General features: G+C 42.0%; 1 protein-coding gene and 1 long non-coding RNA gene across 7 annotated transcripts; one reads left to right on the top strand and one right to left on the bottom strand.

The window, feature by feature from the left end:
* Positions 1-27,274: 27,274 nt before the first annotated feature.
* Ccdc170 (coiled-coil domain containing 170) lies at positions 27,275-134,457 on the bottom strand. Of its 6 annotated transcripts, XM_008758712.4 has the most exons (12): positions 133,889-134,163; positions 101,183-101,311; positions 99,665-99,921; positions 94,643-94,787; positions 92,192-92,377; positions 69,782-70,099; positions 61,772-61,972; positions 56,760-56,933; positions 53,880-54,122; positions 44,047-44,283; positions 30,337-30,414; positions 27,275-30,088 (listed from the first exon to the last, which is right to left on the bottom strand). In XM_008758712.4, exons 1-11 carry the CDS (start codon positions 133,952-133,954, stop codon positions 30,355-30,357), a joined length of 2,016 nt encoding a protein of 671 aa, XP_008756934.1. In that variant the 5' UTR covers positions 133,955-134,163; the 3' UTR covers positions 27,275-30,088; positions 30,337-30,354. The 6 variants fall into 6 exon arrangements, with proteins under 6 accessions (XP_008756934.1, XP_214760.4, XP_017445376.1 ...); XM_214760.11 differs by lacking the exons at positions 27,275-30,088; positions 30,337-30,414 and adding an exon at positions 39,036-40,783 and having other exon boundaries at positions 133,889-134,160; XM_017589887.3 differs by lacking the exons at positions 27,275-30,088; positions 30,337-30,414; positions 56,760-56,933 and adding an exon at positions 39,036-40,783 and having other exon boundaries at positions 133,889-134,457.
* Positions 97,233-106,844, top strand: LOC134482620 (uncharacterized). Its single transcript, XR_010059009.1, has 2 exons — positions 97,233-98,972; positions 106,370-106,844. It is a non-coding gene; the product is annotated as an uncharacterized LOC134482620 (long non-coding RNA).
* Positions 134,458-144,179: the final 9,722 nt, after the last annotated feature.

The raw sequence follows: 144,179 nt of genomic DNA, 5'->3' as shown, positions 1-144,179 counted from the left end.
TATACATATCACTTAGCACAGTGTCCTAGTACACTTACGAACAATAATAAAGAGTGGTTATTATTCCAAATGAACTTTTCAAATCATTGCAAAGGGTAAGCAAATATGCAGGCTTAATCATCTGGTTATAATTGTGCCATTTATTAAACTGTTGGCTTTAGTCTTTAAATACTCATTTCTAGATTTGGCTTCAAAACACAGGCTGAACTTTGGCCAAAGATGTTTTCATAGCATTCCCTTGGAGGGAAAGACATTTGGCCTGTTAATTGTCCCTATTAAGATCTAGTCCCCAGATGTTACCTCAGCTGGGGAAGAGGACTTCTTTTCAGGAGGTTGTTGACAGAGGTTTCAAGATAAACATGCAATGGCAATATATATGCAGGCCAGAAGAAACTCAAGAGCAAAGTGCTGGACCCTTGAAGCATTGCACAAGCTGATGAGAGGAGACTTTCCTAGAAGAACTTAACAGAAAGGATTTCAGACCCAGAAAGGGACATCACTGCTAGTAGATCCTCAAAAGGAAAATCCTAACCCAGGAGTAGTTACACACACACAGACGCGTGCGCACACACACACACACACACACACACACACACACACAAATACACATACACATACACACAAACACACACACACTCACACACACAAACGCACACACACGCACACTCACACACACAAACGCACAGAGAGAGAGAGAGGGGGGGGGGGGGAGAGGGAGAGGGAGAGAGAGAGAGAGAGAGAGAGAGAGAGAGAGAGAGAGAGAGAGCAAGTGCTCTCCCCAGTATTCAAGTGTGTATCTTCTGAAACCATGGCCCAGAGCAATACTATCTTCCCTCAAGCTGACCTGTGAGGCACTGTGTCACAGAAATGCCATGGCAACTCACACAGCTGGCCCACCAGCTGTCGTCCTAATGAGATGCACAAGTTCTTTCAGCCTGTTCATACATCTACAAAGCAAGAAAATGCTCCCTGTGACTGTAATGGAATGAAAATGAGACAGTAACGCTAATGCATTTGAAACAGTGTCTTATATATGTTTTTTGTCTTTAAATATATATACATATATATGCACTATATATAAATATATTATAAATATATAATACAAACATGTTGATAATATAATATCATAAATTATATTATATTGTATTAAAATATTTTTGTAATATGTAAATACTTTTTCAAAAATAGAATACAGTTGTATAACATATATAATATATACTAAGCACACAACAGGTGCTTCATGCATGTTATGCATGATTTTCTTTGTTTATTTTTTTTTGTTTTTTCCATCATTATTAAATTGGGTATTTCTTATTTAAATTTCAAATGTTATCACTTTTCCCGGTTTCCAGGCCAACATCGCCCTAATACCTCTCCCCCTGACTTTTATATAGGTATTCCCCTCCCCATCCTCCCCCCATTACCGCACTCCCACCAACAATCCCGTTAACTGGGGGGTCGAGTCTTGGCAGGACCAAGGGCTTCCCCTTCCACTGGTGCTCTTACTAGGGTATTCATTGCTACCTATGAGGTCAGAGTCCAGGGTCAGTCCATGTATAGTCTTTGGGTAGTAGCTTAGTCCCTGGAAGCTCTGGTTGCTTGGCATTGTTGTTCATATGGGGTCTCAAACCCCTTCAGATCTTTCAGTCCTTTCTCTGATTCCTTCAAAAGGAGTCCCGTTGTTCTCAATTCAGTGGTTTGCTGCTGGCATTCACCTCTGTATTTGCCATATTCTGGCTGTGTCTCTCAGGAGCGATCTACATCCGATTCCTGTCAACCTGCACTTCTTTGCTTCATCCATCTTATCTAGTTTGGTGGCTGTATATGTATGGGCCACAGGTGGGGCAGGCTCGGAATGGGTGTTCCTTAAGCCTCTGTTCTAAACTTTGCCTCTTTATCCCCTCCTAAGGGTATTATTGTTCCCCTTTTAAAGAAGGAGTGAAGCATTTGCATTTTGGTCATCCTTTTTGAGTTTCATGTGTTCTGTGCATCTAGGGTAATTCAAGCATTTGGACTAGTAGCCACTTATCAATGAGTGCATACCACGTGTGTTTTTCTGTGATTGGGTTACCTCACTCAGGATGATATTTTCCAGTTCCCTCCATTTGCTAGGAATTTCATAAAATCATTGATTTGATAGCTGAGTAATATTCCATTGTGTAGATGTACCACAGTTTCTGTATCCATTCCTCTGTTGAAGGGCATCTGGGTTCTTTCCAGCTTCTGGCTATTATAAATAAGGCTGCTATGAACTTAGTGGAGCATGTGTCATTGTTATATATTGGAGCATCTTTTACGTATATGCTCAAGAGAAGTATAGCTGGTCCTCAGGTAGGGGAATGTCCAATATTCTGAGGAACCTCCAGACTGATTTCCAGAGTGGTTGTACCAGTCTGCAATCCCACCAACAATGGAGGAGTGTTCCTCTTTCTCCACATCCTCGAAGCATCTGCTGTCACCAGAGTTTTTGATCTTAGCCATTCTGACTGGTGTGAGGTGAAATCTCAGGGTTGTTTTCATTTGCATTTGCATTTCCCTTATGACTATGTTGAACATTTCTTTATGTGATTCTCAGCCATGTGATTCTCGACATTACTCAGCTGTGAATTCTTTGTTTAGCTCTAAACATTTTTAATACAGTTGTCTCCCGGCAGTCTAACTTCATGAGTTCTTTGACCAGGTCCCTTCAGATCCGGGCACAGGTTGGACCACAGGGCTCCTGCAACTTGAATGCCCCTATCTTCCTGTTCCCAGAGGCCCTATACAGTTTCCTCTTGGGACAGGGATGTGGGCAAATGTGGGCAGAAGTGGCAGTCTCTCCTGCCTGGTAGTCTCAGGATTGCACCCACGTCTGGGAGATCAGCTCTCTCTCCCATGGGCTTGGGAGCTGGGAGCTGTGGGCTGGGATCAGCTCATACACTATTGTTTTAAATAGTAATGTTAAAAGCATTTACTGATTATGAATATATATTTTATAGTGATGTCCAGAGATGAGGGACTAAGTGCTGTTGTCTCAGTGAGATAAACAGTCCTTAGAATAGATATGGAGACACTGCCTGGACTTGAAGGGACCTGGTCAACAGTTCTCTGCACCCAAATCCCATGGGAGGGAGAGCTAAGCCTTCAGAGGGGCAGACATTTCTGGGAAGCCTGAAGACACTACACTCTGCCCACATTTCTGACTGCAGAGGAAAACACCTAATGCCATCTGGGACCCCGGTGCACGGGGGCTCTGGGAAAAGGCAGCAGAGGCCCTCCTGGTTGCCTCCCTCATGGAGAGCTCAAAAGCAGAACCCCACGAGCAACCTGAGCCGCAGAATCACAGGTAAGACCAACTTTTCTGCTCCAAGCAACCTGCCTGGTGGACTCAGGACACAGGCCCGCAGGAAGAGCTGAAGACCAGTAGACAGGAAAGACTACACGCCCGAAAGCAGAACACTCTGTTCCCATAACTAGCCAAAAGAAAACAGGAAAACAGGTCTACAGCACTCCTGACACACAGGCCTATAGGACAGTCTAGTCACTGTCAGAAATAGCAGAACAAGGTAACACCAGAGACAACCTGATGTCGAGAGGCAAGCACAAGAAACCAAGCAACAGAAATGAAGACTACATGACATCATCGGAGCGCAATTCTCCCACCAAAGCAAACACTGAATATCCAAACACACCAGAAAAGCAAAATCTAGATTTAAAATAACATTTGATCATGATGCTGGAGGACTTCAAGAAAGACATGAAGAACTCCCTTAGAGAAATGCAAGAAAACATAAATAAACAAGTAAAAGCCTATAGAGAGGAATCACAAAAATCCCTGAAAGAATTCCAGGAAAACACAATCAAACAAGTGAAGGAATTAAAAATGGAAATAGAAGCAATAAAGAAAGGACACAGGGAAACAACCCTGGATATAGAAAACCAAAGGAAGAGACAAGGAGCCGTAGATACAAGCATCAGCAACAGAATAAAAGAAATAGAAGAGAGAATATCAGGAGCAGAAGATTCCATAGAAATCATCGACACAATGGTCAAAGATAATGTTAAAAGGAAAAAACTACTTGTCCAAAACATACAGGAATCCAGGACTCAATGAGAAGATCAAACCTAAGGATAATAGGTATAGAAGAGAGTGAAAACTCGCAGCTCAAAGGACCAGTAAATATCTTCAAAAAAATCATAGAAGAAAACTCCCCTAACCTAAAGAAAGAGATGCCCATAAACATACAAAAAGCCTACAGAACTCCAAATAGATTGGATCAGAAAAGAAACTCCTCCTGTCACATAATAGTCAAAACAAAGAAAGAATATTAAAAGCAGTAAGGGAGGAAGGTCAAATAACATATAAAGGCAGACCTATCAGAAACACACCAGACTTCTCACCAGAGACTATGAAAGCAAGAAGATCCTGGACAGATGTCATACAGACCCTAAGAGAACACAACTGCCAGCCCAGGTTACTGTATCCAGCAAAACTCTCAATTAACATACATGGATAAACCAAGATATTCCATGACAAAACCAAATTTACACAATATCTTTCTACAAATCCAGTGCTACAAAGGATAATAAATGGTAAAGCCCAACATAAGGAGGCAAGCTACACCCTAGAAAAAGCAAGAAACTAATCGTCTTGGCAACAAAACAAAGAGAAGAAAAGCACACAAACATAATCTCACTTCCAAAGATGAATATAACAGGAAGCAATAATCACTATTCCTTAATATCTCTCAACATCAATGGCCTCAACTCCCCAATAAAAAGACATAGATTAACAAACTGGATACACAATGAGGACCCTGGATTCTGCTGCCTACAGGAAACACACCTCAGAGACAAAGACAGACACTACCTCAGAGTGAAAGGCTGGAAAACAGCTTTCCAAGCAAATGGTCAGAACAAGCAAGCTGTAGTAGCCATTCTAATATCGAATAAAATCGACTTTCAACTAAAAGTCATCAAAAAAGATAAGGAAGGACAATTCATATTCATCAAAGGAAAAATCCACCAAGATGAACTCTCAATCCTAAATAACTATGCTCCAAATACAAGGGCACCTACATACATAAAAGAAACCTTACTAAAGCTCAAAACACACATTGCACAATAATAGTAGGAGATTTCAACATCCTACTCTCATCAATGGACAGATCATGGAAACAGAAATTGAACAGAGACATTAGACAGATTAAGAGAAGTCATGAACCAAATGGACTTAACAGTTATTTATAGAACATTCTATCCTAAAACAAACGGATATACCTTCTTCTCACCACCTCATGGTACTTTCTCCAAAATTGACCATATAATTGGTCATAAAACAGGCCTCAACAAATACAGAAAGATAGAAATAATCCCATGCGTCCTATCAGACCACCACGGGCTAAACATGGTCTTCAATAACAAAAAGGAGAGAATGTTCACATATACATGGAAGTTGAACAATGCTCTACTCAATGATAACCTGGTCAAGGAAGAAATAAAGAAAGAAATTAAAGACTTTTTAGAATTTAATGAAAATGAAGGTACAACATACCCAAATTTATGGGACACAATGAAAGCTATGCTAAGAGGAAAACACATAGCTCTGAGTGGCTGCAGAAAGAAACAGGAGAAAGCCTACACCAGCAGCTTGACAGCACACCTAAAAGCTCTAGAACAGAAAGAAACAAATACACCCAGGAGTAATAGAAGGCAGGAAATAATCAAACTCAGAGCTGAAATCAACCAAGTAGAAACAAAAAGGACTATACAAAGAATCAACAGAACCAAAAGTTGGTTCTTTGAGAAAATCAACAAGATGCATAAACCCTTAGCCACACTAATCAGAGGACACAGAGAGTGTGTCCAAATGAACAAAATCAGAAACAAAAAGGGAGAGATAACTACAGAATCACAGGAAATTCAAAAAATCATCAGATCCTAAGGCAAAAGCCTCTAATCAACAAAACTTGAAAATCTGCAGGAAATGGACAATTTCCTAGACAGATACCAGGTACCGAAGTTAAATCAGGAACAGATAAACCAGTTAAACAACCCCATAACTCCTAAGGAAATAGAAGCAGTCATTAAAGGTCTCCCAACCAAAAAGAGCCCAGGTCCAGACGGGTTTAGTGCAGAATTCTATCAGACCTTCATAGAAGACCTCATACTAATACTATCCAAACTATTCCACAAAATTGAAACAGATGGAGCACTACCGAATTCCTTCTATGAAGCCACAATTACTCTTATACCTAAACCACACAAAGACACAACAAAGAAAGAGAACTTCAGACCAATTTCCCTTATGAATATCGACGCAAAAATACTCAATAAAATTTTGGCAAACCGAATCCAAGAGTACATCAAAACAATCATCCACCATGATCAAGTAGGCTTCATCCCAGGCATGCAGGGATGGTTTAATATACGGAAAACCATCAATGTGATCCATTATATAAAGAAACTGAAAGAACAAAACCACATGATCATTTCATTAGATGCTGAGAAAGCATTTGACAAAATTCAACACCCCTTCATGATAAAAGTCCTGGAAAGAATAGGAATTCAAGGCCCATACCTAAACATAGTAAAAGCCATATACAGCAAACCAGTTGCTAACATTAAACTAAATGGAGAGAAACTTGAAGCAATCCCACTAAAATCAGGGACTAGACAAGGCTGCCCACTCTCTCCCTACTTATTCAATATAGTTCTTGAAGTTCTAGCCAGAGCAATCAGACAACAAAAGGAGGTCAAGGGGATACAGATTGGAAAAGAAGTAAAAATATCACTATTTGCAGATGATATGATAGTATATTTAAGTGATCCCAAAAGTTCCACCAGAGAACTACTAAAGCTGAGAGACAACTTCAGCAAAGTGGCTGGGTATAAAATTAACTCAAATAAATCAGTAGCCTTCCTCTACACAAAAGAGAAACAAGCCGAGAAAGAAATTAGGGAAACGACACCCTTCATAATAGACCCAAATAATATAAAGTACCTCGGTGTGACTTTAACCAAGCAAGTAAAAGATCTGTACAATAATAACTTCAAGACTCTGAAGAAAGAAATTGAAGAAGACCTCAGAAGATGGAAAGATCTCTCATGCTCATGGATTGGCAGGATTAATATAGTAAAAATGGCCATTTTACCAAAAGCAAACTACAGATTCAATGCAATCCCCATCAAAATACCAATCCAATTCTTCAGAGAGTTAGACAGAACAATTTGCAAATTCATCTGGAATAACAAAAAACCCAGGATAGCTAAAACTATCCTCAACAATAAAAGGACTTCCAGGGGAATCACTATCCCTGAACTCAAGCAGTATTACAGAGCAATAGTGATAAAAACCGCATGGTATTCGTACAGAGACAGACAGATAGACCAGTGGAATAGAACTGAAGACCCAGAAATGAACCCACACACCTATGGTCACTTGATTTTTGACAAAGAAGCCAAAACCATCCAATGGAAAAAAGATAGCATTTTCAGCAAATGGTGCTGGTTCAACTGGAGGTCAGCATGTAGAAGAATGCAGATCGATCCATGCTTATCACCCTGTACAAAGCTTAAGTCCAAGTGGATCAAGGACCTCCACATCAAACCAGATACACTCAAACTAATACAAGAAAAAGTGGGGAAGCATCTAGAACACATGGGCACTGGAGAAAATTTCCTGAACAAAACACCAATGGCTTATGCTCTAAGATCAAGAATCGACAAATGGGATCTCATAAAACTGCAAAGCTTCTGTAAGGCAAAGGACACTGTTGTTAGAACAAAACGACAACCAACAGACTGGGTAAAGATCTTTACCAATCCTAAAACAGAAAGAGGGCTTATATCCAAAGTATACAAAGAACTCAAGAAGTTAGACTGTAGGGAGACAAATAACTCTATTAAAAAAATGGGGTTCAGAGCTAAACAAAGAATCCACAGCTGAGGAATGCTGAAGGACTGAGAAACACCTAAAGAAATGTTCAACATCCTTAATCATAAGGGAAATGCAAATCAAAACAACCCTGAGATTTCACCTCACACCAGTGAGAATGGCTAAGATCAAAAACTCAGGTGACAGCAAATGCTGGCGAGGATGTGGAGAAAGAGGAACACTCCTCCATTGTTGGTGGGATTGCAGACTGGTACAACCACTCTGGAAATCTGTCTGGAGGTTCCTCAGAAAATTGGACATTGAACTACCTGAGGACCCAGCTATACCACTCTTGGGAATATACCCAAAAGATGCCCCAACATATAACAAAGACACATGCTCCACTATGTTTATAGCAGCCTTATTTATAATAGCCAGAAGCTGGAAAGAACCCAGATGCCCTTCAACAGAGGAATGGACACAGAAAATGTGGTACATCTACACAATGGAATATTACTCAGCTATCAAAAACAATGACTTTATGAAATTCGTAGGCAAATGGAGGGAACTGGAAAATATCATCCTGAGTGAGGTAACCCAATCACAGAAAAACACACGTGGTATGCACTCATTGATAAGTGGCTATTAGCCCAAATGCTTGAATTACCCTAGATGCCTAGAACAAATGAAACTCAAGACGGATGATCAAAATGTGAATGCTTCACTCCTTCTTTAAAAGGGGAACAAGAATACCCTTGGCAGGGAATAGAGAGGCAAAGATTAAAACAGACACAGAAGGAACACCCATTCAGAGCCTGCCCCACATGTGGCCCATACATCTACAGCCATCCAATTAGACAAGATGGATGAAGCAAAGAAGTGCAGGCCGACAGGAGCCGGATGTAGATCGCTCCTGAAAGACACAGCCAGAATACAGCAAATACAGAGGCGAATGCCAGCAGCAAACCACTGAACTGAGAATAGGACCCCCGTTGAAGGAATCAGAGAAAGAACTGGAAGAGCTTGAAGGGGCTGGAGACCCCATATGTACAACAATGCCAACCAACCAGAGCTTCCAGGGACTAAGCCACTACCTGAAGACTATACATGGACTGACCCTGGACTCTGACCTCATAGGTAGCAATGCATATCCTAGTAAGAGCACCAGTGGAATGGGAAGCCCTGGTTCCTGCCAAGACTGAACCCCCAGTGAACTAGATTGCTGGGGAGAGGGCGGCAATGGGGGGAGGATGGGGAGGGGAACACCCATAAGGAAGGGGAGGGGGAGGGGGATGTTTGCCCGGAAACCGGGAAAGGGAATAACACTGGAAATGTATATAAGAAATACTCAAGTTAAAAAAAATAAAAAAATAAAATAAAGTTGGAAAAAATAAAAAATTTTAAAAAAGAATAGATATGGAGTATTAGGGGACATCATTTTAGCAAGATTAGTAAACAGTACTCCTGGATATGCACTGTATGACCAATGATCTATCACATACATCTTAAATTTAGCCTCAGAAACATGGGAAGAAAAAGCAATTTCTGAATCCTTGAGTATTTCTCTCAAATATTTCTCATCTACTTGAGAAAAAGTATCTAGAGACACTAAAAAGATAAACTGAACAGTTTAGTTACAGAAGTTGGCTCTCTTCAGCCTACCCATCACCCCATCATCAGGACCAGCAGCATATGTGTATGGGGCACGTTTCCCCCAGAGACTGCAACATAGGGTTCACTTGTGTTCAGGGCTATGGAGTAATGCTTACCTTTCTTGCATGGTTAAACTCTAACTGGGGAAGGGAGTAGTGAGATGGCTCAGTGAATAAAGTGCTTGCAACCAAACCTGAAGACATGAGTTCAATTCCTGGAACCCACATGGTAGAAGAAAAGAAACAATATTTACAGAGAGAGAGAGAGAGAGAGAGAGAGAGAGAGAGAGAGAGAGAGAGAGAGATAACTTTTTAATTGTATAAAAACATCTAATTGATTTATTATATGTGAGTACATTGTCTCTGTCTTCAGACACACCAGAAGAGGGCATCAGAACCCATTACAGATGGTTGTGAGCCACCATGTGGTTGCTGGGAATTGAACTTGGAACCTCTGGATGAGCAGTCAGTGCTCTCAACCTCTGAGACATCTCTCCAGCCCTGACAGTAGATGTTAATATGAAAAAAACCTATATATTTAACCATTTTTACATACAAAAAGGAAGAGAAATTGTATCTGATTCTTCTTTAAACTGAATGAACAATTTTTTAAAGCTGGGTATATATTAATATATCTATAATAACACTTACAGTTCACTTAGGTGATTCACACCTGGTCCTTCACGTTTGTGGCAGATTTGGAAGAAGGAATTATATACCTTTAAACTAAGGATAGGAAAACCTTCCCACAAGAAGTTAGTCAACAGACCAACAAGTGACTGTGCAGGTAAAAGCCCTCGTCACCAAGCTTGAGGCCCTGAGTTCCTAGAGACCCACATGGTAGAAGGAAAACCTGACCTCTGAGAGTGTTTATTTGTCCTACACATGAACCATACATATGCTCATAGACACAGACACAAATAATTTCAAAACTGGTCAATGACTCAGAAAATTATACAAAATATTTAATAAGAAAGCAAATTGTCAATGTACATGTTAGATGAGTAAGCCATGTTAGTGCAGGGTCATACCTCCATGACCCACCAGGGTGTGAGGAGCTTCCTTTGCTCACCCTTTGCTCACTCGCCACGCCTTCCCGTCTGGACACAGATGCTGGGGCAGTAGTATCATCCAACAGTAAAGCTTAAGAAGAACTTTGCCCCGTCAAGACCAGTTTTGCTTACCAGATTATGCAAAATATTTTTCACCCCAAATATTTACCTTCACAGCAGATTGAAATTTGATATACTATAATGCACAGTGCTCAAATTTTTATTTTTAGAAGTTAATCCTTTTCAAAGGTGCCCAGTTTAACCAATTTCCCTCTTTGCAGTTGTGCTATGGAGACTTTGACATTTGCCTAGAATCGGATGTATAGGTTAAAAACTACTTCAAGGTCTCACACATTAAATTTATTGGCAGTTACAGGATCTAAAATCTGAGTTTTCAGAGAGAGGGATGTATTACCTGAAGATACAAGGAAAATTAGGATAAATAAACAAAAATATGCTCCCTGTGTATAAGATGTAGTCTGGCAAGACTACTGAATTCTGTTTTCTGGCTGTCATCACCTCAGAAACTAAAACTTCTCTTAATCTGAAAGGTGTGAGATCAAAGATTAGAATATCTGAAAACCCACTGATCAAGCATCAAGTATGTGAAAAACATTAACCATTCCCCCCAATAAATACAACACATCCATTCCCCCAATAAATACAACACATCCAGCCCCCCAATAAATACAACACATCCAGCCCCCCCCCAATAAATACAACACCTCCATTCCTGGGCATCAGTTTGTAAGACAGGAATTCTACCATGTGTGATTTTAAACTGATTACATTCATTTATAGCAACTAAAATAATAGATTGGCTAAGGTAGACTCAAATTAAAACGTAATTCCTTTGAGCCCTAGAGAAGACAATTTCCCAATCAAGCAGGTTATAAAGAGAGACTGGAGCTATGAATGTATTTATCAGACTGCTTGGAACCTTAGAGAAAGCCGGCTAACCACAATACAGATGGTGGACAAAGCTTTCAGTTTCCTTAAGGACTGAAAACACTCTTGGGAGAGTCGTTCCTGCTTTTGGATACATTTTATTTACTTAAAGAAAGCTCAGACCTGCACTCTCAGAAACCGTTGGTAATTTCTCTCAACGGAGCAAGCAAGTTCTGCACCAGGACATGCGACAGCTGCCTGTGTCTGTGGTGGTAACGTGCTTCTCACCCGAGCCTGGACCTGAAGAGCAAATGTATATGGAAGGCTAGAGAGAGGGCCTAGTGATTAAGGGTGGGGTTGCTCTTCTAGAAAGCCAAAGTTACGTTCCCAGCACCCATGAAGGGAAGTTCATAATAACTCCAGCTCCAGAGGCTTGAACCCACTGTTCTAGCCTCTGTGGACATCATTACACATGTAGCATTTACACAGATGCACAGGCATACATAGTATTAAAAATAAAACCAAACCTATATTTAGAAAGGTGGTCCTAAAGCACTGAGGAATAGAAGGTTATAAAGCCCTTGAAGCTTGTCTTGAGCTGGTAATAATAGCTCAGTGGTGGAATATGTAAGCTAGCACATGCAAGGCTCAAGATCTGACCCCCAGAAATGAAAGGGATGGGTAAGTCTAACCCGAAACTGAAACATGTGATCAAAAGTCTAGCAAAAGATTTATAAAGTATGAAATACTAAAGCATAATTGTGGCGGCTTGAATATGCTTGGCCTAGAGGTGTGACCTTGTTAGAGGAAATGTGTCACTGTGGGGATGGGCTTTGAGGTCCCATGCTCAGGCTCCACTCACGGTGGAAGAAACTCTCCTCCTGGCTGCCTTCAGACCATGTGTAGATAGAACTCTTGACTCTTCCAGTACTCTGCCTTCTTGGACACTGTCATGTTTCCCATCACAATAAACTGAATCTCTAAGACTGTAAGCCAGCCCCTATCAAATGTTTGCCTTTATAAGAGTTGCTTTGGTCATGGTGTCTCTTCACAGCATGAAACTCTAAGACAATAAATAATAAGCATTATTTTAGGTCTTACCAGTTGTTCATCAAAAGAATTGTAAATTATTCAGACTGTATGCAGTCAGTTTTAAAGTATTATTGATGGTATGAGAAACAACAACACAGCAATAGCCAGAAAAGCAGAAGCTCTTGTTTGATTGCTTATTCATTCACTCAAGACAGGGTTTCTCTGTGTAGCTCTGGCTGTCCTGAAACTCACTCTGCAGACCAGGCTGACATCAAACTCAGAGATCTGCCTGCTTCTGCCTCACTAGCGCAGGGATTAAAAGCGTGTGCCGCCACCGCCCAACTTTTGGTTTTTTGGTTTGGTTAGGTTTGGTTTGGGTTTTGGTTTTGGCTTTGGTTTTGACTTCGGTTTTGTTTTTTTACTTTTGACTTTGGCTTGGTTTTGGTTTTTAGAGAAGTGGAAGTTCTTATGAGCTTTGTGACCACACAAGTTTGGCTGCATCTTAAATTGTAAAAAAGCCAAGAAGTCTTTCATAAGGAGCTGAACAGGCAGCCAGCAGTTAAGAGCAACTGTTGCACTTACAGAGGAATTGAATTTGGTCCCAGCATCCACATAGTGGTTCACAATCATCCTTAGCACCCATTCTGGGGAACCCAATTACGTCTTCTGACCTCTGCAGATGGCAGTATGCATAAGGTATACATACCCACATGTAGGCAAGATGTTTATAAATATAAATTATAAGTAATTTTAAGACATTACAAATGAAACGGAGCTTTCCTATCTCCTGTACAGTTTAGAATAATATAATCAAAACCTAACACTAAAGAATATGAATAATCCAGGTGTCTACATAGCAGGAAGAGATAGCACGCAATGGAGATCCTTGAGAATATAGAACGTTATAGGTTCAGAAACCTAACAGGGTAAAGGCCATTGCAATCCCAAGCAGAGGTCTCTAAATTGAAATCTTTTAGAAGAGCAATCACATGAAATAGCCCATCTCTAATTGAAGAGACATAGGAAAAAGGGAGCCCACTGGAAGTTATATTAGTAACAGTCCAACAATGCGAAGTGCAAGCTTCTCAGAAGCCCAAACATATTCAGTAGCCTGGCATATGATAAGGATTGTGCTTGAAGTCAATGGGGGAAAAGCAATTCAAACATTGCTTTCAAGAAATGTATTTGAAAAGGGAACTGGGTTGAAACAATAAAGTCGAATCTGCACATAATAAGAACTTAAGTCAATTTTAATGAAAAGATAAAGTAGCAGAAGAAAATTAAACATAACATTAAACAGAAAGCAATTTTTCCAAGGAGAATCTGCATAGGAAAATGCTGACATATAGCAGCTGCCACATCTTTTGTGTGTGAGACTTCAATTCATGCATGAGTCTTTTTATGGGCTCTCAAAATGCTTAATCTCTACATGAATGGTAGGAAGAGGGAAGGGAAAGAGGGAAGGCGGGAGAAAGGGAGAGGGAGGAGGAAAGGGCAGAGGTAAAGATAGAGTAAGGGAAGAATGTAAATCTGAATTCCAATCCTCTTTCCCCACACAGAAAGGCTGGCTAAGCACGATGCAACAAAATAGGAATCTCTCTGCTGGTACGTAACAGGCTAATGATGATGTAATCAAGAGGCTGAGGAAGATGAAGAAACCAAGATCAGGACACTAGTAGTTAAGAGTGTGTGCTGCTCAATGGAATATTACTCAGCTATCAAAAACAATGACTTTATGAAATTCATAGGCAAATGGAGGGAATTGGAAAATATCATCCTGAGTGAGGTAACCCAATCACAGAAAAACACACATGGTATGCACTCATTGATAAGTGGCTATTAGCACAAATGCTCAAATTACCCTAGATGCACAGAACACATGAAACTCAAAACGGATGATCAAAATGCGAATGCTTCACTCCTTCTTTAAAAGGGGAACAAGAATATCCTTGGCAGGGAATAGGGAGGCAAAGATTAAAACAGAGGCAGAAGGAACACCCATTCAGAGCCTGCCCCACATGTGGCCCATACATATACAGCCACCAAACTAGATAAAATGGATGAAGCAAAGTAGTGCAGGCGGACAGGAGCCGGATGTAGATCTCTCCTGAGAGACACAGCCAGAATACAGCAAATACATAGGTGAATGCCAGCAGCAAACCACTGAACTGAGAACAGGACCCCTGTTGAAGGAATCAGAGAAAGGACTGGAAGAGCTTGAAGGGGCTCGTGACCCCTTATAAACAACAATGCCAACCAACCAGAGCTTCCAGGGACTAAGCCACTACCCAAAGACTATACATGGACTGACCCTGGGCTCCAACCTCATAGGTAGCAATGAATATCCTAGTAAGAGTACCAGTGTAAGGAGAAGCCCTTGGTCCTGCCAAGACTGAACCCCCAGTGAACGTGATTGTTGGGGGGAGGGCGGTAATGGGGGGAGGATGGGGAGGGGAACACTCATATAGAAGGGGAGGGGGAAGGGTTAGGAGTATGTTGGCCCGGAAACTGGGAAAGGGAATAACATTCGAAATGTAAATAAGAAATACTCAAGTTAATAAAGAGAAAAAGAGTGTGTGCTGCTCTTGCACAGGACCCAACTCCTGAAAGTTCAGCTCTAAGGTATCTGGTGACATCTTCTTGAGTCTGAACCACCTTCAGTCATGTGTGCATATCCACACAGACGTACATGTAACTTAAAAATAAATTTTTGAAAGAAAGATTCAAGACCAAGCTAGGCTCTAAAGCAAGATGCTATCTCAGAAACAAATAAAAATTATTTTAAAAAAAACAATTAATGAAATCTGAGCACAGAAAAGGCTGGGGCAGGAGGACTGGTACATAGTAAGGACAGCTTGGGCTATTGAATGAGACAGAAAAGGAAAAAGGGGGAAAGGGAAAGAGGGAGAAAAAAAGGAGAGGGGGGGAGGGATGGAGGAGGTGGAGGTGGAGGAGGAAGAGGAGGAGGACAGAGGGAGAAAGAGAGAGGAATGAAGGGAAAGGAAATGACCCCAAAATAATCCTCCACCAAAGATATCTCTCTCTCTGTCTCTCTCTCTCTCTCTCTCTCTCTCTCTCTCTGTCTCTCGCTAATAGTTGTATTTGGATGAGAAAATGAAATAAAGATGGTGAAGAAAATTTTTAGCTTTACCTGATTTTTTTTGTTAATGCTCTCAGGTAGAATCTGTTCATATACTGTTTATTAAATCTATATATTTCAATTCAAGGTGTAGTCATTTTTCTTTTTCTTCATGAGCTAATGGGCCATATTGGGCCTTATGAACACTAGGCATGCATTACCTAGGCAACATCTAAAAACACCTTGGAGGACCAAGTTTACATTGGTAAACACACACACACACACACACACAAGAAAACGGGCTTTCTTAAGAATCCACAGAACAGCTAGTTCCAAAAAATTGACAATAGATAAGAGAGATCTTATTCTGGATAGACAGGAAGGAGAGTAAGGTAAACAGACAGATACATGTGTGGGTGGGTGAATGAACAGAGGAAGGAAGAGGGCCTAGATGGGTGAACAAACATGATAGGCTTTGTCTCTATGTGTTAAAATGTGCATCACACATTGGCAATGACCGGTGGAACCCACACTAAGCACCAGCTAAGAAAGCTCACTGTTTGGTTTTTTTTTTTTACAACAGGCTTACAGAGGCTCTTAGCCAGCTGTTTGAGGAGTTGGGTGAGCTACACTTTCACTCAAAACACAGCCAGTGTTTCTGCCCTGGAGATGCACACTCAGGTTCAGCATTCTGTGGAGATCGATCCTACAACAGAGGGATCTGATTTTTATTAATGTTTTAGGTTAGCATGCAATATAGTATGTCCCATAAACACGTCATTATGGTCTGCAGCTCTTTCCTCTCCCCACAAGGCTCCCACCTGCTCCCTCTGGCTGGCTCCTTTCCTTCACTGAGATATCCCCACTCCCATCTCCCACTTTCTTAACATATTACCCATTACTTTCTTTTTCCATGTTCCCTAAAGTCCCCTCTTGTGATCCCCTTTTAGATGCACAAACATACACACAACATAATTTAAGCTAAGTTCCACTTATAAGAGAAAACATCATATGTGTCTTTCTGTCTGACTTACTTCACTTAACACAACGATTTTCCATTGCATCCATTTTCTTGAAAACACTGTGCCTTCCTCTTCCTTTAAAACTCTTGATGAACATCTAGGCTGGCTCTACTTTCTGACTATTGTGAATAGTTGAGCATGAGTCTTCTCACCAAGGCCTTAGGCTAGTTCTCCACTTAAGCAACCTTACTTTCTAGATACTCATTTTCAGTCACTAACGTAATTTGTTAATGTCCATCTGTCTTGAGAGTTCTCCAGTGAGGTCTTTTAGCTATGAGCTGCACCATAAGTCTCAAGAGTCCATGTTTAGACTTCTTCTAAAAGCATTAATAACTCACATGATTAATATCTTGTCTCTGTAGCAGGCTCTCCCCACATCAGACCATGGAACCAACTGAGGCCAGGATTTAGCAGTAACAAGAGAAACAATGTTTTCTGACTGTTGGTAGTGTATATCACTATAGACCAAACACAAAGAGCCCGCAGGAGACATGAGTCCCAGAAGCTGGTGTCTCAGATGTCTTGCTTGGTTAGGACCGGGATGGACAAGAGGATTCCTTCTGAAGACGATCACCTAGAATGAAAGCCAATGTCACAGTCTCGGGCCTCTACTCCCCCATGCCATGAGCATGGTCAGATATGTTTGCTTCACAAAAAAACTTAGGTTCATGTGTCTTTGTCCTACATCTACCTATGATACAGACAGAAAATGTCATCAAAACCATTTTATCCCAAGAGGCCCTGTGCCAAGTGCTCTTCAGTGCTGCTAACATCAAATTATTTCTAACCCAGAATCTGATTTCTAGGGATTAGGCTGTCTCCTCTGGAGAAGGCTGGCATTGGCTCCTGCAAACACAACTTTACTGTTCGTGAATCACGTTGAGTTTATTGAGATTATGGAGACAAACTAGTTGAACACCTCCCAGGCACTGTGTCCCCATGTACAATTTGACAACTATTTGCGTGATGTTAGGAAACTTAGAAATGGGAAGAATGTGTGAAGGGAAGAAATGATAGAGAAGGAACACGTGATCTTAGGACAATTAAACTACTCCTTATGGACTACTATGGTGGATATATGCATATGTGGAGAGTAAAGCTGTGGGGCAAAACAAATGGTTTTCTCTTAAGTTACTTCCCTCAGGCATTTTGTCACAGCAACAGGAACAGCAGACATATGGGGTATGTGAGAATATCTGTACAGATCACTTGGGTTTGTTGGTGTTGTTTTTATTGTTGTTGTTGTTGTTGTTGTTGTTTTAATGATTCCAGAACCACTCCCAAAAAGTGTGCTACTTAAAACCTAAATAGATCTTCATTTTGCATTCCTGCCCTCTCTGGCACGAATTACATGTATTTCCCCATGAAGTTTCTCATCCTTTCCAATGCCCTGCCTTCATTCAAACACAGCGGACGAAAGGCCATTCAAAAAAGAGAAATTGAGTCAGAGAATACAGCAGCATTGGTCCATGTGATGAATAATGTGTGTGTGTCTTGTGTCACACTTCAGAGCTCTGTAGCCAAAAAGCAGAGTAGCCATATCTACTCAAACACAATTGTCTCCCAGATGCCTAGTCAAGTGCTCAAAGTTCTCTTAAAATAACCCAAAGCTCTCCCCAACTCATCTTACCAACCACACATTTTAGGAAAACAACATTTAGGGTGCAAATGATAACTGACATTTTCCAAATGAAATACCGGCTTCTAAAAATATAAACTGTTTTTCTAGTACACACTATTCTGCTGGCAAATGGAAACATGGATACAGTTATTACAGGAGGTGGTTGGTGTTCCTGTCTTTGAGTGATTGGTGTTTTGTTTTCCTTTCTTCTACAAGCCACAGTGCTTTCTCTTCAGGAAAGCACTCAGGTGTCTTCGGATGGATCTCAATCACAAGAAGAGTGAGCTTAGGCTCTTTGAAATCTCTTTCCCTAGTCTCCACCCTCCATCTGCCCATTTACGCAAGGGACAATTAGCACAGTTCTGCTGCAAGGTTAGGTCTCACTATCTTATGACAGAGCGTGTTTCAGTTGTTAACTGCTACTCAGCAACACCACCACCCCCCAAAAATTGAGGAACTTAAAAGTACAACACCTTATTATTTCCCATGGGTCTGTGGGTTAATTTGGCAGCTCTGATCATAACCAGAATGCTTTGGTGGTTAAATTTAGCTGGAAAATGCACTCATGATTGAACTCAACTGTAACATTGGCTGGGCTGGCCTCACTGTGCAAATGAACTTAGGGTGCTTTTCCAAAAGAGAGAGAGAGAGAGAGAGAGAGAGAGAGAGAGAGAGAGAGAGAGAGAGAGAGAGAAGCTTTCTTTGCCTTTCCTGTAAGATATCTAGGTTCAAAGAAGGTGAGATCCAGGACACAATTGATAACCAGGTCTCTGCTTATCAACCAGTGTCCCATGGTCCAAAGCAAGTTAAGTAACAAAAATGAGTGTGGGCTGGAAAAGGTTATGTTACCAATACCAGGACATCCCTGTGGGCCATGGTTATACAGCATTTCCTCCTAACTGAAACACTTCGTCCTGGAGGTAAGCTGAGGAAGTAAAGAAACCTCATGAGGCCCAGGAAGTTCCTAGAATCGATACAACTTCATGTTTATATAAACAGTAACCGCTGCTAAGGAAAAGTCTCTGACAAGTGAGTTCCTGAGAGATATGAGAAGCTCAAGAGTCATTAAGCATGAGAGGGTGGGCTTTTTCCACAGCCTTTGAGCTCCTGTAAGCAACACCCATCCATACTCCTTGAACATGTAAAACTCATTAATACTTGTAAAATTTAACAAACCCAAAAGTCACTAACTAGACTTGAGTAGAATGCTGTCTTTTGTTTGACATCAGTGCCCTGTGTAAGGTGAGTAGAATTTCTTTCATATCTCCCCAAGAAAAGCCAAACAACTATCTACCTAATAGTCTGCCACAAAGAGCAGAAAGAGTCAGTGGACAGTGATTGAATTTATTAGTGAGGTCATGAAATATAAACCATGATGATTGTACATCTGGGTGGCCTGAAAATCATACCTAATAAATATCTGGAAATAGCTCTTTTGGGTCTTGGCTCCAAGGATATCAACAAAAAGAAGAAACAACCATTGTGCTAAAGAAGGCTGTAGTTATGTGCAGCCAATTCACTGCATGAACAGTGCCTGATGTGTGCCCAAGTACGAGGCCACTAAGAAGTTTGTCATTCTACAGCAAATGCTGGCAAGGATGTGGAGAAAGAGGAACACTCCTCCATTGTTGGTGGGATTGCAGACTGGTACAACCATTCTGGAAATCAGTCTGGAGGATCCTCAGAAAATTGGACATTGAACTACCTGAGAACCCAGCTATACCTCTCTTAGGCATATACCCACAAGATGCCCCAACATATAACAAAGACACGTGCTCCACTATGTTCATAGCAGCCTTATTTATAATAGCCAGAATCTGGAAAGAACCCAGATGCCCTTCAACAGAGGAATGGATACAGAAAATGTGGTACATCTACACAATGGAATATTACTCAGCTATCAAAAACAATGACTTTATGAAATTCATAGGCAAATGGTTGGAACTGGAAAATATCATCCTAAGTGAGGTAACCCAATCACAGAAAAACACACATGGTATGCACTCATTGATAAGTGGCTATTAGCACAAATGCTTGAATTACCCTAGATGCACAGAACACATGAAACTCAAGACGGATGATCAAAATGCGAATGCTTCACTCCTTCTTTAAAAGGGGAACAAGAATATCCTTGGCAGGGAATAGGGAGGCAAAGATTAAAACAGAGGCAGAAGGAACACCCATTCAGAGCCTGCCCCACATGTGGCCCATACATATACAGCCACCCAATTAGACAAGATGGATGAAGCAAAGAAGTGCAGGCCGACAGGAACCAGATATAGATCTCTCCTGAGAGACACAGCCAGAATACAGCAAATACATAGGCGAATGCCAGCAGCAAACCACTGAACTAAGAACAGGACCCCCGTTGAAGGAATCAGAGAAAGGACTGAAAGAGCTTAAAGGGGCTTGAGACTCCATATGAACAATGCCAACCAACCAGAGCTTCCAGGGACTAAGCCACTACCCAAAGACTATACATGGACTGACCCTGGGCTCCACCCTCATAGGTAGCAATGAATATCCTAGTAAGAGAACCAATGGAAGGGGAAGCCCTTGGTCCTGCTAAGACTGAACCCCCAGTGAACATGATTGTTGGGGGGAGGGCGGTAATGGGGGGAAGATGGGGAGGGGAACACCCATATAGAAGGGGAGCGGGAGGGGTTAGGGGGATGTTGGCCCGGAAACCAGGAAGGGGAATAACATTCAAAATGTTAATAAGAAATACTCAAGTTAATAAAAAAAATGAAAAAAAAAAGATAACCTAAAAAAAAAAAAAAGAAGAGAGTGAAGACTCCCAACTCAAAGGACCAGTATATATCCCAGGAAGGGGAATAACATTCAAAATGTAAATAAGAAATACTCAAGTTAATAAAGATAAAAAAAGAAGTTTGTCATTCTAAACATTGTGGAAGCCACTGCTGTCAGGGACATATCCGAATCAAGTGTCTTTGATGTTGCATGCTTCCCGAACTATGTCAGGCTACATTACTGCGTGAGCTGTGCCATTCATAACAAGATGATTGGGAATCGATCTCTTGAAGTCTGGAAGGACTGAACACCCACACCAACTGTGATAATCTCAACTGTTAATTAGACTGGACTTCAGAATCACTATGGAGACACACATGTAAGGTGTCTAGAAGGGTGTTTCCAGAAAGGCTTAACAAAAGGAAAGAAACTTATCCTGAATGTGGGTAACCTGATCTATGGGCCGTCTTCCCAGGCTGAGTAAAAGAAGAAAATGAATCCTGTACCAGGATTCACCATTGTCTCCTTCCCGACTATGAATGTCATATGACTGCTGTTTCAGGTTCCTGTCTCCATGTCTTCCCTTCAGTGATGACCTGTATTCTCACACTGTGAACCAAACACACCCTTCCCACCTTAAATTGCTTTTTATTACAATGAGATATATATATTACTTTTTGCAAGTAGCAAAAAGTTAGTGTTGGTTAAAATCATGCAGCTATGATTGCAGAACCTGGTCTGTAAATGTCTATGTCTTCAGACTCCCAAACAAAATGTCCCGACCTGTTATGGCTTGGATATAATTGTTTTCCCAAAAGTCTTGGGTACTGAAGATTTTGTCACCAATAAAGAACAGTTTGCATAGGAAGCTCAGGGAAAGTGGCTGGATCACATGGCCTCTGCTTTCATCAATGGGTTAAACCACTGAATGGAGTCAAAATTGGGAGAAACTATTGGGAGGTTGTGAAGCTGTTGAAGGGTGAGGCCTGGTTAAAGGACATGTATCCCTTGGTGTGCATTTGAGGGGTTTCTTGTCCTGACCATTTCTTGTCCGTTTCCCTCTGCCTCCTGTCCACCATGAGGTGAAGAATTTTATCTAAGACCTTCTGCTATGGTGTTCTGCCTTTCTATGTCCCAGAAACAATGGATCCAGTTGGCGACTGACCTCTGAAGCCATGAGCCACATGAAGGTTTTCTCCTCAAAGTTGATTTTCTCCAGAATTTTGTCAAAAAAATGACAATGGTGATGTGTGGCTTTCAAAACTTGGCTTTAACATCAGGTCGAAGCCAACTGGCCAGCTACCCAGTACACAGATTCAGAAAGAGCTCCTGGCTTTCTTCTTCTTCGAATCACTGAGACCTATGCACAGACTCAATAACCATTCTCATAGAGGGAAGATGCAGTTACTGACCAAGTGAGCGCGCACACACACACACACAGGTTCACACCCACAGGTACTCATGCACACATACTGAGAAATGAGGGTCTTTAAAAACAAGGTGACACACAACATACAAAGTGAATGACTCCAGCATGAGGTCATCCAGTGTGGGAACTAGTACCAGTCACTTCTCACATCTTACATTCTTTGACATTAAAACAAGGCTGATCAGAATGTCTGCCAACTGCCCAATGACTCAGGAGATGATTCATTTTGATAAAGCTTACAAAATGCTCACTGTAGACTCCATCTCATAAATAAGTAATAATTCTCAGTGTTAAGGTTACGATCTAGTGGTTTTTCAGAATTTATCTGGAATCTCTGCCTTTTTCTTGCTAATTTTCCCATCCTCTGAGAGAGGCACATACATGGTTTTATCAACCCTAAAGGTCGTCATTGCCACCTTCTGAGGACACTCAACAGGTCTGTGTAGAGTACACATTAACTTATATACAAGAAAGAATCCAAGAATTATTTCTAAATAAGTTTCTTTGCCTAGGCTAAAACAAAAGTTTGATTTTTAAAAGTGTGCAGCACTGGGGCTGGGGATTTAGCTCAGTGGTAGAGTGCTTACCTAGGAAGTGCAAGGCCCTGGGTTCGGTCCCCAGCTCCGAAAAAAAAGAACCAAAAAAAAAAAAAAAGTGTGCAGCACTGCCCTCCAAAGTCTTAAATTATAGATTGTATTGATGTTGGTCTGAGCACAACCCCTGTACTGGGGGTAATAGGAACAAATTACATGGGTGAGGAACCCCACTGACCTTAGCTGTTGTATTGTATTTTAATTGTGTTACGTATTTTTACCAAAAGAAGAAAAACATAAGAATAAACACTGAGTTAAGAGAAGCATAAATATTGAATATCCTAGTAAGATCACCAGTGTAAGGGGAAGCCCTGGGTCCTGCTAAGACTGAACCCCCAGTGAACATGATTGTTGGGGGGAGGGTGGCAATGGGGGGAGGGTGGGGAGGGGAACACCCATAAAGAAGGGGAGGGGGAGGAGTTAGGGGGATGTTGGCCCGGAAACCGGGAAAGGGAATAACACTCGAAATGTAAATAAGAAATACTCAAGTTAATAAAAAAATAAAGAGAGAGAAGCATAAATACTTGGTAGAATTCTTCATGTATTTTACATTCTTCACATTGCTACAATGCCATGTACGTAACTGGCCATTGCACTCCATTGCAGAGTGAAAGTTTGAGTACCTCCGTCAACTCAGAGGGCATGATCAACAGAAGTAGAATAGAGTGGATGGCTTAAACAGCACCTGTCTATTCCCCACCACTGTGGAGGCTGCAAGTCTCCAATGTTAGGAGAGAGTCCTTGCTGGGACCATACCAAGTTGGCATCCTGTCTTTCATCCTATGCCACCTCACTATGCCTTCACATGGTAAGCAGAGCAAGCCTCACCTGCTGCAGTTACCACTGCTGCTGCTGCTGCTGCTGGTGATGATAAAGATGATAGTAATGATTATGATGATGGTGGAGGGGTGGGGGGGAGGAGGAGGCGGATTCTCCTTACCAGAACTCTAATCCTATCATAGAAGTTCTACCCTCATGCCCTCATCTAGAGATAATGACTGCCCTAAGGCTCCACCAGCAAATACCATCATAGTAGAGATTAGGACTTCAATGTATGAATTTTCAGGAAGTACTGGTATTCAGTTCATAACACATGCAAATTCCTCTAGACGCTTTAAACCCTGCCACAAGCAGAAGAGAATCCTGAAAAGTGTAAGGCTAGAATAATGCCTGCAAATTATCTTTTCAATTCTCCAATGGACTTAAGATGTCAAGGTCCTAGAAGGGACAAAATAAGGCTTGGGAAGCAAATCAAAAAGAGTAGCTTAAGTGTCCATTAGAATGTGTTTTCCCCCAGAACATAAAAATTATAGTCTTCCTAATCAAGTATGTTTTGAGATTTTTTTTTCCCACTTATATGCACAAAGTGTGAGCTGTGAACCAGCTACAACTGATATAACCTCACATTCTACCACTTTCTACTTTAATGACCTTGGGTGAGTCTCTTAATCACTTTATCCTTTTTTGCCTCATTTGTAAAAATGAGATTCATCATAATCCTACCTCTAAAACTCCTGGCGAACATTATATGAGTTAGTGTGCATAGAAATGCCATTTGGCGTAAAATGGTCATGCGTTGACTCTCTGCCCTGTCTCTTTGATTGACTTTTCTTTTCCAAAAAATAAACTACCTTCAAAGTCATAGCATTTAAGGAAATCATTCTTATTGAAAGCCTTGATCATTAAAAATATGAGCTTGTATCTAAAAGCTATGCATTAAAGGATTAACTTTTTTGCAAACCTTAACAGTAAAATTAACAATTACTTCAAAACATGGGCCAGGAGGCCAGCCAGACATTACCCATTCAATATACACCACTGTGCTCTAGGGATTAATTATTGGGTTTTATATGTACATTAAAATCAGAAACTGAATGAAAGCCAAGCATTTCCTTCCCCTCCCCCACTTTAGGTATCCAGCAGGTAACCCACAATGCACTTGGCACCAAGACCACTGTGTGGGCTTGATCCTCTCTTTACTACTAAATGCTGCAAGTTACAGATGGCTTTTTCCTCTGTTCAAATACCAGGTGATGCTGGTAGGGTTCTGGCAGCACAAAGCTATCATGCCACTCTTGTTTACAAATGAAAACATTCTGCTTTGAAGATGAGCCACCTTCCTGCTCCTCAGTCCACTCTAAGCTATCTTTCAATGCTGAATCCCTCTGCAAATAACCCCCCATCCCCTCTGTTAATTCATGAACAGAACAAGGAGAAGCACAGAATTGGGGATGTTGTGATTGGCAGTCAACATCCATTTCTCTCCTCTTACCATAAAGTGTTTTTCCAAACTGTCAGTTGCCATCCACTAGAAGGTCATGAAATAACAAGTCCAAAGCACTGTTTCTTAATGAAATGGCGTTGCACAGGGTAACACAACGTGGCATAGCAGGATACGACACAGTTTCCTGTGAATCATTTATTTCATGGATGTGAATAAAATGAATTTGATAAGATAATATGTTTAAAAGTTGGAGGTATAACCTTCCAGGGTACGTTTCAATACCTCTGGCATTGACAAGGAGCATACTGTATTTCTTGGAATGTTCTAGAAGATTCCAGATGCCACTTGAGTTTAGCCAGTCAGATGCCTCATTGTTAGATGTGGATGTTGGCAGAGGTCACTACCACAGCTCCTGCTGTTGAACATATGGTAGGCACATTTGGTGTTCTGTGGCATCATTAGCAGAGAGTATAAGGTGTGGTCAATAGATTTGTGGTCCTTGGGAGGAAAGTTATTCATCATGTACTTCCTGGTTCAGATACCTGCAGGTTCAGTGGGTGGGTATCTGGGATCAGCAACAAGAAAGAAGACTCTGGAAAAGGTAGCTCCAGATCATGTGGCATGTGATTCTGTATCACTGGCTTTCTGGCTATTTCCATCCTTGTCTGTGTCCTTGGGGATGCCCATGATAGAGAACTCAACCACACTTCCATCCCTTCAGTCCTCAGAGGATTCTGTGTCTATACCCTATGACAGACCTCTTCTTGGAGGTCTGGACAACTTCCCCTGATCTCTGCCTATGTAGCACATCTCAGTGCCTAGAAAGTGAACAGAAGAGACAAGGGCTGTTTCTCCTCCCTTTCCCAGGACTAATAAAATGTGTAAGACCGGAACACACACACACACACACACACACACACAGAGTAACAAAATAAATGGTTATTTTTCTGGTTCTTGACCTTATACTAGAACTTAGTTAAGAGTCCCCATGGAGACTTGTGGAAGAAGCAAGTATAATTTGTCACCAATATTTGTGTTTCACTGTTTAGGGGGGTTGATAGGCACTGTAGTCCTGAGTGACGGAGGGAAAGTTGGAAGATTGATAAAGCTACTTGACAGAAAATAGCAAGATGGTTTACTGTCTTCAGGCCTAAATTCGTAAAGGATGAATTTACCTTGAGTTGGGTTTCCTGAAAAGACTGCTAGTCAGTGGCAGATAAGAAACCAAACTTGTGAGAAAGTGGGGAGGCCAGGCTTGCTAGGGTGTGTTGGGACTGCACTGCGATTGCAGCAGAGGCATGGCTGTTTAGTACTGCTTCCGTTATTGGGATAAAATGTGCTGATAACAACAACTATGGCACTTATTTACCTTACAATTCTGGTTACGTCCGTTGCTGTAGGGAAGTAATAGAGGAAGCAGCTCACACTGTAGCTGCAGTTGGGAGCACAGAGAAATGATGCGTGTGGGCCTGCTTGCTTCTTTGCTTGCTCCTCTCATATGGCTCAGGACACCCTTCCTAGGGAATGGTGCCACCCATGTGTGTTGGCTCTTCCCTCATCAGTTAACAATCCAAACAGTCCTCCACCTGATAATCATCTGATCTAGATAATTCCCCAATTGTGACTGTCTTCCAGAGTACTTCTAGGTTGCGTCAAGTTGACAATTACAGATAGCAATCACACAGTCTTATGCTGATGGAAAAGTCTAAAGCTGAGAAGACCTTCCAGAGTATCCTACAGTGAGGGACAAATGCCAACTCTGTGTGTCCCTATATTACCCATTCACTAGATGAAAGCTATCCTTGTTAAGGTTCTGTGAAAGAAGGACAAGACGTAAGTCCTTGAAAGGCACTGACATAGTGGTCATCAGAAGCCAGCAGCTCTGGGAAGACCTAGAGTTAGCAGTTCAGGGTCAGGGATCTAACTCAGAGGTAGACACATTTGCCTACTATCAATGTGGCTTCTTACCTGAGGAACCATCACTTTAATGTCAAATTTTATTTTTGTATGACATTCTCCCTGTATCTGCATCTTTGTTTGCGTCCATATTTCCCATTTAGAAAGCCATCTTTTTATTCTTTATTTTATTTATTCTTCTCTCATACATTCTAAACATAGCCTCCCCTCTCTCCACTCTTCCCAGCACCTCCCAACCCCTTCTTCCCCTAGATTCACTGCTCTAAAGGCCTGTTTGCTAAGTTACAAATGGAGCACTTCTTTACCCTTCTGCCTAGGAGAAAGTCTCAGGACCATGGGCAGAGTGTCACGTGTACACATTCACAGATCTCTCTGTGATTCACTATTAGTTCACCAAGAAGTGATCCCCTGGGTGTGGCCAAGTAGCAAGATGCCATCCATAAGCTCCCCTGGAAAGTGTCTTTATTTGTAATCAGGGATCACACTAATAACATCTTCACGTAATCATCTATGAATACATTATTTTAAAGTAGGGTCACATTTACAGACACTTAGGGTTACAACTTTAGCATCTTTGGCAAGAAACCTTTCAAACCCAGAAGAAGTAACCCCCATTTTACAGATGGAGATAAGGCACAAAGGGAATGTTTCCCTGACACCATGAAGCTAATGCATTCAAGTTTGTAAAAGGTAGGCAGAGGGCAGACTCTTGTGGAACACTCTGATTCAGGAGACAGCACAAGACTCCACTGTTGTGGGTTGAAACAGAAACAGGTGCCTTTTCTGAAGACAGTCTACCTACAGGTTTGTCACCGGTGCATCTGTTCATCAAGGGCATCTTACGGAGTTACAGAAAATGCAACTATGATCTCCCGAAGAGACTGAGAGAAGGAAAGCCGAGACCCATCAAAAGTGGGAACAGCAAGACACAGAATACCCAGCATGTACTAGAAAATGTGAACAAGAGGACAGGCCACAATAGCAGAAGCCTGAGGTGACAGGAGAAATAAGGTGATGGTGATAGGTACAGGTGAAATAGCAGGATCAGAACTGAGAGATGAACCATCGTGACAGGACCAAATGAAATCTCAAACTTCAGGACAGATTTGAAACAAAGTGCTGCCCAGACCCATTATGAAGCCCTCTAATCCTAAGACAGTCTTCTGCCATCTGGTTTCTATAGCGTCTGGGTGTTTTCCACAAACCTCTGACTATAAGGTCAAGCATTGCACTTGTGCTCATGTCTCTCACTTCACCTTCCATGAATCTCTTGTCTTCATTTTGTTTCTTATAACCTTCAAGTGACATAGCTCAGGTAACAGAGGTAGGTAAAAAATGAGTTGACTATAACAGCACAGAAGCCTAAGAAAGAAGAAAAGGCAAATGGTGGTAAGTGCTTCAGAAAGTACAAATGAGATAAGCATTCTAAAAGAACAACAAAGATTTGCCCAGCCACAATGTGGATGCTAGATGGGTGGAGCCAGAGCCATGTGGCAGGGTGACAATATTGTGTGAGTTGACGCCAGAAAGGCAAAGTGCAAATGACACCCTCAAGGGGCTCAAATGTACATGAATAATAAGGGGAGGGAGGGCTCTGAGGGAAAGGGGCAATGGCGTTTTAAGAGGGTAGAGGCTGAATAAGTCCATGATGGAAATAAGCTATGGACAGACTTGAGGATACAAACATTTGAAAGAGAATCAGGCAGCTAGTGGGAATGGGTTGCTGAGGATGTGAGTGTCCAGGTTGTCCATGGCCTTAAGCTAAACTAGGAAAAAGAAGAAGATGCATGTGTGTGTACATCACAAAAAGTGTTATCAGGATGTGGTAGCCAGGGTTTCTCCTGTAACGGCTTCTATTTTATGAGTGAAATCAGAGGGCATTATCCACTGAGAAGGAAGAAGGAAGAGATGGGAGAAAGGCAGTGAGGAAACAAATATTTTCAATGGCTGTCCAGAAAATGGCAGTGAGGTCCAACTGGGAAAACAATGTAGGATGACCAGTTGGTACAGAGGGCTCTACACAGGTCAAGGACTGTGGATTCAGGGTGCCACATGACTGTGATTTTATGTGGTTTTTCTCCAACCTCATTCAATGGGGCAGACAAAGAAGCAGAAACACTGGGATCAATTCAAAGTTGAAGACAGAAGAGTAAGAAAAGAAAAAGTCAAGGGTTGTAGGAAGACAGTGATTAAAAAAACGAGCCATAAGGTACAGATGGCTCCAAATGGAGAGATTGTCAAGAAAGAGGAAATGGAGTGCCTGGGGAACTCGGGAAGAACCCAGAATGTTTGTTACTTATTTGAGAGCATGAGCTGAAGGGCGGGGGTAAGGAGAGGTGGTACAGATTTTAGTATTCCAATCAGTGCAGGCTGCATGTACACACACACACACACACACACACACACACACACACACACACACAATATTCCAGCCTTCCACTGGAATATAGTCAACCTACCAGGGACCACACTCAAAGAAAACTGACTCTCCTCCTTCCAGCAGTTATCAATAGTCAATAACTTCTTATCAAGGGATGAGACATCATCCTCCACTCCCCCATTTCCATCCTGGGTTTTGTCTGTCTTAGGCTTGTGCTGGTTTTTGTGCATGCTGTATGTCCTGGTTTGAATATGCTTGGCCCAGGGAGTAGAACTATTTGGAGGTGTGGCCTTGGATTATGTGTGTCACTGTGAATGTGAGCTTTAAGACCCTCATCCTAGCTGCCTGGAAGTCAATCTTCCACTAGCAACCTTCAGATTAAGATCTGAAGAACTCTCAGCTCCTCCTGCACCATGCCTGCCTAGATGCTGCCATGCTCCCACCTTGGTGATAATGGACTGAACCTCTGAACCTGTAAGCCAGCCCCAGTTAAATGTTATCCTTTATAAGAGTTGCCTTGAGGGGTTGGGGATTTAGCTCAGCGGTAGAGCACTTGCCTAGCAAGTGCAAGGCCCAGGGTTCGGTCCCCAGCTCTGAAAAAAAAAAGAAAAAAAAAAAAGAAAATAAGAGTTGCCTTGGTCATGGTATCTGTTCACAGCAGTAAGACCCTGAAAGACACTGTATCAACTTCTGTGAATTTATACATGCAATTGACTTGTTATGTATGGAAAATACTGCTCCCTTATTAATCACCAACTGTCTCTAGCTCTAAGAATCTATCCACCCCCTTTTCCACAGTGATGCCTGAGCCTTGAGAGAAGGGGGTGTGATACTCACATACCATGTAGGGCTGAGCACTCTACAGTCCTTTGATATCTGCACTCGAACAGTTTGGCAGCTCTCTCTTAATCTCCATCTGCTGCAAAGAAAGAAGCTTCTCTGATAAGGGTTGAGAGATGCACTAATCTATAATAATCATGTTCATTTATGAAGGTAATAGTAGTAGATTCTCCCCTAGGGCTTAGGCCAGAGCCCTTGATACCAGTGCCACATACAGTTTGGGTCTTGCAATGTGGTCCTTAAATCCAATCAGAAAGGGCTTGGTTACTCATGTGACTTTGGTATCACTATCGCACCATGGGTGATCATTATTGTAGCTCACAGAGTTCACAGATGGATAAGATTATGAATTCTGTTTCTCCTCTGGTAATATGCATAATATCTTCCAGCACTACAAAAGCTTGCCAGTAGGAATTCAGCTTCCAGGTGATACCAGGTTGATTTCTCCATGTCATATATAACTCATTTGTGGAGTCTTCAGTAATAGGATCTTGCTATCAAGATCTGGAGAGTAACCAAGAGCCTCAATGGTAGACTGTAATATTTGGGGGTACCATCAGGCCTCACTGGCCAAGAACACTAAAAGAGGTAACCAATCCATTTCTGGTGCTGGAATTTTTATTTTGTATCTAGTAGGAAAATTGTTGCCCCATTATAAGATAACTCTATTTAAACACTACTATACAAATTAGAAAAAGCCTTCCAGGTTAAAAGTTAGTCATCATGAAATGTTACCCAATAAAATGTAGATACTTTTCCTGTATGCTGTTATTATAACATTAATATGACAGATCTTGACAGCCCTTAAGTCCATCAGCACCTAAGATAGACCACTGGCCACTCCTCTGCAGAAGACCTGGAGAATAGACTGGAAATTTAGATAGATTAAAGTTAAAGGGGTTTTTTTTTTGTTTGTGAGATATTTTCTGAAAATATTTAGATGTCTCAGTGACCAGAACAATAACCTCAGTAGCAATTCCCTTTGGGTGTATTTGTTAGACAAGATAGCATTAAATATTTTAGGACATTATCTAAAAACCACATTCGTCTGATACATTTTATTGGATGATATAAAATATACATGGACATTATAGAAAAACAAAATGTAGCACAAAAATGTGAAGCTAGCCTTGCCAACTCCGGAATGTGTGCACAAAGGAAAGGCCAGCCACCAACTGGGCATTCTGACATGAAGGAAATGGCTTTATGCTAGCACATTTTCAGTTTGTCCAAATAACAGTTACTGCATGCATGAATTATCTGCAGGCACGGAATTTATTTATGCTTATCCCACATATCCTCTCCCTGAACCTCTTTGAGGTATATATTTGAAATATTAATATATGTATCAAGAATTATTTACATACTTGAGCCATATATTTGGATAAACAAAATGAAATTTCACATGATAAAGCACAGTGATGATGGCTATGGGTTATTTTAAGTCTCTAATATAAACCCTGGAAGGTAATTCATGACCAATTGAAAAGAAAACAACATAACACACTTATCCCATTAGACAGATGACAGTCTGGCATAAGGAGGTAAAAGTTAACCTACTATGGTTATTTGTTTTGTTTGGGTTGCAGGAGGATTGGCTAGTAGGATAGCCAGTTGGTTGGTTGGTTGGTTGGTTGGTTGCTGGCATGGTTTGAGATTGAGCTTCATTCTGTAGTCCAGGCTGGCTAAAACTCACTATGTGGCCCCAAGTGGCTTCAAACTCAACCCTTTTAGCTCAGCGTCCTTAGGTCTGAGATTACATGTGTACACCACCATGCCCAGTGGAACTTTTAAAACATATTGGATGAATCATTTCCTCAAATTGTTGCAAGCATATTTTTATGCCTTTTCACCATTCAAACCAGTATCTAATGTCCTTCCAAGCTTTGCAATTGTTTGCTATGTCTCCTTTAATAAACTCTTGTAGTCTTGAATGAGTTTGTGCCTTGTTTGTGGCTGTGAGACAACAGTTGTCTAATTTCTCATTTTCTCTTAATGTTGTAAGGCACTAGGATTGTTTGTGATTTTGTTTGTTTGTTTAATAAAATGCATGACTCAAGCGGCAGGTCCCCTGTACTCCACATACTGCCCTCATCTAAAGGGAACCAATCAAAAGCTCCCTGCACCCAAATCCTGTGGGAGGGAGAGCTAAACCTTATGAGGGACAGACACGCCTAGGAGGCCAGAAAAGACTACACTCTGCCCACATTTCTTTTTTTTTTTTTTTTTTTTTGGTTCCTTTTTTTTTCGGAGCTGGGGACCGAACCCAGGGCCTTGCGCTTCCTAGGCAAGCGCTCTACCACTGAGCTAAATCCCCAACCCCTCTGCTCACATTTCTGACTCCAGAGGAAAACACCTAACGCCATCTGGGACCCCGGTGCACAGGGGCCCCTGGGAAAGGCGGTGCAGGCCCTCCTGGTTGCCGCCCTCACGGAGAGTTCAAAAGAAGCCCCCCACAAGAAACTTCAGCTGCGGGACCACAGATAAGACCAACTTTTCTGCTCCAAGCAACCTACCTGGTGGACTCAGGACACAGACCCACAGGAACAGCTGAAGACCAGTAGACAGGAAAGACTACACGCCCAAAAGCAGAACACTCTGTTTCCCTAACTGGCTGAAACAAAACAGGAAAACAGGTCTACAGCACTCCTGAAACACAGGCCTACAGGACAGTCTAGCCACTGTCAGAAATAACAGAACAAGGTAACACCAGAGACAACCTGATGTCGAGAGGCAAGCACAAGAACCCAAGCAACAGAAACCAAGACTACATGGCATCATCGGAACCCAATTCTCCCACCAAAGATAACACTGAATATCCAAATACACCAGAAAAGCAAGATCTAGATTTAAAATCACATTTGGTCAGGATGATGGAGGACTTCAAGAAAGACATAAAGAACTCCCTTAGAGAAATGCAAGAAAACAAAAGTAAACAAGTAGAAGCCTATAAAGAGGAATCAAAAAAATCCCTGAAAGAATTCCAGGAAAACACAATCAAACAGGTGAAGGAATTGAAAATGGAAATAGAAGCAATAAAGAAAGCACAAAGGAAGACAACCCTGGATATTGAAAACCAAAGGAAGAGACTAGGAGCCATAGATACAAGCATCACCAACAGAATATAAGAGATAAGAAAGAATTTCAGGAGCAGAAGATTCCATAGAAATCATCAACACAACACTCAAAGATAATGTAAAATGGAAAAAGCTACTGGTCCAAAATATACAGGAAATCCAGGACTCAATGAGAAGATAAGGATGATAGGTATAGAAGAGAGTGAAGACTCCAAACTCAAAGGACCAGTAAATATCTTCAACAAAATCATAGAAGAAAACTTCCCTAACCTAAGAAAGAGATGCCCATAAACATACAAGAAGCCTACAGAACCCCAAAAAGATTGGACCAGAAAAGAAACTCCTCCTACCACATAATAGTCAAAACACCAAAATGCACAAAACAAAGAAAGAATATTAAAAGCAGTAAGGGAAAAATGTCAAGTAACATATAAAGGCAGACCTATCAGAATCACAACAGACTTCTCACCAGAGACTATGAAAGCCAGAAAATCCTGGACAGATGTCATACAGACCCTAAGAGAACACAACTGCCAGCCCAGGTTACTGTATCCAGCAAAACTCTCAATGTAGATGGAGAAACCAAGATATTCCATGACAAAACCAAATTTACACAATATCTTTCTACAAATCCAGCACTACAAAGGATAATAAATGGAAAAGCCCAACATAAAGAGGCAAGCTACACCCTAGAAAAGGCAAGAAACTAATCATCTTGGCAACAAAACAAAGAGAAGAAAAGCACATGAACATAATCTTGCCTCCAAATACGAAGATAACAGGAAGTAACATTCACTATTCCTTAACATCTCTCAACATCAATGGACTCAACTTCCCAATAAAAAGACATAGATTAACAAACTGGATATGCAATGAGGACCCTGCATTCTGCTGCCTACAGGAGACACACCTCAGAGACAAAGACAGACGCTACCTCAGAGTGAAAGGCTGGAAAACAACTTTCCAAGCAAATGGTCAGAAGAAGCAAGCTGGAGTAGCCATTCTAATATCAAATAAAATCAATTTCCAACTAAAAGTCATCAAAAAAGATAAGGAAGGACACTTCATATTCATCAAAGGAAAAATCAACCAAGATGAACTCTCAATCCTAAATATCTATGCCCCAAATACAAGGGCACCTACATACGTAAAAGAAACCTTACTAAAGCTCAAAACACACATTGCACCTCACACAATAATAGTGGGAGATTTCAACACCCCACTCTCATCAATGGACAGATCATGGAAACAGAAATTAAACAGTGATGTAGACAGACTAAGAGAAGTCATGAGCCAAATGGACTTAACGGATATTTATAGAACATTCTATCCTAAAGCAAAAGGATATACCTTCTTCTCAGCTCCTCATGGTACTTTCTCCAAAATTGACCATATAATTGGTCAAAAAACGGGCCTCAACAGGTACAGAAAGATAGAAATAATCCCATGCGTGCTATCAGACCACCACGGCCTAAAACTGGTCTTCAATAACAATAAGGGAAGAATGCCCACATATACGTGGAAATTGAACAATGCTCTACTCAATGATAACCTGGTCAATGAAGAAATAAAGAAAGAAATTAAAAACTTTTTAGAATTTAATGAAAATGAAGATACAACATACTCAAACTTATGGGACACAATGAAAGCTGTGCTAAGAGGAAAACTCATAGCGCTGAGTGCCTGCAGAAAGAAACAGGAAAGAGCATATGTCAGCAGCTTGACAGCACACCTAAAAGCTCTAGAACAAAAAGAAGCAAATACACCCAGGAGGAGTAGAAGGCAGGAAATAATCAAACTCAGAGCTGAAATCAACCAAGTAGAAACAAAAAGGACCATAGGAAGAATCAACAGAACCAAAAGTTGGTTTTTTGAGAAAAACAACGAGATAGATAAACCCTTAGCCAGACTAATGAGAGGACCCAGAGAGTGTGTCTAAATTAACAAAATCAGAAATGAAAAGGGAGACATAACATCAGAATCAGAGGAAATTCAAAATATCATCAGATCCTACTACAAAAGCCTATATTCAACAAAACTTGAAAATCTGCAGGAAACGGACAATTTCCTAGACAGATACCAAGTACCGAAGTTAAATCAGGAACAGATAAAACAGTTAAACAACCCCATAACTCCTAAAGAAATAGAAGCAGTCAATAAAAGTCTCCCAACCAAAAAGAGCCCAGGTCCAGATGGGTTCAGTGCAGAATTCTATCAGACCTTCATAGAAGACCTCATACCAATATTACCCAAACTATTCCACAATATTAAAACAGATGGATCACTACCGAATTCCTTCTATGAAGCCACAATTACTCTTATACCTTAACCTACCAAACACCCAACAAAGAAATAGAACTTCAGACCAGTTTCCCTTATGAATCTCAACATAAAAATACTCAATAAAATTCTGGCAAACCGAATCCAAGAGCACATCAAAACAATCATCCACCATGATCAAATAGGCTTCATCCCAGGCATGCAGGGACGGTTTAATATACGGAAAACCATCAACGTAAACCGTTATATAAAGAAACTGAAAGAACAAAACCACATGATCATTTCATTAGATGCTGAGAAAGCATTTGACAAAATTCAACACCCCTTCAGGATAAAAGTCCTGGAAAGAATAGGAATTCAAGGCCCACACCTAAACATAGTAAAAGCTATATACAGCAAACCAGTAGCTAACATTAAACTAAATGGAGAGAAACTTGAAGAATTTTTTTAAACTAAAATCAGGGACTAGACAAGGCTGCTCTCTCCCTACTTATGCAATATAGTTCTTGAAGTTCTAGCCAGAGCAATCAGACAACAAAAGGAGATCAAGGGGATACAGACTGGAAAAGAAGAAGTCAAAATATCACTATTTGCAGATGATATGATAGTATATTTAAGTGATCCCAAAAGTTCCACCAGAGAACTACTAAACTTGATAAACACCTTCAGCAAAGTGGCTGGGTATAAAATTAACTCAAATAAATCAGTAGCCTTTCTCTACACAAAACAGAAACAAGCCGAGAAAGAAATTACAGAAACGACACCCTTCAGAATAGTCCCAAATAATAAAAAGTACCTCGGTGTGACTTTAACCAAGCAATAAAAGATCTGTACAATAATAACTTCAAGACTCTGAAGAAAGAAATTGAAGAAGGCCTCAGACGATGGAAAGATCTCCCATGCTCATGGATTGGCAGGATTAACATAGTAAAAATGGCCATTTTACCAAGAGCAATCTACAGATTCAATGCAATCCCCATCAAAATACCAATCCAATTCTTCATAGAGTTAGGCAGAACAATTTGCAAATTCATCTGGAATAACAAAAAACCCAGGATAGCTAAAACTATCCTCAACAATAAAAGGACTTCCAGGGGAATCACTATCCCTGAACTCAAGCAGTATTACAGAGCAATAGTGATAAAAACTGCATGGTATTGGTACAGAGACAGACAGATAGACCAATGGAATAGAATTGAAGATCCAGAAATGAACCCACACACCTATGGTCACTTGATTTTTGACAAAGGAGCCAAAACCATCCAATGGAAAAAAGATAGCATTTTCAGCAACTGGTGCTGGTTCAACTGGAGGTCAGCATGTAGAAGAATGCAGATCGATCCATGCTTAGCACCCTGTACAAAGCTTAAGTCCAAGTGGATCAAAGACCTCCACATCAAACCAGATACACTCAAACTAATAGAAGAAAAAGTGGAGAAGCATCTAGAACACACGGGCACTGGAGAAAATTTCCTGAACAAAATACCAACGGCTTATGCTCTAAGATCAAGAATCAATAAATGGGATCTCATAAAACTGCAAAGCTTCTGTAAGGCAAAGGACACTCTCGTTAGGACAAAACGACAACCAACAGATTGGGAAAAAATCTTTACCAATCCTACAACTGATAGAGGGCTTATATACAAAATACACAAAGAACTCAAGAAGTTAGACTGTAGGGAGTCAAATAACCCTATTTAAAAAATGAGGTTCAGAGATAAACAAAGAATCCACAGCTGAGGAATGCTGAATGGCTGAGAATCACCTAAAGAAATGTTCAACATCTTTAGTCATAAGGGAAATGCAAATCAAAACAACCCTGAGATTTCACCTCACACCAGTCAGAATGGCTAAGATCAAAAACTCAGGTGACAGCAAATGCTGGCAAGTATGTGGAGAAAGAGGAACACTCCTCCATTGTTGGTGGGATTGCAGACTGGTACAACCATTCTGGAAATCAGTCTGGAGGTTCCTCAGGTAATTGGACATTGAACTACCTGAGGACCCAGCTATACCTCTCTTAGGCATATACACAAAAGATGCCCCAACATATAACAAAGACACGTGCTCCACTATGTTCAAGGCAGCCTTATTTATAATAGCCAGAATCTGGAAAGAACCCAGATGCCCTTCAACAGAGGAATGGATACAGAAAATGTGGTACATCTACACAATGGAATATTACTCAGCTATCAAAAACAATGACTTTATAAAATTCATAGGCAAATGGACGGAACTGGAAAATATCATCCTGAGTGAGGTAACCCAATCACAGAAAAACACACATGGTATGCAATCATTGATAAGTGGCTATTAGCCCAAATGCTTGAATTACCCTAGATGCACAGAACACATGAAACTCAAGGATGACCAAAATGTGAATGCTTCACTCCTTCTTTAAAAGGGGAACAAGAATATCCTTGACAGGGAATAGGGAGGCAAAGTTTAGAACAGAGGCAGAAGGTACACCCATTCAGAGCCTGCCCCACATGTGGCCCATACATATACAGCCACCCAATTAGACAAGATGGATAAAGCAAAGAAGTGGAGGCCGACAGGAGCCGGATGTAGATCTCTCCTGAGAGACACAGCCAGAATACAGCAAATACATAGGTGAATGCCATCATTAAACCACTGAACTGAGAATGGGACCCCCATTGATGGAATCTTAGAAAGGAGTGGAAGAGCTTGAAGGGGCTTGAGACCCCATATGAACAACAATGCCAACCAACCAGAGCTTCCAGGGACTAAGCCACTAGCCAAAAACTATACCTGGACTGACCCTGGACTCCAACTGCATATGTAGCAATGTATAGCCTAGTAAGGGCACCAGTGGAAGGGGAAGCCCTTGGACGTGTCAAGACTGAACCCCCAGTGAATGTGCTTGTTGGGAGGAGGGTAGTGGGGTGAGGATGGGGAGGGGAACACCTGTAGAGAAGGGGAGGGGGAGGGGTTAGGGGGATATTAGCCTGGAAACCGGGAAGGGGAAAAACAATCTAAATGTAAATAAGAAATATTCAAGTTAATAAATATGAAAAATAAAATGCATAAAGATACAAGCTAGAGTTAGAGAGACGACTCTGCAAGCAAGAGGACCTGAATTCAGATCTTGATCTGTCACCACTCCTAGAGACAGGAGCTCAGTGGCTGCCAGCCTATTTCCCAGTTCATTAATAGACTCAAGGACATAAGGTGAAAAGGGATAGAAGATATACCTGGTGTCCTTTGCTAGCCTCCTTATTCCCACATAAAGTCACAGGCCCCTACACATACATGTGCATACCTCTCTCTCCAGCTCTAGCTCTCGTTCTCTCTCACACATACACGCAAAAATCAGAGACAATTTATAAGTTTATGTTTCATATATTTAAAATAAGATAAACTATCTAATAGAAAGTATTCTCAGTAGTGCTAAGATTATGGTTTTCTGCAATATATTTGTCCAACAGAAGTTTTGAAAGAAGGGAGAGACTTATTTATGATAGACTCAAAACCATGAGAAGGTTCCTTCACTGTTAAGAGTATTTGGTGAATAAAACTGAAGATGATTCATCCATCCTGTAAGACTGGGCTTGTGTGAGAGATTTTGATTCTAAAGAACTGAGGTCAGCCCTGTTCACACTTTCAAAGCCACCATTAGGAGCAGTAGTAAAAGCATGCATGCTTCTTATCGTCCCTCAGACCTATATGAGGGCTATTCAGATGAGTCACTTTTTAAACTGTGTACCTGTAGATGTCTCCTCCTGATCATAGAGTTTCCTCTCTTCCTTTATTCCAGCAATTCCTATCAGCCTCAAAACCAAGGTAAATCTAAAACTGTGGGTTATAAGTGGTACAGCTTCTATCTTGTATATCCTGGCTCCAACACTAACCATGCACAATGCTAAGTTAGTTGAATTGTTTCTGAGCCCTGGAAAGCATGTAGATTAATGTTTTAAGACTCTACCATGTTACCATGTTCTCATGGTTACACGTTGTACATGTGGATTGGAATGCCACTCCAAAATCTACAAATAGTTCATTATTATGTGTCAAATTGTATGCAGACAGATGATAGTTTTTGTTAGGCTGGAGAGATAGTTAACAGCACTTGCTACTGTTCAGAGGACTGGAGTTCAGTTCCCAGCACCCACATCAAGTGCTTTACAACTGCTAGTAACTCTGATACCAAAGATCTGACTCTCTCTACGGTTACTACTGACACCTACACGCATGCACACACACACACACACACACACACACACACACACACACACAGACACCTAAATATAAAATAATTTTAAATAATATTTTCAGAAAACCTCTGTACATGGTTAAGATTTAAAGTGGTCAGTAACACTAGCCCAGATGCTCCACTGTTCTGAACTCTGTGCTCATATTGTCCCAATGTACGCATGAATCTAGGGATTCCGGTAAGTCTCCATGTGCTAACTAATGAATTAATGGGTGCTTTAGTGCTGAATATTAATCTAGGACTGGTACTTTTTATATTTACTTATTTTCTCTGTCTGTCTCTGTCTCTGTCTGTCTCTCTCTCTCTCTCTTTGTGTGTGTGTGTGTGTGTGTGTGTGTGTGTGTCTCCACTTAAGTAATAAAGCATGTGTATAGGTCAGAGGACAGCTTGCAGAAGTCAGTTCTTTCCTTCTGCCATGTGTGTCCCAAGGATAGAACTCAGGTTGCGAGGCCTGGCAGGAAATGGCCCAGGGATGGCACTTTGGGAGACCTTTTTTTCACCCATGATATATTTTTGCTAAATCATCAGAGAATGTATTAGTCATGCACAATGGCTAAATTTCAAAAGTATGAGGAATTTATGAACTGCATAACTGGAGAATCGTATCCCATGCCTTAGTTCCTCCCTCGGGGAGACAAGTGATCAGTGCAGAAGTTCTACGTGGCGCTGTGAGGGCTAGCTTGCTCAGCAGCCATGTCTTTGAGGCAGGCACAGGGAACAAAGTGGTGGTGGTGGTGGTGGTGGTGGTGAGAATGGATCAGTCTTTCCAAACATTTGATGATCTCATAGTCAGGAAGAGCGAGAGAGGTCACATTCAAGCCCAGCATACTGGAAACCACTTCCCTGAAGTCTGCCAGCTGCAATTGCAAGCAGAGACACATTAGCTGGAGAAGGAAAAAACATGCCACCATTGCTGCATCAAGTATACCAACAATAACAAGAAAGGAAACCCCAGACTTGCATGAGGTAGGCAAATTACCCACTCTAGCCTGAGTCCTCTAAACTATGAATAAGTAGGCTTGCCTGCTAAGTGACCTCTGAAATCCCTGCAGGTTCCCCAGGCCTCAGCAGTTTCATAATCTCTTTCGAGTCAATGTGTGTATTTGTTACTGAGTTGAGGCCCCCCAAGAGACAATTGTTCCTGAGACTCTGACCTCACTAAGTCTGTTCAGAAATCCTGGTTAAGCAAAACGATTAACTGAGAACATGCTCTGCAGCCTGACAAGGGACTCTACAGATGTTGGTGTGAGCAGAGAAACATTTCCGCCTTTGGGTCGTTAACAGGGCAATGGGTTTCTGAAACTCAAAGGAAGGAGTAAGGTATTGAAAACAGAAGGACTTCTCTGTTCTTCTTAAGCCAAAGACTGCTACCTCAGTGTGTAGTTCTAAAGCTGGGCTGATTTGAGATTTCTAGGTGTCTGTCAAGTGGGAAAGCAGAAGCCAGGGGCGATGGTTATAATGGGCCCCATTGTTATAATAGATATTATTCTGGGGGTTTGCTATATTTAACATTTAAATACGTAGCATCACCAGACCAATCCCCTATACATCAGCTCTCTTCACATTCTCCCAGGGTAGTTTCTGTTGCCCTAGGCTACCATCGGCAAAACAGGGATATCCAGGGGTATCTAGGCAAGCCCTCACTAAATACCTTTCATTTCAGAAAAGATTGCATGCACATCAGGAGTGCAGCCTGCAGAGGGAGCACCATCAGAAGAACACCATCCACACGCCAACCCCATGCTCATTTATCTCCAACTTCTTTCCCATAATGGTCCAGCCTGGGAGATGAGAGGGTCTTATTTGTACACCACACCCTCAAAGTGTATATGGAAATATAGTCCTCGATGGTATGGTTCTGGCTTTGTGAGCTAATTAGGCTTGAGATCATGATGCTGGCTTCTCTAAGACAGAATTGGTGTCCCCAGAGCTTTTACCATTGGAGGGTGCAGGAAGACATCATGTGTAAACCTAATTCTCAAGCCTGTAGTCCTAAGAGAAATGGCAGCCTGCTTATTACAAGCTGCCCTGGTTCCCACACTTCGTTACAGCATCTAAATAGAATAAGGTACCAGCCTGGTCTCTCCAATGCAAACGTTTCCCTTGGAGTTTCCCACCCTCTTGAATATGGCCAAAACTCACAATTCCTGAGATGCTTTCTTCCTGAGAATGCTTGCCCTTAGAGTTTGGCTCTTCCCAGCTCTGTCTGACACATGAGTCAAAGCAGAATGGAGAAAAGAAAAAAATCCCCAGGACTAGAGTCTATTCTCTGCCCTTTTCAGCTTCAGAAAGTGACACACCAGTCAAAGGCAGTAGGGGTCAGACTGCCCGGGACAGAGTTCTTTATGTTTGACCTGATGTGTTCAGGAGATAAAATTCTCCTTGTAACCAGCCAGCCAGCGTGTACTTTTTTATGGCTTACATCTGTGCTTGGTCAACCATGAAGTCTGGGTGCCACTGTTGGAGATTGGAGGCTGTTTCCTGCAACTGATCTCTGTGGGAGATAAAGCTTCTCTGAGCTCCGAGCCCTGCTTAGCATTAAATGTGAAGGGACAATCTCCAGAGGCCATTATCAAAACGCAATTTAAAGCATCTCATCACCACCAGACGATGGGTTCACACTGGCTTTCTAATGCTTTGATAAGAGCATTAATTTTTGTTTCTTTTTTATAGTCTATGTCACAAAGCATAAATTGCTTTTCTTGGCCAAGAAACTCATGATTCTTGGCCAAAAAAGATGCTGGAGAGTAGGCTAATCTGTGGAGATGACACAGAAATCCCTACACATCGCATTGGAAGAAATGTATGAATGATGCTTCCTTTGGAGGTGCATATACAAAATTAGAGGGGTTCAGGGGAGCTAAGAATGGCCCTGCACGACTGGTACAACCATTCTGGAAATCAGTCTGGAGGTTCCTCAGAAAATTGGACATTGAACTACCTGAGGACCCAGCTATACCTCTCTTGGGCATATACCCAAAAGATGCCCCAACATATAACAAAGACACGTGCTCCACTATGTTCATAGCAGCCTTATTTATAATAGCCAGAATCTGGAAAGAACCCAGATGCCCTTCAACAGAGGAATGGATACAGAAAATGTGGTACATCTACACAATGGAATATTACTCAGCTATCAAAAACAATGACTTTATGAAATTCATAGGCAAATGGAGGGAACTGGAAAATATCATCCTGAGGTAACCCAATCACAGAAAAACACACATGGTATGCACTCATTGATAAGTGGCTATTAGCACAAATGCTTGAATTACCCTAGATGCCTAGAACACATGAAACTCAAGACGGATGATCAAAATGCGAGTGCTTCACTCCTTCTTTAAAAGGGGAACAAGAATACCCGTGGCAGGGAATAGAGAGGCAAAGATTAAAACAGAGGCAGAAGGAACACCCATTCAGAGCCTGCCCCACATGTGGCCCATACATATACAGCCACCCAATTAGACAAGATGGATGAAGCAAAGACGTGGAGGCCGACAGGAGCCGGATGTAGATCTCTCCTGAGAGACACAGCCAGAATACAGCAAATACATAGGTGAATGCCAGCAGTAAACCACTGAACTGAGAACAGGACCCATTCCGTTGAAGGAATCAGAGAAAGAACTGGAAGAGCTTGAAGGGGCTCGAGACCCCATATGAACAACAATGCCAAGCAACCAGAGCTTCCAGGGACTAAGCCACTACCTAAAGACTATACATGGACTGACCCTGGACTCTGACCTCATGGGAAGCAATGAATATCCTAATATTCATTGGAAGGGGAAGCCCTGGGTCCTGCTAAGACTGAACCTCCAGTGAATGTGATTGTTGGGGGGAGGGCAGCAATGGGGGGAGGATGGGGAGGGGAACACCTATATAGAAGGGGAAGGGAAGGGGTTAGGGGGATATTGGCCCGGAAACCAGGAAAGGGAATAACACTTGAAATGTAAATAAGAAATACTCAAGTTAATAAAAAAAAAAAAAAAAAGAATGGCCCTGCACTCGGATGACATCCCCATTCCCAAAGCAGTCCTTAGTGTTAAGTGTGTGACTATGCATAAGGCTTTTAAACCCTCCTGTCATGTCCTGAGGAAGATTCCACGAGCAGATTTGCATCTACCTGCTGTTCTCTCCTCTCTGCTTCATCCAGAGACTTCTTCAGGATCCTCAGCTCACTGCTGGCCAACTCGATCATGGCCCTGGTTCTTTCCTGGTTTGCTTGAGCCTCCTGCACTGTAGTTTCCAGCTCTGACATGACCAGCATAAGCTTTTTCTCTGCATTCTCCTTCATCTTCTCCAGCTCACCTCGGGATTGATTTAAGTCTTCAATGGCTTTGGTCTGTTCCAAAGTTTTAATCTAAGAAGTCAAGAGAATGATGGTCATTTCCCTTGTACTTCCTTAGGAGAACTGGATGCAAAGATAACTGGGAAATCGGTGGAATTCGCTACTTCCTTATGAATGAACAATGGATTTCATCCCAAGTGGCTATGCAGACCTTGTAGAGCAGAGCACCTTTATTTGATAAATCAATGCACTTAAGTTGCAGACAGCATGGCTCACGTAGGAGATCGCTAAAATAAAACCTGCAAGCAAGTTGGACTTTCTGTGCTAACCAGTGGATCCCTGTGCCTTGCAGATAACAACAGTAGTGGCACAATGTCTGCTCCTCCAGTGCTGTCACAGGGAAACCCCTCAGGAGGTCTCCCTCATCTCTGTGGGGAAGATCTCTATAGGCTTTTATTTATAAAGAAGTTTCCAGATGTGGACATGAGGTAAAAAGTTGTCATTGAAATCCTATGCAGACAAAGGGCAGAGATGGTCCCCAGCCAGAGCCTCACTTTAAAGCCCTAGTGGAGGCTCCTGGGATGGGAGGTGTGTCCTTGGGAGTTTGAGATCACACTGTAGCTGCTTACAAAAGTAAGGAAGGGCTGCCTCCAGCACAGCTCCCAGGACAGACCGGATGGGGGAAGTGAGGGAATAAAGGAAATATGAAAAGACAGACAGACACACACACAGAGAAAAGCTGGGATCAGGTGGTCTGTGCTCTTTGCTGGAGAAACCACATTACTGCAGAAGCTCAGCGTTCTTACTATAGAGATTGAACAGAGGCAGAGGCAGAGAAATTGCATACAGCTGGACAAGAAGGTGGGTTATTTCATACAGATAAGCAGGCAGGGGTTATGGTATATGGCTGGATGGAAGAGACAGGTTTGGCTAATCTTGGTAGGAACAGCCTCTGTCAGGGAGTCATCTTCAGGCTGTAAACATCAAAGGGAAGAAAGCTATGGTGGTCATTTTCTGTACACACTGTCAACAGCCACACTTGGACCAGTGGAAGGCTTTGTCCTTCTTCCATGAAACTCTGGAGTCAGGACATGAATCACAACATGGATGGAGTACAAAAACATCCCTGGGTGAATTAAGACAGACACAATGGAAAATGCGATAAAATTTCACCTATGAGATACATGGAACAGGCTAACTCATTCAAAGGCAACAGAAGTTACCAGGGCTGGGGAAAGGACGAAATGGGAGTTGTTTGCAACAAACAGATTTTCAGTTTGAGGTGATGGCAAGGGCTAGAAATGGGAGGCAGTGAGATTCTTACAGCTCTCTGGATACACTCAGCACTGCTGCAGTGTATACCTAGGAACAGCTAGGGAGCTGGGTTTTATAATACACTCTTCCACTGAAACATTAAGAAATCTGAAATGGTTTTGTAACAGCAAAGATTTGGAAAGGACTTTAAAATTAAATACAAGCCAGGCATGCTAGCTGTGGTAGCTAATCTGTTGACTGATCCCTTCACTGAGGAATCATCTAGATCCAATCCCCCTGTGAGTATATCTGTTCAGGAATGTCTTGGTTACCTTAATTGAGGTGGGAAGACCCAGCCCAATCAGGGCAGTGCCATTACCAAGGCAAAGTATTCTAGGTATAGGAGAGGGGAGGAATCAAGCTAAGTACAAATGAGCGAGTGAGTGAGCACACATTCATTCCTCTCGGCTCTTGACCGTGGAGGTAATAGAACTAGATGCTTCAAATACCTGCCATTGTGACATCTTTGCAACGATGGACTGTAACCTGGAATTGTAAGCAAAAATTAACCCTTATCTTCTAAGTTGCTTTTAGTTGAGCTATTTTATCACAGCAACAGATGTAAAATTAGGACGGTGGTGCATGCTTTTAATACCAGCACTTGAGAAGCAGAGGCATTAAGATGTGATGATGTTCAGGGCCAGTCTTGCCCACACAGTGAGTCTGGGTCAGTCTGGACTACATAAGAGCTGACCTCAAGAAAATCCAAATAAGTAAATACAAACAAGCTACAAGACGAGAGCCACTAAGATGTTCAAATAAATAAAAGACAATTACAAAAGTTATCAGGGAATTAGGGGAGTTAGAACCCTCACATACTGTTGGATTAAAGATAAGATGGTGCACTAATATGAAAGGCAGTTTTGAAAATGTTAAATATATAATCCATTGACTCTCATCCCCCATACTTGTAAGCCAGAGAGAAGGAAGGCCAAATGCCCTCACAAAAAGTTACACACAAAGTTCATAGAGGCTTTACTCATAATCACAAATCGTGACCACCCAAACATCCATCAATTGATGGATGGGGAAAATACAGTATAGCCAAACAATGAAGTGCATTAGAGAGGAAACAGTGAACCCTAAAACATCATGACAAGAGAATGAAGCCAACTGCCAAAACTCACATGATTATCTCCTTATGAAAGAGACAGGGAAAAGGTCTGAGACTACTGGGAAGGAGGAATGGGGAGTTATAATTTATGGGTACAGAGTTTCTTTGTGTATGCTAAAAATATTTTAAAATAAGATACTGTTTTAATAAGTCTGTAAATATACTTTAAAAAAACACACAGAAACGCATATTCTGAAATGGTGGCACTCTTTTGGAAGGTTCCAGAAGACTTTACAGGATACAGGACATCGGTGACTGGAGGGTGTGCTTTTCAAAGTTACACCTCTTCCTTGATGACCTCTTCACAGTCCACTCCATATCCACCCTCCTCTACTTCTACCACCACGGTGTTCTACAGACATTCACAGAACCCAACAACTCGAAACGGAAACCCTGAAACTGTAAGCCAAATACTTCTCCCCTTTGCTAGGTCGCTTACATCAGGTGTTCTCTCCCAGAGATGAGAATGCAGACTATCAGGAAGGACTAGATTGATCCACAAATCAAAATGCTGACAGAAAGGGGAGAGGCAGACAAGAATAAATTTGGACCACAGGTAGAAAGTGCAGTCAGGGGCTAGCACGTTCACCTGGTGCTGGCCTTATGATACAGCTTCACTCTGACTGAGTGACTGATGGGTGGCACATGGTGCCCTGGTCTAAGGTTCTCAGGATCTCATTAGTAAAGAAGAAGAAAGCTAGGAAACTAAGGCACGATTTGGAGGAAATGTGACTATCCGAGATTCTCATGCATGTCTAGCAGGACAATCAGACTTATCCTACTGGTACAAATTAAGGAAGTCTGCATCAAATGCCAGCTGTTAAGCTCATAAATGAAAAACCAGCATCACAACTTTGTAAAAAGCCAAATTGCTTATGCTTGGTCTGAATGCTTGTGCCCTCCGAAATTCAAATTACAGAGAAGTGCTTAGAGTAATGTTCAACATCCTTAGTTACCAGGGAAATACAAATCAAAATGACCCTGAGGTTCCACCTTATATCAAACAGAATGGCTAAGATCAAAAACCTCAAGTGACAGCAGACGCTGCCAAGGATGTGGAGGAACACTCCCTCAAAATTCTTATATCTTAACCTCCAAGGAGATACTGTGAAAAAGTGGGGCCTTTAAGAAGTGAACAGGTTGAGTTTCAAGAGGAATAGATGCCCGGGGTGGTTTGAACAAGAGTGGCCCCCATGAACTCAAGTTTGAATGGTTGGCCACCAGGGAGTAGAATGACTTGATAGGATTGGGAGGATTAGGAGGAGAGGCCTTGTTGGGAACAGGCTTTAAGGTTTCAAATGCCCAAGCCAGGCCTCTCTCTCTCTCTCTCTCTCTCTCTCTCTCTCTCTCTCTCTCTCTCTCTCTCTCTCTCTCTCTCTCTGCCTAAGGCTCAGACTATAAAGGTCTCAGAAACTTCTCTAAATTTCTCTAACACCTGTCTGCTTCTTACCATCCACCCCACCATGATGATAATGGAGTAAGTCTCTAGACCTGTAAGCTTCGTTTTTTTAACAGTTGCCTTGGTCATGGTTCTTCTTCACAGCAGTAGAACAGTGACTAAGATGCCTATAAACAAACAGAAACAAGGCATTGTATGCCCTGATAGAACAAATAAAACTCGCTTGCCCCCTTACACCATATGAGTACACAGCTAAGGAGGCTTGTGTGAACCAGGAAGCAAGATTTGAGCAGACATCAACTCTGTTAGCAACTTTCCAGACTCTAGAACTCTGGAAACTACATTTTTGTTGTTTATAAGCCACCCAGCTTGTGGCATATTGTTTTGACACTCCAAAGACTAAGATATTTTTCTAGACAGAGGCCAATAGCAATAGTAAGTATGCTTGACCTCACAGCCACTGATCCAGTTCTCTGGGGTGATACGAACTGTCTTGGGACTCTGACAGCAGCTGTGAACTTGAAGTCTAGAAGTCAAAAGAACACCTTCTACAGCTCTGGAAATATACAGAAAATAAAATGCCGGGCCTTGGGATAAGGGCAGCACGGAGAAAGGGATAAGCAAAATGACAGCAGAGCAGGTACTTAAGATGAGGAAGGCACAGGTCTGCAGGAGCCAACTTTGATGATTACTCCTGCAGATTCCCTGTTGATTCCATTGTAGTGAGAATTTCTTTGTTCTTAACAAAAAAGAACTTGGGGAATTATTAAGGGAGGTGTGTAGAGAGAATTTCCTGTAAGTGTCACTTGTCAGTAAAAAGCCTATGGCCAATGAGCTGAGGCAGGAAGTAGGAGGCCGGACAGTGGCAGCAAGAGAGGGAATTCTGGGAAATTGTGAGAGGGTACAGGAGATTCAAGAGCCAGATACTAAGGAAGAAGCAGTCCAGGACTGAAGGAGAGATAACTAACCAGCAGGTAGCTGAACTCAGGATAAAAGAAAGTGGAGATTCACCTTGGACTTGGACGCATGAAGCTGAGAAGAAATTAAACATAGGAAAGGCACAGAATAGATTGAATAGGTTAAATATGCTACAAGCTAGTTGGGGATCAAGCCAGACCTTGTGGCCTAGGCATTGATTAATAAATGATGTTCCAAGTTGTCACTAGAGGACAGAGGGTGGGAAGGAAAAACTGATTTATTTTTTTACAGTGGTGTGTCAAGGTGTATGCAAAGTACCCTCCCACGATTCAGCTTTCCACTCTGGCTGAGGAAACATGCTGAGATGTCTACCAGAGGTGACAAGCGGGTCACAGTTCAGAGAAGCTGTAGACAGTCCTAATGAGAAGAAAGAGGGACAGACTCTGAATAAGCAGAGGTTTTATCACAGCCCAGAGGTGTCAGGTCCTTGCATAGCTTAGGTCCCAGAGCCCCGACTTGGTACAGCCAGAGAATGAGGAAATGACAGGCACATTAGCATCTAGAACACTCAGATGGAAAGCCGCAGCACCCAGAAAATAAGCACTACATAGAGTCGAACATAGAGGTCAGGTTGTTGCATAGAGCTGAACATGGAGGCCGGGCTACTACATACAGATAAACAAGGAGGCAGAGTTATTATATGCCAGTGAATAAGGAGGTAGATGTTCCTAATCTCAGTAGGAGTAGGCATTGTAGGGGAGCAGTCTTCAGGCAGTAAACATCCAGAGGGAGAAGCTACCATGGGCAGTCTCTGTGCTGTCCAGTCCAACCACAGAAAGGCTTTGCTAACTCTCTGAGCCGTTCACTAGGGAAGGCCTTACCACTGCCATGGGCTGATGCATTAGGGCCTTGAGATGCCTATGTTCATGTCAACCGCACATGTTCACTCAGGACATCACTGGTCCCCTAGTCAGAGAACTGCTTGGATTCTTGTCAAGGGATGGGGCAATGAAGGGTGTGCCAAGTCAAAGCCACCAGGACAGAGCTGGGAGCCAGCAGGATTGACAGACTCTAAAGTCAAGCCATCAAGCCCACAGCAGATTCCTAGGAGTGGGGTGAGACTAAGTTGGTTTCTTAATCCCCCTGAGGGAACTTCTCAGACCAGCTCAGAGTTCATCAAGCAAGCAACTGGCCTCTAATTTTCCTCCAGCAGGGCATAACTGGCCATAAACAAGATTGATGTACCATCGAGAGGCCAGCCAGAACAGGGAAGGTTCTCAGGGTACCATTCATGGTAAGCACTGTGCGTAATCTGCTTCCCAGAGAACAACCATGTAATCTGGTGGCCAAGTCTTTCTTACACAGACGTGTCAAAGACCCAGACAGTGTTGAATGCAGAGTCTAAGTCTGCAGATGCAGTTGTTAAAGACAATGCACTAAAAACCCCTGACAGATGTCAGAGTGCATGATCTCTGCATGGATCATGGTGGCAATGTTCTAAGGCAGTGGTTCCCAACCTTCCTAACACTGTGACCCTTTTGTTTCTCATGTGGTGACCCCCTCCAACTATAAAATTATTTTCTTTGCTACTTCATAACTGTAACTTTGCTACTGTTATGAATTATAATATAAATATCTGCTTGCACTGGTCCAGGGTCACAACCCAAAGGTTGAGAACCACTGTTATGGCGTCTTAATGGTCAGAACAGATGCTGAGTCTATGAAGATGAAGATATTTGTAGGAGATGCCCCACTCTACAGTCTCTCCTCACTCCTTGTCCCTCACAGCACACATTCTGGGAGCTGGCAGCAGTTACCCTCACCCCAGAAAGCCTTTACAGGCCCTGCTCACTGTGCGTGGGAAAAGCAATCCAGGAGGCCTGGGGTATTTTAGAACAGAGTTCACTCCATGGAAGAGGAGCAAAGGGCTACACTGGCTGACTGGGAACTAGCTCCAATGGGGAAGAACTTGGGAGTAGCTCTGTGCAGGGGAGGTGTAGAAAACGACAGAGAAAAAAGACTTGCCTGTGGCTGGCAGCTATTGTCTGCTCTGATGCTTTCTTGGGAGGCCACAAAGAAGACATGACTGGCTCTCCCATGGGTTCTGGAGCCAACTTGGAGCCTCAGCTCCTAACAGGGCTAGGCCACATGCTACAGGCTGACAGTTAAAACTCTCCATTAGATAGTTAATCTTCCTTTCTTTCTCACTGGCCAGAATCAAGACTTATTCCATGGGCTGACCCCATTTAAACAAAGTCAAGAGACTGAGTCCTCACCAGTGGAAACATAGAACTGTTTTATCTTTCCAGAAAACAGCCAACAGGTTGTTCTTCAGGCCCTTCCTCCTGGCTGGAGCCCCAATAAGTATGTGGCACTAAGAGAGATTTCTGAGGAGGAGAGAGGATGAAAGCATTGGCTAGAACACTCAAGTTGAAATCAGAATAGGCTGGGCTTCTGATGGCCGCTAAGGGGTTCTTGTAAATGTGGTATGTTGGTACCTTACACACACTTGAATGCGTACACACACACACACACACACACACACACACACACACACACACACACACATATCAACTGAGTGCTGAGGATTTTCCCTGAGGCCCATATATGTAAGACAAGCACACTGTCATTAAACTACCCCAGTCCTTGATTCTTTTCAGTAAAAAAAAATAATTAATGCCTTCCTGTCTGAGCCTCAGATATTGTGTGATGTTTCTATGTATCCCATAGAAACTGAGAGCTGTCAATAAAACATCTAGCCATGGAGAAGTTACACAAAACCTCTTCTACATCGTCTAGAATTCTACCACAAGGTTTCAGTGCCTGCAGTCGTTTATAAGGTGATGCTTCTGCCAAATCACAACACTACATTAATAATCCCAGGTTAAGGAGAAAAGAATGAAGGTGGGGCTGATGCATAAAATCATACATTTATACAAACTGAAGGCCAAAGTACACCACCATGTGCACAGGGGTTTCACACTAAGAAGATGAAACACGTGGAAGACCAGACTCCATCATGCAGGATACAGGACACACTCGAAAATGCCACCACACATTCTTATTAATGTCGATTTTAGTGACACTGAATCACAAGTGTCAATATCATTAATTTTTTTATTGAGTCTTCATCCTTTGATTTCTAAATTGGTTGCTGTTTCATAATGGCAAAAATGTAATGCAATTAATAAAGCTATATAATCTTAAGTGTCCTAAATAAACAACATCACACATCTATGCAGAAAAAAAATAGCTTTGTCTTTCAAAAAAAATACTTTCATGATACTTAGATTTGCACTCCAAGATAACTTTCAACAGCTTAAATTGAACAGTTCATCTGGAAAGGGTTTTGTTTTCTCTTGGTCTAGAATTCAAGGGAAACCTTAATGCATAGGTCTTTACAAGGAGACATTCAGACAACCTGAAGTCAAGGTCTTCAGCCTTAGTTTTGGACAGACATGGAAATGTGCGTGAAGCTGGACCACAAATGTTCATAACAGCTTTATCTGTAACAGTCCCAATGAGAACAACTCAGACACCTAGTACTTGCCAAATGGACAAATCACATGTGGTACATCCAAGTAACGGATCATTATTCACCCATCAAAAGGAATTAACCATCAACTTGGCTGGGTCGAAAATGTCCCACATTTGGGAAATTGGTGTTATAGATGTTTCCTGGAGGGTGTGAGCAGGCAAGATTAAAAATAGGTTGGGGGTTTTTTGTTTGTTTGTTTGTTCATTTGTTTTTGTTTTTTGTTGGGTTTTTTTTTTTTTGCTTTTGTTTCCATTGCTTTACCAAAACAGACTTCTACTATGTAGCCTAGGATGTCTTCAAATGCATGATCCTCCTGCCTCTGTCTCTGCCTCTGCCTCTGCCTCTGCCTCTGCCTCTGCCTCTGCCTCTGCCTCTGCCTCTGCCTCTGCCTCTGAGATGTTACAATTATAATTGAGACTCCAAACCTATTTCAAGGCAGATTTTGCTAACAGTGCCTGTCCTCCTCCCCTTCTTTAGGCCTTTTCTACAATATGTTTTTGTACTTGCTAGTTTTATGACAACTTGGCATGAGCTAAAATTCCAACCCTTCAGAGAGGATGAAGTTCCAACTAAGAAAATACTTTCATAAGATCTGCTGTAGGCAATCTTGGGGACATTTTCTTAATTGATGTTCAATGGAAGAGGACCCAGCTCCCTATAGATAGAGCCATCCCTGGGCTGGTGGTCCTGGGTTCTGTAAGAACGCAGGCTAAGCAAGCCATAAGGACCAAGCCAGTAAGCAGCGCTCCCCACGGCCTCTGCATCAGCTCCTGCCTCCAGGTTCCTGCCTTGATGGCCTGATGAACTGTGAAATGGAAGTGTACCCCAAGTAAATCTTTTCCTCCCCAACTGACTTCTGGTCATTGTGTTTCATCCCAGCAATAGTGACCCAAATTAAGACAAGTCCCTAATTCTCAGTAAATAGAGTGTCTATTACTTTCCTGTTTCCTCCTAAATACATTCCTATCTAACAGAGACCCCTGTCACTGCCCTGCAGGACACAGAAATATTCTAAAGAGACACTTGTGTCTCTCAATCTGACCATCAGATTGTTGAGACAATGGACCCCTGAGAAATGGAAATTTCCCTGGGAATCTCATACAGGGGGAAGAAAAAGGCCCAGACAGCTGTCAGACCATTTATGGAATGAGACTTTACACACTGAGCCATCTCGCCAGCACCACCTTTTTCCCCTCTTTTCTTTGAGGCAAGGATTTCATGCAAACCAGGCTGGCCTTGAACTATCCATTCAACCAAGAGTGACCTTGAACTCCTGATCCGCCTGCTCCTCCCAGTGTTACCGGCATGCACACACTACCATTCCTTTGTGTACACTTGGAGGCACCTTGGCAGAGAGGAGCAGAAGGAAGGAGCCATCCACTTGCCTTGAGTTCACTGGTGTCCGCCAGTTTGGCTTTGAGCTCAGTGTTGTACTCCTGACACGAGCTCAACTCCTTCTGCATCCTCTCCACTTTCTTCTCCAGCTTCCGCACAGAAAGATGGGCCTCATCCCTCTCCATGGCCAAGGCCGAGCGCGCCTCTTTCTCCTGCTGCAGCTGGGTAATTTTCTGCCGAAGGAGGTTCATATGCACTTCTTTGCTCTCCAGTCTTTCTTTCTGAGTCTTTAGCTGGTTTGATACAAATGGATTTTTTTGAAGAAAAAAAATAATTGAACAGTCAGTAAATATAAATGAATTACTCAGATAATGTCGATTTTTTTATCTGCACTTCAATGAGACTCATTTGCAAACCATCAAAAAAGGTCACTGGGTTCCTTTCCCTGATTGAATTTTTTTATTCGTATTTTTTTCTGAGAATTAATTCTGTAGCTACAAAGTATGGGACAAAAGAGCCCCCACAATATATGAGGAAAAAAGTCAGCTCTCCCCAGCTGCTTCATCCAATGTTCTGTGCCTCATAATCAAAATGTAAAATTACTTTTAAGATGAATAAAATAGGCTTATCAAGAGCAGAATAAGTAGACTATAATAAGACACAGACAAGTCCTCTTCAGCGCTCAGTGGCCACGATCCCTGCACCAGTGTTTTATGAAACAGTCCCACATCCTACTGAAAACCTGCCCTAGATAATCTGAGCCCCCTTAGAACTGGCTGAGAAGTTCCGAGGATGCAGGCCAACATATTCCTACAGAAAGATGCACCCAGGAGACTTTTAAGGAAGCTTTGTTTACAATCTTTGACTCTCAGAAACAGACTTCATGAAGATTTTGCTTCTTCGAGCTCTTTGTGTTATGCAGGGCCCGCGAGCTCCTCCAACCAACCAGAGGGTAAGGTCTTGGAACATCGCTTATGCTGCCAATCGAGTTGATGAAGGGAATTAGAATGGTTTGTAGGAAATGACTATGAGAAAGAGCATCTCCTGGGCTCTGCCTGTCACTTCACCAGGCAGATATTAAATCCAGGCAGCGATGCCTTTGATCACAAACACTGGGAGTGGGGATAAAGAAGAACTGTCAGGTGCCTGGGCTGACGACTGACTGCAGCATTACCCTTTGTTGTGCCTTAAATCTTATGACAAGGTTGAAGGACTTACTGAAAAAATTACCTTGCTTTTCTTGCCTATCGGTGATAACTGTGTCTAGTCCTGAGTCATGCCTTAACAAACCTTCCTGATAGTTCTCTAACCAACTCCCTTTTAACATTTTTGAATAATGGTTTCATTTGCTCTTTGAAATTTTCAAATATGTGTAGGATGAATTTTGATTTTATTGAAACCTTAGTCACTCAACCTATCTCCTGTTCCCAGCAGGATCTGCCTCCTCCTGACCACAGTCCTCTGTCACTGCTATTTTATAATCATTATTAGTATTACTCCTATTGCATTCCCTCAGAATCCACTAAGTGTGGACAGTGTCCCCATGGGTGTGGCACCATCCAATTTCTCTAATACACTTTTATGTATTGTGTGTATGGTGGGAGGCCACATACATGCCACAGCATGTGTGTGATATGTGGAGGCTATAGAAAAGCCTCTCCTTTTGGATACCATGGGTCAAACTCACCCTGCCCCCAACTCCCCCTTCAGTCACTTCGTACCAAATAGCATTCTGATGCAAATGTCCACTGACAGATTCTGTACACTGGTAATGTACAGATGACAAAATCCTTAAAAAGAAATAGCACTAGGCATCAAGAGAGGAAATCAATTCTCTGAGGAGAAGGGAAGAAAAGAATTGTGGTCCAATTCGACATTCCTGATGGTGACCAAGTTTTCCATCCTCTTTCTATAGATAGATAGATAGATAGATAGATAGATAGATAGATAGATAGATATCTCATAGATGATAGATAGATAGATAGATAGATAGATATCTCATAGATGATAGATAGATAGATAGATAGATAGATAGATAGATAGATAGATAGACAGACAGACAGATAAATATTGCTCCAAACACACTGAACTGCAGTAGAAGCCATGTGAGGACAGAGTTTATTCGGTTCAAATTTTCTGCTTCTCAAATTAACTCCTCTGTGGGGTGTATGTCTTTCTTGTCATAATATGAAGAAATAGACAGTATGTGATTCTCCCCAGGTTACACCATATGGCAGGGTCCAAGGACCCAGCTGTGACTCACTGTACCACCTCTACATAGAAAGTTTCTCCTAAGAAGCATTACAACACATCTGTGTTTCCTTCTCTCTCTCTCTCTCTCAATGCTAATCATTGTAAGACTAGTGATTGTTTTATCCCTTTTATTTGTTCTTCCATTCATTTATTTACTCTAAAGCATTTCTAACTCTGCCTTCGGTCAGATGAAAAGAGAGCCCTTCTCTGTGCTTTCTGACTCAATAGAGCTGGTATGCACAGAACTGCTCGATGCTCCCAGCTTCCCTTTTCCCTCAAAGGAGCAGAAACTATGAGTTTAATGTCTGTGTCTGCACGTTTCTCTTGCACAGGTTCTGCCTGGAGAATTGTGCCGAACGTAACTTCAGCATCTTCCAGAATCTCCTTTACGAGACATCATTTGCATCTTTGGCTTCCTTCTTCCCCTCCCCAACCTTCTGCATGAAACACAGACAATCGGTTCTAGAGACTACTTTGGGCCATGTAGGTGAAGACCATGGCAGGGATGGGCTGCCCTCAGATCTTCAGACTGTAGAATTGAGACTCAGCTCCTAAATACATAACTTTATAAAATGCTTTGTAAACGCACTACTGATCATGGTGGGAGAAAATCATCTAAACACTTGGGCTCTCCAGAAGTTTCTCTTCCCAGTCCTTCAAAGGGTGATGTTGCCTACCTTTCTCTGTAAGTTGTGAGCCATGGTCTTGTTTTCTATGACAGCATTGCTCTCAAGGTGGACTAGCTGCTCTATGCGAGCTAGAACTACGTCCAGACGCATGTCAAAGCCAAGGTCAGCAGCTATGTGGCCCAATTTCATTTTCTCTGACAGCTGGTCCAGAAATTTCAAGTACTAAACCCAGAAACAGAAATGAAAATGAGACATGGAAGTTAAGGTGGTTCTCTGTAAGGTCAGGCCAGAGCTGGGCTTCTGTCCTCAAGATTTGGTAGTGAACATTTAGACAATCTTCCCAATCTCTCTCATCTTCCTGTCTAAATACTCTGGACTTTCCTGGCCTATAATCTGGACATCAGTTTAATATCAAACACATTTGTAAGCCCTTCCATATGATGAATGGGCTATATCTCCAATTCTACCCTTGGTCTCTACATGTCTTAGCCAAGTGCCACTGAAGCCTTGCCCTTCCCAGGCTGTCCCAGCACTTAGCAATCACTTCAAAACCAAAGCCCTTCATACATGCACAAAAGCTGAAGAAGAGTTTGGGGGTGGTTTTGTTGTTGGTTTGGTTTGGTTTGGTTTGATTTGGTTTGGCAAAGTGCTTTTACAAGGCTGGAGAGGTGGCTCAGTTGGTAAAGTGTTTACAGTACAAGCAAAAGGACCTGAGTTTAAGCCCCCAAACACACATGTTTAAAACATCCAGACACTGAATATGCCTGTGATTCCAGCATAGGGATGCAGAGACAGGAGTGTGCCTTGGCACTCACTGGTACAGCCAAATTAAGTTTCAGTGAGAGACCTTATCTCAAGAAATAAGACCAAAAGCAACTGAGGAAGACATGTTTTCAACCTTTGTCCTACTCATACACAGAACCACACAGAGACACACATGGGGACGGGGGTGTTTTTAGGAAATGTTCTTTAAAGTGTTTAATTCAACATAGGTAGACAGAACTCTAAAGCACAATTGTATGAATTAGTCATAGTTTGTATTCTTTTAAATATTTGACTTATTTTCATGTGTGTTCTTGCCCGTGTGTGTGTGTGTGTGTGTGTGTGTGTGTGTGTGTGTGTGTGTGTGTGTGTGTGTGTATGCCCCATGCATGCAGTATCAGAAGTGGCCAAAAGACATCAGATCTGCTACAGCTTGAGTTCCAGACATCTGTGAGACATCATGTGTGTGGGTGCTGACAGGGCCCTCTATAAGAGCAGCACATGCTTATAACCCTTGAATCTCTCTAGCCCCCATAGCTCATATCCAACAGACTAAACTCCCTCAAAGCTTAAAGAGCTTCCTTTGTTTGGTTGCTATTGTTTATCTGAGCAGGTTCAGATCCAGAATGCTAACTGTGTGCTGAATGAGTGCATTAATCCATCTTGCTCTATGATAATTGCAGGATTGGGGGTCTATCTCTGATATCTCCTTCTCATTGCAGTAACTCCTTAGCATCTGGCATTTTCAGGCAATTAGCTGTTGAAATGAGAATAATTTCCTGCCATTTAAGAGTTTCAGCTTAAAGTCCAGAACTATCTATATTTCAATCATCAGGATGACATTATGTGTAAGTGCATATTTTCCAATTTTGTTAAGTAGCATACAAATAAATACAACTTAATCATCTGTATAATCTACAGAAACTACCAATATAGCATCATTCACTATGCTTTGATGCCACGGACAATTTTATATATGTGATGTCACACTGCCAGTTCCTTCTTGCCTGGTTGCTCTCCCTTTGGGATATTATCTCATCTCTTACCTGTGCTTGAGCATGACCTAGCTTCTATTTATTGCATTTTAAGAGGAGGAAGAAGACATATCCATAGGTCAGTAGGATTAATATAGTGAAAATGGCCATCCTTCCAAAAGCAATCTATAGAGTCAACGCAATCCCTATCAGAATTGCAATATAATTCCTCACAAAAATTGAAAGAACAAATTTCAATATGAAAACACAGAGAGAGAGAGAGAGAGAGAGAGAGAGAGAGAGAGAGAGAGAGAGAGAGAGAACAGGATAGCTAAAAACAATCCTAGGTAATAACAGGACTACTGGAGGTATTACCATCCCTCATCTCAAATTTTACTACAGAGCCATAGGAATGAAAAGTGCATGGTATTGGCATAGAAACAGGCATATTGACCAACAGAGTTGAGTTGAAAACCCAGAAATAAATCCACATGACTATGACAAATGGACAGACTACTGGGAAAAAAATCTTTACCAATTACATATCTGAGAGAGGCTTAACATCTAAAATTTAAATGTCTCTTACTGCTTCTATTTGTGTCCCATTTATTCTGCATGGCAGCTCTACAACAGGTAAGAAGGGATTCAGTTGAAACCAAACCAAAGCCCCGCAGACCAGGTGGCTCTTTCAAGGAATTTAACTAGCCCATGAAAATGGCAGTTGATGGGAGCTGGAGGAACAGCCAGCCCAGCAATTTAGTGTATGGCCTGTTCTTGCCCTATGTTTGTTTCCCAGCACCCATTCCAGTGACTCACAAGCACTTATAACCCCAGCTCCAGGGGATTGGATGCCCTCTACTGGCCTCCTCATGTACCTACACTCATGTGCATAGACTCTCTCTCTCTCTCTCTCTCTCTCTCTCTCTCTCTCTCTCTCTCTCTCTCTCTCTCTCTCTCATACACACACACACACACACACACACACACACACACACAAATCTTTTTCTAAGATAGCAGTTGAAATATTTTTTATTTCTTTTTTTTCTGTTTTTTGTTTTGATGTATCACTATGTGCCCCAGGCTGGCTTTAAATTTACTATGTAGTCCAGGCTAATCTCAGTCTGACAGTCCTGTGCCTCAGCCCTCTATAGGCATGCCCTACTAGCTTAAAAATCTTTAACTGTGTAGAAATAAAGGGTTGTTGTGTATTTTATTCATTTGGATCACAGGTTAGCATGAGTTAGAGACCATGTGTTCTATTCTGTATTGCATGAGCCTAAATCATATTTAGCACTTAATCTCTGTACAGCTTCACTTTCAGTTTTGCATGAGCTTGCCCTTACTACTTACATCTGTGGAAAACTCACTGTGGACATAATTATCTTATGTAATTTGCTTTCATAACTGAAAACTATCTTGGCACAATTTCAATTAAGACTAGTGATACATTTATATGGAAAGAAGAGAAGAGAAATCCACCTACATGAAGATGGGTCCTAGGGGCTCACATTTGTAATTCTACCACTTAGGAGGAAAGTAAGAGAACTGCCACAAGTTCAGGGCCAGCCTGTACTAAAAAGTGAGTTCTAGGACAGCCTGGGATATGAAGTTCAAGGTCAACTTGGGCTACAATGTGAGATTTTATCCCTCCCAGAAGAAGAGGAGGAAGAGGAAGATCATGTCCCCAGTATATGAAAGAAAGAAGCCATTATTCCTCCCCCCCCCCAAATTTGTGCCCCATCCCACACCATCTCCATCAGAACACTAGGTATATCAATAATGCCCTAGTCCACCTGCCCCCTGTAGACTGGCATCTCTTCGTATCTGACCCCCAATGTAGCCATGGCACTTCCTCAATCTCTTTCTTTCTTTTTTTCTTGTTTGGTTGTTTTGGTTGGTTTGTTGGCTGGCTGGCTGGCTGGCTGGCTGGCTGGCTGGTTGGTTGGTTGGTTGGTTAGTTGGTTTTCTGAGATAAGGTTTCTCTGGCTGTCCTGGAACTCTGTAGAGGCTGGCCTCAAACTCACAGATCTGCCTGCCTCTGTCTCCAAATTGCTAGGATTAAGACATGGACCCTATATCCTGGCTCTGCAGTTTCTTTTAAGTACAAAAGAATGAAAAGGAGTTAGTTTCCAGAGTACAGTATTCTTAATCAAAGAGTATCTGTTAGAATGAATTTTGTCCCTATATTCTTGGTTATCTGGGTCTCCTTTCCTGTTCCTGCCCTCTATCCTATGGACCCTTGTAGCTCAAGCGCTCTGACCTCTTCGCCATTGCCAATGAAACCTTTCTTCAAGCCTGCTTTTTGCATTCTTTTCGTAACTCTGCGCCCCTTCCCTTCTAGTCACACTGAGCACAGAGCAAGTGATCCCATTTATTCACTCAAACTACCTCAAAGCCATAATGCCCTCCCATACTCAGAGCCTTAGGGGAACTACTGTCTCACTCTCTTCTCATCTCCACTAACCTATTGGTACTGTCCCTTCTGGGTAGGTACTGTCCCTTCATGACATCTCATCTTCACCAGGTGTGGATTGCTTGACAGTGAATCTAAGTTCTGAAAACTGCAGAATAAGACAGTGCTGTTGCTGGGTAAGCATCATGAACAGTGTCAACATCACTCAACGAGTTTATCCTTTTTTTTATCTTTTGAGGTCCTGTGTATGTGGCCTAGGGCTTTGTGCATGTTAAACATATGTTCTGCTACTGTGCAGAGTGATCACACAGGCCTACTGTCATGCATACAGCCTACCGCTGACAAAAACATCATCAGGCAGCCAATGACTGCTGCGCTGTGATGTTCACAGTAATTGATTATACTTTATATTCTGTAGGGGGGAAAAGGATCTTCAGAGATCTCTGCATTCCACCCTTCTCTTTGTCATACCCCACTAAGAATGCCACATTCCACCATGTGTGAGGACTCACTTTGCATGCTCTGAATATAGCATTTATAAGGCTTCCTGCCGTTGTTTAAACTGTTTACCCCTACAGCACCTGCCTATTCCCCTGCTATATATATTAGTACAGTAAGGTATCTTAATGCCTGTCTTGTCTATTAAACCCTGAGCCTTTAATTATATCATACTTTGTGTACCCCAAATCTACCAATATCTTAGATAATGAACATACAATAAATATGTAGCAAGTTACCTGGACTGAAAATCAAAAGAACCCTAAACAACGGGAAGAGACTTATTAGTCCATGGAATTTGCTTGTAACTCAAGACATGACCAGTGTAAACAGTGCAACATTCAGAACATTCTCAGCTACAGTTTTATTGTATGACAGAATCTTGCACCATGGAAGTGCCATCCTGTTATTACTTTTTGCTTCTCTAGATTCAAGTTGTCTCTCACGACGTCTCCAGAAAGCAGTTCTCCCTCCAGGTGACTCAGCTGACCCTGAAGAGCCTCCAGCTTCTTTTCTGCCTCATGGGCCCTCTGTAGGGCTTTCTGGTGAGACTCAGATTCATTTCCCAACTTCCCAACAAGCTCGGAAATCTGGGCTTCAAGCTGGGAGGCCATCTGGAAACAAAGACGGAGAAGAAAGCTAAGCCTTGTTTAGACTCAACGAAGTGTTCAGATCCATCACTCCATCCAAGAGGCACAACCACTATGATGCCCACTTCCAGACTTCTTGTAAAAATTACATTTAAAATAGGTCATTTTGTAGCTGTGTTTTCCACTGTTTGAAATAAACCTGTGTTTGTTATTGTAGTGTTTTGAATATGATTTGCCCTATTAGAAGGTGTGGCCTTGTTGAAGTCAGTATAGCCTTGTTGAAAAGAAGTATGATACTGTGGAGGGCGGGAGGAGGGGCAATGAGACCTTATTCCCAACTACATAGGAGACAGACTTCTCCTGCTTGCCTTCAGAACAAGATGAAGAAGTATCAGCTCCTCCAGGGCCATGTCTGCCTGAATGAAGACTGCCATGCTCCAGCCTTGATGTTAATGTATTGAACCTCTGACTCTGTAAGCTAGTCCCAATTAAATGTTGTCCTTATACGAGTTGCCTTGGTCATGATGTGAGTTCACAGCAGTAAACCCTAACTCAGACAGTGGGTGGATATTTTTTATTTTTCCTTCAACAATCTTTGTCAATAAATATTTACAAATATCATATACTTACCTGCAAATCTGTTATAAACCTAGAGATTTTGAAGCTAAGCTAGACAGGGAAAAGGTTCAGGCAAAAAGTAATTTCAAGAACCACAGAATACTCATACAATAAAATAATAAAATAAATACATTTAAAAGACTTTCAAAAGAATCCATCACAGCTGGGCACATAAATCAGTTGAACAGTTCATGCCTAGGTTGTATCAGATTGTCTTCAATCTCTAAAACAATTCACCATTAAAAACAAACAGAAATTTTTCAGCATTAGCAGACGGAAGCAAGACTGTCAGAAGTTCCAGACTAGCTTAATCTATGTAAGACTGCACCTAAATATCCTCACCCCTAGCCCAAGCATCCCTATACAAGAAAAGAGAATGTTTCTTCTGGTGATTAAAGCTATCTAAACACTAGGCAGCAAACAGGGGGGTGGTGGTCCAGGGTAACAGAGAGAGCCAGAGGTTCGTCAACTACTCATCCCAGAGCAGACCCAAATGACACCTGGAGGAAGTTAGGCTGAACAAACTAAAATCGTCTTCTATGCTCCTTTGGCTTTCAAAGTACCAAGCCTATAATACAATCCATTTTGTACTTCGGGGGTATTTCACATCAATGACTGGTGGTAAATTACTCAAAGCCATATTTGAGAAAGTTTACACAGGAAAAATTTAATATTATCACAGAGCAGAAGATTCTGAAAAGCCTCAATTTGCATTGTCAACTCCTAGAACCATCAACAGTACATGTGCTTGGAGTTCAGTACAGTGTGTCTGTCTCTGTCATTGGGATTTCCGCTCTAAAGTATGGGCTCAACCAATCATGTGTTCTTTCCTTAAAGAGGTTTTGTTTTTTTTTTTTTAACCTTCAGAAATTTCCCTCTGTTGATCAGATGTGGTGGCCTATGCTTACAATACCAGCACTTGGGAGGTGGAGGCAGAAAAAAAATCTGGATATACTTGGCTACAAAACAAGTCCAAGGCCAGCCTGAGCTAAACAAGATCCCATCTCAAAATAATAAAAGACATTTTCATGTTTCCCCAACATTTTAGCTATAGTCTTTGGTTAACCAGACATCGACATCTTTCTATAGAAGAAAGATAAGGGAGAAAAGCATTTGAGTCAAATAAAGCCAAGAGAATCCTGCCTACACACCACTTGTGTGGACCCAAGAACACTCCAAAGAGCCTTGAAAATTGAACTCAAGCCACTTAGCAGACTACTAAGGAGTAGGTGGTTGAACTGTTCAGAATGTAGCAAACTGCTACACCAGAGTCCTGGGTTATTAAGTGGAGCAAAGAGCTGAGACCCTTCCCAATCTATTACATCACAAAGCTGAACTCCTAAAGCTTGGAAGCTGTCAGGAAATATAACACACTGGGGCTTGGAGCTTTTTTCTCAGAACTAAATTTATATAAATTTATTACAAAAAAATTAAGTGTCATCTGACTCCATTCTTGAGAACACCAGATACCAGTTGCCTGTGTTCCCATCCAAACTATACACCTGTTGTTGTTTACACCAGAAGTTAAAGAACCAACAGGCTTCTTCCAGTCTTCCTTAGTATCATCTAAATGTACACTTGATGTTCTGATAGTTTCTCTACTGAGGATGTAGGGACTTGGTGATGGATAGGGACAAAAAAACTACACACTTCAATCTGGTTAATTAAAGATGCACTTTATCAAGCCATCGTTCAAAAAGAAGCAAGGAAGATTTGGGGAGTAAAGGCATAATGGCCTCAGAGGTAACTCACCTCCCAAGGACAAGGATCTGCTGGGCTCCCCAGAGAGGCCTTTTGCACTGAAACTCTACCAAACAACAACACAAGCACTCTGCATCAGAAAAAGCCTCCTGGATCACCTAAGGTCTGGCACCTTTTAGACAGAAACAACTTTTTCTTCTTATTCAAATAATCTTTCCTTTTTGGAAGTATATAAAGTAAGTTAGTGGGAAGCAAGTCACGACATCAACCAAGTTCCTCTTCCTTTGTGCCAGTATGTGTGGCCAACAACAATGACCAGCTAACCCAGCTCCCTCCTTCTTTGTTCAAACCAATTTTTGTTATGGGTTGGTACTGGGGGGAAGGGGGTAGGTTGGTTTAATCTAGGACCTTAGGATGGGACTTATTTAGGCATAAGCTCTTCCCAGAGACAACCAAGTTATAATCAGGTCATTGGGGTGAGATCTGGCTAATTTGCCCATTGTCTTTATAAAAGGAGAAACTTGGATGCAAAAAAACAGACATACAGGAAAGGAAGATACTGTGGAGAGAACCCATGCACCAGCCATGGAGGGCCTGAGGCCATTGGAAGCTAAATAAACTGTATGAACTCAGGAACCAGCCCCAACTACACATTGACTATAGATTCTAACTACCAGAACCGTAAGCTAGGAAATTCTATTGGCATAACCCAGTTAGTGACACATTGTTAATGCGGTCTAGGAATCAAATAAAACTAGGGAAAGCAGAAACACTACACCTCTAGCTGTTCAGACACTGCTGCACCCAGGGGTGAGCATGCAAAGTAATATCTATGATGTCATGTCAGTGGAAGTCTGCTGGAAATATCTGCTCTAGTAAGTAGCAGGAAAATAATGGTGGGTTATGAGATTTGGAGGATTTGGGGCATAGAACTTCCCTCCAGTCTTTGGGAACATAAAGCTGGGTCCAAGCACCTGCAAAGCCTCCAGACTGTGAGACTTTCCAAGTGAGGTTAGTAAGTAAAGAAAAGCAGAAGGAGTAGACTGCCTACGTCAAGGTGACTGGGCTTGGGTGACTCTACATTTGGCTTAAGAAATGAGGAAAAATTGATCAGGTCACGTAATCTCTACAGAATCAATTCTCATTCGTATTAGTAAGTCAGAAGAGACCTCAAACTGTGGGAGTTTGTACCTCAAAAATTTCCTATGTGTAAACTGAGTCACAGGACAAAATAGACTTATCCTCAGTGATCTGTATACATTACAGCATGCAACTTGGGGGTGTGGGGACTGTACATTTTGGGCTAAAGAAAATTACTTGCAGAGTATGAATAAGAAAAATCTTTTTTAAATGTTGCATGTTTTGGCCATCATGCAAGAAGTCTTGTTTCTTAAACATCTCTTACATGTCCTGACATTGAAGGCTAAGTAACATTCAAAAAGTTCTTTTTGAATCCAGCAGCATGACCTTCCTCTGAAGCAGAGGGTTTCAATCAGGGATGACTGTGCTCTCAACAGGGAGGCATTTGGCTATGTCGAGAGACACAGTGGTTGTCTCAAATTGGGGCTGAGGGTCCCACCGGCATCTAACAGAAAGAGATGCTACTAATACCCTAGAACACACAGGATGCTACCACCATCTGCCACACATACAAGCACATATACACATACATACAAACATATATACACACATATATATACACACATGCATATATCTACACACACATACACATACAACATGCACACATACGCACATTATCCCATACAGAGCTGGGTATGATAGTGGACACCAAGCAAGCACCCAGGAAGCCTAGGCAAGAAGATCATGAGTTCAAGAACAATCTGATTACATAGCAAGATCCTCTCTTCAAAATTAAATAAATAAATAAATAAATAAATAAATAAATAAATAAATCACTATGCAGTCTAATTAATGACAGTACCCTAGTTAAGAATCCCTGCTCTAAGATATGATACAGTTTTTAAGAGAAAATTAAAATTTTCCAGAACCAGAAATTCAAGGAAGAAGTAGAGATGACTTACTGAAGAGTGAGGAGTGGTGTCCTAGGAGTCTACTAAGATGTGGAAATCTAGGAGAGGGAGGATGGGTAGCCAAGGAAGGAGGAAATAAGAGAAGCAAAGTTCTGCAGGTAAGAATGCACAGGAGGTGGGCTCTGTGCCAGGCAAGCCTGCAGGGCCTTCACAGGGCATGACTCAACAACTGGCTGCCTGCAGCCAGTGCGGCTGGCCGGACGAAGCAGCCTCACCACACAGATTCTTCAAAAACATTTCTAAGACAATGAGAAAAATCCATTTTCTCCTGAGTTTACTGAGGAATCACAGGAGACACCAGCTATATGGTTGAAAATGACAGAGTAGGGGAGATGGAGAAAGATACTAAAACTACTTGTTTGTATGGGAAGGGAGGGAGTCAGGGAGTGGGGGCAGAGGGAGGAAGAGATGGAGGGAGGGAGGGAGGCAAAAGTAGCCTCACCTATTTCACTACTTTGCTTTAGAAAATAAACATATACATCCTGCTGGCAACCTTGTATGCCACGTATATGCCACGGTCCTCATGCTGGAATTACAATAGCAAAGGGGAGGCTGAGATATATAGAGCGAAAAGCCATAAAATGTGTGAGGAGGAGGGATTAGCTATTAACACACTATCACCTTTCAAGACAACTTCCTGAAGTTCTTCCCAGTTCTGTAAATGGTTTCTTGTTTTTTGAGTTCCTAGGTGTAAACGGAGCCACAGGAGCAAGTGGACTTACCCTCAGTGGTGCAGCTTAGCAAAAGCAAAAACAAAAACCACTGTATGGGGGAGCTAAAGAGGCCTTGAGAATTGCTTGCAGAGCATGCATGCATTTTTTTTCTTTATTTACAAATGCATTCCTTAACTAACTTTTAAAAGAAAAGTCATTGTAAAGCTGGCGAGAGCACTCAGTCAGTAAATCATGTGCATTGCAAGGACCAGGGCCCAGACTCGGCCACTAGAACCCACATAATAGAAGCAAGGCACTGTGAGGTAGAGAGAGACAGACCCTGAGGTTCAGTGACCAGGCAGCCTAGCCTACTAGTGATTTTCAGGGCAGTGAAAGAACTCGTTTCAAAAACAAAAAATAACTGGGGACAATGTTGACTCACACACACACATGCTCCCATACATTCCACATTCACTCACTCACAAAAAAAATAATAAAAAATAATTTTCAATTATTTTGTAAATTTAAGGTATATAAAGATGTTCTGAGGTACATACTTAGTAAACATCTTAGAACAGAGTAGTGACTATACCATCTTACTACAACATGGACAGACCTAGGGAACACTGTGTTAAGTGAAAGAAATCAGACACAGAAAGGGAAATATTGCATGATCTCAGCTATATGCAGGTTCTTAAAAAGGAGAAGAAAGGTCAAATGTAAAGCACTAGACAACAAAACCTATAGTTGCCAGGGAATGGAGAAGGAGAGGAGAGGAACACAAAAGACACAGGACTGACCTGTGGGTGAGTGGCATCGAAGATGACCTGTCTCCTTCTCAGTGAGTCTAACATCAAAAGAACTAGCTGTAGCGTGATTCTACAGGCCTGTATGTGGTGGTTAGAAGACATGGCCCCCATAGATTGATGTGTCTGAATGCTTGGTATGGAGCCGTAGTATCAGGAGGTGTAGTCTGGTTGGAGTAGGCTGTGTTAGACAAAGTGTGTCACTGTGGGGATGGGCTCTTCCTACGCTCAGACTCTGCCCAGGATGGAAGACATCAGCCTCCTGGCTGCCTTCCAATCAAGATGTAGAACTCTTGGCTTCTCCAGAGCCATGTCTGCTGGGATGCTGCCAGGCTTCCCACCATGATGATAACCTCTGAAACTGTAAGCCAGCCCCAATTCAATGTCGTCCTTTATAAGAGTTGTCTTGGTCACACTGTCCCTTCACAGCAATGAAACCCTAAGACAACACGTGATGCTATTTGCTTTCAAAGATCGTTACTAGGACGTGCATCATAATCTGGCACCGATGATCCCTGTAATAGTCTGGGCTGACATCAACTACTAAGTGGAATGTTGCAGACAATGACCGTTGTTAACAGTATTAATACTGGCAAAATTAAACGTAGATGTACTCCATACCCGCACGGTCCCTGATACTATTTATTAAGTAGGTCTCCTCACTAGTTCTCCTGAGTCTCAGCACAGGATGCAGAGGACAGAAGAGAAGATGGAGGGAAAGAGACACAGCAGCACTATGTGTTGTTTTGGTTAGCCAGACAGTGTGGTATATATACAACTCTTCCACTGAATGCCTCTAATGAACAATAACCTTGAGAGGTAGATATTGATAACTTATTTCCTAGCAAGACTTGGCCTGGCCTGACCCTTCAGGACAACAAATCCTCATCATAAATAACTCAAGCAAATTATAGTCTCTGTTTATCCCACCTAGAGTAGCTCGCAGGTTCCGTGTTAGCACAGTAAGTGTGGCTGGCAATGAGGAACAGTCTAAACCCTTGTAGAGAGCTGTGTGTGGTTGATAGATGGCTTTGTCGTATATTTAATTTTATAAACCCATGAATACCCTAAATTTAAATGAATACTGTGGGGTTGGCCTGCAATCCTAGCACTCATGAGGCCTTATAAAGCAGGAAGACCACTGTGAGCTGGAAGCCAGCCTGGGCTACATAATGAAACTCTACCTCAAAAAATCACTCACTCCCCACAAAAAGAAAAGACACGATGAACCTGAAGAGTTTTGCAGTTTTGAACAGGGACTGTGACCTTTACTTGCACTAGTTGCTAATAAGATGAGAAAGTAAAATCTTTAAAAGTCGGGAGGGTAGCTCAGTGATAGAGCGTCATTCCAAGTGAGAAAATCTGGGTTCTATCATCAACATTGCAAAAAAGAAAGAAAAAGAATCACTGGGACTGGGGAGATGGCCCCATGCTTAAAATATTCACTGTGTGACAAGAGAGCCAGGCATGGGCCTCCAAAACCGACATTAAATGGCAATGCCTACAGGCCTTGTGGCTTGCCTGTAGTTCTAACCTTGAAAGACAAAGACAGGGACTCTCCCAAGCAGGCTGTCTAGAGAGACTGACTACATTGCCAAGCCCCGGGATTGGCTGAAAGAGCCTGTCTCAAAAAAGTAGACTCCTGGTAGTTACCTCCAGTCGGCACAGGCCCATACCCCTGCATGTTCCCAGACACAAGCAGATACATACATACAACACGCAGACATGTGGAGGCAGAGGAGGGAGAAGAGACAAAGAACTAGAGAAAGGAAATGAAAATTTCAATAACTGTGATCTCAGGGTCTTGGGGGAGTTCATACCACCATGTGTAAAAGGGTAGGAGAGATGGGACTCAGCATGGACAGCCCCAACTCCATGAATGCCTCCCGCCTTCCTATGTAACAGCTGGAAGTGAAGCAAACATACTCCATTATATGTTAACTAATTCCAGAAATGGAATGGCTGCTGAATATTCTGAGGAAATTGTAGCCATGGCCTACTCACCCTTTTCTGGTTCTCTTCCTCAATGCCTAGCACTCGAATCTTCTCCAATATGGCGTCCTCAGTGGACTCAGCTATGTCGAATCTGCTGCAAAGAAGAGCTGCGAGTTTTTCCCTGAAGCAGGCGTTCTGGCTTTGTGAGGCTGTGGCGGCCTCCCTGCTGGCCTTCAGGCTCACATCCAGCTGCTGGCAGCTTTTCCTCAGCTGGTTCAACTCCTGCTTCGAAGCATCCCAGGCTCGCTGAGACGCAAGCAGCCGTTCTTGGTAGAGCATAGCTTCCCTTTCTAGAGCTGTTCTTGCCTCCGCAGCACTGAGCAAGTCCTGAGAAGTTACAGAATGAAACGGGTAAGTCTGAGAAGTTACAGAATGAAACGGGTAAGTCTGAGAAGTTACAGAATGAAACGGGTAAGTCTGCATTTGGAAGAGTATTTGCTTCCCTTGCTTACCCGTGACTCAAGATCATGGGGTTAGATGTGCATTACAGTTTTGACTCTAAGATCCCGCCATTGGTGCACAATATTTAATAAAATAAAATTGTTTGGGCTGGAGAGACAGCCTGGTGGTTAAGAGAACAGGCTACTCTTCTAGAGGACCCAAATTTGTGTCCCAGCACCCACTTGGTGCTTCATAACCATATAAAACTTCAGTTCCAGGGTATCTGACACCATCTTCTGACCGCCACAGGCACCAGGCATGCATTTGGTTTACATCCATACATGTTTGCTAAACACTCACATAAGAATAAATAGATAAATCGGTGTATTTAACCAAAAGAACTGCCTGTCTAGCATGCACAGGGCCCTGGGTTCTAGCCCCAACATCACAATAAAACAGGTGCAGTGGTATTCAACTGAAAACCCAACACTCAGGAAGTGAGTGCAGGAAATTGGAAGTTCAAAGCCATCTTCTGCTACACAGCAAGTGTGAGGCTAGCCTGGATTACATTGGACAGTGTCTCAGAAAAAGTTATTTGAAAAGTTGCTGCTTTGATCCCATGTTTAAAAACTAGACTGGCGCACACACACACACACACACACACACACACACACACACACACACACAGCCATGATGGTTCAAGCCTTCAATCCCAGCACCCAGGAGACAGAATCAGGTGGATCTCTGAGTTCACACAGCCTGGGCTACAGAGTGAGTTCCAGGACAGCCAGAGCTACACAGAGAAAGTGTTTCAGGGAGAGAGAGAGAGAGAGAGAGAGAGAGAGAGAGAGAGAGAGAGAGAGAGAGAGAGAGAGAGAGAGAAACTAGACTATGTCTAGTGTCACTACACAGAGAAGAGCAGCACCAGTTGCTGACTAACCTTAACTGTTCTGTGAGTTAGACACAATGAAACCTAAAGAAGAGAGGCTGAGTGATAGCTCTATGGTGGGGAAGTCTGTGGAAAGGGGTAGACAAGGACATACTCAGTCAAGTGCCAAAACACACGAAATCCAGAAATCCAGAAAATAAGATCAAACAACTGTTTAATCTGCCTCACAGTCTTGCTGCTTACTTAACTAAAGGATTTGGGGCTTGCTTTTTTATTTAAAATAGAATGTTAGGGGCAATGGGCACTAAAAAGAGACAATATCCTTGAGCAGAGACTCACCCAAGGGAGACCAGTAATATTTCTGGCTGTTAGTTAAAACACTGTTTTTTACATTAGAAATGGTCTTTAAAGGGATTTATCTCCACCAACAGAGAGAAGACAGGAAAAAAGGTGAGCTGAAACACTATATTCTACCTCATAAATACATCTTCTCTTTTTATGTTGGTTATAAAACAAATAAATAAATGAAAATAAAGAAAGAAGCAAGAAAGTCTCAGTTGGAAAGAAAAGCCACCCAAAAGCAAGTAGGCCGGAAAGGTAACAGTTCATCATAGAGATGGTTTTGTAAAATGCTTCTCTTTTTAGGGCTTTGGTTTTCTCTTTTTCAAGAGAACTCACCGATGCTGCTAATTAAATCACAGGCCTAAAAGTAGAGCCAAGAGTCCTTTTTCAGAGACACCATATCTTTAGCATTTACAAATTTTTCTTCAGATGGGAGTGTGGTATCAGTTCACTCGCTCAGTTTTAGTAACCAGGATCAGTGTTGGTGATGATCAGCTGGACTCACGTTTTGACTTAGAAAATCAACATCCTAAATTTAGTGACACAGGATAAATGTTAACCCTAATGAGTTCAGAGTTCCAAAGCCATATAGAGTATTACATATTAGCTTATATATGGAAAGAAGCCCCTCGTGCAAAAGCAAGAGTGTTTTATTGTCAGTGATATTTGAAAGCATCTTTTCACAAAAACCTTTATGATATATTTAAAAAAAATCTATCAGAGCCAAATGGCTCAATGGTTAAAGGTGATTGTCCCCAAGCCCAAAGACCTGGGTTCAATCCCCAAGACCCACTAGGAGAAAACCAACTCCCCCATAAGTTGCCCTTCAATCTCCATACATATAACATGCTAGCAACACATAAAAAAATTAATAATAAACAAAGAAAGAAAGAAATCAAATTTATCAGATACTACAGTATGGCAGACATACTCACAATTTTAAGTAGACTAGCCAAATGTCCCCTAACACCAAAAGAACAGCAAACAGCTTTGAAGGTTTCTACTATCAGACTACTCCCCTAGACCAGTGGTTCACAGTCTGTGAGTTGTGTGACCTCCTTGGGGGTTGAATGATCCTTTCGTAGGGGCCACATCTCAGATATTTCCACTATGATCCATAACAGTAACAAGATTACAGTTATGAAGTAGTAATGAAAGTAACGTTATGGTTGGAGGTCCTCACAGTATAAGTATTGAAGGGTGGAAGCATTAGGAAGGTTGACAACCATGGGTCTACAACAAAGCACTTCATCCTTTTAAATATAAGCACCCACAATCGTGTCTAATTACATAGTTCAGTTTGATTTTTTTTCCTGAAAATGTCCAGCCTGGTGAATTTCCGAGTTGTCTCTCTATGAGGCATAGGATCCGGAACCAGCAGCAGACCTTGGGCACAGCCGCTCCCCAGCATCCTGGTTAGTCATTCTGAGGCTCTGTTGTGCTGGAAATAGATGTCCTCTGGATTGCACATGCAATTACCCATCCAGTCCCCAGGAGCAAGCCACCGGAATGGCGTCTCATTGCATGGCTACCTCAAGGGTACACTGGAGCATGAAACATACAGTAGCAGGAGCATGGAGAGCCAGGACCGGGTGACTGCTGTCAGACCACACTGACACAGAAGGAGAAACAAACAGCTTCTTTTCCAGGAAACTCAGAGGTGACCTCCACTGAGGACACATCTGCAAATAAGGAGAGGCCCTATGCAGATAGTAATGCTTAAAATATTTTGTAATAACCAGCAGATCTTGCTGGGTGTGACACTAGATGCCTTTAATTCCAGCATTTGAGAGGTAGAGGCAAGTGGATCTCTGTGAGTTCAAGGCCAGCCTGGCCTACCATAGTAAGTTCTAGGACTTACAGAGACCCTGTCTCAAAATTTCAAAATAATAGTAATAGTAATTAATAATAATAATAATAATAATAATAAACGATAAACAGATCTTTAGGTTCAGCCCTACTAAATCAGAAATACTAAAATGCTAAATAGCAATGACTTCACTATTACATTTAACAAAGGTGCTCTAAATAATATAAGGTGGCCAAAATCAATGAAAATAAATAAATAATTAAATAATTAAGTAATTAAATAATTAAACAAATACCCTCAATTGTTTGTGTGATGTTGGCTCAATGCATAAAGTACCTGTTTCAAATGCGTAAGAACCTAAGTTCAAATCCCAGGCCCCAGATTTAAAAAGTCAAGAGATCTGCTGGTTGGTGAGGGCAGGAGAGACAGGCAGATCCCTAGTGCTGGTGGGGCAGACAGTCTGGCCTAATGAGTGAACTGCAGGTTCAGTGACAGATCCTGTCTCAAAAAAAAAAAATTAAAATAATGAGCTGTAGAGGAAAAGATTCTTCATCAACCACACACACCCATAACACATACACATTCACACACATACACACACACATATACACACACAAACACATACATACACACAACATTCACACACACACCCACATAGACACACACAAACACACACACAACACATACACATTTACACAAGACAGGCACAAACAGTTGATTCCTATCATGAATTTGCTAACTACAATATGGATTTATATACGCCTGAGATCAAATTATCTCTTAAAAATACAACAATTAGCTCCTATCAAGGTGGGAACTTCTGGCTGAAGCTTATTCCCCCAATTCTAAACTTTATAAAATTAAAACATCAGCTGTTTAACTCTACCCACTGCAGTTAAAACTAATAAACCCTGCAACTCCCCACCAGGCAGAATAGGATTAATTTGAGTATACATTTTTGATATAATACCTTAAAAATATGTAATATGCAAATGTCTTTAAAAACTATAATTCTAGTCCCCCAAAAAGAAAATCACAAAGGAAAAATATAACTACAAGCAAAATTATAAAGTAGAGATGCTCTCAAGACCTGGTTGTCCCAGAGATGAGAGGGTTCACATGTACACCGTGGCCCCAAGTTATTTCTGATTGATAAATAAAGATACCAGCAGCCATTGGCTAAGAAGAAACGACATAGGTGGGGTTTGGGTTTTGTGGGACCACAATGAAGAAAAAGGCAGGAGAAGGAGAAGCTGCCATGGGTTAGGTGAGTCATAAAAATGACAAATATTCAATTTTACAGTTAGAATACAGTTATGTCACTGAGAAACACTACACCTTATGGGATAGTGAGTGAAAGTGTGTGTCAACACTGGACCCGTGATGGATTTTGAAATCAGTGACTTGTTTTATTTTAGATACAAATTACAAATAGATATTTTTGAACTTGAAAAGAAATCACCTTAAAATCTCTGGGAAGCCAGGTGTGAGGGTGTACACCTGTGATCCTGAGTTCAGCAAACCTCTGTAAGGAGGAGGGTTTACTCCTGCAATGGTCTCCATTTCTCTTGTTCTGTTTTGAGACAGAATCTGTCTGTGTAGCTCTGGCTGGCCTGGAATTTGTGAAGTAAATCAGGCTGGCCTTTAACTTAGGGTGATCCTCCTGTCTCTGCCTCTGGAGAGCCACCACATGCAGCTTCTGCAAATGTCTTAAAATATGATCGCACTTCTGTCAGCATCATCAGTACAACCAAAGCAGCCTCATTTAGCAAACAAATGCAAAGCTAGTGTGTGATCACAATCTTCAGGGCAGACACACGCACTGCCCCTTGTCACGTGCTTGTAGCTAGTTTGGGGTTGGTTTTTTTTTTAACACCAAGATGTATAATTTTAACTTTTGTTCCAATATTATTGTGAAACCAGCCTGTGACTATATCCAAGATCTTTTCTATGAATTTCCTAGCACAAACTTTTAAAGTAGGATGGATGTGGCTTGGGGGATTCTCTTTCCTATACTTACTCTTTTTACAGTAAGTTTTCATTTTATGGCTGTGGTTTCTAACACTTGAAATTTGGATTTGTGCTTTTTGCACTGCTAGCTAATTTTTCTACTAATTAATTTTTTATTTTTAGAGGAATTATTCAGAACTTAATTCAAAATGAATAAAAGTTATGACCCTACACGCACATCCTGGTAGACATCATCCTAGAGTGTGTGCATAGAAAGAAGGGTAGAAGTTTTGAAGTTGTGTTTTAGGCGGAGATTTTCTTTAACTGGAGCCTTCACCCTGCCGAGGGCTGTGAGGAGGATTTGCTTTGTTCTACTTTAGCAGATGCTCAATGATGGGGAAGCCACAGGGCGACATTTTGCTTCAGATGAGCTGACCTTTCCCCCATCAAAGCTGTCCCAATGCCATTGTGTATGTTGAAAAGGACAAATGTAGCTGAAGTTTGAAAGAGTCTCATTATTAGCAAACTCAGTGCTGGATGACCGCAGCTTCCTCTGCCCCAGAAGCCACTGTGTTCCTGGCCTATGCTATAAACACTGCCCTGAGCTGGTTGTTCTGTGCCCAAGGACCACGGACAGTTCCCACTGAACCTTTACAGCGGAATCTGATGAGTTCTATCACGGCTAAGATTAGACTCATAATAATGGAAAAAACTGCATCATGTAGTCTTTAAGTGCTGTTCTGATTGTAAATTTTTAGAATTACCCTAAAGATAAACCATCTAATAAAATTTAATTTAACAAAAGCAGAATGTAAACCTTGACAATGTCAATATCGTAGTATAAGTAATATAAAATGCTAAGAAGTAAAAGGAGGGGAATCAAAAGCACAGGCCTGAAATACTAGCTACTTAGGGAGCTAAGAAGGGTCAAGGTTTGCCTGGACTACTGAATGCTTTCATGTCTAGCCTAGGCAATTTAGCAAGACCAATTCCTGGTCTCTGAGAATTTTTTTCTAAGTAAATATATCTGAGGGTCATGTGCCTTGCATAAATAAGGCCTTGGGTTAAATTCACAGAAATCTGAAGAAATGAGAAAAAGAGGAAGGATAGGGGAAGGGATTGGAGGGGAGAGAAGAGAAGTAGAGGGGAGGAGAGGAGAGAGGGGGGAAGAGAGGAGAGAGGAGGGGAAGAGAGGAGAGAGGAGGGGAAGAGAGGAGAGGAGAAAGCAAAAGAGAAGAGGGGAGGGGAGGCGAGGGAAGGAGAGGAGAGGGAAAGGAAGAGGAGGGGAGAGGAGAAAGCAGAGGAGGGGAGAGAAGCAGAGAGGAGAGAAGGGGAGGGAAGGAGAGGGGAGGAGAAGAGGAATAAAGGGGATTTTAGTTTATTCTGTGAAGTAAGACACTACCAGGGTGAGGGCATAAACTGTAGAAATTCTAGTCTCTTTTTCCTTTGGTGGGGAATTGCTCCAGCTAGAACTGCAAGAACAGTCAAGAAAGGGCTAGACACCAGGTAGAAGGGAAATTTTTAAAGGTAAGTCTTTAAAGCACTTGCCTAATGTACACAGCCCCTGAGGTCGATATCCAGCACTGCCAAAAATGATTAGTAAATTGAAATAATAAAATATGCCAGGTATGGTACACGCCTTTAATCTCGGTGTTTGAGAAGCAGAGTCAGGTTGATCTGTGTAGTTTGAACCTAGCTTCATACTACATAGTTCCAGGCTAGCCAGGACTACATAGAGAGACCTTGTCTCAAAATAGGTAGAATAATTAAAGATAATTCATATTTCCCATGAGAACCGGGAACTAAATAGAAAATTACCTAACTTAACATTTCTTCCAACATGCTGCGTGATTTTTAGCCTGCTTTAATTTCTTCAATAATCTATGTGTACTCATTTTTTTACTTCCACGTTTATTCCACAGGCCTCCTCTTCAAATCATCTCATATTTATTTTAACCTCTAGATAACCTCTAGGGAAGTAAAAATAAATGGTGCATCAGAGGCACAACGAGTAGTCCACAGATGTCACAGTCACCTCTCTGTTGCTCTGGCTTCCACATACATGGATCCATCCAAACACAGGTCAAAAGTACACAGGGAGTACTGTCCAAACTATTCCACAAAGTAGAAACAGACGGAGCACTACCAAACTCCTTCTATGAAGCCACAATTACTCTTATACTGAAACCACACAAAGACCCACCAAAGAAAGAGAACTTCAGACTAATTTCCCTTATGAATATTGACGCAAAAATACTCAATAAAATTCTTGCAAACCGAATCCAAGAACACATCAAAATGATCATTCATCATGATCAAGTAGGCTTCATCCCAGGGATGCAGAGATGGTTTAATATTACGAAAATCCATCAATGTAATCCACTATATAAACAAACTCAAAGCTAATACCCACATGATCATTTCATTAGATGCTGAGAAAGCATTTGACAAAATTCAACACCCCTTCATGATAAAGGCCCTAGAAAGATCAGGAATTCAAGGCCCATATCTAAACATGGCAAAAGTAATATACAGCAAACCAGTAGCTAATATCAAACTAAATGGAGAGAAACTTGAAGCAATCCCACTAAAATCAGGAACTAGACAAGGCTGCCCACTCTCTCCCTACTTATTCAATATAGTTCTCAAAATCCTAGCCAGAGCAATCAGATAGCGAAAGGAGGTCAAAAGGATACAAATTGTAAGGGAAGAAGTCAAAATATTACTATTTGCAGATGACATGATAGTGTACTTAAGTGACCCCAAAAGTTCCACCAGAGAACTACTTAACCTGATGAACAACTTCAGCAAAGTGGCTGTGTATAAAATTAACTCAAACAAATCAGTAGCCTTCCTCTACTCGAAGGATAGACAGACTGAGAAAGAAATTAAAGAAATGACACCCTTCACAATAGTCCCAAATAATATAAAATATCTTGGTGTGACTTTAACCAATCAAGTGAAAGATGTGAATGACAAGAACTTCAAGTCTCTGAAGAAGGAAATTGAAGAAGACCTCAGAAGATGGAAAGATCTCTATGCTCATGGATTGGCAGGATTAATATAGTAAAGATGGCCATTTTGCCAAAAACAATCTACAAATTCAATGCAATCCCCATCAAAACTCCTACTCAATTCTTTATAGAGATAGAAAAAGCAATTTTCAAATTCATTTGGGATAACAAAAAACCCAGGAAAGCAAAAACTATCCTCAACAATAAAAGGACTTCCAGGGGAATCACCATTCCTGACTTCAAGCAGTATTACACAGCAATAGTCATAAAAAACTGTACGGTATTGGTACAGAGACAGGCAGATAGATCAGAATTGGAGACCCAGAAATGAACCCACACACCTATGGTCATAGCAGCATTATTTATAATAGCCAGAAGCTGGAAAGAACACAGATGCCCTTCAATAGAGGAATGGTTCAAAAAAAATGCGGTATATCTACACAATGGAGTGCTACTCAGCTATCAAAAACAATGACTTCATGAAATTCATAGGCAAATGGATGGAACTAGAAAATATCAGCCTGAGTGAGGTAACTCAATCACAGAAAAAAATACACTTGGTATGCACTCATTGATAAGAGGATATTAGCCAAAAAGCTCGAATTACCCAAGATGTAATCCACAGACCACAGGAAGTTCAAGGAGAAGGATGACCAAAATGCAGATGCTCCCACTCCTTCTTAAAAGGGGAAAAAAATATCCATAGGAGGGGATATAGAAGCAATGTTTAGAGCAGCGACTGAAGGAACGGACATTCAGAGCCTGGCCCACATGTGGCATATATATACAGCCACCAAAACTAGATAAGATTGATGAAGCTAAAAAATGCATGCTGAAAGGGACCGGATATAGATCTCTCCCGAGAGACACATCCAGAGCATGTCCAATACAAAGGTCAATGCTAGCACCAAACCACTGAACTGAGAATAGAACCCCCGGGGGGAATTAGTGGAAGTATTTAAAGAGTTGAAGGAGCTTGCAACCCCATAAAAACAACAATGGCAACCAACCAGAGCTTCCAGGGACTAAACCACTACAGAAAGACTATATATGGACTGACCCAGGGCTCCAACTGCATATGTAGCAGAGAATAGCCTTGTTGGGGCACCAGTGGAAGGGGAAGCCCTTGGTCCCTACAAGGTTGGACCCCCTGTGCAGGGGAATATGGGGGTGGGCAGTAAGGGGGATGTATAGGGAAAATACCTGTATGGGGGGGCGGGAGGAGAGAGGATGGGGACTTATGGACAGGAAACCAGGAAGGGGAATAACATTTAAAATGTAAGTAAAAAAATATATCTAGTAAAAAAAATTTTTTAAAATACGCAGAAATTAGATGCAGAGTCTCTCCTTGTAAATTCTTGTAAATAATTGTGCGCCATTTTGATTGTATTAAGTATTGGAAGTAATTTAGAGATAACCTAAAGTCTATGAGAAGATGTGTATACTCAACTGTAGTATTTTACATAATGACTTGAACATCCACAGATGTTAAGTATGGGGCTTCTGAATTGGATCCCCCATAGATATCAAGAGATTATTAACTATAACTCAATAATAGAAATATTTAAAAGATATATCCTTAAATCCTAGGGTTAGGAATTTAGCTCAGTGGTAGAGCGCTTGCCTAGCAAGCGCAAGACCCTGGGTTCGGTCCTCAGCTCCGAAAAACAAAAAAATTGTTTTCCTATTTCACAAATAATTTTAAAAGAAACCAGAGAGTCAAAAGATAGAGTTGCATGCCTGGGACTGCATATTCAATTGCTTCTGAAGCCAGGATCTTAGACATCTAAACCGAGCCTGAGTCTTCCTTCTACTGTTTTGTGATTTTAAAAAAAATCTGAAGAAAAGCAACTCAAGTGAGGAAGAGTTTAGTTTTTCCGCTGGTAGTTTAAGGGTGTTGTCTTCATTTTGGGTACTATTGCTGTGAGGAGACACCATGACCAAGACAACTCCTAAAAAAGACAACATTTAATTCAGGCTGGCTTACAATTTCAGGGGTTTAGTCCACAATCATCATGGTGGGAAGCATGGTGGCATAGCCATAGTGCTAGAGAAGGAGCTGAGAATTCCACACCTTGATCTGAAGGCAGCAGAAAGAGACCGTGTGCCACACTGGGCATAGCTTGAACGTAGGAGACCTCAGAGCCTGCCCCTGAATATACACTTCCTCTAGCAAGGCCACACCTACTCCAACAAGGTCATACCTCTTAATAGAACCACTCGCTATAGGCCTATGGGGGCCATTTTCTTTCAAACCACCACAGTCCCTAGCTTTCATTCTAATCAAGAAAAATCTCAACAGTGTTAAAGAAAAGAGACTATTGAAAATCCAATGTGTATATTTAACTTCTGACGTTAACTTCTGGACGCTAGGAAAGATGTGTGTGGCTTGTGTGGGCTAAGCGATGACTTTTAATACAGCTGGATTTTTTAAACACACTGTAATATTTGTGCTGTAGCTGTACATGTGCTTAACAGGCAGTAATCCTTCATTTCACCCTGCCCAGTGCCACCAGGGCTGAGTAGGCAGACCATGCCCAGAGGACCCCTGAGAAGACCTTCACTTCAGTTCCCACCCCAGTACCCAAACAAAATGACTGCTAAAGATTTCCAAACAATATATTTACTACATGTGATAAAACACATGGGATTTTTTTTTAGAGGAGGGGTCTTACAGTGTAGCCTGGCTGACCTGGATTTTACTATGTAAACCAGGCTGAACTCTAAGTCAGAGATCCTCCTGACTCTGCCTCTTGAATTCTGAGATTAAAGGGGGACCTTAAATTTAAGCAAAACAGTAGCTAGAGTTTGTAGACACAGGCACCCGGCTGTGTGACTACTTCCGCCTCTTACATACATCTGGACTTTAGTAAAAATAAAATTTCCTACCTCAAAAGTAGAGCTTTGGAAAGCAGTCTGGAGGTTCTTTCTGGGGCCATCAACGTGTCGGGAAAAGCACTTGACAGTATTTTTTGATAGTAAATCATCAGAGTAATAAATAGTTCTATGAATGAGCACTTTATTAAAGAACTCGGGTTTTTATTGCCCAAATTTTTATTTTACAGTTTTTATGATGCTGGTAGGAACCTGGAGCCAAAGTGGATGAGTTTCCAGAGTCACTCCCAAGCAAAGACACTTATATAAGAAAAGAAATTGCTTTTTTTTTCATGTTTCATGCAATATTACGGCATGCTTTCTCACTAATCTCCTACTAATGTCCAGAGACGCTTTTTGAAAGTTAATGCTCACTAAGGAAGTTGTGTGGCTGTTTATTATTGTTCTTCCACTAATAATCCCTGCCAACACCCTCCTGTGATGCTGTGACCGTCATGCAAAGGGGATGATGGATAAGAAGTAGAGCATGTGGTGATGTGGGTTCGGGTCCCAGCCTTGCAACTGATAACTGGATGAACCTGAATAAACCTCACAACCTCACCGAGCAGCTAGCGCCATTACTGTGGTAATAGTACAGCAAGGTAAAAGGTACAGGAAGTGGACACACCTCCAGGAAGTGAGCACACCTCTTGGAGAACGTGTGGTCCCTAAGCACTGTCCCTTGACAAGTAGAACCTAAACTCCCTAGGGAAGCGAGTGGTTTGGACTGGCAACCTGAAAACTACAAGTGAGCCTGGGATAGCCTCTATCCTGAAAGCAAGGAAGCATGAAAGTGTTGCCATGCAGGGTCACAGGGCCATCTCAAAGGAACTTCATATGCAAAAAGCTCAAAGAATTTAAATTGACAGCAAAACAATGAAAATAGTTGTGTGAGAATGAAAAAGAAACTGTTTTTAATAGAGTTATAGCAGCTGAGCAGTCATGTATCCATATTCTGGGTTGTGGATCCTTTAAGAAAACCAAGGTAGCAAGCAAGAGAGGCCTGGAGGGAAGGGGAAAAAGAGAAGGAGAGAGAGAGGGAGAAGGAGAGAGGCGGGTAGCTGATATAGGTGGGATTCTAAACATATAAATAGTCTAGCATATAAATATAAATTTGCCACTGCTGAGGGGGTAGTTAATCCAGGAAAGAGTTGATGAATGCAAATGTTCCAAGGAGCGAAGATAAAGAGTATAGCTTCATGGTAGACCTCTTGACTAATATGCAGGAGGCCCCAGGTTCAATTCCCAACACCACAGGCAAAAAGAGAAAGTTATGACCTCATAATTGTTACCTGACAGATATCTCAGGTAACTACAGAAAGAAAAAATACACACACACATATACATATATGTAATATATATACACACATACACACACACATATATATACATACACATATATATACACATATATACACATATATACACACATATATTATATATACACACACATATATATACACACACATATACACACACATACATATACACACACATATATAATATATACATACATATATATTATATACACACACATTTATATATATACATATATATTATATATACACACACATATATATACACATACATATACACATATATACACACACATTTATATACACACACAGTTACACTAAAGAGACCAGGCTAGTATAGAGCATGCACCTATCATCCCAGCCTTTGGAAAGCTAGGGCAGGAGGAATGCTGCACATTGGAGGCCAACCTGGAGCCACATAGCAAATGCTTTCAAGCAACCTATCTGCCTATCTACCATCTGTCCATCCACCTATCCACCTATCCCTCTCCCTCCTTCCCACTGATCTCTCTCTCCTTCTCTCCTTCCTTCCACCCTATCCTATCCCCCTCCCTCTGCTCTTTACTCTCCTTCTGCCATGTGAGGCACATCAAAAAGGTGACATTTACGAGCCAGGAAAAAGACCTCAGTCATGCCAGCACCTGACTTCACACTTCTGGTTTACTATAGTTTAAGCCATCCACTCTGGATGTTTTTGAATTTTTATTCTCTTATATTTTGGTACTACTGAGAATTAAACCCAAGGCCTTGCTAGACTCACAGGTTCTCACTCTGCTGGATCTCTAGCCAAACCTGTGGCACTAGGTTGTAGCAGCAGAAGCTATCTACAAGATGCTAATGATAGTGACAGTCTTTGCTTTTGTGGGGGCGTAGGAGGGCAGGGGGAGGGGATGTGGGGAGGTAATAAATCACTATGAATCACTGTCAAACCCAGGGATGTCACTGTAGATAAGGAAGGTATGAGGAAGAAGACCATTGGACCTTCTTCTGTCATGGAGCCTCTCTGGAACACATAGTCACTGCCTAACCAAAAGGTCTCCATCTATGACTAGAGCCACAGCACATACCCTAACTGGCTGCATCAACTTTCTTTAGCTGTTAGAAGGTAGTGGGTATTATTAACCCAATAATAGACTTCTTGATCACATAATTTAAAACACATTAAAAGTTTATACAATGTTAAATATATGGAGTTTAGTCTCACATTCAAACAACCACTAGCTAGTTGGAAAAGATTAAGTTATTCATTCTATAAATAAAAGTTCATAATTAAGAGTCATGTCCTTACATTGACACCTCTCAGAATTACTGTGTCTACACACTTGGATCCATCCGGATCTAGTGTTTTCTAGGATTTTGCTTTATATGACAGGTGACAAATGAAAAGTTATATAGGATTGTTGCAGTTTACATGAGAAATGGACCTCTTAGGTTCATCTATTTCTATACTTGGTCCCAGTTGAAGATACTGTTTGGGGAAGTTATGAAGCCCTTCTGGAGGAAATATGTCACTGGGGATTTGAGGTTTTATAGCTGGCCCAACTTTCGGTTTCCTCTCTTTCTGCTTCCTGTGTGTGGATGAAATATGATCGGCCTTCCTCCTGACCATCAGGTGGGGTCATACTCCTGCTGCCATGCTCTCTCTGCCATCATGGACTGGATCCCATCTGGAATGGTAAGCCAAAATAAATGCTTTCTCCCCAAAACTACTTTTTTGTGAGGGTATTCTATCACAGCCAAAGAAAAGCGACTGAAAAATTCTTTATAATGGCCTTAATTATTACAGTATTTAGTATATTGTCATTTTATTAAAAGTAAACCTATAGGGCACTCAAACTTCAGGAACGCTGTGATCCAGACTGTGCCCGGATCTAAAGGGACCCAGTCAAACAGTTCCCTGCACCCAAAACCCATGGGCGGGAGAGCTACACTTTCAGAGGGGCAGACACGCCTGGGAAGCCAGAGGAGACTACTCTTTGCCCACATTTCTGACTCTAGAGGAAAACACCTAGCACCATCTGGGCCCCCTGTGCACAGGGTCCCGAGAGAAGGCAGGGCAGGCCCTTCTGGTTGCTGCCCTCACGGAGAGCTGAAACCCAGCTGCAATGAACGACTTCAGACCCGAGACCAGAGGTAAGACCAACTTTTCTACTCCAAGTGAACTGCCTGGTATACTCAAGACACACAAAGGCAAAATTCCTCTGGGACCAGACACTTCCGGTTTCTACCTATGGCCCGAACCTCGCTGATCCCGGCCCACAGCTCCCTGCTCCCAAACCCCGTGGGAGAGAGAGCTCACCACCCGGACACGTGGGCATTCCTGAGACTGCAGGGCAGGAGAGACCTCCAGTACTGCCCACCCTTAACCACATCCATGGTCCAAGAGGAAACTGTATAGGACCTCTGGGAGGAGGAAGATAAGGGCACTCAAGCTGCAGGAATGCTGCGGTCAAGACTGCGCCCAGATCTGAAGGGACCCAGTCAAACAGTTCCCTGCACTCAAATCCCGTGAGAGGGAGAGTTAGACCTTCAGAGGGGCAGACACATCTGGGAAGCCAGAGGAGAATACTCTCTGCCCACATTTCTGACTCTAGAGGAAAACGCCAGGCGCCATCTGGGCCCCCTGTGCACAGGGACACGAGAGAAGGCAGGGCATACCTTCCGGTGGCTACCCTCATGGTGAGCTGAAACCCAGCTCCGAGGAGCAACTTCAGAACAGGGACTGGAGGGAAGACCAACTTTTCTGCTCCAAGTGACCTTCCTGGTGGACTCAGTACATACGCCCACAGGAACAGCTGAAGACCAGTAGACAGGAACGACTACATGCCTGAAAGCAAAACACTCTGTTCCAATAACTGACTGAAAGAAAACAGGAAAACAGGTTTACAGCATTCCTGACACACAGGACTATAGGATGGTCCAACCTATTCTGCTATTCAGAAATAGCAGAACAAGTTAACACCAGAGTCAACATGATGGCAAGAGGCAAGCACAGGAACTAAAGCAACAGAAACTAAGACTACATGGCATCATCGGAGCCGAACTCTCACACCAAAGCTAACACCAAATATCCAAACACACCAGAAAAGCAAGATCTAGATTTAAAATCACATATGATCATGATGAAGGAGGACTTCAAGAAAGACATAAAGAACTCCTTTAGAGAAATGCAGGAAAACATAAATAAACAAGTAGAAGCCTATAGGGAGGAAACACAAAAAAAAAAAATCCCTGAAAGAATTCCAGGAAAACACAATCAAACAGGTGAAGGAATTGAAAATGGAAATAGAAACAATAAAGAAAGCATAAAGGGAGACAACCCTGGATATAGAAAACCAAAGGAAGAGACAAGGAGCCGTAGATACAAGCATCACCAATAGAATGCAAGAGATAGAAGAGAGAATCTCAGGAGCAGAAGATTCCATAGAAATCATCAACACAACTGTCAAAGATAATGTAAAATGAAGAAAGCTACTGGCCCAAAACATACAGGAAGCCCAGGACAAAATGAGATGATCAAACTTAAGGATAATAGGTATAGAAGAGAGTGAAGACTCCCAACTCAAAGGACAATTAAATATCTTCAACAAACTCATAGAAGAAAACTTTCCTAACCTAAAAAAAGAGATGCCCATAAACATACAAGAAGCCTACAGAACTCCAAATAGATAGGACCAGAAAAGACACTCCTTCTGTCACATAATAGCCAAAACACCAAATATACAAAACAAATAAAAAAATTTTAAAAGTGGTAAGGAAAAAAGGTCAAGTAACATATAAAGCAGACCTATACCAATTACACCAGACTTCTCACCGGAGACTATGAAAGCCAGACGATCCTGGACAGATGTCATAAGATGTTCCTAAGAGAACACAAATGCCAGCTCAGGTTATGTATCCAGCAAAATTCTCAATTAATATAGATGGAGAAACCAAGATATTCCATGACAAAACCAAATTTACACAATATCTTCCTACAAATCCAGCACTACAAAGGATAATAAATGGAAAAGCCCAACATAAAGAGGCAAGCTACACCCTAGAAGAGGCAAGAAACTAATCATCTTGGCAACAAAACAAAGAGAAGAAAAGCACATGAACATAATCTTGCCTCCAAATACGAAGATAACAGGAAGTAACATTCACTATTCCTTAATATCTCTCAACATCAATGGACTCAACTTCCCAATAAAAAGACATAGATTAACAAACTGGATATGCAATGAGGACCCTGCATTCTGCTGCCTACAGGAGACACACCTCAGAGACAAAGACAGACACTACCTCAGAGTGAAAGGCTGGAAAACAACTTTCCAAGCAAATGGTCTGAAGAAGCAAGCTGGAGTAGCCATTCTAATATCGAATAACATTGATTTTAAACTAAAAGTCATCAAAAAAGATAAGGAAGGACACTTCATATTCATCAAAGGAAAAATCCACCAAGATGAACGCTCAATCCTAAATATCTATGCTCCAAATACAAAAGCACCTACATACATAAAAGAAATCTTACTGAAGCTCAAAGCACACATTGCACCTCACACAATAATAGTAGGAGATTTCAACACCCCACTCTCATCAATGGACAGATCATGGAAACAGAAATTAAACACAGACATAGACAGATTATCAGAAGTCATGAACCAAATGGACTTAACAGATATTTATAGAACATTCTATCCTTAAAAAAAGGATATACCTTCTTCTCACCACCTCGTGGTACTTTCTCCAAAATTGATAATATAATAGGTCATAAAACAGGCCTCAACAGATACAGACAGATGGAAATAATCCCATGCGTCCTATCAGACCACCACGGGCTAAACATCGTCTTCAATAACAAAAAGGAGAGAATGTTCACATATACATGGAAGTTGACCAGTGCTCTCTACTCAATGATAACCTGGTCAAGGAAGAAATAAAGAAAGAAATTAAAGACTTGTTAGAATTTAATGAAAATAAAGGTACAACATACCCAAACTTATGGGACACAATGAAAGCTGTGCTAAGAGAAAAACTCATAGCTCTGAGTGCCTGCAGAAAGAAACAGAAGAGAGCATATATCAGCAGCTTGACAGCACACCTAAAAGCTCTAGAATAAAAAGAAACAAACACACCCAGGAGTAGTAGAAGGCAGGAAATAATCAAACTCAGAACTGAAATCAACCAAATAAAAACAAAAAAGACTATACAAAGAATCAACAGAATCAAAACCGGTTATTTGAGAAAATCAATAAGATAGATAAACCCATAGCCAGACTAACGAGAGGACACAGAGAGTGTGTCCAAATTAACAAAATCAGAAATGAAACGGGAGACATAAAAACAGAATCAGAGGAAATTCAAAAAAATCATCAGATCCTACTACAAAAGCCTATATTTAACAAAACTTGAAAATCTGGAAGAAATGGAAAATTTCCTAGACAGATACCAGGTACCAAAGTTAAATCAGGAACAGATAAACGATTTAAACAACCCCATAACTCCCAAAGAAATAGAAGCCGTCATTAAAAGTCTCCAAACCAAAAAGAGCCCAGGCCCAGATGGGTTCAGTGCAGAATTCTATCAGACCTTCATAGAAGATTTCATATCAATACTATCCAAACTATTCCACAAAATTGAAACAGATGGAGTGCTACAGAATTCTTTCTATGAAGCCCCAATTACTCTTATACCTAAACCACACAAAGATCCAATAAAGAAAGAGAACTTCAGACAAATTTCCTTTATGAATATCGAAGCAAAAATACTCAATGAAACACTTGCAAACTGAATCCAAGAACACATCAAAAGAATCATCCATCATGATCAAGTAGGCTTCATTCCAGGTATGCAGGAATGGTTTAACATGTGGAAAACCATCAATGTAATCCACTATATAAACGAACTGAAAGATAAAAACCACATGATCATTTTATTAGATGCTGAGAAAGCATTTCACAATATTCAACACCCCTTCATAATAAAAGTCCTGGAAACAACAGGAATTCAAGGCCCATACCTAAACATAGAAAAAGCCATATACAGCAAACCAGTAGCTAATATTAAACTAAATGGAGAGAAACTTGAAGCAATCCCACTAAAATCAGGGACTAGACAAGGATGCCCACTCTCCCCTACTTAATCAATATAGTTCTCGAAGTCCTATCCAGAGCAATCAGACAACAAAAGGAGATCAAAGGGATATAGATTGCAAAGGAAGAAGTCAAAATATCACTATTTGCAGACAATATGATAGAATATTTAAGTGATCCCAAAAGTTGCACTAGAGAACTACTAAACAGGACAAACACCTTCAGCAAAGTGGCTCGATATAAAATTAACTCAAATAAATCAGTAGCCTTCCTCTACACAAAAGAGAAACAAGCCAAGAAAGAAATTAAGGAAATGACACCCTTCATAATAGTCCCAAATAATATAAAATACCTCGGTGTGAATTGAACCAAGCAAGTGAAAGATCTGTATGATAAGAATTTCAAGCCTCTGAAGAAAGAAATTAAAGAAGACCTCAGAAGATGGAAAGATCTCCCATGCTCATGGATTGGCAGGATTAATATAGTAAAAATGGCCATTTTACCAAAAGTGATCTACAGATTCAAGGCAATCCCAATCAAAATGCCAATCCAATTCTTCATAGAGTTAGACAGAACAATTTGCAAATTCATCTGGAATAACAAAAACCCAAGATAGCTAAAACTAGTCTCAACAATAAAAGGACTTCTGGGGGAATCATTATCCCTGAACTGAAGCAGTATTACAGAGCAATAGTGATTAAAAAACTGCATAGTATTGGTACAGAGACAGACAGATAGACCACTGGAACAGAATTGAAGACCCAGAAATGAACCCACACACCTACGGTCACTTGATTTTTGACAAAGGAGCCAAAACCATCCAATGGAAAAAAGATAGCCTTTTCCACAAATGGTGCTGGTTCAACTGGAAGTCAACATGTAGAAGAATGCAGATCGATCCATGCTTATCACCCTGTACAAAGCTTAAGTCCAAGTGGATCAAGGACCTCCACATCAAACCAGATACACTCAAACTAATAGAAGAAAAAGTGGGGAGGAATCTCTTAACACATGGGCACTGGAGAAAATTTCCTGAAGAAAACACCAATGGCTTATGCTCTAAGATCAAGAATCGACAAATGGGATCTCATAAAACTACAAAGCTTCTGTAAGGCAAAGGACGCTGTTATTAGGACAAAAGGGCAACCAACAGATTGGGAAAAGATCTTTACCAATCCTACAACTGATAGAGGGCTAATATCCAAACTATGCAAAGAACTCATGAAGTTAGACTGCAGGGAGACAAATAACCCTATTTAATAATGGGGTTTGGAACTAAACAAAGAATTCACAGCTGAGGAATTTTGAATGGCTGAGAAGCACCTAAAGAAATGTTCAACATCTTTAGTCATAAGGGAAATGCAAATCAAAACAACCCTGAGATTCTTCCTCACACCACTCAGAATGGCTAAGATCAAAAGCTCCAGTGACAGCAAATGCTGGCGAGGATGTGGAGAAAGAGGAACACTCCTTCATGGTTGGTGGATTGCAGACTGGTACAACCACTCTGGAAATCTTTCTGGAGGTTCCTCAGAAAATTGGACATTGAACTGTCTGAGGACCCAGCTATACCTCTCTTGGGCATATACCCAAAAGATGCCCCAACATATAACAAAGACATGTGCTCCACAATGTTCATGGCAGCCTTATTTATAATAGCCAGAAGCTGGAAAGAACCCAGATGCCCTTCAACAGAGGAATGGATACAGAAAATGTGGTACATCTACACAATGGAATATTACTCAGCTATCAAAAACAATGACTTTATGAAATTCATAGGCAAATGGATGGAACTGGAAAATGTCATCCTGAGTGAGATAACCCAATCACAGAAAAACACACATGGTATGCACTCATTGATAAGTGGCTATTAGCCCAAATGCTCAAGTTACCCTAAATGCACAGAACACATGAAGCTCAAAAAGGATGACCAAAATACGGATGCTTCACTCCTTCTTTAAAAGGGGAACAAGAATACCCTTGGGAGGGGATAGGGAGGCAAAGTTTAGAACAGAGACTGAAGGAATACCCATTCAGAGCCTGCCCCACATGTGGCCCATACATATACAGTCACCAAACTAGATAAGATGGATGAAGCAAAGAAGCGCAGGCTGACAGGAACCAGATGTAGATCTCTCCTGAGAGACACAGCCAGAATACAGCAAATACATAGGTGAATGCCAGCAGCAAACCACAGAACTGAGAACGGGACCCCCGTTGAAGGATTCAGAGAAAGGACTGAAAGAGCTTGAAGAGGCTTGAGACCTCATATGACCAACAATGCCATCCAACCAGAGCTTCCAGGGACTAAGCCACTACCCAAAGACTATACATGGTCTGACTCTGGGCTCCAACTGCCTAGGTAGCAATGAATATCCTAGTAAGATCACCAGTGGAAGGGGAAGCCCTTGGTCCTGCCAAGACTGAACCCCCAGTGAATGTGATTGTTGGGGGGAGGGCAGTAATGGGGGGAGGATGAGGAGGGGAACACCCATATAGAAGTGGAGGGGGAGGGGTTAGGGGGATGTTGGCCTGGAAACCGGGAAAGGGAATAACAATTGAAATGTAAATAAGAAATACCCAATTTAATAAAGATGGAGAAAAAAGTAAACTATACATGTAATACATAGAAGGCATTATATATATATATATGTATATATGTATAAATGTACATACACATGCACATTGGATAAGTCCAGAAAGATCAATATTTTTACATGTGTTGTTTTTAAAGGCTAGAATTGCTCAGATTGCTTCTGCATAAACATGAGGATTTACATTTGGATCCCAGTATCTGTGCAAAATGCCAAGTGTGCATAGGGGAGGGTGGTAAGAGAAAGAGGGAGAGCAACAGGGAGGGGAGGGGAGGGAGGGAGAGAAAGACAGACAGAGAGGGTGGGAGAGAGAGAGAGAGAGAAAGAGAGAGAGGAAGAGAGAGAGAGAGGGAGGGAGAGAGAGGAGAGTTTGGCTAGTTAGTGAGCTCCTGGATTGGTGGGACACTCTGTCTCAAAAAATGAAGTGGAAAGAAATAGGAAAGCTCCCAATGTCTGCCTCCACCTGTGCATATACAGGCAGGCACGCAGGCACACGAGTGCACACACCATCATCAATCTCTAACCTTCACCTGTTCGTATACCGGCAGATGTGTAAGCGTGTGCATGCATGCACACCACTCAAACATACACACTCACACAAGTTAATTAAATAAAAAATAAATTATAACAAGTTCCCCCAGAGGAAAAGTGGATGGCTAGGGAGAGGGAGGAAGGGGAGGAATAGCCATTTAATATCTTTTGTACAAGAAGAATTTTGTATCTTTTAAATTTATTGCCTACATGTTCAAAATCTAAGAGTTGAAAATAAAAAACATTCTTATTATCTCATCAAAGTAAGCCATCCTGTCAGCAAATTCTTTAAAGTATTTTTCATTTCTCTTTTTGCAATTAGAAATATGTATCTAGCCAGGTGACGATGACACATGTTTAATCCCAGCACTTGGGAGACAGAGACAAGCGAATCTCTGAGTTTGAGACTAGCCTGATCTACAGACTGAGTTCCAGGACAGCCAGGGCTACACAGAGAAACTTTGTCTCCAAAAAACAAAAACAGCAACAACAACAAAAGAAATACATATTTAACTAAGTGTAAAAAAAGTATGTATCAAATATCATATGCTTTATTTGGGTCATGTCCCCCACGCAGTGCCCTCACCAGCTCCTCCATTTCTGTTCTGTGAGCAGGGCACAGAGGAACCTTCAGCACACAGTACCTGATTTAGCTTGTCTTTCTCCTCTGCCCAGGAGGCAGCCTTTGTCTGCTCCCTGCTGACGTCGGCTGCCAGCCTCAGGATGGTTTCTCTGTTAGCCTTTGCCTCCATCTCATGGACGCTTACAGTCTCTTCAAGAGTAGTGAGTTGTCCTTTCAGGGATGTGTTTTCCTTGCACAGCTCTTTAAGCTGAAGAGAAAGAAATGACAGCTGTGGTAAAAAGAGGGGGAAAATAGACAATTCTATCCATTTTCTCCAAACGGCTCTGACTATAGCCTAATGAGGTTGTAATCCCACCAAACAATCAAAACAGCAGATACCCTCACATTTTCAAACAGCGTCCAAAGGCTGTTATTTGCAGATTCCAGAGTCAAATTAAGATTATTCAAAAGGGGCCACACCATGGGAGGTGTGGAGGCTTGGTGAGCCCTGACTGTAGCATTTTGAAGGTGACATGGTAGGCTAAGGGGTTGTCAAAGGCTTCTGACCAAGCTGCCCTCAGCCCACATCCAATTACACATATTGTGTTCGAGGTGCTGGTGTGGGAGCCACTGCAGAGAAAACAGGACAGTTGTTTTTACAAATATCTTTCTAAGTAATGTAAACATACTACAGAATTGGGTAAAAGTGGCTGTCCTGGGTGTTAGCATTCATGGGACTTTTTGCTTTCCATGATGTGCATTTTAAAATGTTTACTGAGCACATTTGTAAATGTTCCTGGCCATATAGATAAGCCCGCTCTGCAGAAGCATGAAAGTGCCTGCCAGGACTTGAACCTGTGTGTGTTTGTCCACCTGTGGAAGTGTTACATCTCTCAGACCCTGCACATTTCACAGCTCAGTTCTGTTCCTTGATCGTGAATACTCCCTCACATCCTCACGCTCCCTTCTCAGCATCCTTATTAACAGTCCAGCTCTGGGGCTGTGCCCCTTTTGTGAGTCTGCCTAAACCAGCTTCCTGTACCTCTGATATCTGTTGCTCCCTCTCCCTACCTCACAAGGTGATTTTCTACACAGAACTTTTACCAAGTAGGATGGCATTAAAGTTAAGCAACTCTGCACCATTTCAACTCCATAATGATGACAGCTCTCAGTGGTGTAGTCTTGTGCCATTCACTGTCATATCCCCAGCATAGTGCCCAGCATGTAATATACACTCATTAGATAATGGAGAAATGTATACATGGATAGCCAAGAAATTATTATAAGTGCTTCCTGGCTAGGTATAGTGACACATGGCTTAAATCCCAGAACTCAGGAGGCACAAGTACATAGACCTCTTTGAGTTCAAGGCTATCTGGTCTACACAGAGAGCGCCAGGCCAGCCAGGGTGATTCAGTGAGCCCTGTCTAAAACGGGATGTGAGAGAGACTGGAGAAAAGGACCAGTATTCACAAGCACATACAGACCTTCCAGAGGACCCAGGGTCCCAGAACCCACATCAAGCAGTTCACAATTACCTGAAACTCCAGCTCCAGGGAATCTGACATCTGGCCTCCAAGGGCATGTGCACACACCCCCAACACAGATGTGCACCCACATACACATAATTAAAGCTAATTTTTTTAAAGAATGCTCCCTTGTGAGAAGAAGGATTATAGGAACCAGAGGGATCAAAGACACTACAAGAAAACCTACAGAATCAACTAACCTGGCCCCATAGGGGCTCACAGAAACTGAATTACTGACCAGGGCACCTACATGGGACTGACCTAGGCCCTCTGTGAATAATATATTACAGTTCTGTAACTTTGTCTTCAAGTAGGACTCCTGACAGCAGAAGCTGTCTCTAACTCTGCTGTCCGCCTTTGGAACCCCTTCCTCCTACTGGGATGCCTTGTCTAGCCTCAGTAGAAGATGGAGCATCTATTAGTACTGCAGTGTGATGTACCAGGGCTGGTTGATATCCATGGGAGGGCTCCCCTTTTCAGAGAAGAATGGGAGAATGGAGGAATGGGGGATGGAGGGAGGAGATGGGAGAGGGAGGGAGTCAACTACCATTTACACAAGCCAGCTGACTTTTGGAGGCATTGGCTGAGCCAGTTAGATGATGGTCAAAGGGCAAAGCAATTGCTGATCAATCCAGCCAGTGGTGGGTGGTGCCATCTCTGGGCTGGTGGTACTGGGTTCTATAAGAAAGCAGGCTGAGCAAGCCATGAGTGAGCATCATCTCTCCATGGCCTCTGCATCAGTTCCTGCCTCCAGGTCCCAGCCCTGCTTGAGTTCCTGTCTTGGCTTCCTCCAATGATAGATTATAATCTGGAAGTGTAAATTGAATTAGCCCTTTCCTCCCCAGTCTGCTTTTCGGTCATAGTGTTTTTGTTACGGCAATAGAAACTGTACCACAACCAGGCTCCTCCTGATCTCTTGTCACTCCTAGACTCAACCACAGCACTTCCTATTGCCTACCAGGATGACCCCGTGTTTATAGTGCCTTCCACCTGCATGCAGATACCTTTAAGACTAAATCTTCATCCGGTGCCTCCTCACACTTCTTGTCTAGACTCAAGCAATCACGAAGCTGAGTACGAAATTCTTCATGCCTCCGGAGAGTCTCTGAGCCTTGTTTCTTAGACTCCTCGTTTGCCTTTGAACAGTCTCTATCAGCAAGATAACATATAAATCAAGATTTAGCCCCTTAGCAGACAACAGTCATCAAAACAAGTCAGGAATAAAGCTCCCCATGTGGAACAATGTTCACTCTCAAAACATCATAATGTCCCAGTGCAAATGATTGGCTGACAAGGAATGTCGGCCACTTCGGGGCACCTACTCTGTGCAGAAGATAAATGTCTTCATGGTAACAAGAGAGGCAGAGGAGCCTTTGCCTTCTGTTTTTAACTGACCTGCAGACATGAAGCCAAACACATAGCTGACACATGGACCTTCTACCGTGTGTGTAGTTACAACCCACAAGCCCTAATGCCTCTACTAGGGCCCCCAAGGGGAAGAGAATGTTGCCCTATGGATGCTAGAGAGCCAAGTTTCATTTTCATTTTAGACATTATGTGGTGATCTATAAGGTCATAGCTCATGACCTAGTATATGACAAACACATATACATATGGACATATGGATGTACACATATATGTATGTACCATACATACATACATATACATACATACATACATACTATCTGGATCAGGGAAATTCTATTGTGGAGAGAAAAACTTTCAAGCACAAGGAAAAAGCAATATGAGAAGCCACACAGAGCAACTTGTTAGCATATTAGCAATGTATAGAAATAGGCAAGTTAAGGAAATGCCAGATATATGATCTCCAATAGGTTTGTTGAAATAGCATGGTGCATTTCCAATGCTTTAAATGTTTAGAAAGATATCATCAAAAAAAAACCCACAGACATACTTTTAAGACAAATTAGAACATTTCAGTAATTTGGTATCATTTTCAGCATCCTAGACAATAATCATGATTATTGCTTTCTTTTTCCCATGTTAAGTGTTTACTGTGAAATTTTTGACTCTATTCAAGGATTAACAAAGCATGTAATTGCATGTACTCAAAAGCATATCATATTTCCATTTAGGAAAGTGCATTAATAAATGGCTAGTGTCGATCTATCTGTAGTTTCTGCACACACAAGAAGCACAATGAACACCATGGCTCTCACAAATCTGCCTACATGGCCCCATACTTTAGCCACAAGATTTCAACATCTCAGTTCAACTACAAAGGTCACCAAGCTATGTCCACAGCTATTGGCTTCCCAACCGACCTAACAAAGTTCCAAGTATTTACCATAAGGAAATAATCACATAACGATAAAATAGAAGTGTCTACAAATGCATGCTTGGATTGCTTTATATTAAACCTTATAATGAAACTAACTGTAAGTATTTACAGGAAACAGCCAAGGAAGTGGTTTGAGTAAGTAAGCTCTTAAAAATTTATATTTCATGTGCATGAGTGTTTGTTTATATGTATGTATGTGGAACATGTGTGTGCTTGGTGCTCATGGATGCCAGAAGAGGGTACTAGATCCCCTGGAACTGGAGTTATAAAGAGATAATTGTGAGTTTCCATCTGGGTGCTGGGAACCAAACCTACAAGAGTTGGACATGCTTGTAACTGCTGATCCATCCCTCCAGCTCCCAGTGAAGCTACTTTAGAATTGGAATACATATGGCCATTAAGATGATAAACCGAATGACTTTTTAAAACAGCAACAATGTGCTAGTGAAAGTAGTATATTACATAGTGCTATCTGGGCAAAATTGTCTGAAAGCCTATTCAAGAAATGCTTATTAAGATTTTCTATAAACAAAGATTTTGAGTAATTTTTAATTTCTTCTTGGGGTTTTTCTGTATTGTAAATGTGTTTTTACACTAAGTATTTAACATTTATATTTTGCATTTATTTAGTAGACAATTAACAAACACGATTATGCACTGGATCCTATCAAGGATGTGAAAGCCACAGAAGTAAACAAGAAAGAAAAAAATCCTTGCTCTGTCCTGCCCACATGTGGCCCATACATATACAGCCACCCAATTAGACAAGATGGATGAAGCAAAGAAGTGCAGGCCGACAGGAACCGGATGTAGATCTCTCCTGAGAGACACACCCAGAATACAGCAAATACATAGGCGAATGCCAGCAGCAAACCACTGAACTGAGAACGGGACCCCCATTGAAGGAATCAGAGAAAGGACTGGAAGAGCTTGAAGAGGCTTGAGACCCCATATGAACAACAATGCCAAGCAACCAGAGCTTCCAGGGACTAAGCCACTACCCAAAGAGTATACATGGACTGACCCTGGACTCTAACCTCATAGGTAGCAATGAATAGCCTAGTAAGATCACCAGTGGAAGGGGAAGCCCTGGGTCCTGCTAAGACTGAACCCCCAGTGAATGTGATTGTTGGGGGGAGGGTGGTAATGGGGTGAGGATGGGGAGGGGAACACCCATATAGAAGTGGAGGGGGAGGGGTTAGGGGGATGTTGGCCTGGAAACTGGGAAAGGGAATAACATTCAAAAACTAAATAAGAAATACTCAAGTTAATAAAGAAAAAACGGAAAAAAAAAATCCTTGCTCTGTGAAGCATTTGTCCTAGTTGGAAAGACAGACTGATCCAAATATCAATTCATGTAAAAATATACAGTATTATTATGTAAATACTGGAGGAAAATGATCAAACAGAAAAAAAGAGTAAGTTTTTAGGCATGGCACTCATGGAAGGGCTAAATGGGCAGGACCTTCTAAATGAGTGCCTAGATCAGACATAGCTATGCTATCTGGGGAAGAGCCTTGAAGACAAAGGGATGAGCACTTGCAAAAGCCCTGAGGTAGGATCATGTCTGTCCATTCAAGAAGCAGCAAAGAATCTAGTGGAATGGAACAGAAAGAATGAAGGAGACAAAAGTAACACCAGCTGGTTAGTACGGGCCTTTTGGGCTGCAAACACACATGGGGGACTCTGAGTTGAGGACTGACATGATCTCATGTGTGCTTTGACAGGATCACTCTGGCTGGGGGTGTGCATTGACAGAAGAAAATCCTTTGTGAGCTGGGGGTTTCTGGGTCCCCATATGTTGAATCAGGAGCCTCCATTAAGATGATGTGTATACTTGAGGCTTCCCAGAGGTAATTATTAAGTCATGAATGTGAATCCCTATGAGTAAGAAGAATAAGAAAAAAGAAAGAGGATGTCTCTTTCTCTCTCTACCATGGGATTAAACAAAAAGAAGTTCATCTTCTAACTGAAAGTGAGTCCCTGCTAGGAAATGAATCCACAGCACCTTAATCTTGGACTTAATTAGCCTCCAGAACTGATAGATTTACATTGGCTAAACCACTGATCTATTATACTTTAATAGCACCTTAAACTGCTCAAAGAATAAACTGGTACCAGGACGGGGGTCCTGAGGTAGTATATTTTACCACAGTAAGTCCAGATGAAAGATGATATTGTCTTGGGGGTAACAAATGAGAAATGGTTAATATTTAGTTTTATTTGAAAATAGCTGTGGTTGCATTTGCTAAATGGAGAAGAATATGAAAGAAAAGGAGAACCCTGGATGACACCAAGATATTTCATCTGGCAGCTAGAAGAATGAAATAAAAATGTAAAATGTCTGCTGGGCTTCTACATGAAGATGCCCAGATTTGTGTGCCTTATGTGCCTCACAAGAGAAGAGATTCAAGCTGGATATGGAGTCACGGAATCACCAGTAATTAGATCATACTTAAGACACAGGAGGTTAAATGGCACAGAAATGAGAAGAGAGCTAAAGACGGAGGTATGAGACAGCTCAATATTTAGAAGCCAAAAAAAGAAAAAAAGAAAAACATAAAAAGAGAAAAGGAGATAAACTAGCTGTGTGTAATGTTCTGGAAAGCAAGAGAAGAGAGTGGTTCACAGATCTCTGATGATGGAGAGACCAACCAGCCCTGTTTCATCACTGGTGATCTCACAAAGCAACTGAAGATGGGTTCACAAAAACATCTAAGAGCCCCAGTAATCCAAGCTTTCAGGAAGAAGAGGATGAAAGCTCAATAGCAGCCTAGGCTACACAGGGAGAGTGTGGTGGTTTGAATATGCTTGGCCTAGAGAGTAGCGCTATTAGGAGGTGTGGCCTTGTTGGAGGAAGTGTGTCACTGTGGGGATGGGCTTTGAGAAACCCTCCTCCTAGCAGTCTGGAAGTCAGTCTCCTCCTTTCTGACTTTGGATGAAGATGTAGAGCTCTCAGCTCCTCCAGCCCTACATCTGCCTGACACTGACATGCTCCCACCTTGATGATAATGGACTAAACCTCTGAAACTGTAAGCCAGCCCCAATTAAATGTTATTTTTTATAAGAGTTGTCTTGGTCATAGTATCTGTTCACAACAGTAAAGCCCTAACTAAGACAGACAGCCTATCTTAAAATCAAGCAAACAAACAAAAAAGAAGTTTTTCTATAGGTGGAAGGGAACAGGAACTGGGGGGGGGGGGCATTGGTTCATTTTTTTAAGATGGAATACATAAAAAGTAGTATGAACTACTTCATTAATAGTGATATTCAAAGCTGGTCATGGTACTGTCATCCTAACACTCGAGAGGTGGAGGCAGAAAAATCTCCATGAGTTCTCTGTATAAAATGCCAGTAAAGACTAAGGAGGAGTGTTCAAAGTAGTCTTGCTTCTTGAATATTTTTTAGCTAGCCTCTAAATACTCTCTTTCTGTGGGCTTCTCTGTTTACTTAAGGAAACTCACAACTACACCTGCAATAAGTTTTTGCAACCACCATCAAGGTCCTATGCTTGCATAACTGTGTTTGTTGAAACACTTAATAACACCCGAACTTGAGCAAAGTTTCCAAGACTACAAAGATATTTGAGGTCTGTAATTGTTTTTCCAGCTTGAGTTTAAAGAGAAAGTCATATAAAGCATTCAAAGATCACTCAAGATGTAGGCTGAGATCTGAATCTAGTATAGCCACTAACAAACTGGGAAGCATTTCCAAACTTCCTTACTGTAATTTCTCATCCAGTTCTAGAACTTTCTTCATTAGTTCCTGGTTCTCCTTCATCATGGCATGAGCAGAGGCTTCTGCTCTGATTTTAGAAGCAGAAAACGCTGCTGATTCTTCTTGGAGCTCCTGTATTCTGCCCCTCAAAGAGACGAGGAGAGAGGACTTTCTGGCACTGTTTTCTTTATAGCTCTCCATTTCTGCCTTCAGCTCCTGACAGCAAACTTCTTTAGAAAGCATCTTGGAGCGAAGTTCTCGAAGCTAAAGTGCAGAGAGGTTGGGGGTGGGGGTGGGGGGGAGAGATTAAACAATATGTGTGTCATTGGAAGTGTCTGCCAATAGAGCCAAGATTGTAATTTAAAATTTCACCATTTTATTCTTGACCTCGTCCAATTTCATGTTCTCTTCCTTGAATTTGGATCTGCATTACCAACTTGGAAATTATGCCTGAATAGTTGCCTGACTAATAATCACAGTTTATCTTTTTCAAAAGTCAGCTGTAGGCTGGGTTATAATCTCCTGAAAGAGTAATCATTTGTAGTATGTGAGAGAACTTCAATGTCAAGTACACAAACCAAAAAATAAAAATAAAAAAATAAAAATGAGCAGCATCTTAAGTTGATTTCATGCCACTCGGGAAACATTTGTGGTGGATATTACAAAAAGCAATAAAACATTTTACAATGGGAACTCATTTACTCTATCAGTGTTGGTGCATTTAGTGCTGATTTACAACGATTTGGGGCCCCTCCAAGCCACAGTGTTTGTGATTTCATGGCCACAACTGTTTCTCAAGCAAATCCAGATGTTCAGGATATAACGGTATTTCTTCCATTGGCCTTCCTGACCATAATTATACGTGGTAAAGAAAAAATGATATTCGGATTCCTGGGGGAAATATGGCAGCAAAGGGAAATTATGCAAGCAGAAGCTTTAGACTTCCATGGCTCCGGCAGCATCAAAATGTTGGAGGACGTCTGCATTTGAGAGTGTTGGGTCTCCTCTGCAGGACCATCTTCACACATACACGGTTCTTTGGAACTGGGAGTGTGCATGCATGAAGCATTAGTTGCACACGTGTTACCAGTTTGTCAACCACTCATTGCCTCACAGGCCGGTCAAGACTCCCCTGCACTGCAAGCAGAATGGATCTGGAGGGACTCAGAAACTACACTGCACTTCCCAAGTTTGGAATTTGCCCAGCCAATCAGAACTCCCACACAAAGAGAATTTAGAAATCCTTCTTACAAGCTCAGGATTCACATTAAGGGAAGACTTTCCCCAAGGCCCATTCGACTTTAATCCAAAGTCCTCGGGTCTTCCCAAGTTATACAGACTCTCTAAATTCTAAAAGCCAGCACAGAGTTGGAGGGGCTAAGCACACAAGAGAGTAAGTGTAAACTTTGTCAGCGGATTGAAATCCTATTTTTAACATCCCTGTTTCTAATGCTGTTTCACTCAAAAAAAAAAAAAAAAGCTTCACAGATGCACTCCTCAGCGGTGAATGTGTACAGCACCTCACCTCGGACTGAGCACATTCAAATCTGACCAGCGCCGCTGCAAGCTCACTTTGAACATTTTCAGCCACATTCCGGTAGTGGTTCAGCTGTTCCCGGGTAACAGGGACTTCTGGGTGATGATCGGCAGTTCCCTGGTAGAGTTTCCCCAAAAAGAAACCATTAAAAGTAGTAAACAGGCTGTCATCCAAGGCTGCACAAAGATATCTTAAGTGGACATCTTCTTTTTATTTTAATGCACAGAAAGCATGACCAAGAATGTGTGCTATGTTCAGATCATGCCAGTCTTGCTCTCAGAGTTCAAAGGGAAGCAGGAGGCAGTCCAAGAAATGATACACACACATACATGTACATGCACATTCATACATACTAACACACACATGCACACCCACAGTCACAAACACTCACACACACATATACTCACACACTCATACATATATACTCACACTCACACATGTTGCACTGACATACGTACACACATGCATACACACACACACAGCAACACATACACTCATACACACATAGAGACATACACTCACACACTCATACATGCACACTCACATACATTCGCACACATACATATATTCACACACACACACACTCATTCATATACATACACATACACCAGACATCTCTACCATAGAAAGATAAGTCATTTACTTAAAAATTGGTCTTTGGAGCTTGATACCATGGCCCACACTTGTAATCCTGGAACCTGAGAAGCTGAGATGAGAGATCAAGAGTGTGAGGCCAACCTGTGCAACATAGCAAAATCCTGTATCTTACAAGACAAATAAATATTATAATGGTATATGAGAAAAAAAAGGAGGCTTGCCTAGGCTCAGTAGTAGAGCCCATGAGTTATGCCCTGGATTAGACCTCCAATAAAAGAAACTAAAAGAAGGAAAGAAAAAAGGAAGAACGGAAGGAAGGAAGGAAGGAAGGAAGGAAGAAAGGAAGGAAAGAAGGAAGGAAGGAAGGAGAGGGAGGGAGGGAGGGAGGGAGGAAGGAAGGAAGGAGAAAAGGGAAAGTAGATAGCCAGGCCTTATAGCACTTAGGAGTTGGAAGTAATAGGATCAGAAATTCAAGATCAACATGGAGTGCCTAGCAAGTTCAAGGCCAGCCTGGGCTACATAAGACCCTATCTCAAAGGCACAAAACAAAACAACCAAAAGGAAAAAGGAGGAAATAAGCAAGCAAGCAATTGCATTTTTGCTGGCTTCAAGGTTTTTCCTAGCTAGGAAGATGACTCTGAGGATAAAGCACTTGCCATGCAATTGTGAGGACTTGAGTTCCTAGGCCCCAGTCAAAAGTTTATCTGTCCCAGCAGTCCTACAGATGAGTCCAAAAGCCCACAAGCCGGCCAGCCTGGACTATACACAGCAGTGGACAACAAGGAGATCCTGTCTCATACAAGGTGGAAGGTGAGGACCAGCATTCCAGGATGAGCTTTGACCTCTGCAAGAGAACCATGACATGTGCACAGGGCACTCACCGTGAATGAGCACACACAAATTAAAGTAATAGCTTTAAGTTTCCTCCTACTTAACTCTGATAACGTCTGGATCCAATCCTACCCAGAACAAAAAGAGTCAGAAAAGGATCGTTTAAAGGGTTCTTTCTAACAGTTACATCCTGCAGAGTAAGCTTCACTGTCCTTCCAAATGTGATGTGACTGGACGCTCTCTCAACTCATTTCTTCACAGAGAGATCACGTTTCCCTCCTTCCTAGTGATTCATTTTGCCATTTCTCTCAATGTCGAAATCTTTTTTCGGTCATGAAAGCAACTTAAAAGAAAGCAAACAGGGTGCGGCGGACATTTGTAAGAAGTCTGGGCCCTTCCAGAAGCTAACAGTTCTTGGCTCCACTAATAGCCGATAAGGTAAAACTAAGGATCCCGGCCTGGCATGCTCGTCTCATCCCAGCACTCCTTGTTGTGTTCGTTGGCTTGTTTTTATGTGGATGGGTGTTTCGCCTGTGCACCACCTGTGTGCACCTGATGCCTGAACAGGCCAGAAGAGGATATTGGGTTCCCTACAGCTGGAGTTGTAGACAGTTGAGAGCTGCCCCGTAGGTACTAGTAATTTTTTTTTTTTTTACGTTTTAACATTTATATTTGTTTGAAACATTTTATATAAGTTTGTTGATACTTAATTGCCCAATTAGCTTCATTGTTCTGTGAATTAATAACTGTAAAGCTTAACCCACAGTCACCCTGTCCCTGAGAGGTTTCTCTTGCCATTTTTTTTTCTCTCTTTTTTTTTTTTTATTAACTTGAGTATTTCTTATATACATTTCGAGTGTTATTCCCTTTCCCGGTTTCCGGGCAAACATCCCCCTCCCCCCTCCCCTTCCTTATGGGTGTTCCCCTCCCAACCCTCCCCCCATTGCCGCCCTCCCCCCATAGACTAGTTCACTGGGGGTTCAGTCTTAGCAGGACCCAGGGCTTCCCCTTCCACTGGTGCTCTTACTAGGATATTCATTGCTACCTATGGGGTCAGAGTCCAGGGTCAGTCCATGTATAGTCTTTAGGTAGTGGCTTAGTCCCTGGAAGCTCTGGTTGCTTGGCATTGTTGTACTTTTGGGGTCTCGAGCCCCTTCAAGCTCTTCCAGTTCTTTCTCTGATTCCTTCAATAGAGGACCTATTCTCAGTTCAGTGGTTTGCTGCTAGCATTCGCCTCTATATTTGCTGTATTCTGGCTGTGTCTCTCAGGAGCGATCTACATCCGGCTCCTGTCGGTCTGCACTTCTTTGCTTCATCCATCTTGTCTAATTGGGTGGCTGTATATGTATGGGCCACATGTGGGGCAGGCTCTGAATGGGTGTTCCTTCAGTCTCTGTTTTAATCTTTGCCTCTCCCTTCCCTGCCAAGGGTATTCTTTTTCCTCATTTAAAGAAGGAGTGAAGCATTCACATTTTGATCATCCGTCTTGAGTTTCGTTTGTTCTAGGGATCTAGGGTAATTCAAGCATTTGGACTAATAGCCACTTATCAATGAGTGCATACCATGTATGTCTTTCTGTGATTGGGTTAGCTCACTCAGGATGATATTTTCCAGTTCCAACCATTTGCCTACGAATTTCATAAACTCGTTGTTTTTGATAGCTGAGTAATATTCCATTGTGTAGATGTACCACATTTTCTGTATCCATTCCTCTGTTGAAGGGCATCTGGGTTCTTTCCAGTTTCTGGCTATTATAAATAAGGCTGCGATGAACATAGTGGAGCACGTGTCTCTTTTATATGTTGAGGCATCTTTTGGGTATATGCCCAAGAGAGGTATAGCTGGATCCTCAGGCAGTTCAATGTCCAATTTTCTGAGGAACCTCCAGACTGATTTCCAGAATGGTTTTACCAGTCTGCAATCCCACCAACAATGGAGGAGTGTTCCTCTTTCTCCACATCCTCGCCAGCATCTGCTGTCACCTGAGTTTTTGATCTTAGCCATTCTCACTGGTGTGAGGTGAAATCTCAGGGTTGTTTTGATTTGCATTTCCCTTATGACTAAAGATGTTGAACATTTCTTTAGGTGTTTCTCAGCCATTCGGCATTCCTCAGCTGTGAATTCTTTGTTTAGCTCTGAACCCCATTTTTTAATAGGGTTATTTGTTTCCCTGCGGTCTAACTTCTTGAGTTCTTTGTATATTTTGGATATAAGGCCTCTATCTGTTGTAGGATTGGTAAAGATCTTTTCCCAATCTGTTGGTTGCCGTTTTGTCCTAACCACAGTGTCCTTTGCCTTACAGAAGCTTTGCAGTTTTATGAGATCCCATTTGTCGATTCTTGATCTTAGAGCATAAGCCATTGGTGTTTTGTTCAGGAAATTTTTTCCAGTGCCCATGTGTTCCAGATGTTTCCCTAGTTTTTCTTCTATTAGTTTGAGTGTGTCTGGTTTGATGTGGAGGTCCTTGATCCACTTGGACTTAAGCTTTGTACAGGGTGATAAGCATGGATCGATCTGCATTCTTCTACATGTTGCCCTCCAGTTGAACCAGCACCATTTGCTGAAAATGCTATCTTTTTTCCATTGGATGGTTTTGGCTCCTTTGTCAAAAATCAAGTGACCATAGGTGTGTGGGTTCATTTCTGGGTCTTCAATTCTATTCCATTGGTCTATCTGTCTGTCTCTGTACCAATACCATGCAGTTTTTATCACTATTGCTCTGTAATACTGCTTGAGTTCAGGGATAGTGATTCCCCCTGAAGTCCTTTTATTGTTGAGGATAGCTAAAGCTATCCTGGGTTTTTTGTTATTCCAGATGAATTTGCAAATTGTTCTGTCTAACTCTTTGAAGAATTGGATTGGTATTTTGATGGGGATTGCATTGAATCTGTAGATTGCTTTTGGTAAAATGGCCATTTTTACTATATTAATCCTGCCAATCCATGAGCATGGGAGATCTTTCCATCTTCTGAGGTCTTCTTCAATTTCTTTCCTCAGTGTCTTGAAGTTCTTATTGTACAGATCTTTTACTTGCTTGGTTAAAGTCACACCGAGGTACTTTATATTATTTGGGTCTATTATGAAGGGTGTCGTTTCCCTAATTTCTTTCTCGGCTTGTTTCTCTTTTGTATAGAGGAAGGCAACTGATTTATTTGAGTTAATTTTATACCCAGCCACTTTGCTGAAGTTGTTTATCAGCTTTAGTAGTTCTCTGGTGGAACTTTTGGGATCACTTAAATATACTATCATGTCATCTGCAAATAGTGATATTTTGACCTCTTCTTTTCCGATCTGTATCCCTTTGATCTCCTTTTGTTGTCTGATTGCTCTGGCTAGAACTTCAAGAACTATATTGAATAAGTAGGGAGAGAGTGGGCAGCCTTGTCTAGTCCCTGATTTTAGTGGGATTGCTTCAAGTTTCTCTCCATTTAGTTTAATGTTAGCAACTGGTTTGCTGTATATGGCTTTTACTATGTTTAGGTATGGGCCTTGAATTCCTATTCTTTCCAGGACTTTTATCATGAAGGGGTGTTGAATTTTGTCAAATGCTTTCTCAGCATCTAATGAAATGATCATGTGGTTCTGTTCTGGTACTAGTAATTTTATCAGTTGCTTTTATCGGGCATTTTGCGATAGCAATAAGAACTGAAATAGGCATATAGCTATACCCAGCTCTGTAAATTCTCTAAGCCCTGTGGTCTTTATGAAAGATATGCATGAAAACCCACTCTTTTGTTGTTTTTTAAGGTATGTGAGAGAGGTCACAGAGAGGACAATTTCATGGATTATCCTGGTGGCCTCAGAGGACTCTTCAGTAAAACCACTAATGACAGCCAGAGACTACTGGACCACCAACAACCACTGTTGTTTGATATAGTCACGACCGCAAAAGTCATCACATGGCCCGGAACTGGACAACAAATGTTGCCATGACCTGTGTGGCAGTCCACAAGATGCCAAACAAAAGCTCCGGGACACTTAGTGACAGCCAGTGTTGTCAGTCACCATACAACCAAGATGGCTAAGCACTCCTGGGGAAAGAGCAGAAGTTGAAAGGGGGCTCTTAGGCAGGATCACACCCGGCCAGCCTCAGAAGGGTCCCGTGTCACCACCACAGCTGCACTTCCCCCATGAGGCCTCGAGGGGCGGAAGTGCCCTCAGAAGAGGTTTCAACCTTAGCATACACAACCACCACTCAATAAAAATTATATTAGGAAAATGAGTTATCCAATGGCTATGATTTTTTTTTTACTTAGCAAGTGATGTAATTATCTTGTTTTTTGTCTCCTTCTAATAAAAATGCAGTGTACCCACTGCATATGATAGTAAGAGCCACATGAAATAGTTCAGAGATTTCCCTTTGTCATAGCAGGTCCTCATCTAATGACGATCAATATTAGAAGTACTAACATCTTCAAGTGCTCGTGGGATGTACAAGGATGTATTTTGGTTAAAAGAGGGCTACAAAGTGCTCCATGTAGTGAGCTCGCCCAGCATATACAAAGCCTTGGTGTCAATATCCTATATCCCAGAACAAACATGGTCAGACCCAGCAGCTCATCTCTCCAACTATATCACCTTGAAATCTATTCACACATGTGCACAGGGACACGTACAAAGATGACTATCATTCTGTGGTTTGTAATGACAACAAAAGAGTGAGAGGGTATCAAAGCAATGCAAGCTCTCGTTCACATGACATTTATTCCACAAAGACCTTTCTGAATTATAGAACCCTGTGGACGGGGCAGTGAGAGACAGATCTGTCCCTTACTAGGCTTTGCCTCCAGGAAACTTCATGGAGCAAAACCAAGAAATTATAAAGCTACAGTGATGATGCTTGTGTCCATAACCCAGAAGGAGAAGGAAAAAATAGCATTCTATGTGTTTCCTATAACTACGTCTAAGACAGTGTCAAGACAGCACACATGCACTTGATTGTACTGGCCTTCAGGAGGGCACCAGTGTTGACCTCGGGGTAAGAGCATCATTTGTAAAATTAAATATGTGTTAAATGCTGGAAAGAAATATTGTGGTTCTTTCCATCACAGGGCTAGATTTTATTATAATTTCCCATATTTTCCAAGCCCTTCACAAGAACTGTGTTTCTTTAACGTCCTCTGTCAAGTTTTTTCCTTTTATTGAACATACATAATTTTTCTCATGAAATATACCCTGATTACAGTTTCTCTTTCCCTCTACTCCTCCCAGTTCCTTCCTGCCTCCCTAGATCCACTCCCCTTCAGTCCCTCATTAGAAAACAAACAAGATTCTGAGGAATGATAAAATAGAATGAGATAAAACAAAACTAACACATTGGAGCATGACAAAACAAACAGGAGGAAAGAGCCCAAGAGAAGGCACAAGAACCAGAGACCCACTTGTTCACACAACAATCCCATAAAAACACCAAACTGGAAGCCATGACACATGACACATGGATGGTGCAGACCCATCCATGCTTTGTGCATGCCCTGTGCATGCTCTGTGTATGCTCTGTTCATGCTGCCTCGGTCTGTGTGAGTTCACATGAGCTTTGCTTATGTGGACTTAAGAGGCCTTGTCTTCTTGCTCTCCCCCATCCTCTATTAAGTATCTTGTTTAAGGGACAAACATAGCTAAAGCTTACCAGCCCTGTTATGCAGTCTCTCTACAGAGACCACAATGACAAACCAATGACTGTGACAGCACAGACTGGAAAAAGGTGACAGCTGACATACAGGAAGTTTCTCCTCATTAAGCCCTCCTAAACAACCCCTCAACTTTTTTTTTAAATCCCTCAACTTTACCCGAAAGTATTAAACAATTTTCAATTTTTTTTTTTTTACTCTAGCCACAGTGGCGAAATAAAGGCCCATCCATTTGTCCTCCCAGATAGCCCATGGTGCAATTTCATATCAGTTTTAGAGAGTCAACTATGTAAGATTTGATTCTGCTGCTGCTATTATGGTAATGAATGAAATTGCCTCATAGTCTTTTCCAAAAAAATGCTGATTTTTGAAGTTCGGTGCCATAAAGCAAAGATGTGCTCACTCGTCATTTAGTATACAGTGTGCCCAATTACCTGAGCTGTGGGCCATGTCTGGGGCCAGCCTTGCTACTACAGTGCCCAGCTATCTTATTATCCCATTGACGAAGAAGAAGAAGAGAAAGAGGAAGAGGAAGAAGGAGGAGGAGGAGGAGAAGGAGAAGGAGGAGAAGGAGAAGGAGGAGAAGAAGAAGAAGAAAAGAAGAAGAAGAAAAGAAGAAGAAGAAGAAGAAGAAGAAGAAGAAGAAGAAGAAGAAGAAGAAGAAGAAGAAGAAGAAGAAGAAGAAGAAGAAGAAGAAGAAGAAGAAGAAGAAGAAGAAGAAAATTTGGGACACACAAGAGCTCTAGAGCCGATTCCATTCTCCTCTCTGGGACACACAATGAATCTCCACTTGGCTCCAGCACTACACAACACTGTAATACTCAACTGAATTACCACAGGGGTTTCTTCCATTGTGGAATTGCCCACCCCCATACCTCCCTCTCCCTCCCTGTCTTCCTCTCTCCCTTGTTCTCTCTCACATTTTCTATTTTTCTGCCCCACCACTCCCTGTGTCCCTGTCTCTCTCTCTCTCTCTCTCTCTCTCTCTCTCTCTCTCTCTCTCTCTCTCACACACACACACACACACACACACACACACACACACAGGTTTACACACACACACACAGGTTTGCACACACAGGTTTTCAGTGCTGCTCTTAGCCATTCGCTCCTTTGGCCCATCTTCTCGGCACAAGGAAGTTTCTTCCTAAAGTCACAGTACATGGATTGCCTTGAAAAACAAATCTTTCCAACTGATCACTCCTTTAGACCACAGACATCTATCTTTTTGATGTTATACTATGACAATGACCTGAAATGTGTTGGGCCACAATTATAACTGTCCTGGGATGTGTTTTGGCAAGCTGGTCTAGCTCGTTTAGTCAGATTTTGATATCAGGGCTCTCATGAGCCTCCTGCTTTTTCCCTCTGCTTGCACCTGGTTCCTGGGGATTATTCCTGCCTAAAGGAATGGTGCTGTAGGTGTAGGACTTAAGAAAACAGTCTGAGTACCTGTACCTCAGCAGGTAGAAGCAAACTTCAGAATACCTTTCTACACGAAGGCAGGGACTTTGAAGGTGGCCACCCCACTTTACCTTCTCTTGAACTACTTCATTATTGTTCACATAAATTCTAATTCAATGTACCTATTGAAATTCTTCTAGAACAGTCTTCATATGATTGCTCTGCTAAAGACATTATGCCATGAGCAACAGCCCTGGTCACAAACAAAGATGTGCCAACCCCGTCCGATGCTAAGACACCACTGTATTCACGGATCCAGGGACCATCCCATTCACTCTTTATGATGACCCCATGAGGAGGGGCTGTCCTTAAAACACACTTGAAACTGAGCAGAGTAAAGTCCCAAAAGAAAATTATATCAGCAGATTTTTAAAAAGCAAATAGTAGTGAGATTGAGTGGAGTCGGGGGGGGGGGGAGAAAAACTACAGGTCTACAGCCATGGTTGCCTTTCTGTACCATATAATTTTAAAAAATGGATTCGAAGTACACTTTATGGATGAATGTATACGATATGGCAGTCACTTCGGTCTGTGCTCCCTGCTGCTTAACCTTTCTAGTTTCTCACGAGGTTTATGGTCTATCATATTTATTACAACATATAGCAAACTGTCCTACAATCATAAGAGTAAAATCCAGAAAGCAGTTCAAAAAAACCAAAGTGACCCTGACAACAACCTACAGACAGTTGTTCTTAAACACAGCTAAGTGTGGTCCTCACCTCATTGAGGAAACTTGTCTTTGTAACAGACAGAGCCCACAACAGAAAACAACAACCAATCAAAATGCAGAGCTCTAGAGACAAGTCCCAGTGGATATGTCTACAAATCACTCCCTCACCTAAGGCTCAGGGAACATTGCAGAAGAGGGGATGGAAAGAGTATATGAGCCAAAACCAGGGAGTTTGCTGTGAGACTTTCTCCTAGTAACATCAGAAGCTACACCTGTAAAACCTCACTAACATGACACAAAAATGTGAGCTAAACAACACTAATGAATATGCCAACTGCCTGGGGAAGACCCCATGAGGCCTTAGTCCTACACAAAGAACTATAGGCAACTGAGGAAAGCTGAGAGCAAGAAAAGAAAGTTCTTCCCCAGAAAGGAGCACAGCAATCTGTTGTCCACTGCCAAATGGTCAGCCCTGAAAACATAATACAAGAAACATTATACAGACTGAAGAGGTTATACTTAGGAGTCTGTGTGTGTGTGTGTGTGTGTGTGTGTGCGCATTACATGCAATATATATACATATATATGCATGTGATAACAATTAGTGAAAAAAGAGAAGAGACTGGATTTGAAAGAGAATGTAGAGAGATATATGAGAGGAAGAAATGTTATAATTATAATCTCAAAAATAAAATTAAAAAAAATCAAACCAAAACTATAAGGCAAAAATACGGAGCTCTCAAACTCAAAACCATACTGTTTTATAGTGAGTTAGAGAACAAAACTAACAGTGTCATACCAGTTATGTCTTCAAGATTTATTTATTTCTTATTTTGTGTACATGGGCGTTTTGCCTGCATGTATGTCTGTGTACCATGCTCAGCCCCTGGAGGACAAAAGAGACCATGGATCCCTTGGAACTGAAGTTACAAATGGTTGTGAACTGCCACACGGATGCTGGAAATTCGACCCAGCATCTCTGGAAGGGCAGTCAACTTAACTATGTCTCCAGTCCATTCAGTTTTAAAAGTGCATGCTAAACAAGGTAACTTTTCTCTAGGTACGAATGCACAAGCAAAGTATTTTTAGTGGTCTGAAAGATACCCAGCAGTAAGAAATCTATCTATTAATTACTGCTACAGAATGGAGGAAAATGGTCAAGAGTAGAAATGATTTTCAAAGGGAACAGTAGCAACCTTGGTAATGTCCCAGAGCCATAAAGGAAAGTAACATCTCTTTGTCTACTGAAATGCAGCATGGTACCCAGTTGTGTACAGGTTACTGATCTGTCTCAGGCAGCTTTAACTATTTAACATGATGACCTTTAGGTGTCTTCAGGAAGAGCTAGCAGAAAGCATGCTTAGGAGTTCAAATTCCCCACCAGTGCTCCTTTGTCATGCACCGGCCTCCGGAGACTCCAGACTGGCAGAAGTTGCATGTTTTGTTTCAGGTTTTAGGTTTTATTTGTTTGTGTGTGTGTGTGTGTGTGTGTGTGTGTGTGTGTGTGTGTGTGTGTGTTTATAGAGACCAGTGATCTATGTCATGTGTCTTTCTTAATCCCTCACTATTATTATGGGGACAGATCTCTCCTTAAACCAGAAACTCACAGATTGGCCTGTCTGGCCTGTGACCTTCAGGGTTCTACCAGTCCTGGGGTTATAGACACAAACCACACTACCTGACTTTTCTTTTCTTCTCTTTTCTTTTTTCAATGTGGGTCCAGGGATCCAAACTCGGATGTTAGTCTTTACACAGCCAGCCCTTTACCCACTGCCATCATCTTCCTAGTCTTGGGCTTGTATTGGGTTTGGTTTGGTTTTCTTGGGTATTGGAGTTCTCTTGCAACATGGGTTCATATAGCTAGCTTTCAAGTCCACTGGGTAGCAGAGAATGACCTTGAACTCTGGATCCTCCTCCTCTTTTCCCCCTCCCAAGGGCTAGGATTCCCCAAGTGAAATACCTGCCCCCATCCCCCAACCCCTAAGCCAACACTTCCTTACCCCTTACCCCTCAACCCACACTCACACCTCCACCCCCACCCCAGGCTTCTTTGCAAGCTCTTATTGGCTGCAGAGGCAAGAAGAAACCCTGAACTTGAAAGACAAGCAGAAGGGAGGGCAGTGGAGTTCAGGGAATGCACTTGTGGAAGCAGGGACAGTTTGGACTACTTCTGAGGCAGGAAATTCACAGCTGAGAGATGAAACATAAATAATGTGGTAGCCAAGATATGCGTGTCCTAGAGGCTCCAAACAGTAATTCAGTGTTTTGGATTTTTTTTCCAACCATAAAAAGTCTCCAATGAACAAAGGACAAACCAGACAAGGGAAAAAACAACTTCCTAAATAATATGTGTTGAACTAAACCCCAGTTTTCTCTTCCAAATAAGCCCTTAGCACTACCCTAAGAAACCACCTTAAAACATTGTTGCTGGGAGGGCAGTAATGGGGGGAGGATGGGGAGGGGAACACCTATAGAAGGGGAGGGGGAAGGGCTAGGGGGATGTTGGCTAGGAAACTGGGAAAGGGAATAACAATTGAAGTGTAAATAAGAAATACCCAAGTTAATAAAGATGAAAAGAAAACAAAACACAACAAAACAAAAAAATTGTTGCTTTGTGTTTTCCAGCGATGTTTCTACTCTTAGGAGAAATCTATAGCTTCCAAGACACACTATCTCCTGATGGCAACAAAGCCTCCTTGAAGACCCATTCCTAACCCAGGAGAATGTGGAAGCCTTAGGAACATGAAAGCCAATAGACAAGTAATTTAAACCTTCCCATAAGAATTCATGCACTTCTGGGATTGTTGACACATTGATGCCAATGGTGATTGACTACCTAAGTTTAATCCCAGGATATCCCACATGGGGATATAACCAACTCCCAAATGTGGGCCATGGCGCGCGCGCGTGCGCGCGCGCGCACACACACACACACACACACACACACACACACACACTAAAAATTTAAATAATACACGGTAAGGGAGAAGATTCACGATAAAGTGTTTAGGAAGACATTGTTATGGTTTATTTCAGAATGAGTCAAATTAAAGGTGGATGTCAATCTCCCTCCAGGACTGTACTTAGCAACTGTCATGAGTAGCCCGAGAGTGACAAGTTTCCTGAGCTCACTCTTTAGGGCAGAGGTAGTAGATTTAGGAAGGAAGCACATGCTTCTGAAAGGCCACCTTACACTCGACCCCACCTGGCTCCTCCCTGGACCCACATCCTTCTCTCTAAAGGTTCCAGGAAAGAGAGGACAGGCCTCTTTGGATTCAAAGCAGGTGTCAGAGGCTATCCTCCTCAGGTTTCATTGTCAACTTGGTATAACCTAGAACCATCTGGAAAGAGGGTGCCCAGATTCTATTAACCTATTGTCACATCTGTAGGGAATTGTATTCATTTTGATTGATGTGGTGCCCAGCCACTCTGGGGCTGTGGTGCAGAGTTTTATAAGAAAGCTGACTAAACTGAGCATGTTAATAAGAAACAAAGACAGGCAAATCTCTGTGAGTCTGAGGCCAGCCTGGTCTATATGGTGAGTTTGGGCCAGTTGGGTGGGAGATGTGCTTCCAACTGAGCTATATTCCAGCCCAGTTTTCAAGATTCAAGTCATTTGACATGTATTCTTCATTGCTTAACCCAGCTTCCTATTGAGATAGCAAGCTGTGTCGATCCTGTTAGACACATGTGGTGGCCTCTCCTATCTGGCACCAATCGCCAAGCTCTCAGACACCTGAGTTGAAGCACTTCATCACTGGGACTTAAAAGGCTCTGCTTAAAACCTCATCCAGAAGTGAAACCTGACACAATGGGAAGAATTCCTATGCTCCCTCCCTCTGTCCCTTTGTGCTGCTCCTTCTGGGAAGCTCCTATCACTTCCTCTCTGTCTTAGTCTCTGTCTTGTGGCTATGATAAAATTCCCTGACAAAAGCAATGTTTCCTCCCTTTGAGACAGGGTTTCTCTGTGTAGCCCTGGCTGTTCTAGAACTTGATCTGTGGACCGGACTGGCCTCAAACTCAAAGATCTACCTTCCTCTGCCTCCCAAGTACTGGGATTAAAAGTGTGTGTCACCACTGCCTACCTGACAAAAGCAACTTTTAAAAGGAAGGGTGGGGTGGAGAAATAATTCCTCCGCAGTTAGACCTTGGCTATTCTTGAAGAGAACCCAAGTTGGGCTCTCATCACCCACATGGCAGCTCTAAACCATCTGTAACTCCAGTTCCAGGGAACCTGACACTTCTTCTGGTCTCTGTAGGCCCCTGGCATGCATACATGTGGTATACATACATGCATACAGGTAAACATACATTGCACAGATGGATGAATGGATGGATGGATGGATGGATGGATGGATGATAGATAAATAGATAGATAGATAGATAGATAGATAGATAGATAGATAGATAGACAGACAGACAGATAGACAGATAAACAGACAGTGTCTTAGGGTTTTATTGCTGTGAAGAGACACTATGACTAAGGCAACTCTTATAAGGGACAACATTTAATTGGGGCTGGCTTACAGGTTCAGAGTTTCAGTCTGTTACTATCATGGTGGGAAGCATGGCAGCATCCAGGCAGACATGGTGCTGGAGAAGGAATTGAAAGTTCTGCATCTTGGTCTGATTGTAGCCAAGAGAGACTGACTGTCTCTTCTGCGTTGGGTAGAGCTTGAGCATACTACCTTAAAGCCTACACAGTGACACACTTCCTCCAACAAGGCCATACCTACAAAGACATACCTCCTAATAGTGTCACTTCCTATGGACCACACACTCAAACACATGAGTCTGTGGGGCCCCGAACCTATTTAAACCACCACAGGCAGGAAGGTAGGCAGTCAGGCAGACAGGCAGACAGACAGACAGAGGAAGAAGTTGTTGTTACCAGTGAGAGTGGGGGCCAAGGCAGCAGGAGCTTGAAGCAGCTAGTCGCACTGCACCATCTGTAGAAGGAAGTGGGGAACCCGCAGATCCCGGCCCGCAGCAGCTCTCTGCTCCCAAACCCCGTGGGAGAGAGACCTCACCGCCTGGTCAGGTGGGCACTCCTGAGGCTGCAGAGCAGAGGAGACCACTAACACTGCCCACCCCTGCCAACATCTCTGGCCCAAGAGGAAACTGTATAAGGCCTCTGGGTTCCCGTAGGGGAGGGCCCAGGAGCAGCAGGACCCCTGCGTCTGAGACACCGCTGGAACCTGAAGGAAACAGACCGGATAAACAGTTCTCTGCACCCAAATCCCGTGGGAGGGAGAGCTAAACCTTCAGAGAGGCAGACACGCCTGGGAAACCAGAAGAGACTGCACTGTGCGCACATCCAGACGCCAGAGGAAAACACCAAACACCATCTGGAACCCTGGTGCATGGAGGCTCCCGGAAAGAGCGATGCAGATCTTCCCGGTTGCTGCCGCCGCGGAGAGGACTTAGGCAGTACCCCAAGAGCAAACTTGAGCCTCGGAACCACAGGTAGGACCAACTTTTCCGCTGCAAGAAACCTGCCTGGTGAACTCAGGACACACAGAGGCAAAATTCCTCTAGGACCGGGCACTTCCTGTGTTTCCCAGAAGTCCCACACCCGCGGATCCCGGCCCGCAGCAGCTCTCTGCTCCCAAACCCCGTGGGAGAGAGACCTCACCGCCTGGTCAGGTGGGCACTCCTGAGGCTGCAGAGCGGAGGAGACCACCAACACTGCCCACCCCTGCCCACATCCCTGGCCCAAGAGGCAACTGTATAAGGCCTCTGGGTTCCCGTAGGGGAGGGCCCAGGAGCGGCAGGACCCCTGCACCTGAGACACCGCCGGAACCTGAAGAAAACAGACCGGATAAACAGCTCTCTGCACCCAAATCCCGTGGGAGGGAGAGCTAAACCTTCAGAGAGGCAGACACGCCTGGGAAACCAGAAGAGACTGCACTCTGCACACACATCTCGGACGCCAGAGGAAAACACCAAACGCGATCTGGAACCCTAGTGCACGGAAGCTCCCGGAAAGGGTGGCGCATATCTTCCTGGTTGCTGCCGCCGCAGAGAGCTTGTGGGCAGCACCCCGCGAGCAAACTTGAGCCTCGGGACCACAGGTAAGACCAACTTTTCTGCTGCAAGTGACCTGCCTGGTGAACTCAAGACACAGGCCCACAGGAACAGCTGAAGACCTGTAGAAAGGAAAAAGTACAAGCCTGAAAGCAGAACACTCTGTCCCCATAACTGGCTGAAAGAAAACAGGAAAACAGGTCTACAGCACTCCTGACACACAGGCTTATAGGACAGTCTAGCCACTGTCAGAAATAGCAGAACAAAGTAACACTAGAGATAATCTGATGGCGAGAGGCAAGCGCAGGAACCCAAGCAACAGAAACCAAGACTACATGGCATCATCGGAGCCCAATTCTCCCACCAAAATAAACATGGAATATCCAAACACACCAGAAAAGCAAGATCTAGTTTCAAAATCATATTTGATCATGATGCTGGAGGACTTCAAGAAAGACGTGAAGAACTCCCTTAGAGAACAAGTAGAAGCCTACAGAGAGGAATCGCAAAAATGCCTGAAAGAATTCCAGGAAAACATAAATAAACAAGTAGAAACCCATAGAGAGGAGACACAAAAATCCCTGAAAGAATTCCAGGAAAACACAATCAAACAGTTGAAGGAATTAAAAATGGAAATAGAAGCAATCAAGAAAGAACACATGGAAACAACCCTGGATATAGAAAATCAAAAGAAGAGACAAGGAGCTGTAGATACAAGCTTCACCAACAGAATACAAGAGATGGAAGAGAGAATCTCAGGAGCAGAAGATTCCATAGAAATCATTGACTCAACTGTCAAAGATAATGTAAAGCAGAAAAAGCTACTGGTCCAAAACATACAGGAAATCCAGGACTCAATGAGAAGATCAAACCTAAGGATAATAGGTATAGAAGAGAGTGAAGACTCCCAGCTCAAAGGACCAGTAAATATCTTCAACAAAATCCTGGAAGAAAACTTCCCTAACCTAAAAAAAGAGATACCCATAGGCATACAAGAAGCCTACAGAACTCCAAATAGATTGGACCAGAAAAGAAACACCTCCCGTCACATAATAGTAAAAACACCAAATGCACAAAATAAAGAAAGAATATTAAAAGCAGTAAGGGAAAAAGGTCAAGTAACATATAAAGGCAGACCTATCAGAATCACACCAGACTTTTCGCCAGAAACTATGAAGGCCAGAAGATCCTGGGCAGATGTCATACGGACCCGAAGAGAACACAAATGCCAGCCCAGGTTACTGTATCCTGCAAAACTCTCAATTAACATAGATGGAGAAACCAAGATATTCCATGACAAAACCAAATTTACACAATATCTTTCTACAAATCCAGCACTACAAAGGATAATAAAGGGTAAAGCCCAACATAAGGAGGCAAGCTATACCCTAGAAGAAGCAAGAAACTAATCGTCTTGGCAACAAAACAAAGAGAAGAAAAGCACACAAACATAACCTCACATCCAAATATGAATATAACAGGAAGCAATAATCACTATTCCTTAATATCTCTCAACATCAATGGCCTCAACTCCCCAATAAAAAGACATAGATTAACAAACTGGATACGCAACGAGGACCCTGCATTCTGCTGCCTGCAGGAAACACACCTCAGAGACAAAGACAGACACTACCTCAGAGTGAAAGGCTGGAAAACAACTTTCCAAGCAAATGGTCAGAAGAAGCAAGCTGGAGTAGCCATTCTAATATCAAATAAAATCAATTTTCAATTAAAAGTCATCGAAAAAGATAAGGAAGGACACTTCATATTCATCAAAGGAAAAATCCACCAAGATGAACTCTCAATCCTAAATATCTATGCCCCAAATACAAGGGCACCTACATATGTAAAAGAAACCTTACTAAAGCTCAAAACACACATTGCACCTCACACAATAATAGTGGGAGATTTCAACACCCCACTCTCATCAATGGACAGATCATGGAAACAGAAATTAAACAGAGACGTAGACAGACTAAGAGAAGTCATGAGCCAAATGGACTTAACGGATATTTATAGAACATTCTATCCTAAAGCAAAAGGATATACCTTCTTCTCAGCTCCTCATGGTACTTTCTCCAAAATTGACCATATAGTTGGTCAAAAAACGGGCCTCAACAGGTACAGAAATATAGAAATAATCCCATGCGTGCTATCAGACCACCACGGCCTAAAACTGGTCTTCAATAACAATAAGGGAAGAATGCCCACATATACGTGGAAATTGAACAATGCTCTACTCAATGATAACCTAGTCAAGGAAGAAATAATGAAAGAAATTAAAAACTTTTTAGAATTTAATGAAAATGAAGGTACAACATACCCAAACTTATGGGACACAATGAAAGCTGTGCTAAGAGGAAAACTCATAGCGCTGTGTGCTTGCAGAAAGAAACAGGAAAGAGCATATGTCAGCAGCTTGACAGCACACCTAAAAGCTCTAGAGCAAAAAGAAGCAAATACACCCAGGAGGAGTAGAAGGCAGGAAATAATCAAACTCAGAGCTGAAATCAATCAAGTAGAAACAAAAAGGACCATAGAAAGAATCAACAGAACCAAAAGTTGGTTCTTTGAGGAAATCAACAGGATAGATAAACCCTTAGCCAGACAAATGAGAGGACCCAGAGAGTGTGTCCAAATTAACAAAATCAGAAATGAAAAGGGAGACATAACAACAGATTCAGAGGAAATTCAAAAAATCATCAGATCTTACTATAAAAGCCTATATTCAACAAAACTTGAAAATCTACAGGAAATGGACAATTTCCTAGACAAATACCAGGTACCGAAGTTAAATCAGGAACAGATAAACCAGTTAAACGACCCCATAACTCCTAAGGAAATAGAAGCAGTCATTAAAGGTCTCCCAACCAAAAAGAGCCCAGGTCCAGACGGGTTTAGTGCAGAATTCTATCAAACCTTCATAGAAGACCTCATACCAATATTATCCAAACTATTCCACAAAATTGAAACAAATGGATCACTCCCAAATTCCTTCTATGAAGCCACAATTACTCTTATTCCTAAACCACACAAAGACACAACAAAGAAAGAGAACTTCAGACCAATTTCCCTTATGAATATCGACGCAACAATACTCAATAAAATTCTGGCAAACCGAATCCAAGAGCACATCAAAACAATCATCCACCATGATCAAGTAGGCTTCATCCCAGGCATGCAGGGATGGTTTAATATACGGAAAACCATCAACGTGATCCATTATATAAACAAACTGAAAGAACAAAACCACATGATCATTTCATTAGATGCTGAGAAAGCATTTGACAAAATTCAACACCCCTTCATGATAAAAGTCCTGGAAAGAATAGGAATTCAAGGCCCATACCTAAACATAGTAAAAGCCATATACAGCAAACCAGTAGCTAACATTAAACTAAATGGAGAGAAACTTGAAGCAATCCCACTAAAATCAGGGACTAGACAAGGCTGCCCACTCTCTCCCTACTTATTCAATATAGTTCTTGAAGTTCTAGCCAGAGCAATCAGACAACAAAAGGAGGTCAAGGGGATACAGATCGGAAAAGAAGTCAAAATATCACTATTTGCAGATGATATGATAGTTTATTTAAGTGATCCCAAAAGTTCCACCAGAGAACTACTAAAGCTGATAAACAACTTCAGCAAAGTGGCTGGGTATAAAATTAACTCAAATAAATCAGTAGCCTTCCTCTACACAAAAGAGAAACAAGCCGAGAAAGAAATTAGGGAAACGACACCCTTCATAATAGACCCAAATAATATAAAGTACCTTGGTGTGACTTTAACCAAGCAAGTAAAAGATCTGTACAATAAGAACTTCAAGACACTGAGGAAAGAAATTGAAGAAGACCTCAGAAGATGGAAAGATCTCCCATGCTCATGGATTGACAGGATTAATATAGTAAAAATGGCCATTTTACCAAAAGCAATCTACAGATTCAAAGAAATCCCCATCAAAATACCAATCCAATTCTTCAAAGAGTTAGACAGAACAATTTGCAAATTCATCTGGAATAACAAAAAACCCAGGATAGCTAAAACTATCCTCAACAATAAAAGGACTTCAGGGGGAATCACTATCCCTGAACTCAAGCAGTATTACAGAGCAATAGTGATAAAAACTGCATGGTATTGGTACAGAGACAGACAGATAGACCAATGGAATAGAATTGAAGACCCAGAAATGAACCCACAAACCTATGGTCACTTGATTTTTGACAAAGGAGCCAAAACCATCCAATGGAAAAAAGATAGCATTTTCAGCAAATGGTGCTGGTTCAACTGGAGGTCAACATGTAGAAGAATGCAGATTGATCCATGCTTATCACGCTGTACAAAGCTTAAGTCCAAGTGGATCAAGGACCTCCACATCAAACCTGATACAGTCAAACTAATAGAAGAAAAACTAGGGAAGCATCTGGAACACATGGGCACTGGAGAAAATTTCCTGAACAAAACACCAATGGCTTATGCTCTAAGATCAAGAATCGACAAATGGGATCTCATAAAACTGCAAAGCTTCTGTAAGGCAAAGGACACTGTGGTTAGGACAAATCGGCAACCAACAGATTGGGAAAAGATCTTTACCAATCCTACAACAGATAGAGGGCTTATATCCAAAATATACAAAGAACTCAAGAAGTTAGACCGCAGGGAGACAAATAACCCTATTAAAAAATGGGGTTCAGAGCTAAACAAAGAATTCACAGCTGAGGAATGCCGAATGGCTGAGAAACACCTAAAGAAATGTTCAACATCTTTAGTCATAAGGGAAATGCAAATCAAAACAACCCTGAGATTTCACCTCACACCAGTGAGAATGGCTAAGATCAAAAACTCAGGTGACAGCAGATGCTGGCGAGGATGTGGAGAAAGAGGAACACTCCTCCATTGTTGGTGGGATTGCAGACTGGTAAAACCATTCTGGAAATCAGTCTGGAGGTTCCTCAGAAAATTGGACATTGAACTGCCTGAGGATCCAGCTATACCTCTCTTGGGCATATACCCAAAAGATGCCTCAACATATAAAAGAGACACGTGCTCCACTATGTTCATCGCAGCCTTATTTATAATAGCCAGAAACTGGAAAGAACCCAGATGCCCTTCAACAGAGGAATGGATACAGAAAATGTGGTACATCTACACAATGGAATATTACTCAGCTATCAAAAACAACGAGTTTATGAAATTCGTAGGCAAATGGTTGGAACTGGAAAATATTATCCTGAGTGAGCTAACCCAATCACAGAAAGACATACATGGTATGCACTCACTGATAAGTGGCTATTAGCCCAAATGCTTGAATTACCCTAGATGCCTAGAACAAATGAAACTCAAGACGGACGATCAAAATGTGAATGCTTCACTCCTTCTCTAAAAGGGGAACAAGAATACCCTTGGCAGGGAAGAGAGAGGCAAAGATTAAAACAGAGACAGAAGAAACACCCATTCAGAGCCTGCCCCACATGTGGCCCATACATATATAGCCACCCAATTAGGCAAGATGGATGAAGCAAAGAAGTGCAGACCGACAGGAGCCGGATGTAGATTGCTCCTGAGAGACCCAGCCAGAATACAGCAAATACAGAGGCGAATGCCAGCAGCAAACCACTGAACTGAGAATAGGACCCCCGTTGAAGGAATCAGAGAAAGAACTGGAAGAGCTTGAAGGGGCTCGAGACCCCAAAAGTACAATAATGTCAAGCAACCAGAGCTTCCAGGGACTAAGCCACTACCTAAAGCCTATACATGGACTGACCCTGGACTCTGACCTCATAGGTAGCAATGAATATCCTAGTAAGAGCACCAGTGGAAGGGGAAGCCCTGGGTCCTGCTAAGACTGAACCCCCAGTGAACTAGACTGTTGGGGGGAGGGCGGCAATGGGGGGAGGGTTAGGAGGGGAACACCCATAAGGAAGGGGAGTGGAGGGGGATGTTTGCCCGGAAACCAAAGAATTATTATTAAGTATTAAATAAATTTAAAAAAATAAAAAAATAAAAATGTAAAATACAAAAAAAAGAATGTTTGAAGTAAAAAAAAAAAAGAAGGAAGTGGGGAGGGTGGATGCTTGCTTATGTGCTTGCTGGTGCTCAGCTCCCATTCTCTATTTTGTAGAGTCTAGACTTCCCTGTCCAGGGAATGAAAGAGGATTCTTCTCACATCCCTTAGCATAACCACAATAATGCCCCTCAGGCTTGCCCAAAGGGCAACTTAAATAGATATTGCAACCATAGAGATTCCTAGAGACCTATCTCCTGGGTGCTTTTAGATTCTGGCAAGGTGACAGTTAATGCTAACACTGTCCAATACTCTCCCAGGTAGACAAGGTAAGGAATGAAGTCCCCAAGCTGTATAAAGCACTTCTCATTTAACCAGAATCCACATTCCACTTATTTCTGTTTCAGTACTCAATGTCCAGTACAACTTTCAGCCCCCCAAGAGGGAGGCCATGATAAAGAAGAACAACTCCTGTCATGGCAGCCAGGAAGTGGAACAATCAAGAATGCTGACCCTAGCAGGTGTTCTCTTTGTTCACTTCTATTCTATAAACCACACACACACACACACACACACACACACACACACACACACACACACACCTGTGGGACAATGACACAGTCATTCAAGACAAGTTTTCTCTCCCTTAGTCGGTCCCCTCTGAAAGGTCTTCACAGACACACTGAGAAATATGCTTTAATAATCACATAGGTATTTCATGGTCTAATGAAGTTGATATTTAAGATAAATCATCACAAGTTCAAGTCCACCCTTTGTCAAATAGACATCCAAAATGCATCTCGCTGAGCCAAAGACCCATAAAAGGCTGATGTCTGTCTTCTACTGTAAAACTCACTATCCCATCTCCAAGGGCCCCTCAGTCCTAACAGTTCCAGACAGCTGCATAATATCCCATCATAAAAGATATATTTTCAATTATCCTTAGGAATAATTTTTGAAAAATAAGTGGCTGTACCAAAAGTAATAAATGTTTTAAGGATCTGAGTACCTATCTGACATCAAAGGAGCGCCAACTTACCAATACATTGAGATTCATCCAGTGAAAAGCCACTATTTAATTGGCAGCTTTTCGTTATTTCTGTAGCCCTTTAAAAATGTCATTTTGGGGCTGAGAGATGGCTCAGTAGTTAAGAGCACTGACTGTTCTTCCAGAGGCCCTGAGTTCAATTCCCAGAAACAACATGGTGGCTCACAACCATTTATACTAGGATCTGATGCCCTCTTCTGACATGCAGATGTATATGCAAATAGAGCACGTTGTGTACATTAAATAAATAAATAAATAAATAAGGAAAAAAGGCTGTAGCTTTAAATAAATAAATAATAAATAAAAATGTCATTTTCCAGGGCAAGGGAAAGGTCTCAATGAGTAAAAACCTTGCTGCACAAGCAATCTGAGTTTGAGTCTCCATAACCCACATAAAACTGGATATAGGAGCAAGTGTCTGTGATCCCAGCATTCCTGAGAGACAGGACTCTCCCTGGAACCCCACAGCTAGCCCAAGGTTGTCCTCTGCCCTCCACACACAAACACGCACACACATACAAACATACACACATGCACGCACACATACACAAGCAGAGCGTGCGCACACACACACACACACACACACACACACACACATCTTCAAAAACATGTCTGTATTCAAGTATTCGTCCCGAGAACAGTAGTAAAGTCCAAGTTCCTTTCTCAAGGCCTGGACACATGAAAACACGAACTATCCTAATACTAACTTTCCCTCACTCAGCCTTACAGTAATCTCACAAGACGTGAGCAGGTTGGTCTTGGCCGAGCGCCCACAGGAAGTGCACTGTAGAGCCTGCTTGCAAGCACACAAGTTCATCCAGTCCTCAGACCCATGATTTTACCCTGGAATCTACAAATAATTTTGCTTGTAGCTTGCACATGTGTTTATATAAAGTATACTGCCCTGCATATCTGATAGATTGCTAAGACACACAAAAACGGGAATTAAGATAATATTTTTAAAATATATTTTCTTCCATAAATCATCTTCTTACCCTCCTGTACCTTTTGGAAAATCCAACCCTGGCCTGCGCTATTTTTTTTTTGCCTACATCATCTAATAAACTCTGCAAAGTATGATTAGTCCATATAGCAACTGAGTGTTAAATACTGAGACGAAGCCCATATTAAACATAGTTCAATGCAGCACTGTTTAATCCTGGAGTAGTGACCTTATAATGCCGATTATGTTGCTCACTCTATATAAGAAGGAATCCAGGCTCTAAGAGGTCAAGGAGCCTGCTCCTCGCTTCCCTCAAACCTAACTCCTCCACTCTCCTTCTGTTCCAGTCATAATGACCCTTCAGCCATTAAGTCAACTTCCTCTGGCCCTTTGGAATAAATTAAGTTCTGGTATTAATCCTTCACATGGTACTAACTTGTATCCCATGTGTCATGACCACTGTGGCTGTTATTTATCTGAATGACTATTTACACAATCTCCATTTCCCCTAGGCAGGAGAATGTCTATTTTGTCCAAGAGTATTTTTCCCAGTGACTCGCTACCACCAAATGTGTGTGGAATGAATGGATGGATGGATGAATGGATGGATGGATGGATGGATGGATGGATGGATGGATGGATGGATGATCCATCCAGAATGCAAACCAAGATCATTTGACTCCAAAGCCCATGTTCTTAATTGTCATATTGCTATCCTGTATCTGTCTTTTCAAAGGTTTAAAATAATCTGTTTTTATAAATTGAATTTAAATCCAACTCTCTCCCCCACCCCACTACTATCTACAAATCTGGCTGTTGTAATAACAGCTTGCATCTCTATATATAATGTTAAGAGCAGGAAACTAATATAATTTTAATTCATAAATTTCTTTCCAGGTACTGTCTAGAAGATGAATTGTTTGTTTTTCTGCAAGTTCAGAAATTTACAGGTTGGATCTGGCTGATTTAAAAGTGTATATTTTACCGGAATATAAAGTTCGAGAAAGCTAAGGAAAATTCAGTCCATATTAAAAAGATAATTTCTCAACTGGACTCAAAGTAAGTCACAGGAAGATTAATTGACTTTGGGGCCTGTTTTCAACAAGTAGCAGTGTGTTTGCATTTAAATTGGATCTCCACAGGAGGCATTAGGTGTCTCTGTCAAGACTTATCAGACAGTATATTGGGACCACACCACTTAAGTGGACTGGAAACAGCAGAAAGCTCTGTTGACAACTAGCTAGGTGGAAAGTGTAGCCTGGATCTCCATCTTCCCAAGAAAAACTAATAGAGTGAATTAGATAAGACTCAAAGGACCACTGAATATGAGTATGGACCTGGTTGCAGGCTGAACCCTCAGAAGCCAGAGGAGAGCCAAGAAATCAGTTCACACTGATGCCCACTGGGGCCAAGAGGGTGTCAAGAGTTGGGGTCAGGAGGTCATGAAGAGGGTCCAGCCTGGTGCTGGTCCCCTAAACCTCAGCACCATGCCAGCATACTCATGATCACCTTTACCACCAGAAATTGGTCTAAGGGAGAAAGGGAATACAACAGGGTGCAGTTCCTTGCACAGGGAAAGAGATATATTTCTAACCCAGCTAAGGTCTCCTGGTAACAAATGGAGTTGTGACCAAAAGTTTCAATTTCCCCATCTAAATAGTGTCATCTCTAAAATGTGTACTGTCTGGGTTTATCCTCCCTGTCCTTTAAGCTCTTGCCACAGACTCATCTGTCATCTGCTTACCAGCTAAAGAAAGTTGGGTGAGGAAAGAAGGTTAGAGCCAACAGCCATTGCTCACAGTCCTCAGTCCTACAAGTTAGAGCACCAGTAATTTCTAGGAGGAAATAGAGGATGTATATATACACACATATATATACATACACATAATGAGATCACTCACAAGAGGAATGGTTCTGCCATTAAAGACACTGTCCATTTCATCACCAAAGGTCTTTGCCCTGAATCAGATCTGCTGGGTGGAAGACCCGAGTGCATGAGTAGGGATTCTAAGTTCAGCAAAGGCTGTCTGTGAGTCAACCCATACCCTAACAAAATGCCAGAGCCTGGAACAACTTAAACAAACGGCATTTGTTCTTCACAACTCAGAAAGCTGGGGAACCCAAGACCAAGGTTGTTCTTGGTGAGAGCACTCGCCCAGGTTTCCACAGGACCCCTATCCCTGTGGTGTTCTCACAGGACAAAAACAGAACCAGTGTCTCCCTTTTCCCACCCCTACCCTCCAGTCTGTGAAAGCCCCAGGTCACTGGGTCTGCTTCACCATGTTTATCCCTCTGGGTCCTTAATACATTGATGTTCACCGTGCTGGCTGTCCCCCAGTATCGACTTCCATTATTACTAATTATTTTACTTAACTGAACTATAAACTCAGTTGCCAGAAATAGTACTTTCTACTCTGTAACCTCATTTGGTTACTGACACATATTGAGGAGGGTTTTGTTTGCTTGCTTGCTTGTTTGTTTTGGGTTTTGGTTTCTGGTTTTACTTAAATACAAAGAAAACTTGCAAGAATAATCCAGTGAACCTGAGATTTTTTTTGACTCAATCGACAATCATGAGAACATTTGGCCAAATTTAATTTACCTCTTTGTGTGCGAATTATGATTCTGATTGCTGAATCTCTTTCCAGCAATCTGCACACATTATGATCCGTTACCCCCGAGTCCTTCAGTAGACACTTCCCGAGAACATTTGTCGTCATGTAATTGTCAGATCCAAGTCGTTTATCAAGACTGCAGAATTATTCACCAATTATTCCAGCAATGTTCTCTCAGAGCAACAGTGGACACATGGCATGTGGTTGTCAAGTAGGTTTCCCATCGCCTGCCTTTTTTTTAATATCACCAGGAATGGGAGAAGCTGGGAGTGATTGACAGCATGGCACCTCCATGGATGTTGCACATCCACAGACTGATAAACATCAGTTGACAAACCACTTTTGCTTTTGTTATTGTTAATCAACAACTCTTGCCCTTGGAACTGATGCTGAAGTGACAATATGGCCACCACTCTATACCAAAAGCCACACTTCTGAAAACAATTTTCTGTTTGTTTGCGGGGTTTTTTGGTGGTGGGGCTGGGTTTTTGTTTGTTGTTTGTTTGTTTGTTTGTTTGTTTGTTTGTTTGTTTTTAACAGTCTCATCAAGATGCCCGAGTTCAAATCATAGCAATCCTCTTGCTTCAGCCTCCCAAGTTCTTGGATTGCTGGCTGGAAATTCAGAACGTCTGGCTCAAACTACTCTCAAATAAATATATCTCTCTCTTTTCCATCAACAAGCCTGCTGTTTCTAGGATGGCTCCTTCCAAGACTCAGTCCATTGCTTTATCCCCAGAGCCCCCCTTCTTACCCCAGCCAAGTGGGTCTTGCCCTTCACCCTGTGAATCTCCAGCTTATGATCTTGTCTGACTTTCTTCTCAAAGCCTTTATCGTTCTCTGAAATGATGCTCTATATTGCTTAGCTTTTAATGGCCCTTTTTCTCATACTCAAATACAACTTTTTACGAGGGGGACTCTAAACCAGACCCTACAGTTGCAGCTCGAAGGATCTCTGTGCTTGTTGTGTAACAGAGTGTCTGAGACTTGCCCTGTGTCCAACATCTCACTAGCAGAAGCCGCATGGCCCCCACTTCCTCCTAAATTTTCACTTTCACTAATCCAGATATTTGGTTTCAACATCAAGACTTACTTCAGAAATCCTACTATCTGTATCTTTGACCCAAAATTCAAGAGATCTATAGAAAGATCAAATTACCCTCAGGGGTAAAACTCTTGCACTTGACACTGACACTGAGGTTACAATATGTTGACTTTCCTCTGCCAAAAGCCACATTCCTGAAAATGAACATCCACGGGGAAAGTTTGAGATGAAAAATATGAGGGAACATTCAATGAGAAGGAAATCACTTGGGTTACTCAGAAACATAATTCAGATATTTATCTTATGAAATTAATACCCTCCCAACTGCCCAAAGGAGATATCTATTTGGATATTTACTTATTTGATTTGATAATGTCAATGTTGTAAGTGATCTTTAGTTATTCAAACTAAATTTTGTGTGTGTGTGTGTGTGTGTGTGTGTGTGTAAGAGAGAGAGAGAAAGAGAGAGAGAGAGAGAGAGAGAGAGAGAGAGAGAGAGAGAGAGAGATTGCTACTGAAGCCATAGCCACCAGCTGGGCTAGCATATCAGGAAAAAAATATGGGATCCACTTCAGCAGGGACTTTAAACTTCCCTGTCCTTAAATCTAAGCCACCAACACACTAATTTCAAAGAGGAAAAATAACTAGAAGCAAAACAAAGAATGAACAAAACCTTGAGCAAAAGAACATGGCATAAATAATCCCCCATGTGACCAGGTTACTCCCTAGTGGAATTTAAAAAAAAAAAACTATGTTGTCCTTGAACACAGAAACAAGAAAGTCCTTATAAATTCATCAGCTTAATCCAAGTACAAACCAAGTGCTGTTCCAAATGCTTCCACATTCTACTTGCTAAAACTAAGTAAAGTCAGTATTTCTTAAGTATAGTATGAAGAAAATGATTTTCTCTTTGTTCTTCAGAGTGTAGATTCTTCAGCCAGGTGGTCAGAGAATAAGTACCAAGAGAAGATGATCATCATACTAAAAATCTCAGAGTCAAATGTGTGAATGAATAAACCTGTCACCATTTGTTCCTATACCCTTTGGGTATGCTATTCTAAAATGAATTACAGTAGCTTAAAAGTCAGAACAAAGACTTTCTGATCAAAGTCACCTTCCCCAGCCTCCTCTGTGAACAGCTTGTACAACTGAAGCACAGTTATCAAAATGAAGAACATAGATTGTTACAATGTTACTGCTCTGTTGACCTTGTTCTAGTTTCACCTGATTTGTTTTGTTTGGGGAGGGGGAGTTGGGTTTGGTTTGGTTTGGGGTGTGTGTGTGTGTGTGTGTGTGTGTGTGTGTGTGTGTGTGTGTGTGTGTGTGTTGCTAATCATTTCTTTTCTGACCAGGAGCCAGTGGAGGCTCCCATATTTCATTTCATTTACATGCTCACCCAGTCTTCCCCTAGGGCCTTTTATGTTTTAGAAGGGTACTGGCCAGAATTTTGTAAAATCTCTTTAAAAGCAGCCTATCTAATGTTCTCAAATGATTTGATTGTTTTCCTTTGTTTGTAACAGTATAAAGATCTCATCTTTCAGTCCCTACCAATAAAGTACTTCTAGGCTTAGGTCTAATAATTGTCAACTCATGTGCACACACACATACACACACACACACACACACACACACACACACACACACACATACACACACACACACACCCTACTTTAGGAAAAACATAAGTATCTCAGAGGTGTTACCATCAAGACCAACAGCAATCCTCAAGAGTAAAGATATTCAAAGCCTCAAATTATTGTTTGGGACTTTGTTTTCCTTTGCTTGTTGAGAACTTTATATATGTGCATAAATTCTATCAAATCCATCTCCTCTCCTCCCCAAGCCTCCTACTACTTTGAACATTTTTATTCTCACAATAACATAAATAAATTTGAATTTTAGCCCTTTAACATTTCTCCTACTAAATGTTTGACCAGACCCTACCTGACGTATTTGGAAAGTTTTTCTGGAGACAATGAGATGCCTCAGTGGGTTAAGGTGCTTAGATGAAGCCTGGTGACTCGATTCCAGTCCCTCAGACACCCAAGGTGGAAGGTGAGAAATGATCAGACAAGTTATCCTCGGGCCTCCACGAACATCTCTCTCTCTCTCTCTCTCTCTCTCTCTCTCTCTCTCTCTCTCACACACACACACACACACACACACACACACACACACACACACTCAAGCATGTATGCATATACACACTAAATAACTTTAATTTCAAAAGGAAAGAAATGTGCTACCTCACACATGGATTTGTCAGTTTATCCTAATAGATCTTCTATCTTCCAGGTTTTCTTCTTGTATTTGAGGGCTATATTACTTCCTGCACACACACTACACTTTCCTGATGAATGGAATTCATTTTAGGGCATCATTCTTTATCACCTCTAGTAATGTCTTTTTGCCTTTGCAAATTCTGTATCATAGTAACAAAGTAACTAGCTTCCTTTGGGTTCTTAGGTGCCTGGGTCCTTTAATCAATGCTCTTAACCACTGAATCATCTCTCCAGCCCTGGCCATACAGAGGAAAGAGACTCGCTCCATTTCTTAATAGTAGCTTGTACTGGAGTAATAATTTCCATTCAGAGCCTGTAAACGTATGAAGCCAGCAACATCACAAGATAGCCTGAAAGTTACCATTAGTTTGTGGTACTGATAAGAATTTAAAACACTTTTCACTATGTTCCCACTTTATAGCTTTTGCTAATTGTTGATGCTGCTCTATCTTTGGGTAGCGTTTTCATCCAGTGCTATTGTCGTAGGTGCATAGAACTTGGGCACTCCTCCCTACCTGAGAAGCTCTAGTTCATTCTAATGCTGCTCACGGCTCTCACATTTTCTAACCTCGTGAAGCTCTTCTGAGGACTTGATTTTGGTATATATGATTGAGAAAATCTTAGTGTGAAATCTGCCTCCTGACACTAGGGAAGAGGCAGCCTTTTACAAAACCCTCATTCCTTTGACCATGAACTCAAACTGTCCAGGAAAAGCAAGAACTCATCCCTTTTTCTAGCTTCGGTCTCATTCCTGGATCCTTAATAAACTGATTGCTAGAGTGGCAGCAGAGGTACCAGTTGAAATAGTGGGGACAGAACAGAGTCGATAATTTGAATCAGTATCCTAGCAGACACTTGGTCTCCTGTTGACGGTACTGTTTGGAGAGGCTATGGAACCTTTAGGAAGTGCAGCCTCGATGGAATAAACGTGTTACTGGGGCAGGATTTGAGAATTTATAGCCTGGTCTCCCTTGCAGTTTGCTCTTTCCACTTTCTGTGTGGTTGAAGATGTGATCTCTCTGCTTCTGGCTGTAGCTGCCAGCTACGATGCTTCCCCTACAATATAGACTCTCCCTCTAGAGCTGAAAGCCCAAGTAAACTCCTCCTTCATAAGCCATTTTTGGTCATGATATTTTACCATGGCAACAAAGGTAACTGATATGCCATATTTCTGATGAGAACATTTAAGTTCAAATAATCTGGAAAAGTAAAGTAATCAGGATTGCTTTTATTCCAAACCTGGTGTCTCAGGCCCTGGGTATCTATCTATGCCATCAGAAAGGTGCCTATAATCCATGCTTTGTATTTTAATCCATTTTTCAGTGCAGCACAAAAGGAAAAGTATAAAACTTTCAGAAGACAGTTATGCCTTATTGGTGTCTTTCATCAAAACTTCCTCATTATCTACCAAAGATCACCACAAATGAAATGGTTTTTAAAAACACCAATTACAATGATACTAGATGCTGGCATTTCTGTTTCTGTCCTCAATAAAATGTTTCTTCCAAGCCAGCTCAAATATCAAATATGGCAGAAATTGTCCTTTATGTAGGTAGAGGCTTAGCCTAAAAATAATTTCACAATTATTACGATTATTTATTAAACAAATATCCTATGTATATGAAAGTTTTGCAAGTTGTCTTAGAGTTTCTTTTGTCCTGAAGAGACATCATGACCATGGCAAATTTTATAAAGGGAAATATTTAATTGGGCCTGGCTTCAGAGGTTTAATTCATTATCATCAAGGTGGGCTGCGTGCAGGTAGCCATGGTGCTGGAGAAGGAGCTGAACGTTCTACATATGGATCAGCAGGCAGCAAAAAGGAGACTGCGTGCCACAGTGGGCATAGATTGAACATAGGAGACCTCGAAGCCTGATCCCACAGTGATTCTCTTTCTCTAAGGCCACACCTATTCCAGCAACTCCCTATGGGCCAAGCTTCAATTACATGAGTCAGGGGGTGGGAAAGGGCATTCCTACTCAAATCACCACAGCAAGGAGGCGTGTGTGTGTGTGTGTGTGTGTGTGTGTGTGTGTGTGTGTGTGTGTGTGCCATGTGCGTGCCTGATGCCTATAGAGGTTTAAAGCGATGGCAGATCTACTGGAACTGGGGCAACATGCAAGCCATCGTGTTACCATAAGGCCAGTGAATGCCATCTTTCCCAGCCCCTACAATTGTTCACTTACCACTGGTAAGTGACCAATCCAGCAGGTACAGTTCCTATTATTGAGGGCATCAATATTAAAGGTCATACTGATATTACACAGCTCCTGAAGCAATGTACAAGACACAATATCTCCTACATAATTTCCTACCAATAATCAGCTCGTGGGGAGTCACATTTCCAGAGAGCTGAGGAGTTAGTCCAACTATAAAGACACTAAACACAATGGGGGGGGTGTTAAGAGGGGTATCTTATATTTGGGATAATTGTCAAAATTTAGCAGAAAATGTACGTTAGATAATATGATTATAATAATGCTAAATATTCTGAATTTGGTCATTGCACTTTTGGTGAATTCCCTTATTACAAGAATATATTTGGGGGGTTGGGGATTTAGCTCAGTGGTAGAGTGCTTGCCTAGCAAGCGCAAGGCCCTGGGTTCGGTCCCCAGCTCTGAAAAAAAGAAAAAAAAAGGAAAAAAAGAGTATATTTGGACACAGGGTCTGTGATTTACTTTGAATGGGCTCACTGAATCACATGCGTATATATGATCCAACCATCTTAATTCACAGAGAACCAAGATTACATTAGGATAAAATATAATACCAAATAGAAAATTATCAGGGAATAAAACTACAATTATTTGCATATCATGGTACTTACTGGTTTCTCACCAATATGTGAAAAAGCAGAGAAACCTAGCAGTGTTGGGGGGAGTGGGAGTCAAGTGTGCTGAAAAACTGAATTCTCACAGCATGTTGGAAAATCCAACCTGTGTTTTAAATCTAATTTTGTCAAGAGGATATTTATGGCGGGTATGCCCTGAGGATCCTTCCTAGGTTAGAGAGGCAGTATGTGTACACACACACACACACACACACACACACACACACACACACACACACACACACACACGGGGTTGGGGGCGGGGATTCCTGAAGAAGACTCCGGACAGGTTCAGAACTTTCCTACTTCTGTGTGACACCTGTAAGTCCCCCAATGTCAAGTATGATGTAGGAGTAATGAATGAGCTTACTGTTTGGGGACTGTAAGCAGCCTACAAGCTGGAGGCCCTTGAGAGGCCCAGCGCTAATCCTGCCATCTCTGGGTTAGAAAGACATTGCTTAAATCGAAAATTAAGTTCAGTGAAGCAATTCCTTTGTTCCCTCGGGATAGGGCGGAGGAGGAACAGCAGGAGAGGCTACTCTGTGGAATTCAGCCAATTTCAGTGGTCAGAGAGGCCGCGTGGCACTACCTCAAGACCTGCCATTTCTGACCACTGCCCCTGTGGGAACTGAGCTTGTTTCAATCCCACCCAGAACACTGTGCAAAGCAAAAATGCTCGCGCCCCTCCCAGGCAGCAGCTGCGGGAACTCTACCTCTGGCGGTGAGGCGTTGCGGGGGCATTCCGGACTCCCGGAGCCCAAGGAACTGCTGTGGCTCATGCTGGCTGGGCTGGAAGATGCTGCGGGGACCCACGATGCAGGAGACCCACGATGCAGTAGCACTGTAGTGCACAGAGCCTGGGACCGGAGTGCGTCTCCTGGGGCAACAAGTAAACAGAATTGGAGGCGGCGCCTATGACCTGCACTAACCAGTGGCCAAGTCTCCTCGGAGACCCACAGGCCACAAGGCAATTATCCCTTAGGAACAAGTCCTCCTAGCTACCAAGGACACTTCGGGAGAAAGATCGCTCTAAAGGGGGGAAGGGAAAACACTACCAAAGTGAATGCAAATAGCAGGTTTTAGATGGTGCTGGAGACTGAACCCAAGGCCTTCTCAGGTATGTTGGACAAGCACTCAAATAACGGAACCACAGGTCCATCCAAACTTCTTAGCTGTTTGTTTGTTTGTTTGCTTGCTTGCTTGCTTGCTTTGCACAAGAGTGGTTCATGCACTTTATACCCGGCTCTGCAAAGCATGTGGCCTGCCCTGACTTTTCTCATCTTGTCTTCTCAACAAGTCTGCCTAGAAGCACAGATGTCGCAATGCCTTGGTAACCCCGCGGCTTCTTGCGACATCCTGGTAGGTGGCCTTTCACCAACAGTTCCAAGTGTTCCCCAGAGATTTGGAAGTGAATATTAGAATAATCCGTTTTCCAAATAAGCAAATGGTCACAGTGGGTAAAACAAAAGGCAAGGACGTGCAGCTGCCGGAAGGAAAAGTGAAGGCATCCCGGACCAGAAAACCAAGTGCGGCAGAGGAGCTTGCCTCAGTGAGAGAAACTAAAAGTGGATCGCGCAGTCACATCGCCTGAAAGCCCTGGGAATGCTGGACTCTCACAGGAAATCAGGGCTGGGGCTGCTTATCTTAGATTCCATCCAGCCATTCTAGAATCGTTCATTGCTGTCTCTCACGGTTACGTGACCTTGACAGTGGTTATTATTATTTTTTTAACTTTTTGAGGCTTTTATACAAGTATATACTGTGTGCTAAGCATAGTTCCTCTAACCATCCCCCCAGTATCTCTTCTGCCCCCCACAAGGCCCCTTTGCCCTATAGACAATTTTCTTCTACTTCTAAAGATTTGTTTACTTTAGTTATATGAGTACACTGTATCTGTCTTCAGAACGCCAGAAGAGGGCATCAGATCCAATTACATGGTCGCTGGGAATTGAACTCAGGACCTCTGGAAGAGCAGCCAGTGCTCTTAACCACTGAGCCATCTCTCCAGCTCCTTCTTCTACTTCTATATCACACACATATATGTGATTTATACACAAAATTAGCAACTGAGGGAAAAATGTGTCCTTCTGGGCCTGACTTAATTCACTTGTATTTATCTTCAATTGCACCCATTTTCCTGAAGTTTTCTTTATGACTGAAAAGAATATATATACATATATATATATCACATTCTTTTTTTAATTTTTCCCCTCCTCCCTCAACATTCTTTTTTTTAAAGATTTATTATAGATAAGTACACTGTAACTGTCTTCAGACATACCAGAAGAGGAAAGCAGATCCCATTACAGATAGTTGTAAGCCAACATGTGGTTGTTGGGATTTGAACTCAGGACCTCTGGAAGAGTAGTCAGTGCCCTTAACCACTGAGCCATCTCTCCAGGCCCCTTTATACCACACACTCTTTATCAGCCCTCTGTTGTTGGATACCTAGGTTGGCTCCATAATTTAAACACCGTGACTAGTTCTGCAAAAACCAGCTATACTGTCTTAGAGTCGCGCATATTTATGGGGCACCATGCATCCTTTACAGTGGCTTGTAGCGCTATAGTAATTATAGCCACATATCCAATCCAAACTTGGATCAATACTTTCATCTGAAGCTACATTAATTTGTAAATTTTTTGGTGGAAGCTATGCTTTGTGGAATCTCCTGTTCATGGTGGGATTCATAGGGCACACATCTCCCAGTTAAGTTTTCCTCACAGTAGAATCATCACGGATTTGCTTACATTTCAATGAACTGACTCCGTCCAAGGAGCTTCAAAGCGGATGAAAGCTGCATACATCTAGAAGAACCAGTCTGGAAAAAGCCCCTTCTCCAATACCTCTCTAGCCTATTTTATTGCTGCAGAATTCCATTTGCTGAAAGTCTATTTTTGGTCACTTCAGTTGACCTTGGATTTTTCCCAAGAAAGCAGATCTCAGCTTTCACAGTTTCTCCAGACTCATTGTTGAAAAGTTTTGTCTCCAAGTGAAGGCACCATGTACTCTTACGGTAATGGATGCAGAAAACTGTTACCTTTGCTCTTTCCTGGGTGTTAAAACATGAAGCCAGTGACGTGATGGCTACCTCAGATGCTAGAATTGAATGATGTGTAGGGAGCTAGGCTGGTGGATTCAGAGGCCTACGTTGTAGGCCAAGGGACCTTTGATATTTTAGCACTTCAGGCTGGGCTTCGGAGCATTCCATTGTGATGATAGTTTTAGCAAACTTGGAAGTAAAACAAAAAAAGCTCCCATGGGGCTTCTCCCAAAACTCCATGGGCGAGAGCAATCTTTGGGTAAGCAATATACTATGGCCTGTTAATACCTTCATGGACACTTGTATTTTTCTTTACAGTGACAACAGAGAAGTGAGCTAACAGTTGTATGACCTTGTACGCATCATGTGGCTATTTTTACAGAACAGCACTGCTCCGAACTAGGGCTCAGGCTGAATTTGAACTGTGCAGTGCAAGAGGTATCGAGCTAGTACAGTCAGGAAGAGCAACATGGGGAATGCTAAACTTCAAGAAGGCACCAGGACAGCAGTGAGCTGGAAGAAGGAAGTCCAGGGAGGAGACCGCCACAGGGAAGGTGAGACTCAATAGAGGGAAGGGGCGTGGTGAGGAGAGGGGAGACGGAGGTGTGAGTCACCTACAGATGAGCTCACCTGACATAGTGGGGATCTAACAAACAAGAGGACAAAGCAAAGGAGGAAAAGAAGACGTTCAGTTAGGGACAAACTTAGCCTGAGGTGTGGAAAGAAGACAGAACAGATATTTTGATATTTTGTAGTGTGGAACAGAAAGTCTTGAACATATCCAGCTTAAATCAGAAAATTCATTCTCCGATGGTGTTAACCGTGTCTTGAAATACCCTGATAAGCCTGGGATGTCTACATCCAGGTTAAGAAAACATGCTATCTGAGACAATGTTTATGTATGTATGTATGTATGTATGTATGTATGTATGTATGTATGTATTTGTGTATTTATTTATTTATTTATTTATTTATTTATTTATTTATTTATTGAAAGCCTGGAAAGTGGCTCCTGGAGAGGAAGATGGACAGTTGTGTCAGTTCTGACATCATTTCCTGTATTCTAAATGATGATTTTTGTTTATCCATGTGTTTTACAAATGCACATGCTTCTCATAAGAACATTTGTGGGGTTGGGGATTTAGCTCAGTGGTAGAGCGCTTGCCTAGGAAGCGCAAGGACCTGGGTTCGGTCCCCAGCTCCGGAAAAAAAAAAAAAAAGAACCAAGAACATTTGTACTTGGCCTGGAAAGATGACTCAGGGGTGAAGAGCTCTGGCTATTCCTCCAGAGGACCTGGGTTCAGTTCCCAGCATCCACATGGCAGCTCACAACTATCTGTGACTCCAGTCCCAGGGGATCTGATACCTCCTCCTCCTCCTCCTCCTCCTCCTCCTCCTCCTCCTCCTCCTCCTCCTCCTCTTCTTCTTCCTCCTCCTTCTGGCCTTCATGGCACTTGCATCCATGCAACACAGTACAGAGTCAAATGCAGGTCAAACACCCATACACATAAAATAGAATAAAAACAAATTTTAAAGAAAAATTTTACTATGATAACTTTGGGAGCTTAAATTTATGTTTTAAAATGTGACATTCAAACTGCTCCTATGACACTTAAGTGATCTAAGGATTATTTTGAAGAGTATATTCAATTTAAATGTTTCCCAACCAAATTGCTATGACCTATGTCGGTGTCTCTCCAAGCTCATATGTTGGAATACTCTATTTAGTGTGCTAACATTAAAAGGTCAGGGCCGGGAAAATGGCTCAGTGAGGAATGTGCTTGCCTTGCAAGCTTGAGCAACTGAGTTCAGGTCCCAAGTAAAAAGCTGGACATAGCAACGCACTTCTGTAATCAAAGCTCTGGGAGTGGGGGACAAGAATATCTCAGGAGGCCCATTGGGCAGCAGCCTAGCCAAATAGTGGGAGCTTCAAGTTCTATAAAATGTTGTATCTCAAAATGAATGGAATAGAATGAAATAGGACACTTGACCTCTGCATACACACAGATGCAACCCCAAACACACACACACACACACACACACACACACACACACACACACACACACACACACAAATCAATACACACTGGAAGATGCACCCCCCAAATATACACATACAACATACATACACATACACACACACACACACACACACACACACACACACACACAGATGCAGTCCCTAATAAATTTTAAATAAGCCAAATATTGCTTTAAAATATAGTAATATTTCTTGGGTTGGAGAGATGGCTAGGCTGTTAAGAGCACTGACTGCTCTTTCAAAGGTCCTGAGTTCACTTACCAGTAACCATATGGTGGCTCACAGCCATCTGTAATGGGATCAAATGCCCTCTTCTGTCTGGTGTGTCTGAAGACACAATTGTTTACTCACATGTAATATATATATATATATATATATATATATATATATATATATATATATATATGTCTTCTAGGTGTGTTTGCACTGACTTGTTTTGGTGTGGATTTAAAACAAAATCAAAACTGGAAAAGATGGGGGTTGGGGATTTAGCTCAGTGGTAGAGCGCTTGCCTAGCAAGCGCAAGGCCCTGGGTTCGGTCCCCAGCTCCGAAAAAAAGAAAAAGAAAAAAAAACTGGAAAAGATGGTCATCAAGTAAAAGCATTTGCCTGAGAGTTAGACCTCCAATACCCATGGAAAAGCTGAACACGGTGGCCCATGTCTGTAACGTAGCCCTTCTCCAACAAGACAGGAGGTAGAGACAGAAGAATCCTTTAGAAGCTTCTGAGATAGCTAGCTTGGAGTTGACAGCATAGTACCAAACAAGGAGGAGACCCTTCCTCAAACATGGCAGAGCAAATACATACATATGCACACACATGTACATAAGCAAAAATAAAAAGTTTCAAAATTAGATGAATGCCATGGGCAAAAGGTTCAGGAAAGCACCTAAGAGGTTATAAACCTTTTCGAAGTTGGTGAAGCTTTTCAAGCTCTGGGGACCTGAGTTTGATCCCCAGAACCCACATAAAGCAAAAATGGATATGGTACTCACTTGTAATTCCAGCTCTGGGGAGGAGAGATAGGCAGGTCTCAGGGGGTCACTGTCCAATCAGTGTAGCCTAGGTCAATGAGAAATAAAAATACTGGCAGCTGTCACCCAGTCCACATATGCACAAACACAAACATACAGATGGACACAAATGTATACCCAGAACTGTTTGTATGTTGGATTTGACCCAAAGGCCATGCTTCCAACCCATAATCCCTGATCTAGGAGAGAGGGACAAGGAGGGGAAAAGGGGAAAGGGAGGGAGAAGGGGCACGGGGAGAGGGAGAGAGAGGGGGAGTCTCTTCAAACTACTGGCTAGTTTTGTGTGTCAACTTGACACAGCTGGAGTTATCACAGAGAAAGGAACCTCAGTTGAGGAAATGCCTCCATGAGACCCAGCTATAGGGCATTTTCTCAACTAGTGATTAAGAGGGGAGGACCCAGCCCATTGTGGGTGGTACCAACCCTGGGCTGGTGGTCCTCAGTTCTATTAGAAAGCAAGCTGAGCAAGCCAGAGGAAACAAGCCAGTAAGTAACATCCCTCCAAGGCTTCTGCATCAGCTCCTGCTTCCTGACCTGCTTGAGTTCCAGTCCTGACTTCCTTTGGTGATGAACAGCAATGTGGTAGTGTAAGCTGAATAAACCTTTTCCTCCCCAACTTGCTTCTCGGTCAGGATGTTTGTGCAGAAATAGAAACCCTGACAGTATCCAATAGAGTCAATCCAGGGAGACAAAAAGAAAACTCAGTAGCCAATGTTGGTTCAAAGATTGAGAGTCTGACCCCACATAGTTTATTTTAGGCATATTTAAGCACAGCACAATTTGGGGGGAGGGGTTTCCTAGTGATAATTAACTCAATCTCATGTGCATGACACAGTTTAAGACGTGACTACTTGAAACTCTTATAAAGTACAAGTGACATCATCCATAGAGACAGGTTCTGTAGATTAAGTACGGAAAAAGGCTCCAGGTAATCAAGTTGATAAGAATCAGGGAGCTGATGTGGCCTGGCCATACAGATAGCACAAAAATCACCAGACTATTAGTCACATCCGCTCCTAGCTTTCTGGGAGGAAAGCAAGTTATATATCTCTTCCTTTGAAGAGACAGTTTTGTGTGTTCAACCCTCCTAGTGCTTGGTTCAAACTTTGTTCTAGACTGGAGGAGATATGGAAGTCCTTGTGGTTCACAAAGAAACACAAAGTTTGAGTTATAGATACATTTCTTTTTATTTATTTATTTTGTTTCCATATTGAAACAAGCTTTCACTGTGTATACTTGGCTGGCCCGGAACCTACTACAGAGGCCAGGCAACCCTCAGACTTGCAGCAATCCTCCTGCTTCCGTGCGTAAATTCCAGGTGAGGATTGCCACACCCAGCTTTACTTTTCCAACCAGAATCAAGTTGAGGTCAATCCTGTGGTAATCATTACACAGGAAGTATTCACACATAAAAATATCCTCTCGGTGGCAGGGAAATGACCAGCATTTGGGAGACACAGTAGAAGGAAATAATGGGGTTTTCCAGTAGCGTTGAAAGAACACCTGAGGTTTAAGGTCGTGGTTTTAAATGAAACTGGTGGTCTCTATTGTATGATTCTGCTCCTCTATTCCAAATCTTTGAGAAAATGAAGCACATTTACCTTCCACCGAGGTCAAGGTTATACTAGGTCAGCAAGATGGGGAGAAGAACAGGTAACTTATTTTGCAAGGGAGTCATAATAATAATGGATATGGAATGGAAGTGGGGCAGTAAAGGAAGTGAAGGTGGATGAAAAATGAAAGCATGTGAAAGAATAGAAAGGACAGAGTTGGTGAATGAAAGGTTTGAGGGGGTCAGAACCTAGCAGCAATGGGCAATTCTAGTAAATAATAGAGGACAGTAGGAGCCGGTCAAGGTGAGATGTTCAAAACTGGAGATGGCAGTTCCTGGAGTAGGCTGTAACCATGGAAATGGGTAGCTTAGGTTGGAAAAGGAAAAAAATCATTGCTCCCAAAGCAGGTAATCAAAGAACTGAATGGCCAAGGTGTTGGACAGGTCAGCCCATTGATGTTGATGTCGTCAAGGACGATGATAGAAGAAGAAAGCCAGGAGGAAAAGTCCTTAATAGATATGTCACTGAGAAGTGTGGACTGGTCTATGGAATTAGCCAGACCAAAGCCCAGCCCTCCTTGATGGCTAAAAATAAGAGACTGCTCAATGATGAAATGATGAGAAAGAAAACCCTCTCTCTGCTTAACTAAGTTGCCCATCAGCAATTCAACCTTCACTGAGCTCAGATTATAAATGGCATCTGGTTTGTTACTCACACATATGAAAAATGCCCATGAGATTAGGTTATCTTACCATATATCTTTATATATTTTTTTTAATTTATCCCTGGACTTGGAGGCCCTCAGATCACCAGAGAGGACAGATTCTTGAGCCAAGCTGTTTGGATTCAAATTCTGATATTGCTATTTCCTAGTCTTATGGTTTTAGAAAAATACCTTAACTTCTTTGAGCCGGTTTTGTTATCCATGTTCTAGATAGCAGTACTGGCAACACTTAACATGTACAAAGTACCAGGTATTCAGGACAAAGTTAATAAGTGTTGGCTGTTAGCATTAGAGCACAGAATATAGAATTCTCCAAATGAAGACTGGAAAAGCAAAATATTTGTTCTTATTCTACTGTACCAGCAACTTTGGAAGATTGTAGGCTTAAATTATTTTAACAAATGCATAAGAATAAATTTTTAAAGCATCCTTTTTGCTTTGGGAAAACAGGACTTTTTAGAAAGGAGTTGAAAACATCTCATACACACATACACACACACACACACACGTGACTTTTGGGTCAGGGTTTCTTTTTTTTAGATTTATTTATTTATTTTATGTATGTAAATATACTGCCTCTGTCTTCAAACACACCAGAAGAGGGCATCGGATCCCATTACAGATAAGTGTGAGCCATTATGTGGTTGCTGGGAATTAAACTCAGGTCCTCTGGAATAGCAGTAAGTGCTCTTAACCACTGAGCCCTCTCTCCAGCACGAGGATCAGGGTTGCTCTGTGCAGCCGTCTGTTCTGGAACTCCCTCTGTAGACCAGGCTGTCTTTGAACTCAGAGATCCACCTGCCTCTGCCTCCCAAGCAATGGGATTAACAGTGTGAGCCACCACTGCCTAGCTGTAAACACCTCACTTCTAAGAGCAGACATTGAGCTGGTCATGGAAACACATGCATGTAACACCAACATTTGGGAAATAGACTCACGAAGATTTAGGTCACCCATGGTTACTTAGGGAATCTAAGGCTAGCCTGGGCTATATGAGGCCATATCTCACAATCATACAAAACTTAAAACAGTTAAAAGTATTTGCTGTTGTACAAACCTGTTGACACACGTTCAGTCCCCAGAATTACGAAGAAACCTGGAAGACGTAGCATAGGACATGGATCTATACTCCCCACACCCTTCCTGATAGAGAAGAGGTAGAGCCATGAGAATTCTCTAGAATCTTGCTGGCTAATTAGCCTGGAGAATTCTCTGGAAGCTTGCTGGCTAATTAGCCTGGAGTACCCTAAGCAGCAAAAGCAAGAGAAAGAGAGAACCAACTCTAAAAAGTTGTCCTTTGACCTCTATGTGCTTCCATGGCAGCACATTCACACATCAGTACATAATGCATACATAATGCATACATAATACATACATGATTTAAATTTTCCTAATTTTTTAAAATTAAAAACACAAACTTGTAGGCCTCCTCTTCTTAAACCATAGCAGAGATATGCAGAATGCCTTTTAAAGATATAGTGTCTCCTGAGCCACAAGGTGACCTTAACCTAGTTAACTATCTCATCATGTTTAAGGAAGATAGAAGGTCAACATGCGTCACGTGGCTCCACAACGGAAGCTGAGGACCTCAATCACTAATGCCTTGTCCCTTTGGTAGCTTTGTTTATCATCTAAAATAATAAGTAAGCATTTTGTTTTGAAAGATCAAGGCTCAGCTCTCAACACAGCAGCAAACAGAGCCTGCCAGAGGGATCTAAGAACTTCGTGTCCATCTGCACGTCTGTGCCCAGACCCACACATAGATTAGCGCTGCTCTCAGCCTTGCTCAGAGAAGCCTCTTTTTACGGTGAACAGCTGTTCATACAGAGCCTCAGAGGTGACTATTGAGTGTTCAATCTAAACTGGACAGCTGTGGCACATCCTCATTACATCTCAAGGAACATCTGGAAGAGGGGGCCAAAGGAATGCCAGAGCCAGATGAGGAGAGGAGTCCCGTGAACGCTGACGTCTGGGCATGACGCAGCCATTGCACTCATAAAGCCCCGGCAGCTGTTCCCTGCAGCAGACCTGCACTACATCAGCCCTGTCAACATTCCGGCCTGGCTGGGAGAGGGGCTCACCAGGCCTCACCCCTGGCTGAGGAGCTATTGGCAGTTATAGCTGCTGAGGGAAGGAAGGGCCATTTTCGTCAGGGGTGGAGTTACCGGTAAGATGCCCGTGGTCCAGTCAATAACACTATACTCATGCTCATGTAAGCAACCTTAATTAAACTCAGTGGATCATAGAAATGATACATACTTACATACAAACATGCATATATACATGTTATACACAAGCATGTATTCATACACACACACACATACATATAAAAAGAAGAGGAAAACATATTAGGAGGAAGAAGAGATCCAGAGGGATGAGAGGGAATAGAGGAAGGTTGGGGAGGGGGATAATGGCAGTGTGCGCCTTTAATCCTAGCACTCAGAAGCCAAAGGCTGTCAAATCTCCAAGTTTGAGGCCAGCCTGGTCTACAAAATGAATTCCAGAACAGCCAGGGCTACACAGAGAAACCCTGTCTCAAAACAAAACAAAACAAAAGGAAAGAAAGAAGAAAGAAAGAAAAAGAAAGAGAAGAAAAAAGTTATAAGGTAA

The sequence above is a fragment of the Rattus norvegicus genome, chromosome 1 (genome assembly GCF_036323735.1).
Source record: "Rattus norvegicus strain BN/NHsdMcwi chromosome 1, GRCr8, whole genome shotgun sequence".
Taxonomy (NCBI): Eukaryota; Metazoa; Chordata; class Mammalia; order Rodentia; family Muridae; genus Rattus; species Rattus norvegicus.
Note: the sequence above shows the minus strand (reverse complement) of the source record. Positions and strands in the feature narration are given on the sequence as shown.

What these genes read in the sequence shown, in the direction of transcription:
- Ccdc170 (XM_214760.11), bottom strand. Translation starts at nt 133,954, where the DNA reads ATGAGCCACAGCAGTTCCTTGGGCTCCGGGAGTCCGGAATGCCCCCGC. An exon ending in TTGAATGTGCTCAGTCCGAG is followed by an intron (nt 99,922 to 101,182) that starts GTGAGGTGCTGT and finishes TCTGCACTTTAG; the next exon opens with CTTCGAGAACTTCGCTCCAA. An exon ending in AGGAAGAGAACCAGAAAAGG is followed by an intron (nt 61,973 to 69,781) that starts GTGAGTAGGCCA and finishes CTTTGTTTCCAG; the next exon opens with ATGGCCTCCCAGCTTGAAGC.